A 144,179-nucleotide genomic window follows, 5' to 3' on the forward strand; every position below is an offset into this window, starting at 1 on the left:
ACTGGCCCGTCCGACGATGACACAACTTCGGCAGCTGCATCGGGTCCTGATCGACCCGCACTGGGTTCCTGTGATCGACCTCGAGGCCGGTGTTGTTGCGCTGCTAGCGAGGCACTCCTCGCTCTTTTGTTTGGGTTTCTACCCTGTGTTTTGTATAGTGTTTGTTTGGTCTTCATCCACATGCCTTTACATGGCACGCCGTAATTTGGGTGAAATAAAAAACTCTATTACGCATTTCTGCGTCTGCCTCCCGAATCATTCATACCAGCGTGACACCCACTAAGGACCGTTGCGCCACCTTCCTGTTCAAGTGAGCACAGCAAGGCAAGGTGAGTCCAAAAATGTATTGTATTCTGCTGCATAAATTATGTAATATGCCCCAGACCTATGTATACTTGGGGCGGCAGGTAGCCTAGTGGTTAGAGCGTTGTACTTGTAACCGAAAATTAGCAAGATTGAATCCCCGAGCTGACAAGGTAAAATCTGTTGTTCTGCCCTTGAACAAGGCCACTATTCCTAGGTCGTCATTGAAAATAATAATTTGTTCTTAACTGACTTGCCTAGTTAAATAAAGGTAAACAAATCAATTAAAATACTGTAGCTAAGAAAGTAATACTAAGTGAATGTTGTGTAGTAAGCTGTTAGTAGCCCATGTGCCTCACCCTAATAATTTTGTCCCTTTTCCCCTCTTAATGTGGCGGCAGGTAGCCACCTTGGCGTTGGGGCAGCAGGTAGCCTAGTGGTTAGAGCATTGGGCCAGCTCAAATCCCTGAGCTGACAAAGTAAAAATCTGTCGTTCTGCCACTGAACAAGACAGGTAACCCACAGTTCCTAGGCCGTCATTGTAAATAATAATTTGTTCTTAACTGACTTGCCTAGTTACATTTTTTAAAATTAATTTTGCCTACTGTTCTGACTTGGTGGTGCACAGGTAGCCTATAGCCTGTTTTAGAGAAATGTAATCATCTAATATTGTAAGAGCTTTCATTGTCTGCTTATATGCCCCCTTTATTTATCCTACAGTTCTGACTTGGTGTACAGGGAGAATGCTGTAAGAACAGCCCATGTCCTGAATTCTGTCACTGTACATTTCAAAAGTGCTGAACAAATAGTTATATTGACTACGTCCGTCCTAGCTCAGTCATTAATGTCTTAATCGAAATTACGGATCGCATCTTATCGGCTCGTTGTCCCCTAATGCCATAGTTTGTACATCTCAATTGTCAGTAGAAACCACATTTGTTTAAGCAAATCAGCCATATCAGTTATGTTTTTTTTTATGGCAGTAAATGAGGCTGAATGAACTGATTCGTTGCCAGACAAGGCTCCGCTGATAGCCAGTTGTAGCAGTGGTAAGGTATTGGGACTGCTGTTCAAATGTTAGCTGACATGGGCTAACTGAGTGACTGTCAGCGAGTGGAAACAAGAGGAAAACTGATGATGGGAAAACTTTGGTGCCCCCTAGCGGTCGTTTATGCTTAGAAACAGCACTGGTGAAGGAAGAGGAGCACCCAGTCTCCTGAAAAATGACTGGTGCCGCAAGAGGAGCACCCAGCCTCCTGAAAAATGACTGGTGCTGCAAGAGGAGCACCCAGCCTCCTGAACAATGCTACATTGTTTAATTTGATTGAACTAGCCATCAAATTTTTTAGGGGTGCTTTCTGAGAATTTGTTAGACGGCCTGGTTTTGGTTTTATAAGGCAGTCTTTTTTTCAATTCTCATCCAGACAGTGTTTTCCAGACCGATGAGGACACAAACAAACAAGTTCAATCAGCTACAAGTCATTAGTGTGTTCTGCATATACAGGTGAGCTGTCTGTAATGGGAGATGGCACATTATTTAATTTAGGCCAAGTATGGAGCTATTCCCTATCTTTCTCCTGTCGACACTATTCTACACTGTGTTGCTTCCAATTTAACCAACGGTACAACTGTTATCAGCACTGCAGGCAATTACAGGTATGAGCAATCAGCATTTCGACTTATGTAACAGTAATTGTAAACCGTATATTCCTCCTAGAGAGCTGGATTAAGGAACAATGTGAGTTCAGTTATATTCCAATCAAAATGTTGGGTGGTAGCAATCAGTGATAACAAACAAGCCAGATGTGTTCACAGATGGCCTGTATTTCACTACTCTTTTCGGAAATCCTGGGGTTATTATGCCTACATGTCTAAAACACCTCTACAGTTACATGTAAACGTGACATGTTTTCATTATCATATGGACAGCTATTGCAAGAAAATCCTACTCAGACAGTTGCCACATTGACTTCTTGTCATACATAGAAAAATACACCTGTCTCTGCTAATGACAAGAGAAGCCCTGTCCCAGGCTACATGGTGAAGCAGTGTAGTGGGAGCCTCCAGGTTTTAGAGTTTGGCCCCCTCTCTCCTCTCCTCATCCCCCTCTCTGTTCCTCCCGGGCCACTCTGGGATGCATCAGGCTTTTTAGAGAGTCACGTAGTCTCCTCATTAACACCCATCCGCCGCTCCCCGACACATCAGCTCCCAAATGAGCCGGCACATCACCGCTCTGCTCTGCTCTGCCTGTGATTCATCTTCCGCCATTCAGCAGCAAACTCCACTCTTCTCCCGCTCCTCTCCCGCTCTATCTGTCCCTGCACCACTCTGACATGTGCCATTTCATCTGCCATTCATTAATTTGTTCCCCCTTGGTTCTATTTTCATAGTTCTGTTCTCTGCTTGCTTTTCTCCATTCTATTTCATTTGATCTCCCTCCCACTTGTTGTTTATTCTCCCTCCCTAGTTGTGTACAGCAACACACAGTCCAAAGTTACAGTAACAAAGACTCTGCTCCATATACTCACATTATGTTCACTTCACATTGACAGTCAGAGACAGTTAAGTGGACACCTTCGGAGGAAAGCTGCTGTGGAAGACAAAACCATTCCCCCAGTGTATGTCAGTAAGTCAGGAGTTCTCTTCATAGCAACCGTCCTTTTCGGACCTGACAATGTTTGTGGTTTTGAGAGCTTGGGACTATAAGGTTCTATTGCAAATTTGTCCTGTTCAGTATTCTCTACCTATATAGTACTCTAAATACCCCAATTCACGATTACAATATAGAAATTGCTGACCCCATTCAAACCAATGAGGGTTCGGAACTTCCTTTTATTGCAGATAGAACCTTATAGTCCCAAGCCCTCGGTTTGGTAGGGTATACTGTAGAGCAAATGGTACCGTCCAGCTCCTTTTGAACTAAAACCTTGAGATGGGCCCTGTCTGCATTCCTTATCTCAGCTCCATTAGAGCCTGACCAATCTGGATGCTAGTTGCTTGTTGCATCAAGCCAACCTTGCCAGAGTGAACAGATGAGGAGAAGGAGAAAAAAATGATGTGAAAAGTAAGCTCCTCGTAGAGAGAACAATTGATCCTCTGAGATTTCCTATTTAGTTTTCTGAAATAAATAGCCGTTGTCAATTGACAATAACTATGGAGAAAGAGAGTCCAGAAGAGGCGAGAGAAAGGGAAGAGGGAGGGGGTTGGTTCTGCAGGTTACCATTCAGCCGAGAAAGGAGAGAGGCTCAACCTAATAGGAAATGGCTGTGTTGTCTCCCATCTCATTTGAAATGTGGCGCACTAGGACAGGTTTTAAAGTTGCATGCCATCTCCGTAAAGAGAAACCTCTTAACAGCTCTGTGCTTTTCTCTCCCCGCTCTGACCCAACCAATCCCAGGGAGAATAAATAAATGAATAAAATGTGGCGTGATTTCAGCAGAAAAATATTGAGGGTTAGGGAGAGAGAGAGTAGGAAGCCAGTGACAAATTGCAAATGCTTCCTCGCAGTGTGAGTGACAGGCCATCTTTATTCCACATCTGCAGGCAACGCCTCAGTGGGTGTTATTAATTGAAATGCGATTGCAGGGGAGTGTGGGAACAGCTCTCATATCTAATCCATATCAAACCAATTAATAAAAAACGTCCCTCTCCTCTCCTCCCCGCACAATTGATACATCCAATGGCAACCATGAATTAAAAAAGAGAAATTGAAAGTGCTATTTTGAAGAAAAAAAACTGCATTGAGATAGATTAATTTGCGCCCATTATTCAGCCTGGGAGGTTTGGGAAGTCTTTGGTTTGTATGTAAAAGTGTTTCTTTATGAGTCAGTGAGTTAGATTCTTTAACTCAGACCCCCAGAAATAAGATGGCTGTGAAACAATGAGATGTGAGTTAATTGAACCTCTTTAACCAGTGATCCCAACTGGGAGGCCTGGTGTGGACGGCCTGTCTCCCAGGTCAGGGGCCCTCCTGCAGGTCATGACTACTAGCCCATACCCTGGTGGTGTGGAGTGCCTGTCTCCCAGGTCAGGGGCCCTCCTGCAGGTCATGACTACTAGCCCATACCCTGGTGGTGTGGAGGGCCTGTCTCCCAGGTCAGGGGCCCTCCTGCAGGTCATGACTACTAGCCCATACCCTGGTGGTGTGGACGGCCTGTCTCCCAGGTCAGGGGCCCTCCTGCAGGTCATGACTACTAGCCCATACCCTGGTGGTGTGGAGGGCCTGTCTCCCAGGTCAGGGGCCCTCCTGCAGGTCATGACTACTAGCCCATACCCTGGTGGTGTGGACGGCCTGTCTCCCAGGTCAGGGGCCCTCCTGCAGGTCATGACTACTAGCCCATACCCTGGTGGTGTGGACGGCCTGTCTCCCAGGTCAGGGGCCCTCCTGCAGGTCATGACTACTAGCCCATACCCTGGTGGTGTGGAGGGCAAGCCATCCACACATTCCACACATTCATAATACAAAGTCTCTGAATAGAGCTTGCAGCAATCTTTTTGTTTGTTTTGTTGTCAATCATTTGGCTGCTGACGATTTGAGTAAATATGCTGTGGTTGCTCTACTTGAAATTGGGTCCCCGGAGAAGTTTGAGAAAACACTTTAAACAAATACTATCATTCTCCCTGCAGTCTCCTAACTTGGTTTGATCCCTAAATTGGGTTTAACTGCACTCCTGCTGTATGCTATTCAATGTTGGCATTCATCTAAAATTCTATCAATGATTTGATATGGTAGTCTTCAAACACAAGTTGTGAAATTGTGTTTGTTTTTTAATAGATTACAATAGGAACAAGAAGGGCCGTTTTGTTTATCAAAAAGAAGGCAGTTCTTCATTGCTTGCCCTCTTCTCTCACTGCTGTATCACTAGCATCCCTCTATGATGATCACTGTCCTGTAAACAACCCTGGATTTACAGTGTCCTCCGTAATTATTGGGACAATAATTCTTCTTTTGGCTCTATACTTCAAAAGTTTGGATTTGAAATCAAACAATGACCATGGGTTTAAAGTGCAGGGTATTTTCATCCATATCAGGTGAACCGTTTAAACATTACAGCACTTTTTGCAAAAGTATTGGGACAAATTGACCTACAGTATATTTGTATCTAAGTAGTAAAAGGTTAAGTATTTTTGGAATATTCATAGCATGCAATGACTACTTCAACCTTATGACTCTACAAATTTGTTGGATGCATATGCTGTTTGTTTTGGTTGTGTTTCAGATTATTTTGTTCCCAATATAAATGATTAGTAAATACTGTATTGTGTCATTTTGGAGTCACTTTACTGTAAATAATAAGATAGCATGTTTCTAAACACTTCTACGTGAATGTGGACGCTGCCATGATTACAGATCATCCTGAATGAATTGTGAATAATGATGAGTGAGAAAGTTACAAATATCATACCCCCCCCCCCCCCCCCCCCTCTCCCCCCCAAATGCTAACCTCCCCTGTTATTGTAATGGTGAGAGTTAAGCATCTCATGGGGGTATGACATTTGTGCATCTGTAACTTTCTCACTCATCATTATTCACAATTCATTCAGGAGGATCTGTAATCATGGTAGCATCCACATTCATGTAGAAGTGTTTAGAAACATATTCTACTCTTATTTACAGTGGCAATTTTAGTATGTAAATCTTGGTGGGGCAAACAGCATGATGCATGCCACCAAAGCCACAACACAACACTAAACAATACATTAATAGCAATATAACGGTGACAAACCATGACCACATACTGTTAGGGCTGTCCCGACAGCGGAGCTTTTCTTTCAGCACCATTGAGTGAATCCTTAACATCGCTACACCTGGTTATCAGCGGGGCCTCGTCTGGCAGTGAAACAGTTAATTCAGCCTCATTTACTGACCTTTTAAAACCATAGCTGATATGGCTGACTTGCTTAAACAAATGTGGTTTCTAGTCGATAAGAACCTCATTGTCCTTCAATAATAACAAACTCCAATATGAGTTTGGACTTTTGAACCATATACTAAAATGTGTCCATTTATGTTTAGTAAATTCATGTTTGTTCTTTTTTTTTTTTACCCCCAATTTCGATCTTGTCTCATCGCTCAGGACGCAATGGTGGAGTCCTGCATCCTCCGAAACATGACCCGACTAACCGTGCTCCTTAACACCCGCCTGCTTAAACCGGAAGCCAGCCGCACCAATGTGTCAGAAGAAACAGTGTTCAACTGGCTACCGGGGTCAGCCTGCAGGCACCCGGCCCGCCACAAGGAGTCGCTAGGGCACGATGAGCCAAGTAAAGCCCCCCCCCCCCCCAGCCAAACCCTCCCCTAACCTGGACGACGGGCCAATTGTGCACCGTTGTCACGGATCCCTCTGGAACTGTGTCATTACGCACACCTGGTCCCATTTCCTCAATGATTAGTAATTGTATAAGTGTGCCCTTTGGTTCACCATTGGGCGGTCGATTATTGTTCCAATGTCCGTTGGTCCTGTGAGTACCTGTGCTGTGTTGTTTTGGATGATTACGGGTCTCGCCCCGGTGTATTTATTCGAGGTACTTCTCTGTCTTTTGTTTGGGTTTCAACTCTGTGTTTTGTATGTTTGTTTGGTCTTCGTCCCCGTGCCTTTACATGGCGCTCTGTAATTTGGGTAAATAAAAAACCCTATTACGCATTCCTGCACCAGTCTCCAGATTCCGTTATACCAACGTGACAGCCGTCCTATGGGACTCCCGGCCATAGCCCAGGAATGAACCCGGGTCTGCGCCACTCAGGAGGTCCATACTGTTTGTTCTTGTATCCTTAACACTTAGCTCTAAGTATAAGCAAGCGCAAGCAAACAAGCTGCGACGAGGTAGGTCGATTCGTTCAGCACTTTCAAAATGGACACCGACAGAAATTCTGATAGATTCAGATAGAGAGAGAGATGCGGTTAGCCTACCATCTGAAGTATTTTATTAGGCCTATGTGGTCTAAAAAGGAAGAAAAATACAATATCACTTTTATAGATAACATACCAACGCACAGACAGCGCATTGCACAAACAAAATAACTCTTGCAATATCAACTGGAATTACATGGGTCAATTACTGAACTTTTTGTTGAAAACAAATATTTTAATGGGAAGAGACTGTCACTAGCAAACGTGGTTATAGACCCAACAACAATATATTGTATCCCCTCCTCGGGAAGAAAAGCAGATAATCAAATTTATGCAGCAGCATACAAGACATTTTTGGACTCACCGTTTTTGTGCTCACTTGAACAGGAAGGTGGCACGGCAGTCTTTCTTGTGGGCAAATTTTGTTATCAAAGGTGCTTTCAAGACTACTGGGAACTCTGAAAAAAACAAGGTTGAATCATGATGTGATCTTCAGGTCGGAGCTCTAGAAAGAGGCCAGAGTTTCCTGCTTGGAATTCTGAGTTGGATGACCGTTCAAAATGACAACGTTCCCAGTTGTCTTGAACTCATTGAAATCTGAGATTTCCCAGTTCTAAGTTTCCAGTTGTTTTGAACATGGTAGAATTCATGCTGGATTGACTGCATGGCCAATGTATTCAACCTTTTCTGGCCCATGGTGTTGCGAGTGAATGTTTATCCTTTTAAGCTTGGAAAAGAGCCAAAAGAAGAAAGAATACTTCACTGACCCAAAAATGACGGAGGGCACTGTTATCTTCTCACCCCACCAAGACTCCTTTTAATATCTGTTTGGATTTAAACATGATAAGTCAGAGTGCTGGCCAGCTCTCTCCAGTTCAGAGAAGGCAACCTGTACTGCTGATGGACTTGGCAGTAGAAGGCTGAGAGGAGATTGCATGTGAAAGGAGCAAGGAGAGAGTGAAGAGCAGTCTTAGAAATTGCAGTGATCAACCCAGCAGATGTTGTATCCAACGCGAAGGTGCACGGTGGAGCGACCAGCACAGTTGACTTTATGCTTACAGAGGCGAGAAGAGAAAAGCTATCTCCTTTAGGCCGAGTGGCTCTGCTCTTTATTAAAAAGAAACACATGTAGTGTCAGGGCGTTCAAGTATGAAATTCAATTCTCATCCCAAAACGGTGTTATTATTAAATCTGTGCTATCACACAAAGCAGACCAGGCTTGCTCAGCTGTACGGTACACAGTGTGGGATGGGGTGCAGGGCGGATGGGGCCTGAGGGGGAATTGGACAGGCATGAGCGAGGCCGCAGAGGCTTAAAACACCCAAAAGGTTACTCAGAATCTTATGCAATTTAGTATGGACTTGGTTGAGTTGTGTTGTTTTAACGCCTCTACATAGACCAGTAGAATGTCAATTGCACAGTGGCCATACAATTATGATACTCTAGTTTGTAGGATGTTTTGTTAAGCAAAGCAAAGACCAATGAAAATGCACTGTTGTCCAGGACATTGCATATTGGTTTGATCATTACCCCAGTGGAAGACACCCTGTAAAGGGCCATTCTGATGGCACATTTTTAAGTGTTCATGTTTCACATCAGAGATTTAAACTGTGAGAAACACAACTTCCACATTTGGAGCCATGAATAGTATACTCCCAACAGTATGTACTGCTCATGTTAAGTGACCCTGTCTGTGCCTGTATAGAGAAAAGAAACAGCTTAGACTCTTCTGACAACTGCGCCCTTTCTGCACATGGGGAGAGGGTCATGGGAGGACACACCAAACAAGTGATGACAGGAACGTGGAAAAGACTCGGTGGTGTATTTATTATTCATTTTCTGGATCTGCTGATGTGGGTGGGTCAAGGCCAGAGCCTGTCAGCTTCAGACTGGCAGGCAGTACTGCTACTGTTACAGGCACGGATACTGCAGTGTGTCTCCCACAGGCAGGCTGAGAGTCTGGAGAGGGAAGGCAGGGAGGGTGGCCCAAGTGGGTCAAACCGACCACCTGCATTGCAGACTCCTGTCCATGTCTGTCTGTTATGAGTTGGTACTCAGTGAAATAAGAATACTAGTCATTTAATAGGATCTCTATATTACTCAGAATGCATCAACTGTCTTCTGAATTCTGCTGAGATGGAAACACAGATTCAATGGAAACTCAGTGAAAGGAAAGACCATTGACATTGACATTGCAGTAGAAATATGTTGACAAAGGTGGAGACAAGTATATTTTATTTCCTTAAGTTGCAATAATAATCCTATTGACTATGACCCTGTCGCTCCTGGTGGTTAACAGTGACGGTAAATGTCAGAGATGTGGACATTTCTTTCATAAGAACTCTGACCCAGCAAAAGCAGGTTAACCTTATCTCTCTTGTGTCAGCATTACTCAGACAAGAGGCATTTTGGCAATCAGTTGGCAGTAATAAAAATAGTACACAAGTACGGTAGCTGTCCGTATGACAAATAAAGAAATTACAAAGAGATGTGAATACATGAAATGATAATATGCATTTATGTTCACGTGCCCGTCTATATGTACAGTAGAGGTCATGGTAAAAAACTGTTGCCACCAAGTGATTTTGTGCTGCTAAGAAAGCTCCGTCATTTGACTGCTCCTCATATGCTCAGCTATAACTGTCAAGGGTTACAGGTTATAGTAGGTGCAGTGGAATGGAATGACATATGACACTGTTCCCCCAATGAAACCTAGAAATCTGCTGTCATCTCTTACCTTCCCTGAACAGCTCCATCGGAGTCCTCTCTGCTCTGCTGTTCAAAGGTCTCAGACTAAACCTTTTTCAACACATTAAGGGTGAAGATCACGTCCAGGGTACCTGGCTGCAGAGCGGAGCCCAGTTCATGCCATGCCTTAATTCTCCCACCCTGCCTCCTCAAAATCATCTCCTCTTTCATACGGCCTGGATTAATTCCAGATGAAGTGAGGAGTAGCGAGGGAGATTTCCCCAGTGGCGTTTTAAACACCACGTGGCCTCAAAGAGTCTGATTAACGCAGCCCAAGGAAGGGGCTACAGGGAGGGAACTGGGGGGGGCGTTTAGAGGAGCACTCCTCTCCTGGAACCTGGGCCTCTCTGAGTCAGAGGGGTGGGATTAATCAAGGCCCTCACTCCCCTCCTTGAGAATGTCATGATCTATCTCAGACCTCTGTGAGTAGAGGAAGATGGAGAGGAGGAGAGTGGTCCTATTTGGCTCAGTTGGTAGAGCATGGTGCTTGCTCTGCCAGAGCTGTGGGTTACATTCCTGGGGTCACCAATACGTAAAATGCATGACTATAAATTGCTTTGGCTAAAAGCGTCTGCTAAATGGCATATATTAGAGGACACCTCCCGGAGAAATCAGTTTTGCTAATGCCTGTCGCATGCTTCCAGTCAAAACCGGTCCTGCATATAGTATGATGACATTTGGTGTTTTTTTACATTTTGGTGTTCGGCAGGGCTTTTCGGCTGTTCAAGCACACACATTTTGTTCTTGAGGCAAGTCGAAGTCTGCACCCCTTCATCGGTGATTGGTCAACAGTACTACTCTTAGTAGTACCATGTTGTTATGTTGTTGCTACGGCGTCTCAAGAGGTTGTCTAGGTCTTAATTGAAAGGTAAAACCAAAAACCAGCAGACACTAGGCCCTCCATGGAATGAGTTTGACACCCCTGCTTTAACCTAACTCCTAACCTTAACCCTAACCTTAAACCTAACCCTTACCCATAGCCTAGCTAACATTAGCCAGGTAGCATTAGCCACAACAAATTGGAATTTGTAACATATCGTACGTTTTGCAAATTCGTAACATTTTGTACGTTTTGCAAAAACGTAACATATCATACGAAATGGATGATGGGCATCCACAAATTAATACATACCATACGAAACGTAACAAATTATACTAAATGGAATGTCTCGGATTTAAATAAAATATTATACGAAATGCTCTGACACCAGGTTGCTTTAACGGGAGTATGCGAGGCACAGACACTTGCTTGTTATGCGGGCGCCTTAAGAAAGGGCCAGTTGTATCGGCATTATCCTCTGACTGTGACATAGACTTATTCTGTTGTGCATGAATGGCAGGGTAACTGACAGCCTCTATAGGCATAAAATGATACCCTTTCAGACAGAGTTATGTACAGTATATGTGATGAATGGATTAAAGTAATGCTTTATGTCTCAGGAATGTTCCCCCACCTATTTCACACACTGTCTATCAAAGCAATGATTACCTGTTGCGAGCCTATTCACTGACCAAGGAGACGAGTTTCCCAATCATGATATGGTGATTTTAGAATTTACAATTAGGCAGACCGTGTCAACACTGGCTCCTAGGAGAGTTGAGCGTTAGGAGCTGTGTGGAGAGATCCCAGCTCTGCCTGAAATGAGCAGATCCATCTGGAGGCAGGTGGTAGTGATGGGTTCTATAAGCCACCCAAGGCATCCCTGTCTGAACAGAGGGTCCCAGAGAACAAGCACTCTGCATGTGGAAAACAAAGATTAGACGAGGCCTTGTTTATGTTGACAAATAATGGGAAACACATGGTAAAACAGTCTGTGTCCGAAATGGCACCCTATTCGGAGAAAGCCCTATAGTGTCTCAACGGTAAGGTCTGCTGTCCTCTGTGGGGTAAAGTCAGCTGCTGCTGTGTGGTGTTGTGTAATCCAGCCTATGGTAAACCAGTGTACAGCCTCTAGCCTGCATGCTTCAGCCCCAGTAACAGGCTCTAGCCTCCAGCCTGAGGAAAACCAGTGAGGAGAGTGGATGTGGGTAAGCCCTGGAACCTTGGCAGGCTGATGGGCCCACCATGATGGCTGATATCACACATCCAGCCCCTGCCAGAGGCTCACCCCTCACCACCCAGGCATTGGACTGAATCAGAGCTCAGAGCTCAGAGATGTACTCCCTCTCTGCTGGTTATAGGGAGGTCTCAAGCTTGGATGGAAGAGTGTGATGGGGAAGGAAGGAATTTGTTATGTGGTATTGTAATGGTGTGGTTGTATTTATGGTACAGTACGCCCTGAAGAGCAGTATTGAGTGGGAGAAAATGTATTCATGTTACACCTTAACCTTTGCATGGGAAAATGGCGAGAATTTAAACCTTGCACCTTTATGAATACCTTTGACATGTGTGTGCTCATATTTGTGTGTGTATTGCATAACCAGTCCTGTGCACGGAGGTGTATCATTTAATTCCCACTGCTTCGACCTCTATGTTGCTGTTAAACCCACATGCCAACCAGGGGCTAACAGAGAGTGAATTGTGCCTCGGCCTTCAAGCCAGAGTGCACTGTTCTCCTCAGACTCTAGGAAAGTGCCAGAATGTCTTTTCAGCCTGAGTGACTGTGATGCTCTGTGTCAACGCACCTGAACACCCACTGCCCTCAGTATGCTGAGAGAGGAAGAGTGATGTAGTGTCCTCTTCTATGAAAATACCAGCATCACTGGACATAAAAAGCTTCTTCCTTTCTTTCTCAAATAATATCCCAATTTTTATTTGGTTTAATGCACGTGTCAAACTCATTTCACGGAGAGCCGAGTGTCTGTGGGTTTTCGCTCCTCCCTTGTACTTGATTGATGAATTAAAGTCACTAATTAGTAAGGAACTCTCCTCACCTGGTTGTCTAGGTCTTAATTGAAAGGAAAAAACAAAAACCAGCAGACACTCCATGGAATGAGCTTAAATATTTTATTGGTTTAAGTATCAATTTAAACTTAAATGAGCATGAAGTGAACAATGGTTAAACCACACAGATACATAGACAGATACATAGGAAAGATTACTATCCAGCGTATTCCCTGCTGTACTCCACTTCCTATGATTTCCTAGCTTGTGCTCCATATAACCCAGTGAAAGTGCCAGATTGAGCTGAGCCTCTTCATGTTTCTCAAACTATGGTCACTGAGCGGGAAACAGCAAAATGTAAATCCCAGCATCTTTTTCACCATTAAGGGATTTGTCTGCAGACGTTTCTGCAGATGCAGTGATTTTCTCCCCCATGTATTGTTTCCTCTTTTCTTCCCTTAAATCCCACGTTTAGTCCAGGCTTCTCGCCGCTCATGCATGTAGCATTTACAGTTGGCTTATCCTAAGAAAGGACTCAGTGAATTCCCTTTCCTAATAGGCTTACAGGCGCAGCATGTTACACTCTGACCAATTCATAGGCTACAGTAGGAGCGATCACAATCATAATCCCTTCAGACAGGCAGCACAGCAGCACTGAGGAACAATACTCTAATTTACACTAGATGCTTTCTCAACATGGGAAAGGCCAGCATGCGTTGTGTAAGAGAGGAGTAAACTGATCTGTTTTACAAATTGTAAAAGTAACTGCCAAAACAAAGGAAACACGTGAGTAAATGAGGGATACAAAGTACACTGAACAAAAATATAAATGCAAAATGCAACAATTTCTAAGATTTTACTGAGTTACAGTTAATTTAAGGAAATCAGTCAATTTAAATATTTCATTGGACCCTAATCTATGGATTTCACATGAATGAGAATACAGATATGCATCCGTTGGTCACAGATACCTTAAAATAAAAGTTAGGGGCGTGGATCAGAAAACCAGTCAGTATCTGGTGTGACCACCATTTGCCTCATGCAGCACGACACATCTCCTTTGCATAGAGTTGATCAGGCTGTTGATTGTGGCCTGTGGAATGTTGTCCCACTCCTCTTCAATGGATGTGCGAAGTTGCTGGGTATTGGCAAGGACTGGAACACGCTGTCGTACACGCCGATTCAGAACATCCCAAACATTCTCAATGGGTGACATGTCTGATAATTCTGCAGGCCATAACAGAACTGGGACATTTTTCGCTTCCTGGAATTGTGTACAGATCCTTGTGACATGGGGCCATGCATTATCATACTGACACATGAACTGATGGTGGTGGATGAATGGCACAACAATGGGCCTCAGGATCTCGTCAGGTATCTCTGTGCATTCAAATTGCCGTAGATAAAATGCAACTGTGTTCATTGTCCGTAGCTTATGCCTGCCCATACAATAACTCCACCACCACCACAGGGCACTCTGTTCACAACATTGACATCAGCAAACCGGTCGCCCACACAACACCATACACACTGTCTGCCATGTGCCCACTATAGTTGAGAACGGTTTCTCCAGTGTGCCAGTGGCCATCAAAGGTGAGCATTTTCCCAGTGAAGTCGGTTATGAAGCCGAACTACAGTCAGGTCAAGACCCTGGTGAAGACGACGAGGACGCAGATGAGCTTCCCTGAGACGGTTTCTGACAGTTTGTGCAGAAATTCTTAGTTCGTGCAAACCCACAGTTTCATCAGCTGTCCATGTGGCTGGTCTCAGACAATCCTGCAGGTGAAGAAGTCGGATGTGGAGGTCCTGGGGTGGTCTGCGGTTGTCAGAAAAATTAACATTCAAATATCTGGCAACAGCTCTGGTGGACATTCCTGCAGTCAGCATGGCACACTCCCTCAAAATTGGAGACATCTGTGGCATTGTGTTGTGTGACAAACCTGCACATTTTAGAGTGGCCTTTTATTGTCCCCAGCACAAGGTGCACCTGTGTAATGATCATGATATGCCACACCTGTCAGGTGGATGGATTATCTTGGTAAAGGAGATATGCTCACTAACAGGGATGTAAAGAAATGTGTGCACAACATTTGAGAGAAATAAGCTTGTTGTGCATCTGGAACATTTCTGGGATATTTTATTTCAGCTCATGAAACATGGGACCAACACTTTACATGTTGCATTTATATTTTTGTTCAGTGTATACTGAAAGCAGGTTTTTCCACACAGGTGTGGTTCCTGAGTTAATTAAGCAATTAAAACATCCCATAATGCTTAGGGTTATGTATAAAATGACCAGTTGCTCATTATTTTGGCTACCATGGCTAGAAGAGATCTCAGTGACTTTGAAAGAGGGGTCTCAAAGGAGCATGGGGGTTTAAAGTGTGTGTGTGTGTGTGTCTGTCTGTCTGTCTGTCTGTCTGTCTGTCTGTCTGTCTGTCTGTCTGTCTGTGTCTCAGTCACACCAATTGAACACTTATAGGAGATTCTGGAGCGACGCCTGAGACAGCGTTTCCACCATCAACAAAACACCAAATTATGGAATTTCTTGCAGAAGAATGGTGTCGCATCCCTCCAATAGAGTTCCAGACACTTGTAGAATCTATGCCAAGGCACATTGAAGCTGGCAGCTTGTGGTGGCCCAACACCCTATTAAGACACTTTATGTTGGTGTTTCTTTTATTTTGGCAGTTACTTGTATGTGAGAAAAATAAATGATTTGTGAATATAACGATATGAGACTCATATCTTACTTTGTTTATTGATCCTGAGGGTCTTTGGCAAACGTCTCCCCCTTATCTCTCTCTCTCTCTCTCTCCTGGCTGTATCTGCCTGTGAGAAAGTTGCAGATGCTGAACTCAAAGTGAGGGCTGAACTTTCTCCGACCCCAGCACCACATCAACTACGTACCAATTGGACTGCGCGGCTGTCCACACGCAAGCCTGCCTAGTCAAACATACCAGCTGCGTCGCCAAAACAAGCTCTCACATTATTAGACTCTTCAAAATGAGAAGCACTCGCACCAGTGGACTGCTGGGAGTGCTGGGAGCATGGGCACAATTGTTTTGCTTACCGAGGCAGAAATCCCAAAAACGATTCAGCCCGATCAAGTTGTGATCTTCCATATGTTAACTCCACCTCCCCTTACAGAACTGGACTGAAAGCTGTAATATATCAAAAGTGATAACCAGGTTTCTGGGTCAGTCCCAAATAGCATTATTGAAATACAGCAAGAAAGCACTGAAGTCTCTATTCTGAGCTTCATATTTGGGTTGCTCTACTAAGCTTATAGTACCTCTGGGAGATAGAGTCCGTCTGCTTTCGCTAGCTACATGAATTTAATGTATTCTGATGAAATGTTGGTATAGTCCGGACTGCCAGTGAATGAACAAACACAACAAACACATTCAGTATAAGGACTAGGATGTGCTTGCTGTGGCCCTAAAAACATCTGGGGTAATATTAATAATACAGCATTCTCTTTTCCATGCTGGTCCCTTGCCGCTTCGCAGTTCCCTGATCCTGATGGAAATGGGGAGTGACTCAGGAACGGTCCGTGTGTCTCTTCCTGTCAATCACAGAAACATTAGCAGGCTGTGGGTCATACATGCCTTGATGCCACATACATGCAGCCTACCTCTGGAGAATGTTGTGGAGCAAGTCACAACACCCAGACCATACTGGATATTGGAAAGGCTGTGTGTTTCTGCATGTGTTTAAATAAGAGCATGTTGATACAATGTTGTAACTAGAGTCATTACAGTTGTATAGAGAAACCGTATGAAGTGTTACCCCTGCTTCTTTCCCATCTCCCACAAACCACCAACCATCTCTCTAGTAATGGTACAGAAGCAGTCTCTCAGAGAGACAGACAGAAATCTATAGCCTTGTTCTGCTACAGCGGAGGAGGTGCACTGTTAGTCTTGGTGTTGTGATTTCTTCTTACTCCCCTCCACCGGTGTGTTCTGCTCTGCTCTGCTCTGTTCTCTGCTCTGCTCTGTTCTGTTCTCTGCTCTGCTCTGTTCTGTTCTCTGCTCTGCTCTGTTCTGCTCTGCTCTGCGTACAGCCCCATCCTACCGTAGCACAGCTGGGGAACCTGGGAGTATAGCTATGCTATCTCTAGCGCCAGCAGGCACAGCCAAGCCAGGAGAGACCGACAGGGACAGTGGAGCTGACTGCACACCACCTGCAGGACCACAACACCCCATCCGCCAGGGTGACATGATCGACAGGTGAAGCTTTTATAAATGTTCTCCATATAATGAAGCTCACCATTGTGTGAACAGTGCACCTGAGGTGATATAAATTCACTGTAATGTGGAATGCTAACGCGTTCTCTCAGAGTGACCAGCCCTCTGTGTCACTGTCTGTGGAACAAACACAGGGCCAAACAATGACACCATTTCCCACTTAGGAGTAGCAGGTCCGCCTGAATTATGCAGGTGAGGACCAATTTGCTACAGTCTCTCTTCTTCTTCGCAGACTGTGTGTGTATTTTGCACCAGGGCTACACAACCTGAGAACATACAGTTACATCAGTATATGATGAGGATTTTGATGATCTGATTTGCTCATTTGTGTCTGTACCGTATGTGTGTGTATAAGAGTGCATCATACTGGCAAATCTCCTGTGTGTCAGTGCATCAGGCCTATGATCTAATGGCTGGGCCAGCCCTGCATGGTGTGAGCACGGCTGGGGTGCATTGCCCCCCTCTGAGGCAGGACACCATGAATCATGTCACTGTGGATCTGTTGTAAAAAGAGGAGCCCTGTGCTGAACTCGAACAGACAGCCAGAACCTGCGCCAGCAGCACTAAATCACAGTGGTCATCACTTCTGTTTCATATGCGGAGCATGACAGACACAGATTTATGGAGGTGGCGCTGGCTGGTGTACTAAAGAGAGTAACAGGTGGGAGGGGCCAGGCAAGGCAGTCAACATGGCACACATGGTTGCACAACTAGAGAGTTTCTATGCCAGGGGTACCTACTGGGAACGGGTTGGATTGCTACAATGCCAGAGGGGTTATTGGTATGTACTGTATTGGTGTGTAGTAGCATTTTTCCTGGCTGTGCACCCTGTCAAGTCTTTTTTCCCGATTGTGCTTTTTCTAACAGCTAGTTCTAATGCTAGACTGTAATTGGCAGAGGATGCATCACTGTGAACATCAGTATCGTCAGCAAATATTGAGCACGCGGAGGTGTATGGATGTTTCTGTGTACATACACACCTCACAGCGTGTAATAATTCATAGCATCCCTTGATACATCCCACAGTACTTAAAAGTATTGTGTTGTGCATTTTTTATCTGATCTGAGGCAAGACCGTAGCCTTCCTCAAATATAAAGTCAAAGAGTGGCTTGGCTCCGATTGTATTATCAGCACACTCCGAGTACAAGACTGCCATCTATCGTTGTCAGAGGGTACCTCAAGCCCTTCACAGCAAAAACACAGGTACTTGTACAAGATAAATCACTGAGGAACAGATACAGCATATTTTATTCTGTGTATGTTAGTAAGAGGGTGTGGGTCCTATACTTGAGGCTCTGCAGTAATGAGCAGTTCAACCTGCTGTATACATGTTGAGAAATAACTTACTGTTAGCTTAGAATGTTTTCTTCTCTCCAATTGGTTTCTTACCACCCACTGAGGAGAATACTGTGTTAAACATGGTATCATAGCAACCACCTGTTAGCAGTATGGGAAAAGTGTGTCCAGCACCACCAAACCATCAACAGCTACATGTATATGTACAGTATAATAAGCTGTCAGGATGATAAACCACTGAAGGAAGCGGATAACAGGGCTTTCTAAAGAGTATACATAGACCAGGGGCACATAACGAGCAGTTGGATTTATAGAATATAGTGGGTTTCACAGTATGCTTGGCCAATAGGAGAGCTGAACTAGGTGGTGGGCTACCAATCAAGACATCATCAATGCCGTTTCTAGGCAGAACTCCATGTCATTATCTAGTTTGATTTGACAGGCTGTTGACACACATTCCTCTCCAACACTGATGATTTCGAACAACCACTTGTTTTCAAGGTAAATATGCAGCAGAATGAACGTTGATGGACAACTGGATTATCATGGAATAATACATGGTCTATTGTGTCAGATGCTTGTTACTGAAGAGCATCGTAAGTTAATGATGAATAATGAACAACAACAAATATTACTTTTATCAACAGTGATCATTTCCTCTTAGCCACATGACCAGAGGAGCGGGAAGGAAGTGGTGTCGGCCAGAGCGAGACTCTATGGTAGAAAACTGAATATGGGCTCCCGCTGCTGGAACAGCAACTCTCACGATAAAGGAAGAAATCCACAATAATGAAGCACTAAGCCACTTCGCAGGGACCATTATGGGCGAAAGAAAGGGAGGAAAAAGGAAATGCGGCCCGGAGTAAAAAGATGAGCGATAAAAGGAAGACGGTGGTGTAATCCTAATTCCTAAAGAAGGATTAAATTGTGCGCTCGCTCTTCAATTGATGTAGTCCTCAAACGATAGGGTTAAGCAGGCCAACCTCTCCCCTCCTCTCCTCTCCGGTCTAATGGCATTACAGAGATGTGGAACTCTTTTATCCGGAGGTGTAATGTCATAAGGGTGAAGTCTTTAGCTGTATATAGGCTTGTCAGGGACCAGTCCATTCTTCTGTCTAATCAGATGGAGGAGGTGATAAAACCGCTCTATGCTCTGAGCTGATTTCCCCTGGGGACGACTGGACAAGAGGACGCACTCGCAGGCGTACGCAGACACAGACTATCAGCCCAGGCACACAGGCAGTCAATATGATACAGAGGAGGATGATATTAATAACCACGACAAGAGTGGGTTGATAATCACAATAATGGCAATACTATAAGGGCAACAGCTTATGTGGGTCTGATTAGTCATCACATACTATACACAGTGAGCCTACACTTTCCAGATCTACATGGTTCCTCAAGGAACCCCCCTGAAAATGGTATTCGAGGAACCCCTGTTTGAAGGTTCAAACCGGAAACTTTTTGTGAGGGGAAGGGTTCAATTTTGAACCTTTTTAATAATAATATTGTAGAGGTGGCAGCATATCAGATTGTTGGCGTTGCTTTCAGAGAGTTGTTTTTGGCCTTCCGTTAGCATGCATTCCTGTTCATCATGTTAAGTTCGTACACTGCAAATTTAATTTACCTTGAATATTTATGCATATTGCATATTCTAATATAACATTAACATTGCTGATTACATATAGTAATGACGTGGTAACTCTTCCAACTTTGGGATTTGCACAGTCTCTTGAGGAACTCATACACCTCTGTTAGCCTCAGTGAAGCTTTTTCTTGCGCTGTACCCAATGATCTATGAAAACTTGCTTGGTAGGTTGATGTCCTCATTGTGGTTTTACAGACGTGTTTAATACGTTTTATAAACACTTTATTTGAATATTTATGAAATGCATATTGTTATATTTGGTAGCACTTATTTGTTTTCCCTCGACTCCAACCCCATTCGATCCGTGGAACGGATGTGGGTGGGGCTAAGTCTACATAAGGGTGCTAATTTAAAAAACTCACAAAAGCTCTGACGAAGGCCTTGCATCTGATACATAAAGCTTATTAAAGAGCAGTGATACTATCAAGAGCAGTATGCGGGTTCCTTATTTTTTCTCAGCCTCAGTGAAGCTACAAATCTGTCACTGTTCAACCTTAACATGCAACGACAATACAACAGAACAGATGAACAGAAATTACAATTACTGGCCCAAAAAAGATATATCTTAAAGCCACACCCTCACTAAGAAACGCCTCCACTCAAGGCTTCTTCAAGGAGCCTGTTGCTACATTGAACCATTAAAGGTTACTCCAAGAACCCCTCAAACTAACCCAAGGTGCAAATATTAACTATTGACTAGCAACGGTTCTTTGAAGATCTCCAGGGTTCCTCGAGTCACCACTAATTCAAAACGTGTATACTAAAAGTTGTTGAGTGCCCAGGTTAATATGGGGAGATGGGTTTACAGGTAAACTAAGGTTTCAGAGAGGGGTGCCTCCTGTTGTCCTCCCAAAGAAGTGCTGGGTGTGTATGAGAGAGCTGGTGTGTGTGAGAGAGAAGCAGAGCCACTGAGTGTGATTTTAATGAGTGTGTGCTGTGCCACAGTGCCAAGGCCTGCTGTGTGTGCTGTAATGCCAAAGGGCAGTCAGGGGAGGCAAGGCAACCACCCACCACGAGGAGAGATAGAGGGGAGGGTGTGTTGGAGTGGGAAGAACTGAAAGTAAAGTAAAAATAATAAGGAAAGTTCACTGCGTAGCATAGTGACAAATCAATGATGAGAGTTTTTATTGTCACACTCCTCTAAAGCAGTGGTTCCCAAACTGTAGGGCGAGGTGTCTGCAGGAGGGGGCGCAGGGGTTTCAAAGCAAAACCTCTATCCATTTTGCCATGTCTAATGTGTATTCATGTGATATTTGAGTGACACAAAAATTACAACTATGGGCTACATAAAAGAACGTTAGCTGACATGGGCTGGCTGATCTGGACGTTTCTGACAAGTTATAAATATCTCTCTAAGGTGTACAATGATTGACATGACAAGAGGAACTGATGATGCACTACCCAACTTCTAAATGGCACCTTGTGCATTCTACTATTACAACTTTCAAGAGTACGTTTAAAGCCGGACTTGTTGGCTCAAATGCATTAAGAAGGAAAGAAATTCCACATTCCAGGTGACTACCTCATGAAGCTGGTTGAGAGAATTTCAAGAGTGTGCAAAGCTGTCATCAAGGCAAAGGATGACTACTTTGAAGAATCACAAATATAAAATATATTTTGATTTGTTTAACACTTTTTTGGTTACTACGATTCCATATGTGTTATTTTATAGTTTTGATGTCTTCACTATTATTCTACAATGTAGAAAATAGTACAAATAAAGAAAAACCCTTGAATGAGTAGGTGATTTAAAGGAACTCAGTCCGGCTTTAAACGTACTCTTGAAAGTTGTAATAGTAGAATGCACAAGGTGCCATTTAGAAGTTGGGTAGTGCATCATCAGTTCCTCTTGTCATGTCGATCATTGTACACCTTAGAGAGATATTTATAACTTGTCAGAAACGTCCAGATTAGCCAGCCCATGTCAGCTAACGTTCTTTTATGTAGCCCATTGATATTGTTGTAATTTTTGTGTCACTCAAATATTTTTGTGTCACTCTAGCCTTGGTGATGAGAAACTGCTAATTCCAACCAGTGTATCAGCATTCTCCCCAACCACTGCCTTTCTTCCTTAGCAATCCCTGATCCAGGCTGGGCGAGAAGAGGCGGACTAACCAGGTCTTATTCAATTAGAATAGGACTGGTTCCGCTCTGCATTAACCACTGAGGCTAAGATGGGAGTGGATTGAATTAGTCGTGAAGCGGCTGTGAAGCTGGTAGCAGGGATTGTGTGGAGCTGTTATGTAGAGCAGGACATGCTGGAGCAGAATAGAGGCTGTCAGACAGAGGCACGCTCTAATTAAGGACCATTGTCAGAGTACTGCTCTCCTAGTGAGCTGGCTTATGTAGGAGCCTGGGAGGAGGGAGAACCACTGTTTGGAGACTACAGAGAGAGATGTTAGTCTACACCGCAGCATGGGAGGGGAGAGTGGGTTGGTGGTAGAAACAGTTGGTGGTCCATGTTCAGTCCATAACATTTACCAAGCATGTGTAAAGTAATTGTCCTGTACTTTGAGCCTTACATACCGTATCTTCATGTGCCATTATTTCCCCCTTTTCTCTTCAGGTGCGAGGATCTCTGCTGCATGAGATGCTAAATGGGTTTTAAATGTAAGTAGAGAGGAGGTAAAGCCAGCGGTGTATGAAGAATAATAGGAGGTGTACAGTAGACCTGTGAATGCAAGCAGAGACTGCAGACAATCTCATCCCCAACTAACACCATTCCATCACACTTACAAGTTGGCATGCAAGGGAATTCAATTAAATGCTTTCAGTACAATTTCGATATCACTATAATGTGTTTATCCCTGGAATAATGTATATACAGAGTGTATAAAACATTAGGAACACCTTCCTAATATTGAGTTGCCACCCCTTGTTGGAAGCATGGACTCTAGAAGGTGTCGGAAGCGTTCCACAGTGATGCTGGCACATTTTGACCTCCGATGCTTCCCACAGTTGTGTCAAGTTGGGTGGATGTCCTTTGGGTGGTGGACCATTCTTGATACGAACGGGAAACTATTGAGCGTGAAAAACCCAGCAGTGTTGCAATCCTTGACACACTCAAATCGGTGCACCTGGCACCTACTGCCATACCCCGTTCAAAGGTACTTAAATCTTCACACAATTCACACAATCCATGTTTCAATTGTCTCAAGGCTTAAAAATCCTTCTTTAACCTGTCTCCTCCCCTTTATCTACACTGATTGAAGTGAATTTAACAAGTGACATCATTAAGGGATCATAACTTTCACCTGGTCTCTCTATGTCATGGAAAGAGCAGGTGTTCCTAATGTTTTGTACACTCAGTGTATAATAAGGATCCACCCCCCTTTTCAATTTTCTCTTAAAATGACATACCCAAATCTAACTGCCTGTAGCTCAGGCCCTGACGCAAGGATATGCATATTCTTGGTACCATTTCAAATGAAACACGTTGATGTTTGTGGAAATGTGAAAGGAATGTAGGAGAATATAACACAATAGATCTGGTAAAAGATCATACAAAGAAAAAAACAACCGTTATTTTTTATTTTTTTTGTACCATCATCTTTGAAATGCAAGAGAAAGGCCATAATGTATTATTCCAGCCCAGGTGCAATTTTGGCCGCTAGATGGCAGCAGTGTATGTGAAAAGTTTTAGACTGATCCAATGAACCATTGTATTTCTGTTCAAAATGTGGTATCAAGACTGCTCAAATGTGCCTAATTTGTTTATTAATAACTTTTCATGTTCAAAATTGTGCACTCTCCTCAAACAATAGCATGGTATTCGTTCACTGTAATAGCTACTGTAAATTGGACAGTGCAGTTAGATTAACAAGAATTTAAGCTTTCTTCCCATATCAGATATGTCTATGTCCTGGGAAATGTTCTTGTTACTTACAACCTCATGCTAATTGCATTAGCCTACGTTAGCTCAACCGTCCCATAGACGGAACACTGATCCCGAAGAAGATAACTTAGTTATGAACAAGCCTGTTTACAAAAGTCACACTCTGTTAGTCCCAAGTGCAACAGCAAGAGACTATTCGCGGACATTAAATGGAATGGATATGAAATGAATATGAATGGATATGAAAAGAACGTGCTTCACAGTGTCGTACTGTGCTTCCTGAGATGCATCCGTGGGTGTTAAGCCTACGTGTTCACATTTAAAAGGAGGCTTTCAGCAGGCTGAATGGAACACATCTGCAGCGATGGCTCCTGTGGTAATTGGTTGAGACATGGGATCAACAGAAGACGCATTTGAATGCAGAGGATGTCATTTTCTAACCTGGTGCCTTAAAACTCATCTCTCAAGGCATTCAGGCAGCGGTTACCGTGGCAACTTCTACGTGACCGCATCACGTCATCTTTTATTTAGATTGCCTGCCAGCAGCTTCCTATAATGCTACATTTCTATGTATTGAGACCAATTAGGTGGTCTCTCAGTACTGTAAAGCTGCTATTCATATGAAATTACTCTCTAGCTAAAAAACACTACTCTTAGAATTCCTTCAAGTTTTTCTCAGGAAAATAGTTCCAAAGCAGCATTCAAAGTCAGAATGTGTCACCTGAACATTCTTTGCATGATCAGCTGAGATTGAGACAGGAGAGGGAGTTCAAATGATACAACATCATATAGTATGCAGCAGCTGTTCTTCCTGTCTTTGTTGATTGAGAGGGTGTGTGCGCTTGTGTGAGCCGCGTTTCCATGCTCATGGGGGGTCATGAAATTGTTGCAACCCCTATGACTAGCTTGTTCAACCTCTCTTTCCTATCGTCTGAGATCCCCAAAGATTGGAAAGCTGCCACGGTCATCCCCCTCTTCAAAGGGGGAGACACTCTAGACCTAAACTGCTACAGACCTATATCTATCCTACCCTGCCTTTCTAAGGTCTTCGAAAGCCAAGTTAACAAACAGATCACCGACCATTTCGAATCCCACCGTACCTTCTCCACTATGCAATCTGGTTTCCGAGCTGGTCATGGGTGCACCTCAGCCACGCTCAAGGTCCTAAACGACATCATAACCGCCATCGATAAGAGACAATACTGTGCAGCTGTATTCATCGACCTGGCCAAGGCTTTCGACTCTGTCAATCACCACAATCTTATCGGCAGACTCAACAGCCTTGGTTTCTCAAATGACTGCCTCGCCTGGTTCACCAACTACTTCTCAGACAGAGTTCAGTGTGTCAAAACGGAGGGCCTGTTTTCCGGACCTCTGGCAGTCTCTATGGGGGTGCCACAGGGTTCCATCCTCGGGCCGACTCTTTTCTCTGTATACATCAATGATGTCGCTCTTGCTGCTGGTGATTCTCTGATCCACCTCTACGCATAAAACACCATTCTGTATACTTCTGGCCCTTCTTTGGACACTGTGTTCACTAACCTCCAGACAAGCTTCAATGCCATATAACTCTCCTTCCGTGGCCTCCAACTGCTCTTAAATGCAAGCAAAACTAAATGCATGCTCTTCAACCGATCGCTGCCCACACCTACCCACCCGTCCAGCATCACTACTCTGGACGGTACTGACTTAGAATATGTGGACAACTACAAATAGTTAGGTGTCTGGTTAGACTGTAAACTCTCCTTCCAGACTCACATTAAGCATCTCCAATCCAAAATTAAATCTAGAATCCGCTTCCTATATCGCAACAAAGCATCATTCACTCATGCTGCTAAACATACCCTTGTAAAACTGACTATCCTACCGATCCTTGACTTCGGCGATGTCATTTACAAAATAGCCTCCAACACTCTACTCAGCAAATTGGATGCAGTCTATCACAGTGCCATCCGTTTTGTCACCAAAGCCCCATAAACTACCCACCACTGCGACCTGTATGCACTTGTTGGCTGGCCCTCGCTTCATATCGTTGCTAGGTAATGCCCCACCTTATCTCAGCTCACTGGTCACCATAGCAGCACCCACCCGCAGCACGCGCTCCAGCAGGTATATTTCACTGGTCATCCCCAAAAACAATTCCTCCTTCCAGTTCTCTGCTGCCAATGACTGGAACGAACTGCAATAATCACTGAAGCTGGAGACTCATATCTCCCTCACTAGCTGTAAGCACCAGCTGTCAGAGCAGTTCACAGATCACTGCACCTGTACATAGCCCATCTGTAAATAGCCCATCCAACTACCTCATCACCATATTGTTATTTATTTTGCTCCTTTGCACCCCAGTACCGCTACTTGCACACTCATCTTCTGCACATCTATCACCCCAGTGTTTAATTTGCCATACTGTAATAATTTCGCCACTATGGCCTATTTATTGCCTCACCCCCCTTATCCAATATCATTTGCACATGCTGTATATAGACTTTCTCTATTGTGTTATTGACTGTATGTTTGTTTATTCCATGTGTAACTCTGTGTTGTTTGTGTCACACTGCTTTGCTTTATCTTGGCCAGGTCACAGTTGTAAATGAGAACTTGTTCTCAACTACCCTACCTGGTTAAATAAAGGTGAAATAAATACATTTAAAAAAATGAAGGATGGTGTTCCTTACTTACACCACTTGACATGCGATGACTCCAGCAGAATGCAAAAAGCAATAAAGCAGATATCTGACCGTCCGAACCTACACACTGCTGTAATTATTCTCCTCTTGACACACAGAGCAGGCAGAAGAAGAGCTAATAAGTGAAGGGGGGGGGGGGGGTCTGTGTAGCCTGGTATTTGAGGATAAATGTCAGCTGGGTGTGTCTAGCCTCCATGGACTCCTCCTCCCAGCAGCCCCAGTGATATGACTGGATAAGCCAGTGCTCCTCTAATAACACAGCCCACCACCTCCCACATTGTTTGCCCAAAGGGTTATCATCCTCAACATGTCAGAGGCACATGTGGGGGTGTCCAAGACAATAGTACTACTGTTGTCACAAGGTTATTATGATGGCCTTGGATCCTTTCTCTCCATTTCCTCTACAGGGTTGTGTGTGAGGTCGCTTTACCCTGTCACTCCTCACAGCACTCTGATTGAGAACCTTATGAAAGGCAGCGCTCCTCATAAGAGACGCATGGCAGAAAGATTGAGGCTCCGTCGTCCTGTTCTGCGTCTGTTATACACCCATCCACCCCTGCATGTCAGGCTACAAATTCTGTTTCACCACGGCTTGACGTGAAACCCCCCCTGCTCTGAGATCAATCACAGCCACAGCCTCCTCTCCTAGGAGTACAGACAGTATTCCCCTCAGAAGTTTGACTGTTAGCAGTGCTTTAATGAATTGGGCCAATAGGAAACACCACTTGATCTTTGTGATGACAGCCAAATGGGGATGGGTGCTTCTGTGGTTGAGGCACTTTCCAGTTGTTTAAACCACTGGTGAGGTGTAACACCTCCTCTTCTTGACCACATCTCATCTCTGTCATACCAAAATTAAACTGCCTTGATGTTTTCGCCTTTGAATAGAGAGGAGAGCGTCTCTGGTGGGCTGGATAACATGCTCCCAGGCAGCTCAAACACCTGCATGAGCTGGTCTTTCGAACAGACAACCAGGGTTATCATCTACTACCCACCCTCACTCTCCTGTTGCCATGGCAACCCCAGAAACACATCTATCACAGGATGACATATTTTCTCTATGAATAAAACTCCAAGAAACAGAATAAATGTCAAGAAACAGAACGAGAATAAATATTAAAAAAGAGAACAAGAATAAATGCCAAGAGAACGAGAATAAACGCCAAGAAACAGAACGAGAATAAACACCAAGAAACAGAACGAGAATAAATGTCAAGAGAAAAGAGAATGAATGACCAAGAAGAAATGTGTTGCTTTCTACGTGCGTTCTGAGTTTTACAAAGAAACAGAAGAAAGTGGTTCAATATAGCCACTTACAAGTACTATACAGGCATAGCTATAGCCAAACCAAGAACCAGACAGACATCAGCATAGGGATACGGTTTAATTGATGAAATAATGGAATGGATATGATAGAAACCTGATAAATGGTCAGGAAGTCCTGAGTATATTGTTAAAAAATACAAAACAGAATACAACTTAAAACCATCTTCAGTCAGTCCTCTTTCAAATATCTATTTTACCCTGTAAAAATGTACAGGAGCGTCTACGTAGTGCAGCTTCAAAATTAAGATAAAATGATTAAAACAATGTATAAAAGGCATTATGCTAACACCAAAGCAGCTCTTTGCCCCTAAATATGAATCAGCGAGACATTTGGAAGTGCCAGTCATGTGCTGCAGTAAAACTGTTCCTGGACATTAGTTTCATTCAGCCTTTTCCACTGCTCTTCATCCACGGTTTACCAGCAGGTTCTGAAAACAAGGAGAGGACCATGTCAAATCACCAATACTTCAGATCAATACACAGCCCAACCACACACACACGTCTTCAAACTCACTTCAGCTCAATTGTTAACAAAATGTCTACCAAGCCCCTGACCCCCTTCGGTCTTGTAAGGCGAGCACCATGATTTCCACTCCTCTGTCAGACCTGTCCATTAGATAATACCGTCTGCCCCGCCCCCTGACCTTAGTGCTGTGACGCTTAGGTCAGGGGTGTGAATAGTATGTGTGACTAGGGGAAGGAGTCTCTCTTCTAATCAGCACCCACCAAAAGTCAGCCCGAATAATGTCTATGGTCAGGTCAGGTAATTGTAGTGATTCTCTCGGTGGGGCGGAACCACTGGCACTTTCATAGAGAGTACTCATAGATTACTGTTGGAGAAGACCTCTTCATCTCTGACAACAACAAAGAAGCATACTGTACAGCCACAGTTTGTCCATTCATTCAGAGAAAGAAGCAAAGATGATGGAAAGAAATTGGAAAGAAATCATTAGCTTGTCAGTGATGGCCTTAGTCTTTAAAAACGTTTCTAGAATGTACCCACTGGGCAAAAACGGGTTAAAAGAAATCAATGTTGTTTCCAAACCATTTAAAAAATAAATCTATGTGAATCCAATGACATGGTGACATTTTGGTTGATTTCACATTGAATTGACATTCGTTGACACCTCAACCAAATGTAAATCAAAACTAAACGTTGAACAGAAGTCTGTGCCCAGTGGGTACTGTAGGCTCTGACAGCATCATAACTGGATTTGGTGCACAAATTGGTTCCAGGTGATTCATAGAGCACTTCCTGCATCCTCATGTATTCATTTGGCCAGAGCTCTGAAAGCATCCAGACACTCAACAGAACGACAGGGCCAAGCATGGAGAGCAAAGTGCTGCTGCAGAGGGGGCAGGAATAACGGCATGTTACAGTGGTTCATCTGGAACAACGTTCGGAACCTTGGCAGGCCAGGCAGGATCCAGACAGGATGCAAAATGGGATATTGACCTGCAGCGTGAGGTTAGTACACCCTGAGAAGCCTGCCGAGACACACAGCCAATCAGAGAGCAGCAGAATCAATACCCCTTACGTCACGACCAAGACCACAACATATCCCATCAGAGCAGTGTGAGGGACGTGGCTGCTCGCCACAAACCAACGCCTCCACCTGCAGGGAAAGTATGTGTGTGTGTGTGTGTGTGTGTTAGGGAGAGACTTGCCAATTAAGTTCCCACAGTGTGAATACCTGCTCTGCAAGTGCGCACTTGTTTCACTTTATCTGGGGGGGAAATCTATTGACTAACTCTAACTCCAGTCAGAGTCAACACAATACCGTTAAACACACTTACAGACAGACAGACACACACACACCTTTAAAAATGTAATCGGTTCCCCTATAGCTCTCGTGGGAGCTATAGTAGTGTTTGAGCTTTAGTAGGGTCAGTCTTGATTAGCTAAGAGGTTTTCCTCAGCAGGAAGCTCTGACCACTGGGGTCAGACAACAGCATGTTGACCGCTGACTTCTAAATAATCACCACAGTGATGAGAGGTCAACCCAGAAGAGAACATACAGTAGCAAGAAAAAGTATGTGAACCCTTTGGAGATCCCTGGATTTCTCTGCATAAATTGGTCATAAAATTTGATCTGATCTTCATCTAGGTCACAACAAGAGACAAACACAGTCTGCTTAAACTAATAACACACAAACAATTATACGTTTTCATGTCTTTATTGAACACACTGTGTAAACATTCACAGTGCAAAAAAAAGTATGTGAACCCTTGGATTTAATAACTGGTTGACCCTCCTTTGGCAGCAATAACCTCAATTAAACGTTTTCTGTAGTTACAGAACAGACCTGCACAATAGTCATGAGGAATTTTGGACCATTCCTCTTCACAAAACTGTTTCAGTTCAGCAATATTCTTGGGATGTCTGGTGTGAATAGCTCTCTTGAGGTCATGCTACAGCATCTCAAATCGGGTTGAGGTCAGGACTCTGACTGGACCACACCAGAAGGCATATTTTCTTCTGTTTAGGCCATTCTGTTGTTGAGCTTAAATAGGCGGACAGATAGGCTTACATTCTCCTGCAAAATGTCTTGATAAACTTGGGAATTCATTTTTCCGTCCATGATAGCAAGCTGTCCAGGCCCCGAGGCAGCAAAGCAGCCCCAAACCATGATGCTCCCTCCACCATAATTTACAGTTAGGATGAGGTTGATGTTGGTGTGCTGTGCCTTTTTTTTCTCCACACATAGTGTTGTGTGTTCCTTCCAAACAACTCTACTGTAGTTTCATCTGTCCACAGAATATTTTGCCAGTTGCGCTGTGGAATATCCAGGTGCACTTTTGAAAACTTCAGACCTGCAGCAATGTTTTTTTTTGGACAGCAGTGGCTTCTTCCGTGGTGTCCTCCCATTAATACCATTCTTGTTTAGTGTTTTATGTATCGTAGATTCGTCAATAGAGATGTTAGCATGTTCCAGAGATTTCTGTAAGTCTTTAGCTGACACTCTAGGATTCTTAACCTCATTGAGCATTCTGCACTGTGATTTTGCAGTCATCTTAGCAGGACAGACATTCCTAGGGAGAGTAGCAACAGTGCTGACTTTTCTCCATTTATAGACAATTTGTTTTACCATGAACTGATGAACATCAAGGCTTTTAGAGATACTTTTGTAAACCTTTCCAGCTTTATGCAAGTCAACAATTCTTAATCTTAGGTCTTCTGAGATCTCTTTTGTTCGAGGCATGGTTCATATCAGGCAATGCTTCTTGTGAATAGCAAAAATTTTGTGAGTGTTTTTTACAGGGCAAGGCAGCTCTAACCAACATCTCCAATCTCGTCTCATTGATTGGACTCCAGGGGTTCACATATATTTTCCAACCTACAAGAAGAATACAATAATGTGTGTGTTATTAGTTTAAGCACACTATGTTTGTCTATTGTTGTGACTTGGATCAAATTTGATGACCAATTTATGCAGAAATCCAGATAATTCGAAAGGGTTCACATACTTTTTCTTGCCACTGTATATGCGAACTATGACCTCTCTGACTGTGTCTGGGAGTGATGTCAAATCGGTCTGATGCTGTTCTGTGTCCTAGAGGCAGAACTGAGCGATTTCCCCTTGGATAGGCCAGCTGCAAAGTCAAAATTGTCTATATTGCAAAAGTTTATAAAAACAAAAATGTGTTTTTTGGTCTTAATTTATGTTTAGGGTTAGGCATTAAGGTTAGCAGTGTGGTTAGGGTTAAAGTTAGGTTTAAAATCAGATTGTATGACTTTGTGGCTGTGCCAGCTAGTGACGACTCTGCAGAGCTGCCTCCAGAACAAGATTCATGCCAAAAAAGGCTAACCCGCGTGTCCAGACAGAGCCATCTAACCAGCTGAAGGTAGAGAATGAAAAGGAGTGTCTGTACATTATTGATGATTAGACTCTTCTTTTCTTTCATCTTTATCAATTAAAAATAAATCATTATTTTGTAACTTCCATACTTCATTTGTGGAAAGTGAATTTATGCTGTATGTCACCGATACTCATTCAGTTTAGAAAGCAGTCCATTTTTACCACCAGGAACACATCTCAACCATCTGGTGACAACATTCCATCTGAGAGGCAAGTTATACTAGCCTGATTCCTCCATGGCAGTGGCAATGGCATTTATTCTCTGCTCAGATAGTTTTGGGGCATAAAGGAAAAGAACCGAGCACTCGTCCTTTCTCCATGGCCAAGGCTTAGCTCAATTGGAAATTCATCTTATCTGATGACTGGCAGGCAATTGGAATTCCTGGGCGATAACCTCCACTCCGCCACAGAGACAGGCAGGCAAGGACATTTTTTTCCAGAGATGTGATGCAAGTGCCTGTTTTTCCACTAAGAGCTTTCCTGTGTGGAGAGATAGCTGCTCCTAGCCCCTGATGTATTATTTACAATTTTCCATGTATTATTTCTGATGATTGTATTGACGAGGAGAGGGATCAATTGCTTTGAAGTTGCACATGAAAGTGAGCACATCAACCCAGCCTTGAGTGGGAAAGTCAGGATGCCACAAAAAACAACACGTTTATTTTATTAAAACATTTTAGAAAAGGGGAGAAATTGAACTATTTGCCCCCCCCCAGACGGCCAGGCAGGCTGTACATTTATCTCAGCTGGGGGCCTTACACAGCCTTTCACCCATGGGGATAAAACAGGGCCCAGCCCCAGGCACAGGCGTTCTGTGAAATGCGCTACAGAAAAGCCAAAGTGTGACGATTGTTCAGCATTTGAGGTGGCTTTCAACTCCAACATACGTGGACCCTGGACCTGTGTTATGATCTGATCTATCACACAGAGCGACAGAGAGAGAGAGACAGACAGAGAAAGAGAGAGGCTGGTGGCGCAAGAGGAGAGGTTCTGTGGAAAGGTCAGCCACAACCCCTGGAGCCCATTGTGTCCATCCCTTCACTGATGGACGTTTGAAAGCTTTGTGTTGACGGTGCCGCCTGGGCCACAGCGCTAATGAAAGCCCAAAATGGTGGCTTTGGATTCATCTTGATGTGCTGTTCGATAGCACTCAGTGAAACAACAAAAGAGATGGAGGATAGAAAAGGGAAAGAGAGAGAGAGAGAGAGGGGAAGGGGTAGAGCAAGACAATGTTTAACACATCACTGTTAATGCTAGACCACTTTGCCGTACCGTGGTAGAAACTACTCAAGAGGTGAGATATAGCTTTATCAATCGTCAATGTATTCTGGAAGGCATTCGGAAAGTATTCAGAACCTTGACATTTTCCATATTTTGTTACGTTACAGCCTTATTCTAAAATGTATTAAATTGTTTTTGTTCCACATTAATCTACACACAATAACAAAGTGCCCCTGAACAAGGCAGTTAACCCACTGTTCCCCGGAAGGCTGTCATTGTAAATAAGAATTTGTTCTTAACTGACTTGCCTAGTTAAATAAAGGTTAAAAATAAATAAAGTAAAAATAGTTTGTTGAAGCACCATTGGCAGCGATTACAGCCTTGAGTCTTCCTGGGTACGACGCTACAAGCTTGGCACACCTGTTTTTGGGGAGTTTCTCCCATTCTTCTCGGCAGAACCTCTTAGGCTCTGTCAGGTTGGATGGGGATCGTTGCGGCACAACTATTTTCAGGTCTCTCCAGAGATGTTCGACCGGGTTAAAGTCTGGGCTCTGGCTGGGCAACTCAAGGATATTCAGAGACTTGTCCCGAAGCCACCTGCGTCGTCTTGGCTGTGTGCTTAGGGTCGTTGTTCTGTTGGAAGGTGACGCTTCACCCCAGTCTGAGGTTCTGAGCGCTCTGGAGCAGGATTTCATCAAAGATCTCGCTATACTTTGCTCTGTTAATCTTTCCCTTGATCCTGACTAGTCTCCCAGTCCGTGCCGCTGAAAAACATCCCCATAGCATGATGCTGCCACAACAACACTTCACCGTAGGGATGGTGCCGGGTTTCCTCCAGACGTGATGCTTGGCATTCAGGCCAAAGAGTTCAATCTTGGTTTCATCAGACCAGAGAATCTTGTTTCTCATGGTCTGAGAGTCCTTTAGGTGCCTTTTGGTGCCAACTCCAAGCGGGCTGTCATGTGCCTTTACCTGAGGAGTGGCTTCCGTCTAGTCAATCTACCATAAAGGCCTGATTGGTTGAGTGCTGCAGAGATGGTTGTCCTTCTGGAAGGTTCTCCCATCTCCACAGAGGAATTCTGGAGCTCTGTCAGAGTGACCATAAGGTTCTTGTCACCACCATGACCAAGGCCCTTCTCCCCCAATTGCTCAGTTTGGCCGGGCGGCCAGCTTCAGGAAGAGTCTTGGTGGTTCCAAACTTCTTCCATTTAAGAATGATGGAGGCCCCTGTGTTCTTGGGGACCTTCAATGCTGCAGACATTTTTTGGTACCCTTCCCCAGATCTGTGCCTCGACACAATCCTGTCTTGGAGCTCTACGGATAATTCCTTCAACGTCATGGCTTGGTTTTTGCTCTGACATGCACTGTCAACTGTCATGCACTGTCAACTGGGACCTTATATAGACAGGTGTGTGCCTTTCCAAATCATGTCCAATCAATTGAATTTACCACAGGTGGACTCCAATCAAGTTCTAGAAACATCTCAAAGATGATCAATGCAAACAGGATGTACCTAAGCTCAATTTCGAATCTCATAGCAAAGGGTCTGAATACTTATGTAAATAAGGTATTTCTGTCTTTTATTTTTAATACATTTCTAAAAACTTGTTTTCACTTTGTCATTATGGGTTATAACCACTAGGTAGTGGTTAGAGCGTTGGGCCAGTAACCGAAAGGTTGCTGGATCGAATATCCAAGCTGACAAGGTCAAATCTGTCATTCTTCCCCTGAACAAGGCAGTTAACCCACTGTCCCCAGTAGGCCGTCATTGTAAATAAGAATTTGTTCTTAACTGACTTGCCTAGTTAAATAAAAGTTAAATAAAATAAAGATTGATGAGGATTTTTATTTATTTAATCAATTTTTTAATAAGGCTGTAATGTAACAAAATGTGGAAAAAGGGAAGGGGTCTGAATACTTTCCAAATGCGCTGCGGGTGCCAGCTTGACAGTACTAGAGGTTGGGAAGACCATACAGTATGTGAGACGTGGGGCTTTCTCTGGTCCTAACAAGGGGCTTAGCAGCTAATGGGCAGGTGAGGTAAAGCTGAATAAATGAATGTGGGCTGAGAAAGCGAAAGAAACAGAGTGAGAAATGAGAAAGACAGAGACTGAAATAAGAGAGGGAGATAAAGAAACAGAGTGAGAAATGAGAAAGACGGAGACTGAAATAAGAGAGGGAGATAAAGAAACAGAGTGAGAAATGAGAAAGACGGAGACTGAAATAAGAGAGGGAGATAAAGAAACAGAGTGAGAAATGAGAAAGACGGAGACTGAAATAAGAGAGGGAGATAAAGAAACAGAGTGAGAAATGACGCTAGCCCTTTCAGTGAGTTGGCTAGCAGAGATGTGAACAACCCCCCTCTCCTGTTAGGAGGGGGGACAGTTTTATAACTTAACCCCCACATCAAAAATTCCTTAAAGAGACTCTCCCTGGCCATGCAGTATCGAGGGAGAGTGTTTCACAGTAGAACAAAGGAACTCCTGCCAAGTTCTACTACATTCCAGAATTTGAGAATTTAACAATATCCATATTTTGGAGAATGTGTAAACGGTCGGTGGAGAAGCCAGCTACGACCCAGTCCGTTTTGTTTCATGTTTGTGACCTCATGAAAGACAATACAGCCTCATTACCCTAACTCTGTTTATACAGGTTCCTCATTTATGAGGCTTGCATCTAATTATTGTATAACATGAATGAGTAAAGATGAAACTACTTGTGAAATTATGTACTGTGATGTTAACCTTCTAAAATGAGAGAATTTGCCTTCATTGTAAAGTTTAACTGTCAGGAGCCACACCCCAAGTGAATAGGCATTGGTTGTAAATTATGAACCAACCCCTTTTCTAAATTTCTATAAAAGCCCCCGTGACCCAAAGTCACCTAAATTCCAAAAATGGGAGGACTTGTCCTCACTTTTAAAAAGGGCTCATTCTAATTTCAACCCTACAGGCCAGGAAACGCGACAGCTTGTGCTACACGTGAAATTATGGTATGAACACTGAACTATTGATCACCCAAGAAGAAGTGAGTCCTAGATGACAGCCTAACAGACTGCAGCTGGAAAGGTGGACGAATCTCCAGATTGAGATGAACCTCTCAGACCACGCATACCTCGGTGTAAGCTGAGGTGGTACAGGTTTGAGCACCAAAACTAGAAAACAATATACTACGTGGAGCATTGGCTACACGGCTGGAAATGGTTAAACTCTGAGACTATCGATCCCTACAGAATAAGAGCAAATCTTAGATACTAATTACTAGTCTGCAGCTAGAAATGATGTAAACCTGGGATGTGAATACCGACAACCGCCGAAACATCTACTCTAAGAACCATGGACGCCTGACGTATCCATACAACAGACAGTATCAGGAGACGCCACCATGAGTAGCCAGAGACTCTCTGATGAACTGACCGACGATTCCAACAGAGAAGACAACTACATAATGGCGTAAATATATTGATTGCAATTATTCCCGAATGCGCGAGCGTTCATGTGCAAAGGATTAGCATTTCAACGAATATAATTATCCACTGTGTGTAGTGATCCATTTTGTCTTTCCAGCTCTCTCAGTTCATACCCCCTTCCCTTTGTCCACCAAGCCGTCATATCGGTTTAGCCCACAAGGGGATCTTCCCTATCATTGTTAGTAACCAATATCTACTGTTAATTTGTTATGCATTTCTGTGATTATTTAGTTAGTTAGTAAATAAATGATTAAGCCAATTGGTGTATAGATGATTCATAGTTTAGGCTGGGTTCGTGCAGATAACCAACAATTTACGATGTTTGAAATGAGACTGACGAGATAAAGAATAATTCATTAATAGAAGACTAATTGATCAGATATTAAAATATCTGAAAAGTTATATTTGGAAAATTATAACTTTGTAATCTGAAGATTTTCCGTGGTGCCCCGACTTTCTAGTTAATTAAATTTACATGATTAGTTTAATCACGGAATAATATTTACAGAAAATTGATTTGATAAAATAACAGTCTTCACTTTTAATGAGGCCAAAGACACGACACAGGTTATGAACCAAATGAAGAGGCCGGGTTTTAAGTTGGAAGACCTTAGTGACAGAGATACATTGATCGTTTTGACTCCAAACAGGCAGAGATGCGCACAACGTCTTGTATTGTGATGGAGAAAACAAATCGATCCACTTGTACATTTACCTCACTGTTTTTGTCAGTGGAAGAAAAACATGATTGTGACTTGCCTTGCTCTAGAATACCATTATAACAGAGATGTTCCAGTATACCCTTTCCTTGAACAACACTTAGGCCCTGAAACCAAACATTACATAAACCTTTACAATTGTTGGACTAAATTGGAAACAAATTTCCCTCCGATGTGCCGTGCTATTCACTAGTCAAGTGTGCCGTTATTGCATGTTGTGTTGTCTGAAAACAATGTGCCAAATAGCAAGGTGACGCCAGAGAGATAATGGTCTTGGATCTGATTGGCTGCTTCTCCGAGCCTGGATCAATTCATGTCTGAAAGGAGGGAAAGGCTTTTTATGACGACGCCTCAGACAATAAGAACATTAAACCAGTGAATCCACTGTGAAGGAGTGTGAAAGAAAGAACGAGGAAGAAACATAAAAGAGATATACAGGGAGGTCAAACACAAACAGAAAAACACAATTACAGCCCCTTATTTATTCTCTCTCTCATATATATATATATATAAATAAATAAATGGTGGGACCAACCGCAATAATAGTAGTAGTGGACATGGGATTACCATTAACAACAACAATAATATTAATGAGAACAACAATACATTAAAGCAATGGTAGTAGACCAGTGTCAACATGACTGAGAAGACACATGACATGGTTTGAAAAACAAAACGGGAAATATTATCGACATTACTTTGCACTTTTCACTGGCTGTCCCTCAGGTTGTGGCAGGAGGATACATATTTGGCTGCCAAAACTGCACATTATTGCTTTTTACACAATAAATATTAGATGTTTTCTTCATCTTTTAAAGTTTCAAATTCTTTGTATTGAATTATAATTTTGGGAAATAAATATTCTCTTAGGTCTGAGTATTTGTCACAGTGTAATAGGAAATGCAGCTCTGTCTCTACCTCTCCCCTGGAGCAGAGTGAGCACAGCCTGTCCTCTCTGGGCAGCCAGGTTTGTCTGTGACGACCAGTCTCTATAGCCAGACTGTGCTCACTGAGTCTGTACCTAGTCAATGTTTTCCTCAGTTTTCTATCAGTCACAGTGGTCAGATAGTCTGCCACCATGTACTATCTGTTTAGAGCCAAATAGCATGGAAGTTTACTTTTTGTGGTGTCTTTCCAATAGGTGATATATTTTTATTTTTGTTTTGTGATGATTTGGTTGGGCCAGATTTTCTGAGTGCTGTCCTGAGGCTCTATGGGGTTGGTTTGGGTTGGTGAACTGAGCCTCAGAACCAGCTGGCTGAGGGGACTCTTCTCTTGTTTCATCTCTTGACATTGTAGAGCTGTATGATGGAATGTTTTGGGGTCACTTGTTTTTAGATGGTTGTAAAATTTGATGGCTCTTTTTTCTATTCGAATGAGGAGGGGGTATTGGCCCAATTCTGCTCTACATGCGTTATTTGGAGTTTTTCTTTGCACTTGCAATACAGTCTTGCAAAACTCCGCAATTCTTTTTTTCTTCAATTGGATGTTTGTCCCATTTGGTAAATTCATTTTTAGAGATTGGACCCCATACTTCACTGCCATATAGAGCAATTCTACACCTGCATTGCTTGCTGTTTGGGGTTTTAGGCTGGGTTTCTGTACAGGACTTTGAGATATCAGCTGATGTAAGAAGGGCTATGTAAATAAATTTGATTTGAATTGGTTCTATAACGGATTTAATTTTTTTTTTTTGAATCTGGAATTTTGATGTTCCTTTTAATGGCATAGAATGCTCTTCTTGCTTTGTCTCTCAGCTCATTCACAGCCATGTGAAAGCTATCTGTGTTGCTGATATTTAGTCCTAGATATGTGTAGTTTTTGGTGTGTTCTAATAGAACTGTGTCCAAATAGAATTTATATTTGTCATCCTTATTTCCGGACCTTTTTTGGAATATCATTATATTTGTTTTTTTTAGGTTAATGGTCAGAGCCCAGGTCTGACAGAACCTGTGCACCAGGTCATCTGCGTACAGCAGACACATGATTTCAGTGTTGTGTAGGGTGATACCAGGTGCTGCCGATTCTTCGAATGCTTTTGCCAATTCATTAATGTAGATGTTAAATAGTGTTGGACTTATTGGACAGCCCTGTTTCACTCCCCGTCCCTGAGAGAAGAAGTCTGTTTGCCTGTTGCCAATTTTAACCGCACATTTGTTTTTACTGTACATTGATTTAATAAAATCATGTTTTCCCTCCAATACCACTTTCTATTAGTTTATAAAAAAGACCTTCGTGCCAAATTGAAACAAATGCTTTCTTGAAATCTACAAAACACGAGTAGATTTTGCCTTTGTTTTGGTTTACTTGTTTATCAATTAGAGTGTGGAGGGTGTAAATGTGGTCTGTTGTACGATCATTTTTTAGAAATCCAATCTGGCTTCTGCTCAGGACGTTGTGTTCGTCAAGGAAATAATGTAGTCTGCTATTTATAATACTGCAGAGAATTTTCCCCAAGTTGCTGTTAATGCAAATTCTTCTGTAATTATTTGGATCAAATTTGTCTTTTTATAGATTGGTGTGATCAATCCCTGATTCCAAATATCGGGGAAAATACCTGCAGTGAGGATAATGTTGAAGAGTTTGAGTATAGCCAATTTGAATTTGTGGTCTGTATATTTGATAATTTCATTTAAAATACCATCAGCACCACAGGCCTTTTTGGGTTGGAGAGTGCATAGTTTTTCCAATAATTATTCTTCTGTAATTGGGGTATCCACAGGATTCTGATAGTCTTTGACTGCTGATTCAAGGATGTGTAATTTTTCTTGTATATCTTTTTGTTCTGGGCTCTTTGTTATATTGCTGTAGAGGTTTGCAAAGTGATTTCTCCACATATCCCCATTTTGGATAGCCAATTCCTCATGATGAGGTATGTTTAATTTATTCCAATTCTCCCAGAAGTGGTTTGATTCTATGGATTCTTCGATTACATCCAGCTGATTTCTAATGTGCTGTTCCTTTTTTGTTCTTAGGGTGTGTTTGTATTGCTTGAGTGTTTCCCCATATTGAAGGCGTATATTTTTGTTGTCTGGTTCTCTGTGTTTTTGATTAGATATATTTCTCAATGACTTTCTTAGATTTTTGGTGAACTCATCCCTCATGGCAGCCATGGTGGTGAGGAGGGCCTGACCCTGCTCTGCACTGAGGGGGTCGCTCTCCTCCTGGGGCATGTCCTCCACTATGGTGGGAAGAGAGGTGCTGGATGTGCCTTTTTGGGTGGGGAGAGTAGGGGTGAGGGTGGTGCTGGTGGAGTTTGTCTTGTGGGAGGGCATGTCACTGGTGGTGTCCTTCTCTCTCTCCGCTCTCTCCTTAATGGTCTGAAAGTCTGTTTCAAACAGCCTAATGTTACCTTGCACCATGACAGTACCAGTCTTGTAGAGGTTGATTGTTATCATGGTGCTGTCAGGGTCGTCTGTCTCTTTGATTTTCAGCTTCCACCCATTACAGATTCCCTCTTTCTTTATGGATGGGTAGTGAGAGCACACTGCTGAGCGCCATGCATTTGGCTGGTCAGTGAGGAAGATGAGATTACTCATGTCACCGTTTTTGTAGAGGTCTGCAAAAAGGGTTTCTGGCCTCCCCTTTAGTAGTTTCTGTTTAAAAGCTTTCCTCGTTGTGTCATTTTTGGCCTCTTTAGGGTAGAGAATGGATTCTGCGCTGAGGGGGAGTGGGAACATGGTGCCTGTGGGCTCTGCTACTACTGCTGCTCTGTTCTGCTGCCCCGTTGCCATGGCAACCGATTTGTTCATCTGCTGCTGTTGCTAGCTAGCGTCAGTTTGGTCGTTTGATGTAGTTGTATTAACTCCCCTTGCTAGGTTTGTTCTAGCTCGTTTCTTCTGGCTAGCTTGTTGGTCTGCTGGCTAGGTCTTTGTTGTGTAGCTAGCTAGCTAGAGTCAAAACTACTTACTTTTTTTCTATTCTGAATGAATAGAGTTGTTGTTCATCACTTCTTGTCTGGAATTCTTTTTCGATTAGAGTGTTTATCTCATTCTAAAAACAAAAAAATATGAAATATATCAGGAGCTCATGTTGAGCATTACACACACTCTCTCTCACTCTCTCTCTCTCTCTCTCTCTTTCTTTCTCTCATATCACACAAGTGGAGAGAGCGAGGCCAAAGTTTCCAACCTCCGACTGCCGTGTTTGACTTCACACACCAGTGTGCTCGCCGCGCTGGGGATTCACATTGAAATAATTGGAATGATTCTCCACTGCAGGCCTGCTTGACTATGCCTCTACTGTGTGTGTTGCTGTGTGTTCTGGGCTGCAGTCAGATAGATAACTAGTGATTAGGGCAAGTCCCTCCCCAGCCTGGCTCCTGCCTCTTTAATGAGGCTCTGCTGAGGGCCACAGAGAGCAGAGAGGGGGCTCTTCAGTCTAACACACTGGACTGGCTCTCTCTCACAGGGTGATGGTCTGGCTGTCACCACTGTCACCCTCTTCACTGGACACTGACTGAATCACAAGAGGTCATAGAGCTGTGACAGCCTCTTCACCCTACACATGGATGGAACACTAACCTATGTAATTGCCAAAGAAGAAAACTAAGTGAAGAAAGTAAAGTGCCACTAGACAGGGAAACTTTGTTGTACAACTTGTCTTGTTGTCCTACTTATGCTCTTGAAGTTTTGCATCTGGCAAAAGTTTTACTAGTATGAATTTAGACATACGTCTGCAAGTTATAACATACTGTATGTGAAGAGTATTGATGATTAGTTGATTTGGCTTTGGCTGTAGAATTGTAGTTACTTATCTGGATTCAGCTATAGAAGTGTAGCTACTGGTCTGGTCCATATTCAGCTGTGTGTGGAGCAGTGATTACTGCAGTGTGACAGTCTGGTTGGACAGAAGCCTGCGGTCTGTATAGGCCCTGTGCAGCCAGGAACACATTGCTCTTCATTAAGACTGAGTGATGAGGGACCTGGACTGGCATCCCTCTCCTCTCCGCGTCCCTCTGCTGTCCATCTCTCTTCACCTCCTTAAATAGCACTCCTCTCTCTCACTCCCAGCTCCTCCATCTCATGCCTTAAGAGACCTAGTGCATATATGTATTCTCTTTCCCGCTCTGTTTCTTACCTGTTGTTTTAATTCCTATATGTCTTCTCATCTCTCTGTTGACAGGGTGCTAACAGTGTAATATCTGCCCTGCAGCATAAGTTCAATCTAAAACATAGATCAATAGGTTTTTCCTCACTTGTACTTTGGTTGTCTGACTGAAAAACATCAGCTCCTTCAGATCTACTGTAGAACCATACTTACGTCATCCTGAGGAAATACGGAGTTCATTTGCCTTGCCTTGATCTGTTCACACATAATTAAAGCCTCAGATACAGCATACACTCCCATTAATCATGTTATTAACAGCCCTCGATCACTGGGGCCCGCCCAAGGCTACAAAGCAGATAGATACCACTGGTGGTTGACCTGCCGGCCTGCTGTTGTGGTCTCTCTACTTCCATAAACCAGGAAGGGTCCAACAGCTTGGGTAGTTAACCAAGCTGCTGGGAATATTCTGCCCTTGCCAACGGACTGAGTGGATCGAACATAATGCACTCAGTAAATCTACAAAGTGTGTCCTGATGGACAGTGGAGCTGACGGCTGATGGCGAAGAGCAGGTTTGGATGCGTGCGTACGAGAGAGAGAAAGTGAATGAGTGTGTTTGTGAACCTGACAGGATTAGAGTAGTGCTGGCAGAGGAGCTTGTGTGTCTCAGAGACCTATGACAGGCAGGGGAGAAGACGGTGACCCCAGGGTCTGAAATGAAAATAAACTTGCCGCATCGACAACAGCGCAGGGCAGCCAATCAGAGCGCTGAGGCTGCAGAATTGTCAACATCAGGAGCTCAGGTAGGTTAAGACATGAGGTGGCAGCTTCAGTACAGCACAGGGAGAGGTCAGAACTGAGCTGCACACCGTTAGAAAAAGGCAGACACAATCTCAGCAACAAATATAGACTGTCCTATAGGCCAGGGGTTCCCAAACCTTTTGCTTCGTGAACCACCAATGAAAACACACCCAGACCAAAAGAATAGGTAAAGAATTGATTTATAAAAACTTCTGATTGAAAACATTTAACTGATGATAAATTTTCCTGTGACCGATTTTAAGAAATGTAATGTATAATAATGAAATTACTAAATGACATCCAGCGACCCAGTTTGGGACCCACTGTAAACAAAATAACTGCAGTTCTATAAAACATAAAAGGTGGTGAATATTACTCCATGTGGGTACATTAGCTTCTGGAAAAAGACGCACAAATATACAGTTGAAGTCGGAAGTTTACACTTAGGTTGGAGTCATTAAAACTCGTTTTTCAACCACTCCACAAATTTCTTGTCAACAAACTATAGTTTTGGCAAGTCGGTTAGGACATCTACTTTGAGCATGACACAAGTCATTTTTCCAACAATTGTTTACAGACAAATTATTTCACTTATAATTCACTGTATCACATTTCCAGTGGGTCAGAAGTTTACATTCACTAAGTTGACTGTGCCTTTAAACAGCTTGGAAAATTACAGAAAATTACGTAATGGCTTTAGATTCTGATTGACATCATTTGAGTCAATTGGAGGTGTACGGCAATTTCCAAACGCCTGAAGGTACCACGTTCATCTGTACAAACAATAGTACGCACGTATAAACACCATGGGACCACGCAGCCGTCATACCGCTCAGGAAGGAGATGCCTTCTGTCTCCTAGAGATGAACGTACTTTGGTGCGAAAAGTGCAAATCGATCCCAGAACAACAGCAGAGGACCTTGTGAAGATGCTGGAGGAAACAGGTACAAAAGTATCTATATCCACAGTAAAACGAGTCCTATATCGACATAACCTGAAAGGCCGATCAGCAAGGAAGAAGCCACTGCTCCAAAACCGCCATAATTAAAGCCAGACTACGGTTTGCAACTGCACATGGGGACAAAGATCGTACTTTTTGGAGAAATGTCCTCTGGTCTGATGAAACAAAAATAGAACCGTTTGGCCATAATGACCATTGTTATGTTTGGAGGTAAAAGGGGGAGACTTGCAAGCCGAAGAACACCATCCCAACCGTGAAGCACGGAGGGGGCAGAATTATGTTGTGTGGGTGCTTTGCTGCAGGAGGGACTGGTGCACTTCACAAAATAGATGGCATCATGAAGATGGAAAATGATGTGGATATATTGAAGCAACATCTCAAGACATCAGTCAGGAAGTTAAAGCTTGGTCGCAAATGGGTCTTCCAAATGGACAATGACCCCAAGCATGCTTCCAAAGTTGTGGCAAAATGGCTTAAGGACAACAAAGTCAAGGTATTGGAGTGGCCATCGCAAAGCTCTGACCTCAATCCTATAGAACATTTGTGGGCAGAACTGAAAAAGTGTGTGCAAGCAAGTAGGCCTACAGACCTGAGTTACACCAGCTCTGTCAGGAGGAATGGGCAAACATTCACCCAACTTGTTGTGGGAAGCTTGCGGAAGGCTACCCGAAACATTTGACCCAAGTTAAACAATTTAAAAGGCAATGCTACCAAATACTAATTAAGTGTATGTAAACTTCTGACCCACTGGGAATGTGATGAAAGAAATAAAAGCTGAAATAAATCATTCTCTCTACTATTATTCTGACATTTCACATTCTTAAAATAAAGTGCTGATCCTAACTGACCTAAGACAGGGAATTATTACTAGGATTAAATGTCGGGAATTGTGAAAAACTGAGTTGAAATGTATTTGGCTAACGTGTATGTAAACTTCCGACTTCAACTGTACCTAATACATTTGGGGTGGGCAATAGACACTGGAGCATTTACTGTAAAGGGAAAGTCTGCATGAAGCAGTCCAACACATTCAACACAGGCTGGAGGTGTAAACTGCTGCAGGACAGGTGGAGGCCAGAGGGAGGGTTGAAGGTTCACTCACTCCTTCCCAAGTCTGACAGTGGGGCTTTGGGAATAATGCCCAGACTTTAACACAAAAGCCTCCATTGGCGGTCTATGCCAAGTCTGGGCTACAGGGAAGGGAGCGCACAGGGAGAAAACAGCATTAAAAGTTTCTGAGGTCTAAAACCGACCCTGGTCGTACTGCAACATCAATCCGGCATCAGACACGCTACCCTAACCAGCGCATTCTCATCGCTCCCTGTCTCTTTCTCTCTCTCTTTCTACCTCCAACCTTTTTCTTTTGTGCTAAATGCAGGAAAGCTCAAAACATCTATCACCATCAAAGTCAGGGCGTCTCTCTCTCTCTCTCTGTAAATTACTTGAGAATCCAGCGGAGCGTGGAGACGGATCAGGCAATCTCAACTCATTATCCGAGACAGGGACGATGGTGGGCGCCTCCCAGCCTCCTCCTAGCCTCACGCGCTCCCCTCCCCAGACGCCACCTCACTGGCTCCGCTCTGGCCTCAGACATCCCCTCTCTAATAAGGCCTGCCTCTGTTCCTCCCCTCTAACCATCACCTTAACCCAAGCCCATCTTCACCAAACAGAGGGGGAGATACACAACACACACACCTGAAGATGCCTTTTCTTGCTGAGCATTAATAAGGCAGTGTGTGAGGTCTGCAGTGGGTCTGGTCTGTCAGCCTCCTCCTACACTAACTTCAATGAAATCATACAGTAACTAGACTACACCCATTTCAGACCTGCAAAAAATATGTTGATATTACCCCCTTTCAAACAAACCCTTATTGACCACTTATTTGCAGGTATACCCCGTTCATACATATCAGTGTGTAACTGGCAAATTGGGAGGGGTGGTGGTGGTGGGCGGGGGGGGGGGGGGGGGGGGGGGGGGGGGTGTTAAACCATGGGGGCTGTTTGCATTTCTATTTAGGGAAGTGTTTATTAATTTACTTGCAAAAAAATTCAGAGAACCAGTCCCGCAGAAACAATAGCTCTATTTTGGCTACAGGGTCTGTAAAAATTCAGGAATCATGACTAGATCTTCAGGTGGGTTTTATATTCCCCCTACACCTTTCAGATGGACAGAAAAGCTGGTATAAAAATGCAGCCATGGTAAATTAGTGGGATTTTGGTCTGTGTATGAAAGGGATACCAGCATTTCACGGGAAAGTCTTCTGGTTCCACACCATGTTTACATCAAACTGGCCTCAGACATGGATAGAAAACACTCCATGATGATGATGTTCACTGCTCTGTAAATTCAATATACTTTAAAATGACTCCGCCATATGCACAAGTGTCCCAAAGCTGAGGGAGTGAAAATTATGGAAGGTTTAGGGGCTTATTAGACCCTCCTATTGCCACTTTGACCGAGCCAGCTACTCCGCCGGCTTCAGAGTGAAGTGGTATCCCATAACCACCTTGTTTTTTAGATTGCGGAATTTCACACAAAATAATGGAGAGGCATGCCTAATTATAAACCACCTGTATTTGTTTATGTCTGATTTCAAGGCTTGACACATATGAAATACCTCCCAAATTAAATGTTAAACTGTTACTGGTTCTTCTCTAGGTTACTGCCTTTCTAGGGAGTTTTTCCTAAACACCGTGCTTCTACATCTGCATTGCTTGCTCTTTGGGGATTTAGGCTGGTTTTCTGTATAAGCACTTTGTGACATCTGCTGATGTAAAAAGGGCTTCATAAATACATTTTATTGATTGATGATAGAGGTTTATATATCTTGTAAAACGATAGGGGATATTTTTTCATTAGAATTTCATGGTCGTTTTATATATTTAAATGTGGAATATGAACTGCATCAATAAAGTCACGAGTGTGTCCCGAAGTTGAAAGGTTAATTTGATCTCCTCGTCGCTCTTGAATTCCCCCTCTGAGTTTTGTCAGCAACACGTGAAAACGGAGGGCCCTCCAAGCGAGTTGGTAGGGACGAGGGGCTGGTTTGGGATTCACAGAGAGTCTCTTCAAAGGTATCCCCGACTTCAAACCTCTATCTAGTTGGGCTAATGTAGAGAGAAAGTTCCTTGTTGGCTCAGATTGGTGCGATGGAATGGCACGCACACACACAGGGCTGGAGGAGAGGAGGTTCACAGAGCTGATTAGCACATGCTTTATGAGTACTTGCCAGGCAAGGAGCTGGAGCGCCCTGGAGCTTTCCTCAGTGTAGAGCCAGACCAGACCAGAGCAGTGCAGTACGTGGCATGTATACATTATCAAGTGCACTTTCAACTCTTACAGTAGAATATCATGCTGCTAGTACACAAACTTCAAGGAACTGTCTCTGTATCTAGGGGTAGCACTCTTGTGAAGAGGAGGCTTAAAAACTGTAAGGGAGACAGATTTGACTTGGGGGCAGAGATGCTAGAATCCTCTTTACTTTGACTACTGCATACACTCCTGTAGACAAGGTCCAGCATCCCCATAGCGATGGAACTTAAGCTTACGGGTGTTTTAACGATGCATCGTTCCTACAACGACCGAAGACGTAACATGCAGTTCCCAAAACACCACACAGAGAGAACGCTCACTAAGTGCATTGTTGAGGCATGTGTCCATACTGACAGGATTGAAAGAAAGGCAGTGCTGCTCTCAGATCAGCTTTCTCCATTAAAATCTTACCCTAACATTATAATTATTCCACAACACTAACGAGGGATCAGATTCTAGAAGGATATTATCACCTATGGCTGCAAATATTGAAACGGCTTATTCTAATGCTTATAAACATTCCCCTATAGCTACCCTATAATAATGCTCTAAATGAAGATTTTGCACATCATTTGCACACATGTTGTTAGACTACACGTCATGAAATATAATAAGGCAAAAATGGCAGACAATAGCGTACAATTAGCAAAGTAAAAAACTTAATTGAATTAACATAAAATTCATTTCAATATGATTTAAATATGTAGCGATGTAGCCTATACTGTATTGATCTTTGCAGTCATCTCGGTTTTCATTTGAAGCCTCTTTTTATCCTAGGATTGTAAAAATTGCAAAGACATTGGTAACTTTGTATTTGTAGTCGATTTCGCTCTGAAGTTATTGGCAGTCACAGCGAGACCGATAAACTTGATTCTGTGTTCAGCAGAGATCTTCTGTGTACAGTATAAAGTGGAAGGGCAGAAAAGCATCTAGCAACGCACTTAGCTGTTCTACGAGCGGTCTGAGGTAGTCGGTAAATAACAAGCGCTTTCAAGTACGACTTTAGTAATGATGGTTGTTGGGAAACAGCTCTGAGATTTAACGATGCTCAGATGGTTCTAATGATGAATTTAGCCTTAAGATGTTTTTGGGAACCTGGGCTCAGGTTATTTGAAGCAGGGACAAAAATACAGTTTTATATTTACTGGATGTGTTGGGGAAAAAAGATGAACCGGTGAATTGACTATATAATATATTTAGCTATTTGTGTAGAAAGAGGTCATGAAAACCTCCAGGCATCTACTGAATGAAAGCCTATAGTGAACACTGACCTTCTTGGCTGCGTCGATGCACTGCATGTACGTTTTGGCCAGGTCTGAGCATTGCAATGTCTGCTCCCGGTTCTCCTTGTAGCAGTTGAGGATCTGGGACTGCAGGTTGATGCATACAGGCTCGGTGTTCCTCGCTCTGTGGACACACACAGGTCAGGGGTCAGCCCAGAGGTCATCAAAGAGACACAGCTGAATGATTTTTATTAGAACACAGCAAGCAACATGTCCAACATTACTACAGTGTATGATCAGTGACATTGTATTTTTGTGAAAATCATTTGAGGTGATTGATGCAGTGACGAGCCGTGATTCAGGTTTTGAGCCCCACATGCTTTGAGCCTCACCTGTTTAAAACAAATTCTATAATAATAATACATTTAAAAATGCCTGTTTTGCAAGTAATTCTGGCATTAATTCGTGTCACATATCAGTTTAGCAAACAATGTAAAAAATGTAAAATGTCAAAATGTCCTTGAGTTAATAAAGAAGCATACAAGCCTAGCTCAGTGCTTTCTGCGGTGGAGGGGCAGCCAGGGAAAACACAGAGCGTAGGTATGGTTCATCTTCTCTGGTTGTGCGGTGATTGGCACAGTTTGCGAGCAAACGAATGCACTGTCCACAGGACATGTTGATGCCACTGAACCAAGGCAGAGAAACCTTAACACTGCCCACGTGATGGAGGCATGCGACATAATCGCTGCTCATGTGCAAGAAAGGTTTTCGGAAAGAGACCACTTAATTGCGGCAAAGTTGGTAAACAGCAGTTTTTCCCCCAGTATGTACATTCCTTTCCGACTGCAGAACTCCAGTGTGCTACCTCATCAATTTACACACAATACCCCATAATGACAAAGCAAAAAGAAGTTATACATTTTAACAAATGTATACAAATAAAAAAAACTGAAATATTACATTTACATAAGTATTCAGACAATTTACTCAGTACTTTGTTGAAGCACTTTTGGCAGCTATTACAGCCTCGAGTCTTCTTGGGTATGATGCTACAAGCTTGGCACACCTGTACTTGGGAAGTTTCTCCCATTCTTCTCAGTCAGGTTGGATGGGGAGCATCGCTGCCAAGTTATTTTCAAGTCCCTCAAGAGATGTTCGATTGGGTTCAAGTCCGGGCTCTGGCTGGGCCACTCAAGGACATTCAGAGACTTTTCCAGAACCCACTCCTGGGTTGTCTTGGCTGTGTGCTTAGGGTTGTTGTTCTGTTGGAAGGTGAACCTTTGCCCCAGTTTGAGGTCCTGAGCGCTCTGGGGCAGGTTTTCATCAAGGATCTCTCTGTACTATGCTCTGTTCATCTTTGCCTCGATCCCAACTAGTCTCCCAGTCCCTGCCGCTGAAAAACATCCCCACAGGATGATGCCGCCACCACCAGACTTCACCATAGGGATGGTGCCAGGTTTCCTCCAGATGTGATACTTGGCATTCAGGCCAAAGAGTTCAATCTTGGTTTCATCAGACCAGAGAATCTTGTTTCTCATGGTCTGAGAGTCTTTAGGTTCCTTTTGGCAAACTGCAAACGGGCTGTCATGTGCCTTTTACTGAGGAGTGGCTTCCGTCTGGCCACTCTACCATAAAGGCATGATTGGTGGAGAGCTGCAGAGGTGGTTGTCCTCCCATCTGCACAGAGGAACTCTGGAGCTCTGTCAAAGTGACCATCTTGTTCTTGGTCACCTCCCTGACTAAGACCCTTCTCCCCAGTTTGCTCAGTTTGGCCAGCTTCAGGAAGATTCTTGGTGGTTCCAAACTTCTTCCATTTAAGAATGATGGAGGCCACTGTATTCTTGGGGACCTTCAATACTGCAGACATTTTTTGGTACCCTTCCCCCAGATCTGTGCCTCGATATAATCCTGTCTTGGAGCTCTACGGTCAATTCATTTGACCTCATGGCTTGGTTTTTGCTCTGACATGCACTGTCAACTGTGGGGCCTTATATAGACAGGTGTGTGCCTTTTCAAATCATGTCCAATCAATTGAATTTACCACAGGCGGACTCTCAAACATCTCAAAGATGATCAATGCAAACAGGATGCACCTAAGCTCAATTTCGAGTCTTATAGCAAAGGGTCTGAATACTTATGTAAATAAGGCATCTGTTTTTATATTTAATACATTTGCAAAATGTGGAAAAAGTCAAGGGGCCTGAAAACTTTCTGAAGGCACTGTATGTCTTGTATGATGCTGCATAAGTGATATGCCAGGGAGATATATATACTGTAAATAAGAAAGTAATACTAAGTGTATGTTGTGTAGTAAGCTGTTAGTAGCCATGTGTCTCACTCTAAGAATTTAGTCGCTCTCCCCCTCAGAACTTAGCCTACTGTTCTGATTAGGTGGTACACATGTAGCCTGTTTTAGAGAAATGTCATCATCGAATATTGTGAGTGCATTTTTTGCTTGCTTATGTGCCCCTATTATTTAGCCTACTATTCTGACTTGGTGTACAGGGAAAATACTGTAAGAATGGCCCATATTGTGAATTATGTCGCTCTCCATTTCAAAAGTGCTGAACGCATAGGAATATCTCAGCTCGTCTCTCTCAGCTCGCTCATGTCTTAATCGAAATTACAGCTTGCCTCTTATCCGCACATTCCCTTATGTCATAATTTGTACATCTACATTGTTATATTGCTTATATAGGTCTATCTTATTCATAATTTTAGGCAATGTTAGAATGATGAATTGAATTGTTTTGCTTACTTTGTGTATTATAATTAGCTCATGTGCTTTCTCCACAAGGAGGGCATACGATATAAAGTTGTTGGGTCTGTAACCATGAGGGGATACTATACTGTATAATGTTGTTGGGTCTGTAACCATGAGGAGGGATACTATATAATGTTGTTGGGTCTGTAACCATGAGGAGGGGATACTATATAATGTTGTTGGGTCTGTAACCGTGAGGAGGGATACTATATAATGTTGTTGGGTCTGTAACCATGAGGAGGGATACTATATAATGTTGTTGGGTCTGTAACCATGAGGAGGGGATACTATATAATGTTGTTGGGTCTGTAACCATGAGGAGGGATACTATATAATGTTGTTGGGTCTGTAACCATGAGGAGGGATACTATATAATGATGTTGGGTCTGTAACCATGAAGAGGGGATACTATATAATGTTGTTGGGTCTGTAACCATGAAGAGGGGATACTATATAATGTTGTTGGGTCTGTAACCATGAGGAGGGATACTATATAATGATGTTGGGTCTGTAACCATGAAGAGGGGATACTATATAATGTTGTTGGGTCTGTAACCATGAGGAGGGGATACTATATAATGATGTTGGGTCTGTAACCATGAAGAGGGGATACTATATAATGTTGTTGGGTCTGTAACCATGAGGAGGGGATACTATATAATGTTGTTGGGTCTGTAACCATGAAGAGGGGATACTATATAATGTTGTTGGGTCTGTAACCATGAGGAGGGGATACTATATAATGATGTTGGGTCTGTAACCATGAAGAGGGGATACTATATAATGTTGTTGGGTCTGTAACCATGAGGAGGGGATACTATATAATGATGTTGGGTCTGTAACCATGAAGAGGGGATACTATATAATGTTGTTGGGTCTGTAACCATGAGGAGGGGATACTATATAATGATGTTGGGTCTGTAACCATGAAGAGGGGATACTATATAATGTTGTTGGGTCTGTAACCATGAGGAGGGATACTATATAATGTTGTTGGGTCTGTAACCATGAGGAGGGATACTATATAATGATGTTGGGTCTGTAACCATGAAGAGGGGATACTATATAATGTTGTTGGGTCTGTAACCATGAGGAGGGGATACTATATAATGTTGTTGGGTCTGTAACCATGAGGAGGGATACTATATAATGTTGTTGGGTCTGTAACCAGGAGGAGGGATACTATATAATGTTGTTGGGTCTGTAACCATGAGGAGGGGATACTATATAATGTTGTTGGGTCTGTAACCATGAGGAAGGGATACTATATAATGTTGTTGGGTCTGTAACCATGAGGAAGGGATACTATATAATGATGTTGGGTCTGTAACCAGGAGGAGGGGATACTATATAATGATGTTGAGTCTGTAACCATGAGGAGGGGATACTATATAATGATGTTGGGTCTGTAACCATGAGGAGGGGATACTATATAATGTTGTTGGGTCTGTAACCATGAGGAGGGGATACTATATAATGTTGTTGGGTCTGTAACCATGAGGAGGGGATACTATATAATGTTGTTGGGTCTGTAACCATGAGGAGGGGATACTATATAATGTTGTTGGGTCTGTAACCATGAGGAGGGGATACTATATAATGTTGTTGGGTCTGTAACCATGAGGAGGGGATACTATATAATGTTGTTGGGTCTGTAACCATTAGGAGGGGATACTATATAATGTTGTTGGGTCTGTAACCATGAGGAGGGGATACTATATAATGTTGTTGGGTCTGTAACCATGAGGAGGGGATACTATATAATGTTGTTGGGTCTGTAACCATGAGGGGATACTATATAATGTTGTTGGGTCTGTAACCATGAGGAGGTGATACTATATAATGATGTTGGGTCTGTAACCATGAGGGGATACTATATAATGTTGTTGGGTCTGTAACCATGAGGAGGGGATACTATATAATGTTGTTGGGTCTGTAACCATGAGGAGGGGATACTATATAATGTTGTTGGGTCTGTAACCATGAGGGGATACTATATAATGTTGTTGGGTCTGTAACCATGAGGAGGTGATACTATATAATGATGTTGGGTCTGTAACCATGAGGGGATACTATATAATGTTGTTGGGTCTGTAACCATGAGGAGGGGATACTATATAATGTTGTTGGGTCTGTAACCATGAGGAGGGGATACTATATAATGTTGTTGAATCTTGTTTCTCTAAACTATACTTGCTAAAATTCAAATAGATCACCTAATTTCAGTTTATTTGACAAAACAAGCAACCAGGAAATGGCAGAGAGACTTCTGCATAGTGCATCTTTCAGCAAGTCAGCCATATCAGTGGCTGAATGAAGTCTTTCGCTGCCAGATAAGGCTCTTCTGATAGCCAGGTGTAGCGGTGGTAAGGATTCACCCCATGGTGCTGTAAAGAAAGCTCTGCTGTTGGGACAGCTTTATGTAGGCTCTAACAGTTTGTGGGCACCATTTGTCAACGTTATAGTGCATTTAATGTATTGTTTAGTGTTGTGTAGTGGCGTCGCTGGCATGCATCTAAAAAAAAAATGTTGGTTGAATTTGCCCCACCAAGATTTACATGCTAAAATCTCCACTGGATTGATGTGAAGGACTCTTGAAGAGAATAAAATGTTCTAAGTTAATAAGAAAGCTAAATGACAACCGCTATTCTTGATTCATCTACATTAAAACTGTTTCCACATTGTACCTGAAAAGAAACCTCCCGTCTCACACAAACTCACTCATATTTCACATTACATACCAATACACAGACTCATATTTCACATTACATACCAATACACAGACTCATATTTCACATCACATACCAATACACACACTCATATTTCACATTACATACCAATACACACACTCATATTTCACATTACATACCAATACACACACTCGTATTTCACATTACATACCAATACACAGACTCATATTTCACATTACATACCAATACACAGACTCATATTTCACATCACATACCAATACACACACTCATATTTCACATTACATACCAATACACACACTCATATTTCACATTACATACCAATACACACACTCGTATTTCACATTACATACCAATACACACAATCGTATTTCACATTACATACCAATACACACAATCGTATTTCACATTACATACCAATACACACACTCATATTTCACATTACATACCAATACACACACTCATATTTCACATTACATACCAATACACACACTCATATTTCACATGACATACCAATACACACACTCATATTTCACATGACATACCAATACACACACTCATATTTCACATGACATACCAATACACACACTCATATTTCACATGACATACCAATACACACACTCATATTTCACATGACATACCAATACACACACTCATATTTCACATGACATACCAATACACACACTCATATTTCACATGACATACCAATACACACACTCATATTTCACATGACATACCAATACACAGACTCATATTTCACATGACATACCAATACACAGACTCATATTTCACATGACATACCAATACACACAAACACACACCAACATCCCCCAGTGTGTACAAATGTCTCCCTCTCCATCCTGCGGACACTTTAGTGGAATGAATAGGTGGGGAGAGACAGGTTAAACTGAATTACCGGCAGAGAGGATATTCACTAATAGAGCCGGTGACAAGCGCAGCATTGACTAATACAACGATGATAAATAACCTGATACTGTGACTAGAGGAGGCAGGGACACACGGTCACCCTGGCAACCTTTCAGCAGTGATGTCATTGAGCCCAAAGATTGCCATGGACACAGAGTAAACGATTTATGGTTGTGTCTTCCGAAAGATGTTGACTTTAATATTGGAGGCTGCTTAGTACAGTACAACCTCTTTCTATCAACCACAACCAGCGTACGGCTACAGATTACAAACGGTGCAAGAATTAATAAATCATTCCTAATTGAACGAATCAAAATGAGCTGATCAAATCAGGCTGAATTCAGAGATTGAATTAGCTTGTTGTAATATGATATGTGATATGTAACATAATTGGTCTCTGCATTCCCGATTTCTCAGTGATGGAACTTTGTGGCAGATTCATTGCCAGGTTGCCATGCTTAATGAAATTTGATTGATTATGCAAAGTCATGTGCATTAAACCCTCCCATCCTCTCCCTCTCTCTCTACAATGCACTCCAACAGCTACTCTCAGAGGACCGTATGACACTGCGCTTAATTGAAACCCGAATTAAAACCTGTGCTCAGCTTTGATTCAGCGTGCAAGCCAACCCCGGCATTTAAATTAAAACACATCCAAGGCTCCCATCACATCACGCAGCATATTACCAAGCAGCAGAGCGATATGCTATCGCTAGCGTTTCCTTGTGAGTTGCTTGTCTTATCTGAACGGTTAAGAGGAGAGAAGAAAAATACGAAGGATGGGAAATAAATCTCCATCAACAGCCCATCAAGGCGTGTTTAAGGGAGGATGAGTCCGTGTATCAGATCCCCCTGTTTTACCCAATGCTGAAGCTCTTCCTTCCTCTGTTTAATAACGACAGCGGTAGAGAAAAAGACTAAAGCAACGCTCTTCTTTGCTCTGGTAAGATAAGGAACTCTCCTTTAATTTAAAATAAACTGCCTTCATCAGGGAAGGAAGCTCCAGATAGCGCAGCAGGTTTATTAAAGGGGCCTGAAGCAGAAAATTGGTTTGCCGCAGCCAAAGCTGAACCGAATTGAACCAAATTGAAGGCGAGGTCTTAAATAAAAATATTAACTGAGCCGCTTAGGCCGCTTTGAGTGAAGCAGGCTGTGCGCATTTGAGCAGTAATTTCGGAATTCAAAATCTGTAAGTAAATATAACGGAACAGAGATTAGGCCTTAATTACTGCAGATTTCAATTATTTTTAATCTCCTCCAGAGAACGCGCAGTGGAAAAACAAAGGCTGACTTCTGAAAGTCTGCCGAGCTTAGAGAGGCAAAAGGAGAAATGAAAGACTAGAAATCAAATGGAAACAGGAAAAACAACTACAAAAGGTTCCATTAGCAAGCTTGCAATATGTATATTCAAATCAATAGAAATGCTAAGCAGCACAAACATAAACTCCAAAACGAGTTGCTGTGTTGAATGTGATTGGCTGAGGGCAGAGGTTGTGTGTGTGCTAGTTCTGTAACTCATAGCTGATCAGGTGCTATCAGAAGGAGTCAGAGGAGAGGCACCCATATCTCTACACTGCTGCTGCTGTTGTGGGCAACCAGCGCTCACTCAAATGTCAGAGAGAGTAGCTACTGCATCGCCTTGAGATAACTCTGCTCTGCCATCCTCAGCCAAGCCACAGCAGATTACTGCAAGAGCCAGATAAATACATGAATCACACTGGCTATACACTGTAAAGTCTCCAAATTGTATCTGCAGGGGAATTCACTGACATGTTTTGGGGATGGAGGGGCTGAAATTAACTAGATTAGAGGTGCGTTTCTTTAACCCTGGCTGTTGCTCGGCAGACAGATGAGGGTCCCGGCTCTGACAGCTTTTACATTTACTGAGCTGGTGAGGAGCGCAGCACAGCGCAGGTCTCCCCCCCTCCACTCTCCTTTCCTCCCCCAGCCAATCTCACCTGCAGGGCTGCGGAGTGGCGGACTCTTCTCCCTCCTCTCCTCCACACGATGCTCCCCCACTTAAGCCTGTCAGCCCTGGAGTTGCCCGAGGCAGAGCACTGAGAGCTCAGCTCAAACACAGGCAGGGATCTGACACCGCTGACAATTACTACTGCAGAGCACAATCACCAGATGGTGCCTCAAAGTATTGGCAAAGTAGTATGGGTTGCACTTCGATCACTTGGTCGCGTCGCTACCATTGTTATCAGCGTTCCACAGACGCCGCAGCCACATTGATGTCCAAAAGAAGAAGGGGGGCTAATGACTGACTGAGAGCTAATAACTGTTTTGCCCAGTGATGCAGTCTAGTCAGTAAACCTCGTGTCCAAATCGAGTCCAAAATCCCCTGTGCTGAAGTCCAAGTCCCAGTGCTCAAGTCTGAGTCACTGGGTCCATATTAACTCAACATAAAATGATTTAACCAGTCAGATATAGTGTAGCGGCAATCTCTTTTCATTTTCTTCTGTGCTACTAAATGTTTGCATATAGGCTACTAGTAATGTTATCAGGGCCACGTTCATTTGAAAAACGTTCTCGAACCTCCATGAATAGAGCTAACAATTCATGGAACAGAGCCAACATTATTCTTTATTCAACATTTCAGAGAGGCATGATTGTTCTACATAGAAATATACTATCTGAACGTTTCAAAAAGTTGTTAGCTATAGCTAGCTAATAAGGTAACATGACTGAACAAGATGTAGCCTAAAGAAATGGTTAACGGTTCGGTCTGCCTAGTAGCCTAGTTTTAGAATGGCTCACGATATTCTTTCTGAATGTAAAATGCAGCTCACTAATGCACGTTAGAAAGAGAAAGTGTACATTCTTTCTGAATGTAAAATGCAGCTCACTAATGCACGTTAGAAAGAGAAAGAAAGTGTACATTCTTTCTGAATGTAAAATGCAGCTCACTAATGCACGTTAGCAAGAGAAAGAAAGTGTACATTCTTTATGAATGTAAAATGCAGCTCACTAATGCACGTTAGAAAGAGAAAGAAAGTGTACATTCTTTCTGAATGTAAAATGCAGCTCACTAATGCACGTTAGCAAGAGAAAGAAAGTGTACATTCTTTATGAATGTAAAATGCAGCTCACTAATGCACGTTAGAAAGAGAAAGAAAGTGTACATTCTTTCTGAATGTAAAATGCAGCTCACTAATGCACGTTAGCAAGAGAAAGAAAGTGCAGCGCCGGTATTATGGCTCGTCTTTTGAACGGTAGCCTCATGGCTAGTCAAGCCATTTTCTCTGAGGAAAAGAGGGAGACTTGGCTACATTGGCTACAGAACCTGGATATGAAATGCAGTGGGAAAAGTGGGAGGGTTGAGCGAGACTAAACATTTCAAAGACAGCCTACTTCTCTATATCCTAATCAAGGGAGAGAAAAACAGTTTGACTGTTGTTACTATTAAACTCAATGCTGCTATTGTTTAACATTTTGGAAAGCAGCTTGTGTTTCTTAACTAGGCAAAGGGTAGCTAACTAGAAGGCTGGTGGTTACTGGTTAGCTAAGGTGAAGCAAGAGAGCCGCCTGAACGATGTGTATAATCGGAGGCGGAGCCTGTCTGCCCACACTCATCGCTTGCTCACCCGCAGCTCACCAGCTGATGTAGCCTGTGTTTGCTGGGTGTGGCACATCATTACCACTGCTGAACAGAACATCTGTGCTACTAATATTAATTGTGCTTATCACTGAAAAGCTCTCAATCTCTCCAAAAACTCTTGTCCAGTTAATTTAGTAGTCAGATTTTAGTCACAGAAAAAAATGTCTCGTCTCATTTTAGTCAACTGAAATTAAAAATCATTTTAGTTAAATTATATTTTTTTCTGGGTGTATTTAATTAGTTATAGTCTTGTCAATTGCCACTGAAAAATAGTTGTCACTATTTTTGTTGATGAAACACACACACACACACACACACACACACACACACACACACACACACACACACACACACACACACACACACACACACACACACTCGCTGTAAAGGATTGGTCAGGCTGTCTTATTCAGGGCTGTCTCGTGGATCACCAGGCAGACAGGATCTATCCTTACATTTCAGCCACAATTACAGTAGAGAGTAGTGCATGTCAAAATGGGGATCCTTATGACCTCTACAAAGTGGTCATCTTTTATGCATGACAATCTCAATTACAGCATAGTTGCTGTTAGCACCAGACAGCCGTATGATCATGAACAAAAGCTGTGGTACTGTATCATGGTAGAGATAGTAATATAGCAGCAAAGGGAAGGAGAGCAGGCCCAGGGCTGGTCAAGTTCTGTGCTCAGCCACTGAGGAGTGCCAGTTTGAAACTCCCTGGACAGCCGGTGTCTTCTATAATGAGGGCTTTTTCTCTGCGAGGCCATAACACCAGGAGCAAGAACAACAAGAGCAATGTCTGGCTGGAGCTAGCTAATTGGCCAGTTGTTAGCTGTAGCTAGCACGCTGTGTCTGACAGTACAGCCCCCTGACCAGTCTGATATCCTCTCTCTCTCTACTCTACTGTAGCTAGCACGCTGTGTCTGACAGTACAGCCCTCTGACCAGTCTGATATCCTCTCTCTCTACTCTACTGTAGCTAGCACGCTGTGTCTGACAGTACAGCCCCCTGACCAGTCTGATATCCTCTCTCTCTACTCTACTGTAGCTAGCACGCTGTGTCTGACAGTACAGCCCCCTGACCAGTCTGATATCCTCTCTCTCTACTCTACTGTAGCTAGCACGCTGTGTCTGACAGTACAGCCCCCTGACCAGTCTGATATCCTCTCTCTCTACTCTACTGTAGCTAGCACGCTGTGTCTGACAGTACAGCCCCCTGACCAGTCTGATATCCTCTCTCTCTACTCTACTGTAGCTAGCACGCTGTGTCTGACAGTACAGCCCCCTGACCAGTCTGATATCCTCTCTCTCTCTACTGTAGCTAGCACGCTGTGTCTGACAGTACAGCCCCCTGACCAGTCTGATATCCTCTCTCTCTAATCTACTGTAGCTAGCACGCTGTGTCTGACAGTACAGCCCTCTGACCAGTCTGATATCCTCTCTCTCTCTACTCTACTGTAGCTAGCACGCTGTGTCTGACAGTACAGCCCTCTGACCAGTCTGATATCCTCTCTCTCTCTACTCTACTGTAGCTAGCACGCTGTGTCTGACAGTACAGCCCCCTGACCAGTCTGAAACCCTCTCTCTCTACTCTACTGTAGCTAGCACGCTGTGTCTGACAGTACAGCCCCCTGACCAGTCTGATATCCTCTCTCTCTACTCTACTGTAGCTAGCACGCTGTGTCTGACAGTACAGCCCCCTGACCAGTCTGAAACCCTCTCTCTCTACTCTACTGTAGCTAGCACGCTGTGTCTGACAGTACAGCCCCCTGACCAGTCTGAAACCCTCTCTCTCTACTCTACTGTAGCTAGCACGCTGTGTCTGACAGTACAGCCCCCTGACCAGTCTGATATCCTCTCTCTCTACTCTACTGTAGCTAGCACGCTGTGTCTGACAGTACAGCCCCCTGACCAGTCTGATATCCTCTCTCTCTACTCTACTATAGCTAGCATGCTGTGTCTGACAGTACAGCCCCCTGACCAGTCTGATATCCTCTCTCTCTACTGTAGCTAGCACGCTGTGTCTGACAGTACAGCCCCCTGACCAGTCTGATATCCTCTCTCTCTACTCTACTGTAGCTAGCACGCTGTGTCTGACAGTACAGCCCCCTGACCAGTCTGATATCCTCTCTCTCTACTCTACTGTAGCTAGCACGCTGTGTCTGACAGTACAGCCCCCTGACCAGTCTGATATCCTCTCTCTCTACTCTACTGTAGCTAGCACGCTGTGTCTGACAGTACAGCCCCCTGACCAGTCTGATATCCTCTCTCTACTCTACTGTAGCTAGCACGCTGTGTCTGACAGTACAGCCCCCTGACCAGTCTGATATCCTCTCTCTCTCTACTCTACTGTAGCTAGCACACTGTGTCTGACAGTACAGCCCCCTGACCAGTCTGATATCCTCTCTCTCTCTACTCTACTGTAGCTAGCACGCTGTGTCTGACAGTACAGCCCCCTGACCAGTCTGATATCCTCTCTCTCTACTCTACTGTAGCTAGCACGCTGTGTCTGACAGTACAGCCCCCTGACCAGTCTGATATCCTCTCTCTCTACTCTACTGTAGCTAGCACGCTGTGTCTGACAGTACAGCCCCCTGACCAGTCTGATATCCTCTCTCTCTACTCTACTATAGCTAGCACGCTGTGTCTGACAGTACAGCCCCCTGACCAGTCTGATATCCTCTCTCTCTACTCTACTGTAGCTAGCACGCTGTGTCTGACAGTACAGCCCCCTGACCAGTCTGATATCCTCTCTCTCTACTCTACTGTAGCTAGCACGCTGTGTCTGACAGTACAGCCCCCTGACCAGTCTGATATCCTCTCTCTCTACTCTACTGTAGCTAGCACGCTGTGTCTGACAGTACAGCCCCCTGACCAGTCTGATATCCTCTCTCTCTACTCTACTGTAGCTAGCACGCTGTGTCTGACAGTACAGCCCTCTGACCAGTCTGATACCCTCTCTCTCTACTCTACTGTAGCTAGCACGCTGTGTCTGACTGTACAGCCCCCTGACCAGTCTGATATCCTCTCTCTCTACTCTACTGTAGCTAGCACGCTGTGTCTGACAGTACAGCCCCCTGACCAGTCTGATATCCTCTCTCTCTACTGTAGCTAGCACGCTGTGTCTGACAGTACAGCCCCCTGACCAGTCTGATATCCTCTCTCTCTACTCTACTGTAGCTAGCACGCTGTGTCTGACAGTACAGCCCTCTGACCAGTCTGATACCCTCTCTCTCTACTCTACTGTAGCTAGCACGCTGTGTCTGACAGTACAGCCCCCTGACCAGTCTGATACCCTCTCTCTCTACTCTACTGTAGCTAGCACGCTGTGTCTGACAGTACAGCCCCCTGACCAGTCTGAAACCCTCTCTCTCTACTCTACTGTAGCTAGCACGCTGTGTCTGACAGTACAGCCCCCTGACCAGTCTGATATCCTCTCTCTCTACTGTAGCTAGCACGCTGTGTCTGACAGTACAGCCCTCTGACCAGTCTGATACCCTCTCTCTCTACTCTACTGTAGCTAGCACGCTGTGTCTGACAGTACAGCCCCCTGACCAGTCTGATATCCTCTCTCTCTACTCTACTGTAGCTAGCACGCTGTGTCTGACAGTACAGCCCTCTGACCAGTCTGATATCCTCTCTCTCTACTGTAGCTAGCACGCTGTGTCTGACAGTACAGCCCCCTGACCAGTCTGAAACCCTCTCTCTCTACTCTACTGTAGCTAGCACGCTGTGTCTGACAGTACAGCCCCCTGACCAGTCTGATATCCTCTCTCTCTCTACTCTACTGTAGCTAGCACGCTGTGTCTGACAGTACAGCCCCCTGACCAGTCTGATATCCTCTCTCTCTACTCTACTGTAGCTAGCACGCTGTGTCTGACAGTACAGCCCCCTGACCAGTCTGATATCCTCTCTCTCTACTGTAGCTAGCACGCTGTGTCTGACAGTACAGCCCCCTGACCAGTCTGATATCCTCTCTCTACTCTACTGTAGCTAGCACGCTGTGTCTGACAGTACAGCCCTCTGACCAGTCTGATATCCTCTCTCTCTCTACTCTACTGTAGCTAGCACGCTGTGTCTGACAGTACAGCCCCCTGACCAGTCTGATATCCTCTCTCTCTACTCTACTGTAGCTAGCACGCTGTGTCTGACAGTACAGCCCCCTGACCAGTCTGATATCCTCTCTCTCTACTCTACTGTAGCTAGCACGCTGTGTCTGACAGTACAGCCCCCTGACCAGTCTGATATCCTCTCTCTCTACTCTACTGTAGCTAGCACGCTGTGTCTGACAGTACAGCCCCCTGACCAGTCTGAAACCCTCTCTCTCTACTCTACTGTAGCTAGCACGCTGTGTCTGACAGTACAGCCCCCTGACCAGTCTGATATCCTCTCTCTCTACTCTACTGTAGCTAGCACGCTGTGTCTGACAGTACAGCCCTCTGACCAGTCTGATACCCTCTCTCTCTACTCTACTGTAGCTAGCACGCTGTGTCTGACAGTACAGCCCCCTGACCAGTCTGATATCCTCTCTCTCTACTCTACTGTAGCTAGCACGCTGTGTCTGACAGTACAGCCCCCTGACCAGTCTGATATCCTCTCTCTCTACTCTACTGTAGCTAGCACGCTGTGTCTGACAGTACAGCCCCCTGACCAGTCTGATATCCTCTCTCTCTCTACTCTACTGTAGCTAGCACGCTGTGTCTGACAGTACAGCCCCCTGACCAGTCTGATATCCTCTCTCTCTACTCTACTGTAGCTAGCACGCTGTGTCTGACAGTACAGCCCCCTGACCAGTCTGATATCCTCTCTCTCTACTCTACTGTAGCTAGCACGCTGTGTCTGACAGTACAGCCCCCTGACCAGTCTGATATCCTCTCTCTCTAATCTACTGTAGCTAGCACGCTGTGTCTGACAGTACAGCCCTCTGACCAGTCTGATACCCTCTCTCTCTACTCTACTGGAGCTAGGCTACGGTAATGTCAATGTGTTACTACAGGGCATTCTGCTAATATCAACACCATAGAACAGCTAGTTTCTGCGTCGTCTTGTTTTCAATGAGTGGAGCTCCTCGGTAGCAATGTGTTCTGTTCACCTCAGACAGGTCTGCAGTGCCTTGGCATGTTGCCAAGATGATTAATGGTGCAGCCACCTCGACTGTTCCATCAAAGAAACACTCCTTTGGCTGGGAGGCTCAAAAGGTGTGCGTTACAGACGATGAAGAAGAAGTGTCACAATACAGCATTAACAGCAATGCTTCAAGACTGCTACAAACTACTGAGTGCCTTGACCACTACTTGACCGACCCTTGTAAACGTTTGCCGGGGCCACAATACAGCACATTATCTCTCTTCAATTGAAGATATCTGATAGGCAGAGCATCTGTCAGAGAGGTAGAGTGATGTAAGAGAGAAAACCGCTAGAAGACTATGGACACTAGAGATTGACTTAAAGCAGTTGAATCCCATCTTTACTTGCTCTGTGCTCTGCTCTGTGTGCTAGAACGGGAGTTAAGTCGGGTAGCAGTGAGGGACAGAGACAGAGAGATTAGAAAGCAGCCTTGTCATGTTCCAGGAGAGTCAGGAGAGCTGCAGCCCAGATGAGGCGGCAGCGTGCACACAGGGACGACAAGCAGGGACAGGACGCTCCTGGCAAACCCTCTCCAAGTCTAGGGATTAAAAACTGAATTAAAACATCACACAGTGAGTGCCATGCCGTGGAGGAGGCAGGCAGGTAGGAGCCAGGCAAACTGACACTGTCTGCTTAAGCTCTGGTAGTAGAACTCAGGAAAAGTATAACTTCTGCAAACCCAGCCCTTGCAGCCCTATTTTAACACCCTAACCTTAGACCCAGTCTTGCTGCATAACCCTGACCACATCCTGGCTTCTATTCCACTGTAACCCTTCCCCAGGCCAACCGCAACCCACTGCCCTTGATCTTCTTACCCCAGCGTGCTCACTCAATCTTCTAGCCTTCACCTGGTAGGCCAAAATGGCAACAGAAGGCACTGGAGGCAGAGAAGAAACATCCATCTCACATCACACACATCTCGCTCTGATCGTATGGCCATCTGATAGGAGCGCGTGTAGCCATTTCTCCTGCCTGGGAGGAAGTCTCTTCAGACGGCAACACGCTAACGTGAGCTTAGCAGCTCAAATCCCTGATTAGAGGCCTGCATTAGTTAGCAACAAGGAGCTATGCTAGCACAGAACAGGCAGGGAGTACTGCAGTCCCTAACCAGCTGCCACCATCCTGACACACACTGCTTCATTTACACATGATGCAGAAGAGAGAAGAGCTGCCTTTCCCCAAGACTATAGGGGATTTGAACAGGGGATTTATCTCAGATTGTACTACTACTCTGCTCTACTTCTAACTTTTGGTCATGGTAATTAACTGGATTACTGATTCTACAGTATATCTACAGCACGACAATGAATTGACTGATGTGATACCCGTATAGGACTTTTGTCCCCAACTGCAGTTTGATTCATATCATAGTTCTGAATAAAAATTATGATTAGTTCTGTGCTCCCATATCTAGAGGGTCTCACCGCCTAAGTAGCACAGGATTCTGGTATACTTGATTCTACTGGGTTCTATATGAACACGTCTGGAAGGATGGACCAAATGAAGAGTATTATAAAATAGGTTGAAGCTCGTTACAATGGGATTGAAACACCAGATGTTCAATACTCACCATAACCATGCAAACTAAATGGAGCTTAACACTTCTTTAACATCAGGGCTTTCCAATAAAGCACATGGATTTACTATGAACATCTATAGTCATTAGGGTATCCCTGTACTGTGCAGAATTGAGGTCAGTCTTTGGAAAACATGCATTAGTAAATGCATTAGCTAAGAAGGCAAGTAAACTGGTAGGCTATGTGATAAGGCTAATAGTGAAAGCTCACAATTTGACAGGAAATGGAAATAAATGCCTCCATATTCTGAAATAAAGTTAGAACTGCAGTGTCATTTGTCAGCAGTTTCCCCACCTCTCATTATAATTATTTAGCTGAAAAATACATTCTTAAATGCTGATTAATCAAACAGTAGCCAAATAAAGCTTATTCGATTTACAGGACTTTGCACAGGGGAGTGTTTGGGGAAGAAAAGATTGCTATCTGGGCAGGTGCTTTGCTCATGCATAAAGTACCGTTGAGGTTAATTGAATTGAATTTACACTGACATTTACTCTGGCGATAATGAGTAGGCAAAGTGTGTAAGTGTGATGGGCTACTAGCCTAGCTCCATTGTCCAACAGTTGTATGGCACTACAAACAATCTGCATTCATTTCACGAGCGTCAGATCTGCTCAGGGGGAATGTTAGTCTGAGTCTACAGCCCAGGCACAGGTGAATACATTTTGTCATAGATACTGTATCTGTCATTCTCCACTTCTCTCAGCCATACCTACCTGTTACTGTTACCATGTCTTATCTATGATCACAACAAGAAAACATTCACAGCACCTTGCTATCCCTGGGCTGCTTCCATCTGAGAAAGACATTTCATTTTCTTGTGAATTAGAGGGAAAAATGCACCTCATCATGTGTATTGTTGGAGTCTAAGGGAGCCAACCCATCTCCATGGAAACCAAAAGCACAGCACTAGTTGGCTCTGGAAACCGATTTTATACAAGCTCTTCTACCATTCTGACAACGTCAATTACTGTGAATTGTAGTGGGAGACAAAACAGGGGAGCAACTAGTATACAATCACTGTATAATTTACAGCAAAGCAGAGATGAAAAAGCGCTCTACAGAGTACATGGATCCATCATAGAGCTTGTAGAATACTTTCAAGTGTTATAGCTTGTGAATGACTGTCTGTGGTGTTGAGTTGGGGCCCATCTACATAGGGACTGTAGTTCCACAGGTACTGTAGAGTCTGGAGGTGAACATTACTACAGATGAACAGGCGGTTTTACTTACTTTACAAGAGCTTCGGATTTTGTGGCTTGGTCGTGGAACTGTTTCTCGGTTTGCTTGTATCGATCCAAATTCTGAAATATAAAAAATAAATCATGTTTATTTTTATATTTATTTAACCAGGTAGGCTGCGACCTGGCCAAGATAAAGCATAGCAATTCAACACATACAACAACACAGAGTTACACATGGAATAAACAAAACATACAGTCAATAATACAGTAGAATAAAAAATAAAAAATGAGGAAACGCAGAATTTTACAGGTAAGTTAGTGTACAATTCTACATGATGAAAGAAAATAACATGATCCCCTGATAAAATGCACATCCCCAACATTCGAACACATCTACAGTATGTACTGTACAGCAGTGACCAACTGAGCATTCACACCTGGCTGATTCTTTCAACAACCCTCCATAGACGGTCAGGTTAGCTGTAGTTGGAGAGATGTAGAGAAGCCATAAAATTGATGGCATAGATTTTTTTAATGATACAATCCAGCAATTATTAAAATGCTTGAATGCTAATAAAAATACTACTACAACTATCATCAGTATCACCACCTTCATTTCCCACCATCCCAAACCATTGCCTTCGGTAACAGCCAGTTCATTTAAGAACTGGATATTAAGCTGATGTTATTGCAGTTAAATGCCTTGCTAGAGTGTACAGAGGAACCTGTAAAGATGTTAAAACCTTAATGACCATCGTGGTGTAGTTAGTGAGTGTTCTGATCCCAGGTCACTACACCTCTGGCAGTCAGTCAGTCAGGCAGGCAGTCAGTCAGGCAGACTGAGGAAGGAGCAGTGGGCCTGGTCACTGACACACAGTCTCTTCATTAGGCTATAGAGACCATCCCAGAGACCATCATCACCCGCACAGTCCCCAGTAACAGCTCTAACTACTGCTGAAGAGACTCCACGCCCATAGCATACAATCAAATAGGTCCAAAGCACAGTGCTGGTCTAATGCCTACATCCCTGTCATGAGAGACTACATGCCTCTGTACCGTAGGTTTTCAGTTCCATAATCACTGATGTGGCTGCCCAGGAAAGAGACAGCCATGGTGGAATCCCATTTCCATGTGTACCTTGACAGGCAGCACCTCAGTTTAATGAGGTAACGGCCGTGCCTCAGAATGCCATCCATAAACCCAGGCTAAACAGGCTTCCCTTAATTATTTTGGATATTTCTCCTCTGACAGGGAGAGGGAGGGAAAGCTGGGGGTAATTGAAGTGAGTAGAGCAGGAATGTGGTGGGATCATTGCTTAACCCCAACCCTGAATCTCCATCAATTCACCAAGTTCCAGTGGGGTCAGTCTGTCATATTTCACACCATCTAATCCCTACACAAGTCATCTGAACCGGAGGAAGCCGACAGTGGAAACAGAGGAGCACCACTCGTATGCATTCACACCTAATCCGATAACTATCAAAGACGACAAATTATCCTCCGTTTCCTTCCCCTCATCCTCTCCAGTCAGAGTGAAAGGAGGAAGGCGGAGTCGGACGAGGCCCACCGCTGCTCAGCCTCATCTCCCTCTGGCTGAACTGAGCTCTCTCTGAAGCCCCCATTAAGGGCTGCTACTTCTTAAATGTTAATGGCTTTAATGAGGCTGTGAAGAGGTTCTCATAACTAGCTACAGTAGGAACTGCAGCGGGGACTGTTATTGTGTGAACACCAGTCCAGGAGATTATGATGCTTGCAATTACCAAAGAGCAGTGACCCACTGTGCTTCTCTGGAATAAGTATTCTGTAGCCACGTGGTGCATGCCTAAAATTATTAACCCATTTATGTGAGTGAAACTGCTGGAATATAGTCTGTGTGTGAGTGAGTGAGAGTGGAGCTCTTCATTCACATTTATCATGGGGGGCTTAGAGGCGTCTTTGGATGTCCCAAATATTTAACCAAAATAAACTGACAGCTGGGACTGGGTATATATAAAATGAGGTGAATGAAAATACCTGGATTCATTGAAAACGTTGATTAGGATGATAGGATGGTTCGGGAGCCCTGTTGAGAGACTATTACCATCTTGTGTCTGTTATTAAAACAGTAGAAAGTCTAAGCTCTATCCTACTGTATGTGCAGTAGGGGTATTATTGGTCCACAGGGAATGGCCCAGTGGCATTTAAACCCACCCCTTTGTGAATACAACAAGGAGAAGATGACACTAAAGATGGGACTCTCTCTTGCATTCCTGAATACATTTGCACTAAGGCACCCGTTGCTGTGTGCAATGCTACCCGCATTAACCGGATTTGCCTGTGCAAATCCAGCAGCTGGCACCTGGTTCGTCTCGCTGGCTGGCAACCCCAGTCAGCCACACTCATCTTCCACCCTCCTTCACTCCCTCCTTCCACCCCCAGTGCCATTTCCTGCTGCGCTAATCCAATCGATATCTTAATCTGTGCAGGGTGGCTCTGCCTTGGTGTCGATGTGGGCTAAGCGCTGTTTTACACACCTCCACCAGGAGCACTTATCCCCCAGGCAAACGATCCCACCGCTGACACCAACTGCCACGCTACTTTGACACGCTGTAAAAAGACCAGGCTTCCAGCCCACGCAAACTCCTGTTTTAGCGATCATTTTGAGAAAACCCCCAAAAAAGTGAGGGCGAAGTGAATTCTGCAGTGAGATATTTAGACACCAGACGTATTAACCTCAACCTTCCTCTTGTGTTTGAGATGGATCCTCTCCTGCAGGCAATAAGGAGTCAAGGAGATCAGTAATGGATGTCCCAGTCACTCAGTGTCTGGTCTGTTCTTCTAGAGGTGTCTGGAGGTATCTGGAGGATGTGTTAGTCCTCCAGAATCTCTGGTTTAGACAACACCTTCCATTTAACTCTTAGTAAATCCATGTAAGTTGGCTTCCACCTATAGTGCTGCTGAGTGACAGCACAATGAACTAACAAAATGTCTCTCTCGTTGTCTCTCTTTGTATGAGCTGTCTGTCTGAGCAAACTCAGATTTTGTATCGGGAGATGAGCTATAACTTTTGTGCCCAACATTACAGAGCTGAAAGATCCAAAGAAAATCAAAATAAAAGCAAAACTACCGATGGGTCATTCTTACTCTAATGCTTTATAAAAGGGTAAATGTTAGGTAATGTTCCCATCCCAATGTTTAGGCTATCAACATCTCCAGATGGAACATACTGCGCTTAAAATATTGATACGGCTAATTTAGAGCTCACGTAACACATAAGCACATAACTTTGATGCTTTCATGTGAAAGTTCTTACATTTCCATAAGAAACCGGCAACACAGCAAAATATGGTTTTAATGCGAAGAAAAGGCACCCTGTACAGTATTCTGATTAGAATGCTTCTCCCGTCCTCTATCGTTCTAACCGCTGCCCCTGCAGTTTAAGAGGCGAAGAGGTATTATACCCCCTGGAGCCTCTGACATGTGCCTATATCTGTATGGCATGCTGGGAAAATAATCCTTGCTAAAAAAATATTAAATTAAAATGCATTTGTCTCCCCTTAAGCTTTGAAGAAAATTAATTTGTGATTGGTTAGCTACTGCGGTCCTCGAGGCTAAAGGGGGCTAGCTGTCTGGCGGCCGGCTGCTCTGCTCTCTGTCCATTCAGGTAAACGCTGCTTCAGCTGGTCGGATGGGGGAGTCATGTAGATATTTCCAGAACGAGGCCCCTGCCGACAACGTGTCAACACGGCTGTCAGGATTTCAGGAGGATTATGATCTCATACCCACGTTCAAGTGCGTCAAAGTGCTTTGCAACTAGTGACAAGGAGGAGAGAGAGAGAAAGAGGGGGTACTGGGTGCGGGGCTGAGGAAGCCTTGGAACGCAGATATATGAAGCAAGGAGCGGTGCAGGAGAGGGATGTAGACAAGAGCAGCGGAGCCAGCAGAAGGCTTTAGCTGGATTAGTGAGAGCCTGTGCTAATTCAAACAGCAGTGGGACATTGCTGTTTACAACCAGTAGTTTTCACAGCTCTCTGACTTCCAGCATTCAGGAGAATTCACAGACGTGAGGCGATTACGTGTGGCATCTTCACAAACACACTCATAGAAAGCCTTTCTCACAGTTTCAGACCGTCAGAGTTGTAGCCTACCTATACAATGTAGACAGACTGCTCCAATGAATGGCTTCCATTGGCTGTAAAGGGAACTCAGGGTATGAACTCTAGAATCCCTCTTCTTCTCTGATTCAGTCTGTCAGGCGGGGACTCACCCACCTCCCCCAAACAGAGTGACAGCAGTTTGAACAGACATGCCAACTTCCCAGCATTATCTGCCTCCCTGGTCCGGTTCCATCATAACACAACCAAAGCCCAACAGCAAATACTGCGCATAACATTTCACTGCCAGTCACTGATCCCTTTGGCAAACGCCACGTTCTTATAATGAGGTAAATATAAATAGAGGCATCTGACACAGGGCCTAGACGACTCACTGCTATCATACACATGGTGGCTCAATGTGTTGCTCGGGTGAATAGAGGCTGGATATTAAATGTTTATTTATGATGATTGCATGGTAATTAATGATCAGTCTGTGCTAATCTACAACGCCTGCCTGCCTGTGGACCGAACCAATATTGGAGACTGTCACAAGACAGCTGCCCCCTGGTGCCCAAACAGGCACTTTGACAGTTTACAATGTGGTCAAAGTCTGATTACCAGGAAAGAATGGTAGTGGGGAAAGTGCTTGCTACATGACATGGAACTACATCTTTTTAAAGAAGACAGTGGTGTGGTAAATTAGCGATACAACAAACCATGAACAGCCTTTCTAGTGGTAATACTTCTCTCTCAAACCCTTGGTTTTCACATGACCATGCATGAAGATTGGAACGTATGATTTGACATGCTATCTAGTTCAAATAATGGATCCTAAGTGAACAAACACAAAAAGGCTATGAATACATTTTACAATAATAATCTAGCAGGGTGTAAAACATTTCTGATATAACTCCTTGTTCCTTGAGACTGCCACACAGTAACAGCAGTCGGCAGAAAAAGAATGAAAAGCGTTGCCTTGCAGTGCTTTAAAATGCGGGCTAATCCACACAAGACAAACTATGATTGTCAGTGTGTGGCTGGGGGAGATTGCTGGCGACAACAAGGTGCTGCCATCAATGAAGCAATATAATAAGACACGCAGAGTAAATTACAGCGGTGCCAGAGTCGGCATGTCTTCTATAAGGGTACACACAGGTTGGTGAGGGCCACTTCCCACCCAAAACCAACAGATCACTCCCTTCATTTAAAAAAGGACCTTATTCTAAATCAACCAGTCCACTTGACAATGATAGCAGAATGCACAAGAGGAGAACATTCCTTTGTCCTGTGTGTAAATGATGAGGGAGAGACGAGACATAGGGAAGAAGAAAACGGCTGTTCTTTCTGAAAAATTCAATCGCAAATCTTGGAGAATGGCCCTGACTTCATTAGCCAATAGCTCAATGGGCTTTAAGGCAGCTTCACTCAGACGCTTTCTGCTCCATCGCGTCTCACACTGCAAGGAAAGCCCATTCCATTTAACGTCTCCTCCTCACTCGTCGAAACGAAGATGGGGCCAATCAAGGCGTAGTAGTGTAGGCCAGCTGAACAAAGACACATCACTTTATGACCTCCAGTATGAAGCAGATGGACTTCATCTCGCCACCTCAGGGAGAAAATATTCATTATTATCTTTGTCGTTTGCAGCCATCTGAGCACTTCACTACCCTGTAATAGAACTCAGAGTCACTATTAAAAAGGCTATTTAAAATGTGTGAAAACAGTCAAGCCCAGACCAGTCCATCTGTGGCCAAGAGTAACAAAGCATTTGTCATAATAAATGTAGTATGAAAGCTGTCTCCACCATTACTACCAGGCTACATGTTTAAAATATCAACCCCTTGACTCCAACACTGCTTCCACTAACAGTAAATCACTGTTACGTTACCTTTCTCTAACTGTTGCTGTGGCTCTATGGGAGGCAATTGTTGCCCTATCAAATTCCTGACACAGTTCACAAGTTGCATCTTTCCCTGCCAGCAGCGCAAGACAAATAGCATGCTAACTCCCCAGGAGTCTCCCTACTGGTCCTACAGGACTGCCTCTGCTCTGCCTGAGATATTAAAGGTCCTCTCTGCCGGCGCCTGTTAGGGCTGCTGCTTAGCGCTTCACATCACGACTTTTATGTCTCGGAAATGTCAGGGAAAATGATGGGAAAGGTCTTAAAAGCCAGAAAAACACTACTTTTTTCCCCCCTCTAAGGGTAAATTGCTCTTGTTGACCATGTTAGTAAAGTGAAAGCATGGGACTACTGGGTGCATTTGTGATGCGGAGAAAGCTCATCACAACAGATGGGCTACATTTCACCCAACACATTCAGTGAAGAGGCTCACAGAGAATGTTCACGCTTTAACGGCTGGCTTCATAATTAAGTCAAGAAACAATCCCCATTTATATCTATTTTCATAATTACATTGATTTATGCTTGGGAAGAAATGGGAGCTTTATACTGTATGTCAGGGTCAGTGGTGTGTAGCACAGTATTACTGTGTGTTTCTCTTTATAAAATGGTCTCATACCCTCTTCTCCAGTTGTGCCAACTGCTCCTTGAAAAAGGCATCCAGTGCTTTCAGCTCTGCCTCCTTCTTCTCCAACTGTTTAGCCTGAAAGAGAGAAAGCGCACACACACTGTGGTCAGGTTGGGCAGGGAGTCACTAGTCAGACTACTCTGTACACGGCTGGACAGTCACTCACAATGCAAAGAGTACATTAAAACACTGAAAGGAGCCCAAAAACAAGCAGAGTGAAAGAAAGCAAAGCATTGAAAATGATGATGAAGTACCATTCAGGAACACATCCAACCCCCATGACTAGAAACAACTACAAACATGCAACTGACACGCAGACTGGAGTACTCCTCGTCCTCATCCATGACACCGTGCTCCTGCTTCGGTCTCTCTGGTTGTGTGCTGTGGTGTGTCCACTCCAGTGAGTTTACTGTGTAGTGGCCTGTAATAACTGTAGCCAACAACAAAAACACTCAATAAATTCCTTGATTTTCCCCAAATTACGGTTAGAGGATTCCCGGAATAAGCAGGATATCCGGAATCCCCCAACTACGACTTCTGGAAAACCAAAAAATGTATTGAATTTCACTGTAGCAAATACCAAAGAGACAGTAGTGTCTGTGGGAGAGGTAGAAGAGCGAGAGAGATCAGTAGAAGTACAGCAGCCAGAGAAAGAGGAGGAAGTAAGTAGTGTATGGCTGTAGGACAGTTAGTTTAGTAGTATGTGAAGAGATTAAGAGCTGAGTGGAGAGGAGGGACAGAGAGCAACAGACGTCACTGAGGACAGCTGCTTTCCTTAAACTGTCTGGAGACAACTGAGGAGATGGCCATGGAGGACGGGTTCAGGTCACTGGGGCTCAGGCTGACGAGATACATATAGATGGACATAGCACAGCAGGGATGCACTTAAAGACACACACACACACCCCCCCCACCCACCCCCACCCCCACCCCCCCCCCCCCGTTGGCTGTGCTCAGAGTGCATGGCAGACGCTAGTGGCAATGCGAGGGCTTCCTGCAGCGCTGAGCGAGAGAGCGTAGCATGTAACAGCCAGACAACAGAACGCAACAAAGCGCAACCTTAAATTACACCCAGGCGAAAATCACCCCCTTTTCCTCCCATCTCCCGTGTCTCTCGCACAGAAAACAACCTCCATCAGCACGCAGATCATATGCAATTTCCTAACTGGAGAGCTCTGTAGCACGGCGGCAGAGTGGCCTGTCTGCATGCACACATTCAGCCTTAATGCAGGGCAATAACAACACGGTGGTTGGAACAGGGAGGAAAAGAGAGGGATATTAACAGAACATCAGGCTGTGCTTACCCAGGCATCCACCTCTTCAGCAGGCTAGAAAGGTGAGCGATAGAGAACGTGAGGGACGGGAAGGAAAAGAGAGAGAGAGGAAAAGGAAGTTAAGAAAAGTAAAAGGGCCGCTGCTGTGAATATTGAGAGGCAGAGTGGGTAAAGGAGGGGGTCAAGCGAAAGGGAGAGGGATGATTCGTCATCATTATAAAAGGCTGCTGAATGGTAAATCTACTAAACACAGAATGGGTGTGTTAAATAAATAGGCTGCAGGATGGGAGGGGCGGTAATTTGATTTCATAAAGAGTTCTGCTCTTGTGAGAAAGCTATAGTTTGGCTGAGAATGCCTCGGTGGGGTATAAAAACTAGACGGTACAAAGAGCCAAGTAGAGGATGGTTACTTCCCACTGTCTGAGAGGCTGTGGGCTACAGCCATGGGGTTGGTAGAACTGTCCAACAGTGTTTTCTTTGGATTGAGAGTTCTGCCCAGTTGAGACAGTTCTCAAACCCCAAGGCCCTTTTCTGCAACTCAAAGTAAAGAATATTTCTGAGACGTTCACTTTCTCTTTCTCCACTCACAGAAATCAACCAGGGTCCAAAGTTTAGAGAGCTTTCAGTCACTGTACTGTTCTTCAAACAGGGTTCCTAATCAAGCCAGCACGTGCTTCGAAACACAATGCATTTAGCCTAGCGGATCACTCTAGCTGGTGTCACTGCTTAGAGCTTCACCTGTCCTTTCCTGTGTGAAAGGCTCTTTGACACCATTTAAAGACCCTCAAGTCTCTAGTATGTGTCTGCTTCATTATAGCTTCTCCTCTCCCCTCTAGACTCAGCCAGGCAGCCCAGGATGAAGATGACAGCAGCTCCAGCGTAAATTACAGGCGTTACAATCACAGTAAAACGCCTAAGGAAAATCTCTCTATTAGTCCCTGGTGTTCAGGACTGGCTGAAAGTTGAGCGAGGAGAGGGGAATTAGCTCTGAAAACACTTCTGCTGTGTTACGCTCTTGCTGTCTGTATGTCTGACTTACTGTCTGCATGTCTGCCATTCTTATTCACACTTGCAGCTTGTGTGCCACATGTTTTTCAAGTAAGTGCTCGTTCTAGCCTACATATCTAGCCAGGCACACGTCACATTATACAGTATATGGTCAAGACGTGATATGGCAAGCTGCTAAATTACAGCCTCATCTCTATAGCTAACATACAATCTGAGAGCCTTACATTTGGACATCGACATGCACACACCATCACTAATACTAATGAGTGACACCCTGAATTGAACCAATGGACCAGCAGCACTATAGCAGCAGGCCTAATCCCTTTCTCCCTGACCACACACAGACCTCGTCATTTTAAAAAATGGATCCCCTTTTAATTTGCAGCAGAGACAAAGGGCAATCGGACGGGCTCTCTCCTTCTCCGGGAATCTGGAGCCAGCAGATAATACTCAGCCAAACATGAATTACATAGATAAGTCTCGAAATGAAGCTTGCTGGGCGCTGGTTACTCATAAATAAGGCCGTCCATGCCTGGTTATCTGTTGGGCTGTAACTCAGTACATAGGGCGGGGGGGGGGGGGGGGGGGGGGGAAGAGAGAGAGGAGAGAGAGAGAAGAGAGAGAAGAGAGAGAAGAGAGAGAAGAGAGAGAAGAGAGAGGAGAGAGAGAGAGAGAGAGAGAGAGAGAGAGAGAGAGAGAGAGAGAGAGAGAAGACTCTAATCTAGAACCGAGTGGTGAAACTGGAACTGAAGACAAGTCCCAGTGGATCAGGGGAAACAGATCAGGAACACAAAGCACCAGAGAGAATCTGGTGAGAGATATAGGCTAGCTTTACTCAAATAAGTTATGCATAATGCAAACACCCCACTATGCATATGAATCATATGGATGTTAAACACAGAACAAGCTAGAAGAGACACTTGTCATCGTAACAGACATTCTGGACAGCGGATGGTGAATCAGAGCTATTTGACGGCTACATTCCTCATTGCCCTCATCTAGTCTACATGGTATCTCAGCATCAGAGTACAGTTAGTCTAGAGCACATTAAAAGAGCCCCGCTCACTAACTCAAACCCACAGAGCCAGTTGTTTGTGCTGAGTAGCCATCTGATAGCAGCAGTCTCAGCTCCGTCTGCTCCTCTCCTCTGTTTATTTACTAAGATGCATGTATTTAACACATAGCTCCCAGCTATGCAATAAATGAGCAGTTAGTAATCAAAGTGATTACCCAGAGTGGAAGGTGTCTGGAGAGCAGGACAATATGGGCCACCGGCTTTCCTCTCCCCCATCTCTTCTACCATTAATAACTCTACAGCACGGCTCCTTGCTGGAAAACAACTGCAGTTCTTCTTATCCAAGAGGAACCGGCTGCCCTGACAGTAATGATGTTAAATGAAAAGGAGCAGGGAGAGGGGCACTCACACACATTCACAAAGAGTATAAAGGCTTAAGCTAGTCTCACAATGTACGTAAACAAATCAAACACACACACACACACACACAACAGACGATGTGCAAATACCCTTGATATCAGCCAATAAGATGTCTCATTAGGTATCGTTCAGACCTCAGTTATCAGTCAAACCAATGATTATTGACTGAACAAAGCAGTGACAGTCTGGCCACACAGTCTGTTCACATTGTAAACTAAACAAAATTAGACACAAATAATCCCACAGTGTTCTGTCACTACTGTTTAAGATCTCCAGAAGCAGCTTAAGCCAATTGACTAATTCCCTCTCACTCCACACGTTCTGAGAGGAGAGTAGTGAGCAGCAGGTGTGTTGTGTGCCGTGGTTCTGCCGTTCAGAGTGTGAGGGATAAAATCTCTGTCCCCTCCACCTGCCGTCATCTCGTCTGCAATTACTGCCATTCTGGGCTGCTTGTGAGACGCAGCTAGCGGAGCCTTAATAGCTTTACATGCAGAAAGATGTCAGCTCTGAGATTACAATTACCGATAGCTGGGTTATCTGTGCAAGCCCTGTTCACTCTCTCTGCACAGCCCCGATTCCTGCTGCTACTACTAGCCCTCTGATAAACGAAAGAGAAAGCGAGAGAGAGAGAGAGAGAGAGAGAGAGAGAGAGAGAGAGAGAGAGAGAGAGAGAGAGAGAGAGAGAGAGAGAGAGAACAAGGGTATGAATTGAATCAACACAAGGGTGTGAGCACCCTACAAGAAGTTACAAACCAAAAAGACTCAAATTTACTAGCTAACTTTAAACTTCTGCAGCATCCATACTGAGCAGTCCAGCAGAAAATAATTTGAGAGTGAAGAGAATTGTACTGATTGTGTTCTAGAGGACCAGGGATACACTACAGAGCATCTAAGGACAGATAACTAGTGGCTCTGTCTGCCATCTCAGAGATGAACCCAGGGCTCTCCAATCTATCACACACGATAGGTCACGACAACGAGAGGACAGCCAAAACTGTCACCTGGGACTCCCCTCAATCTGGTCTGACCGATTTCATACTAACCCTCAACTGGCACAGTTCTTGCCAGTTGTAAACTATTGCATCACAACAGAGCAGACATCTCTTCACTGCTCTCCTCCTCTCAGCCGTTTGCTTCAACCTCTAACAAGGTTTCTGTATGAACGCGAGCCAAAAGCATAAATGCTAACAATATATAGCTGGATTTGTATTTTGTATGTATCTGAGCCACAGTAATGAAGCAGGCTGCTATATGTCTACAGTAAGTAGAGTGGATGTTTCTAGAAGCGCTGAGCACACAGCTGTTCCAATTTCGAGGAAAACCAATAAAGGAATGTAGTCTGAGTATGTAAGACGATAGTTTTAGAGACAATAGGCTACACAGCTGAGGAAATGTGAATAATGTAAAACGGAAAGGTAAAGATTTCCAATCAAACTAAACATCTGTCGGCTCACACAGCAGCTTGCCACTTCAAATCCCCTATCCATCTTCACTAGAGAATAGTTTACTATGCTTATACTGTTGTACAGCACCACTCTACCATCCATATCATAATGGAGGTAAATGGCTTAGTCTGCTGGACGGATATCCTTGTGAAAATGAGAGCGATTAGGGCTTATTCGATTATCTGGGGTGATATCATAACATTTGTCTCTAGCTTTCCTAGGAGAGGGAAATTACACACTTAGGTAGACGAGTGGCCTACTGTAGGCCTTCATGCAGCACATAGACCCAGACCTGGGATATGGAATACTTATACTGCCATCTGGTGTTGAGATGAGGAAGAGTTTAATGGAAATCTGGTTGGGATTGGGGGCACTGCCTGCAGTTAACCTTGTCATACATTCACAAAAGCATCAGGTTAACTGCATGCTAATGTAGTGATAACAAAGTTTACAACCACTTAACTCTAAAAGGACATGTGGAAGACAAGGGAAGGGGTTAGCCAAGGGAAGGAACCGAGCCAAACACAACTTGCTGTGAGGGATAAGATACCGTACGGTCGAGCCATAACAAATACAGATCTTGTTACATATGTATTTATGCGGTATGTACTAAGTATTCACTGTGAGTCGCAATGTGCAAACAGCCCTGAGAAACCATAGATGGCATTTGGTGTGAAACTGTATCAAAAGCTAAGCTGGGAGGCTGCTAATGAAATTAGCTTTTTAATTGTACAGAGCAGAGAGGGGAAAGAATCCACAGTATGCTAATATGACTATCTAGACATTTCTGCTGACAGACTGCAAAAGGGCATTAATACGTTTTAAAAGACAAAATCCCTTTAGTCTCTCTCTCGCTATTAACAATGAGTATTCATACTGTAGGGCGCAGAGCAGCAAGGGCCTTGGCAGATAGAGGAGGAGGTCCAGTGGTTTAGTTGGATGAAGACAAAAGGCCGGAACGGGGGATCAAATAAAAGGAGGGCGCTGACGCTCCGCTTCACATCCTCCAGTGACTTGGCTTTTAGTGACCTTGGCTGATGCTCGGCGCCAACCCCGACAAAGACAAGAGAAACGCTTTTATCATCTTCCCTCTAATAATAACATTGCTATTCTCTTACACAGTCTGACAAAAGGCACATGAGGGGCTGAACAATGAGTGTAATAGTGTGCTAATGAATTGAGTTGATGCAGAGACCTTTTGTTTGTTTGTCAGAGACAGTGAATCACAGAGACACAGAAGGGAGTTATTGATCAGACCAGCGGGTCCATGGTCAAATAGTGAACCATCACTAACACCAGCAATAGTCCCCCAGGAAAGTAGCCTAGAAGTCAAATGATGCTTCATTAACCAGTTACTTTCCTGATACTAATCAGAGGTATGGACTCGAGTCAGATGACTTGGACACGACTTAAAAGAAAAGAACTTGAGACTTTACTTGGACTTGGAGCCTCAAGACTCAACTTTGACTTGAGACTGATGACTTGAAATTATCTGGCCAGGTTTTTGTAACTCATTGGAGTACTCTCCACTCAGCCAGAGACAGTAGCCGCAGCATCGAACATGTAATATTATTATTTAAAAAAAATTTAAGCCACAGTTTGGCTAGTGAAACACACACACACACAGCCCTCTGATTGGACCAGCAAACTGTCAATCAACACAGGTCGGGTGAGATAGCGAACAGATTGATTTTCTGTACAGCTATAGGATCGGGAGCAGCGCAAACGTCAAATTGTAAGGAGAGATGATTTCCATAAATAAATAAATATGCAGCTCTAAAAATTAATGGAATTTGTTGTTAAAATGAATTAGAATGCACGACTTGGACTTGATTCGAGACTCAACTCGTTCTACTTGGGAGTCGACTAGAGACTCGGACCTTGTGACTCGGATAACAGTAACTTGGTCCCACCTCTACTAATCATTGATTTTATGTGGACAGACCATAGACATTAAAACCAGCAGATAGTTTCCTATGGAAAACTCCCAATGGGGGTGTAAGTGGTGGTAACTAGCAAAGAATCATGGTCGATGTAATCGTTTTCATCCTGTCTGAGAGAGGCTCCTTGTAGCCTGCGATCGGTCTGTGTGGGCATGTATCCCTGTGTGACGACAAATGTAGTAGTCAGAATGGATCACTATTTACTAAAATATCTTAATTTGTAGCGAATTTTAAATGAATTCACTGTGGGGATCTGATTTGATCATAATGAACTAATTTTAGAGCCCAAATGGCCATCAAAATTAGAGGTCGACCGATTATGATTTTTCAACGCCGATACCGATTATTGGAGGACCAAAAAAAGCCAATACTGATTAGATCGGACGATTTTTTTAAATGTAATTGTAATAATGACAATTACAACAATACTGAATTAACACTTATTTTAACTTAATATAATACATCAATAAAATCAATTTAACCTCAAATAAATAATGAAACATGTTCAATTTGGTTTAAATAATGCAAAAACAAAGTGTTGGAGAAGAAAGTAAAAGTGCAATATGTGCCATGTAAGAAAGCTAACGTTTAAGTTCCTTGCTCAGAACATGAGAACATATGAAAGCTGGTGGTTCCTTTTAACATGAGTCTTCAATATTCCCAGGTAAGAAGTTTTAGGTTGTAGTTATTATAGGAATTATAGGACTATTTCTCTCTATACGATTTGTATTTCATATACCTTTGACTATTGGATGTTCTTATAGGCACTTTAGTATTGCAAGTGTAACAGTATAGCTTCCGTCCCTCTCCTCGCCCCTACCTGGGCTCGAACCAGGAACATGGACAACAGCCACCCTCAAAGCAGCGTTACCCATGCAGAGCAAGGGGAACAACTAGTCCAAGTCTCAGAGCAAGTGACTTTTGAAACGCTATTAGCGCGCACCCCGCTAACTAGCTAGCCATTTCACATCGGTTACACCAGCCTAATCTCGGGAGTTGATAGGCTTGAAGTCATAAACAGCGCAATGCTTGAAGCACAGCGAAGAGCTGCTGGCAAAATGCACGAGTGCTGTTGGAATGAATGCTTACGAGCCTGCTGGTGCCTACCATCGCTCAGTCAGACTGCCCTATCAAATCATAGACTTAATTATAACATAATAACACACAGAAATACGAGCCTTAGGTCATTAATATGGTTGAATCCGGAAACTATCATCTCGAAAACAAAACATTTATTCTTTCAGTGAAATACAGAACCGTTCCGTATTTTATCTAACGGGTGGTATCCATAAGTCTAAATATTCCTGTTACATTGCACAACCTTCAATGTTATGTCATAATTACGTAAAATTCTGGCAAATTAGTTTGCAACGAGCCAGGCGGCCCAAACTGTTGCATATACCCTGACTCTGCGTGCAATGAACGCATGAGAAGTGACACAATTTCACCTGGTTAATATTGCCTGCTAACCTGGATTTATTTTAGCTAAATATGCAGGATTAAAAATATATACTTCTGTGTATTGATTTTAAGAAAGGCATTGATGTTTATGGTTAGGTACACGTTGAAGCAACGACAGTCCTTTTTCGTGAATGCGCACCGCATCGATTATATACAACGCAGGACACGCTAGATAAACTAGTAATATCATCAACCATGTGTAGTTAACTAGTGATTATGATTGATTGATTGGTTTTTATAAGATAAGTTTAATGCTAGCTAGCAACTTACCTTGGCTTCTTACTACATTCGCGTAACAGGCAGGCTCCTTGTGGAGTGCAATGTAAAGCAGGTGGTTAGAGCGTTGGACTAGTTAACTGTAAGGTTGCAAAATTGAATCCCCAAGCTGACAAGGTAAAAATCTGTCGTTCTGCCCATGAACAAGGCAGTTAACCCACTGTTCCTAGGCCGTCATTGAAAATAAGAATGTGTTCTTAACTGACTTGCCTAGTTAAATAAAGGTGTAAAAAAAATATATATATAATAATAATAATAAAATCGGCCAAATCGGTGTCCAAAAATACCGATTTCCGATTGTTATGAAAACTTGAAATCGGCCCTAATTAATCGGCCATTCCGATTAATCGGTCGACCTCTAATCAAAATGTTTTGGTTTAGCTGTTCTGGTGATCGTAATTAGGCTTTTACATAGCAGAGCTTGTGACTTCACGCTCTGGGACAGACCCTGTCATCAGTAACTGATAGGGATGCAGATTGCTGGTTAGGGTATGCCAGAGCTCCAGTTTATCCTGGATCTCTTGGAGTTGAGTCCATTCACAGAGCCATTGACGCCCAGGCCAGAGCCTAGGAGAGCATGTCAAGCAAGGCAGAGCACAATGTAGGCCTGGATGACTCCCCTACAACCCCACATTCTCCTACTAACATGGAGGGTCAGCCTGCATCATCTCCACTGTAAAGCATAAACAGGCCATTGGTACCGTATTCAGTTAGGATCTTCCATGGAAATCATGTCTCCTTTCACATTTGAGGAGGATGGAGGATGGTATACTACTACAGCTGCAGATCCACCAAGGTTAAGGGTTGCCATGGTTACAATCACTGTCATTAATGTCCTGACTAATCAGGAGGCAGGGAGGGGACGTATTGGGGAGATGGAAAGGGGGGAGAGGAAGGGTGTGATGGGGGGAGGAACTGCAATTACCAGTTACCCCTCCTCTCACATCAGAGGCCCGGGCTCCGGTGGCTCATTGAGCATTCCCCACACGCTCCCTCTCCAACGAATTTCTATTAGTGTCCGACGTGTGTCTGAGCGAAGATAAGAGCCTCCAAAACACATCTCTGTGCAGGCTTCCTGAAAGGGGCTGCGTGTAAAACACGTGTTCCCCTCCTGTCTAAAGCCCCAGGAAACTCTCTGGGTCCAATTTACCGCTCAGATAGCACAACCTTGTGGGTGATGAGTGAGGGAGGGGGGAGCGTGGGAGGAGAAGGGGGGTGGGGAGAGAAACAGGGTTAGGTGGAAATTGGTATAATCAAAAAGAAGCAATTTGAGCGCTGTCAAATGTTCTATTTGTGAAAGAAAACTTAACCAGGCTCCTTACTAGCCCGAGGGGACTTGAGGAAGATAACAATGCAAAGATGTGACAGGAATATGTCATATGTAAATGCATGTACCAGTGCATGTCTGTGCAGTGTGCATCTCTTCATATGACTGCCTGTGGATGCACCACGTGTGTATGCATACGGCACCTGTTCACACACGTTTACCTGTGTGTATAATGCAGATTGCCGAGGTGAAGCTCGACTGCCGGCTTCAGAATGTTAGAGTGCACCGTTTGTGGTTGTTCATTTTATATATTTTTTGGGGGACATGAGACGTGGACCAGCATCATCATTCCATCAGCAATCTAGTGTTTCAAGACTGTAATATGGCTCCACCTATGGTATGTTAGCGGACACTGCAATGATTGTGGTTTCAGAGAATGTCCCACACAGATACATTAAGCAATAGAGAAAGATCATGCAAAGTAGAGTGGAAAGAAAAAGTTACCAATGACAGATACCCAGAGGTGTGATTATACATTACTCCAAAAAGCCTGAACACACCGTGGATCTCCAAGGTGAGAGAGAGAGAGACGTTACAGAGGGGAATACAAGATAAAACAGAGGGACAAAATAAAACAGAGGGAGTGAGACAGAGAAAGAAAGACACAGAGAGAGAACTAAAGCGAGAAAGAGAGAGAGAGATAGATAGAGAGAGAGACAGATTTACTAGTAGTTTGGTCTTTTCCCTCTCCTGGCATGATTGAAGCCTCTCTCTGTACAGTGCTTTGCTCATCTCTGTCCTGGCTGCCTCTCTCTCCCGCCGGGCCACCTTCGTTAACTCCTCCTGAACCACTGTTTGTTGCCGCTCATACCTGAGGAACACACACACACACGAATGCTTTTGTGATCTGACACGCTGCATGAAACACACAACTGTCAATCCTACAATGGTGCCATTCTGTTTTAACTGTGCCATTTACAACATCCCACAAGGGGGCAAAAAATACCACATGTATGACCTGTGTGAAAAGTCTACAATAGAAGACAATTGTCAAAAATCATCTAATTTTATATTAACCTTCATAAGGGATTACTTTTCACATAACGTGTCTTTTAGTACAGGTGAAAGAAGAAAGTCAATATCAGAAAAATAAATGTCCAAACACTAGCGTTATTGTTTGGTCTGCAATGTTTTTGTTTTGGAGCCGATTAAATGAACATTACGGTCATGAGACTTTTACCAGGCCTTTACAAGGCCCCCCCCACCCCCCCGCTAGGTAACTGTTCTTCACTCAGAACCCTACCTCTTCTTGAGCTCCTCCTTGGTGTCAGAGTGGGCTGTCTGTGGACTGGGCTGAGGCCGGGGTTGGCGCTGCTGCTGGGTTGGCGATGGACGGGGAGAGGGAGGGGGACCTGCAAACAATAACATTCATCACACCTTTTCTATGTACAGTGCCTTCGGAAAGTATTCAGACCCCTTGACGTTTTTCACATTTTGTTACGCTACAGCCTTATTCTAAAATAACTCGTTTTCTCCCCCCTCATCAATCTACACACAATACCAGTGGTGTAAAGTACTAAAGTAGTACTTTCAAGTATTTTTACTTAAATATTTTTGGGGAGTATCTGTATTTTACTTTACTATTTACACTACCGTTCAAAAGTTTGGGGTCACTTAGAAATGTCCTTGTTTTTTAAAGAAAAGTAAATTATGTCCATTAAAATAACATCAAATTGATCAGAAATACAGTGTAGACATTGTTAATGCTGTAAATGACTATTGTAGCTGTAAATGGCAGATTTTTTATGGAATATCTTCATAGGTGTACAGAGGCCCATTATCAGCAACCATCACTCCTGTGTTCCAATGGCACGTTGTGTTAGCTAATCCAAGTTTATCATTTTAAAAGGCTAATTGATCATTAGAAAACCCTTTTGCAATTATGTTAGCACAGCTGAAAACTGTTATCCTGATTAAAGAGGCAATAAAACTGGCCTTCTTTAGACTAGTTGAGTATCTGGAGCATCAGCATTTGTAGGGTTCGATTACAGTCTCGAAATGGCCAGAAACAAAGAACTTTCTTCTGAAACTTGTCAGTCTATTCTTGTTCTGAGAAACAAAGGCTATTCCATGCAAGAAATTGCCAAGAAACGGAAGACCTCGTACAACGATGTGTACTACTCCCTTCACAGAACAGCGCAAACTGGCTCTAACCAGAATAGAAAGAGGAGTGGGAGGCCCAGGTGCACAACTGAGCAAAAGGACAAGTACATTAGAGTGTCCAGTTTGAGAAACTGAAATGGCAGCTTCATTAAATAGTACCCGCAAAACACCAGTCTCAACGTCAACAGTGAAGAGGCGACTCCGGGATGCTGGCCTTCTAGGCAGAGTTGCAAAGAATAAGCCATATCTTAGACTGGCCAACAAAAATAAAAGATTAAGATGGGCAATAGAATACAGATACTGGACAGAGCAACTCTGCCTAGGCCAGCATCCCGGAGTCGCCTCTTCACTGTTTTTTTTTTTTTTTTTTTTTTTTTTTTTTTGGGGGGTGGATCAGCTTAATATTGCGGAAAGAATGTTGCTTCCAATGTAATTGTCTGCATCATTTCCAATCCCCCATATTTTTTTGGGTAAATATATATATCCATTCACGTATGCATACATATACACATATATACATACACATACCTACATAGACATACATACTTTTTTAAAGAGTATACCTTTATTATTATTCCCCGCAAACCCTACCACCGATCCCCCAATTGGAGTAAACTGATAAACATTTCTGTTTTTACCTTCAATTTATACATCTTATACACATTTTACAGACAGTCTACTTTATAATAGTTCTCTCTTGTTTGTTCTTAGTCCTTCCTCTATTTCTGTTGTCCATCCAGTTTGATTTCCACTTGTAACTGTGCTATTTCACAATAGCTCCGCACCTATACACATTTCACAGATCCCGTATGCCCTACATTGTTTATCTTGTTATTAGTCCCACCCTTCAGCTCCACTCAACCTTTCCCATCTATCTTCCAACATCATCCATTTCGGATTTTTATTTGCCATATATTTTTCAACTGTGCTGTGATGCTTCACAAAAGATTTGAATCTTCCTATTCTCATAGCTTCCACGGATTGTAAATTAAAAATAAACATTTTTGCTAAAATAATTATTATATTATTGATTGATTGACTATGGCTTTTCAAATCCCCCAGTATTGCTATCTGTAGCGTTAGTTCTACGCAAATGTTGCAATTCTTCAACCATTCCTGGACCTGTGACCAAAAACGAGCTACATGCGGACAATACCAAAATAAATGGTCTAATGACTCTGCCTCCTCACAGCAGAATCTACAGAGCTGGGAAGATTGTATCCCCCATATATATAACATTCTATTAGTTGCAAGAATTTTGTACAATAATTTAAATTGAAAAATTCGAAGTTTTGAATCCGGCGTTGTTTTGCGTATCAATTCATAAACCATGTGCCATGGAATGGGTACATCGAAAATCTCTTCCCAACTATTTTGCAATTTATATGGCACAGCTGTAAGTTTTTTGGTCCTTAAATGAAATTGGTATATGTTTTTATTTATCACACTTTTCTTTAACCATTTATGTTCTTTAATATAAGGCCGACATACAAGTTCCTTACTTTTATCCCCTTCCACCTGCCTCTTCCATTTTTGTGGTAATGCCGCAATTAATTGGTTGTAATTTTGGGTAGAGCAGACATTTCCATATGTCTGTGTTAGCTGCATGTGTGACATTACTCCACCAGTCCTATTTATGATATCATTCACAAAAATTATACCTTTTTTAAACATTTCTTCGATAAATACAGTTTTTTTATCAATTACTATATTTGAATTTAACCACAAGATTTGTTGTACTATTTGTTCCGTCCTTTCAGGTGGATTAAACTGAAATTGCAACCAACTTTCTAAGGCTTGTTTAAAAAATAAAGATATTTTGGAAATTATTTCCTTTTCAAGCAACCGAAAGTGAGCAGGTGTAATCTGAATAAAGGGAAAAAGGCCCTTCTTGAACATAGGATGAGACATTCGTACCAATCTACTAGAGAACCAGTTTGGATTTAAGTATAACTTTTGTATGACTGATGCCTTTAGTGAGAGGTCTAATGCTTTAATATTTAATAATTTCTGCCCTCCGAATTCATATTCGTTATATAAATAGGCCCTTTTAATTTTATCTGGCTTGCCGTTCCAAATAAAATTGAATATTTTTTGTTCATATAATTTAAAAAGCAGGTCACTAGGTGTAGGCAAAACCATAAGCAAATAGGTCAACTGTGATATGATTAAAGAGTTAATCAGGGTGATTTTCCCACAAATAGACAGGTATTTTCCTTTCCATGGTAGCAAGATCTTATCTATTTTTGCTAACTTTCTATAAAAATTTATTGGAGTGAGATCATTTCTTTCTTTTGGGATTTGTATACCGAGTATGTCCACATCACCGTCAGACCATTTAATTGGTAAACTACATGGCAATGTAAAATGTGTATTTTTTAGTGATCCAATACGTAATATGGTACATTTATCATAATTTGGTTTTAATCCAGAGAGGATAGCAAATGTATCTAGATCCTCTAAGAGGCCGTGGAGAGTTTCTAGTTGTGGTTTTAAAAGAAAACATGAATCATCAGCGTACAATGACACCTTAGTTTTTAGGCCCTGGATTTCTAATCCCTTAATATTAATGTTTGATCTAATTTTAACAGCTAACATTTCGATGGCAATAATAAATAGATATGCCGATAGTGGACAACCTTGTTTTACTCCTCTAGATAGTTTAAAACTTTCTGAGATGTAGCCATTATTTACTATTTTACACCTAGGGTTACTATACATAATTTTTACCCATTTTATAAGAGATTCCCCAAAATTGAAATATTCTAGGCATTTATATATAAACTCCAGTCGTACTTTATCAAAAGCCTTTTCAAAATCAGCTATGAAAACCAGGCCTGGTGTCCCCGATATTTCATAGTGTTCCATTGTTTCCAGTACTTGCCTTATATTATCTCCAATGTATCGTCCATGTAAAAAACCTGTCTGATTAGGATGAATAATATCTGACAAAACTTTTTTTATTCTATGCGCCAAGCATTTTGCTAGGATTTTTGCATCACAACACTGAAGTGTAAGAGGTCTCCAATTTTTTAAATGGACTGGATCTTTATATATACCACTTGGGTCCTGTTTCAGTAATAATGATATCACACCTTCTTGTTGCGTGTCTGATAATCTATCATTTATATAGGAGTGGTTAAAACAAGCTAATAATGGTCCTTTGAGTATATCAAAAAAATGTTTGTATACTTCCACTGGTATGCCATCCAGTCCTGGAGTTTTCCCATCCTTAAAGGCCCCAATTGCATCAAGTAGTTCCTCCTCTGTAATTAGGCCTTCACATGAGTCTTTCTGTACAGATGTTAATTTTACATTATTATTAGGGAAAAAATCCATACAATTAGTTTCAGTTAGTGGAGATGGAGGAGCCTGAAACGAAAATATATTCTTAAAGTACTTTACTTCCTCTTTCAAAATATCATTTGGTGAATCATGCGTGACTCCATCATTTGTAACAAGTTTTAATACGTTTTTTTTGGTAGCATTTCTATATTGACGATTGAAAAAGAATTTGGTGCATTTTTCCCCATATTCCATCCAGTTCGCTTTATTTTTGTAATATATTACACTGGATCTTTCTTGAATAAGTTCCTCCATTTCTTTTTGTTTTTCCTCTAACTTATTCTGTGCCTCTATGATACCGTTTTTATTGTTATCTAACTGTACTGTTAGTCCTTCAATTTCCTTTGTTAATATGGACTCTTTTGATCGAAATTGCTTTTGTTTTATAGATGAGTACTGAATTGCATGGCCTCTAAAGGCACACTTAAAAGTGTCCCATACAATATGGGGATCTGCTGTACCTATGTTATGTCTAAAAAAGTCAGTTATAAATTCTTCTGTCCTAGTTCTAAACAATTTATCATCTAGTAGGCTTTGATTAAATTTCCAATATCCTCGCCCACGTGGAAATTCTGTAAGAGTAATATATATGCCAATTATGTGATGGTCCGACCGCATTCTGTCCCCTATCAAACACTTTTTAACTTTTGGTGCCAGAGAGAATGATATAAGAAAGTAGTCAAGGCGACTAGCTTGATTAAGCCTCCGCCATGTATATCTCACTAGGTCAGGGTATTTAAGTCTCCATATATCCACTAATTCCAATACATCCATGACATTCCTGATTTCCTTAAGTGCCTGAGGGTGATAGTTTGTAGTGTGATTTCCTTTCCGGTCCATAGAGGTATTTAAGACCGTATTAAAATCTCCCACTATAATAATAGAGTCTAGTGTTGCTTGTAGAGTTGATACATTCTTATATATATTGTCAAAGAAGCTTGGATCATCATTATTCGGACCGTATAGGTTAATAAGCCATATATGTTTATTGTCCAATAACATATTTAAAATAATCCATCTACCTTGAGGATCTGTTTGGACAAGTTGCACATTTGGATCAAAGTTATTATTAATTAAAACCATCACCCCTTTTGAATTTCTTTGCCCATGGGAGAAATATATTTTGCCCCCCCAGTTCTTTTTCCACAAAACTTCATCTAAAACTGTCGAATGGGTTTCCTGTAAACAGTAGATATTATAATCCTTCTCTTTTAGCCAGGTAAATACTGATCGTCTTTTCTTATTATCTGCTAAGCCATTACAATTGTAACTGGCTATACTTATTTCACCACTTACCATAATGAGACACACCTTTCAATTATTTTTATCAAAATATATGTTTGTAAACGTCCTATTAAAAAGTAACATAATGATTGAGTGTCTATATAGTTGTACCATGACATTTGCATCTCCACTAAGCAAACCTCCAATTGGTCCCCACTATTCCACCCGCCAAAAGCCCCCATCTCGAGTTGGGTTGTCATCCCAATGCCCGGCAGACCACCCCCGACCCCCCGCATCGCACAGCCCCGGACCGACTGGGATCCATCCTTCGAAAAGTGCACACAGCACCATCCACCGAACCGAAGCAGATCCATTGCCAAATGCATTTCCATCGCCCTCACCTCGATTTTTATTACATATTGCTGTGAATCATCCTCTATAGTCCCCAACATCCTCTACTCCTTCCCTCGCAACAGTTGTGGGACACACACATACACCCACACACATTCAGCCCTTACCCCCACACAACCATAAGCTCACCCCCCCAACAATTGCACCATCCCAGAGCCCAACCCAAGATGGGTCACGACCTACAAATGTACCCGCAGCTGCAGCTGCATGAGAAGGCCTGCAAGACCGCGCAAAAAATGAGCATAAATGTAGAGATTTACCTACCATTGTCACATCCTAGATGACGGAGGTCAAATGCACACCCTCCCCCCGAAACACCCACAACACGGCCATCCATCCTGACCATGCTCCCAAGCATCTCCATGCAGTCCGATTGGTTTCGTGCCACCAGGGCCACAATAATATACCCCCTCTCTGAATGTCCGAGTGTGACCCCCTCCCCATGGGTTACTGCAGCTAGTGTTGCCAGCACTGCCACTGCCTGGGTGGGGGCACCCCACCGGAATCCCCACCGGCTAGGTACAAGGTCGTCAAGGTTCTCATTAGCAGCTTTGAGAATTTCCTTGTTTATTATGCTCTCCCTTTAGGGGGCTTTGGCTTTGCAGGACCAACCCTGCCAAGCAGGCTCAGAATCTTGAGGGGGCAGTGCTGCTCATGGTCCCTGTCCTCATTTTGGCTGCATACAGACCGTTTACAGCATGCACATAAAACAGTTAGGGACTTCTCCTTAGTATCTGGGCCATTCATGTGGGTGTCTAGGGTATAGGGCCATGGACCGTACCATTAAAATAGGATAATAAATAATTAGATATAATTTATTTTAAAAATGTAGTTCCCCATGATAGGACAATAAATAAATAAGACGTATAATTCATTATAAAAGTATATCCATCATTTGAACAACATTGAAAGCCCTCTCATACCCGGCCCACAGCAATACACTGGCTCTGGGATATGCAACTATTTCATTACTCACTCACTCAACTTTCCAAACATAACAAATAAAAATAAACACACACCACACCATCCACACATACTGTGCCTTCTGTTTACTTAGTTTTGATCTTCACTATGTAGAAATAGTGCTTGTGTTCAATTAGTTATATGTGAAGATTTATAGAAAAGCTATATTTTGTATTGTATTGTTACAATCAGTAACCGGGCTTGAATTGTGTTTATTTTCCTCATCTATGAGAACTTTGTAATTTTTAAAATAACCATGGAGTAATCTTTGTGTCTCTGAACAACTGGTTATCAATATATAGTTTATCAACGACGAGAGCTACTCGTTTCGCTTTTAATCTATTTTCTTTGAAAATTGGATACAGAACTTTGCGCCGTTCTGCAATTTCTTTCGGAAACTGATCATTCATGCCAATTTTGGTCCCAGCAAGTCTTTTACCCAGGCTTTTAACCATTATTTTATCTTTAAATGAAGCAAATTTGGCAACGATTGGGCGTTCGTACCTCTGCCCTCTCTGTCCGAGGCGGTGTACACGTTCAAGTTGGATCTTATCGATAACTTCGCGTGGAATCTGAAGCGCTGCAAAAAGGAACTCTCTAACTACAGATTCAGGAACCTCTCCTTCTTTCTCTTGGATACCTGTAAGTACCAAATTCTCTCTCATGGATCTAGTTTGTATGTCCAGTAAGCATTCTTTCAGAACATTGTTCTCCTTTTTAAATTCATTCATTTCGGTTTCAATTTTATTGACCGTCACTTTTAGCGCGTGTGTTTCCTTCTCCAATGTCGCAGCTTTTTCATCACTCATCTCTAGGCTTGCCTTCAAGTCTTTTATATCTTTACTAACTAATTCAAGTATACCCAGTTTGTCATTTATTGATTTTAACAGATCGGTTTCGACCTTTACCATTGCTGGTGTTGAGAATATTAGATCATCCGTGTCGGTTGAGGAGTCACGTTTTCGTTTTTGATTCGGTTCCCCTGTCTTATTCTCCGTCATGTTTGGGTGTTGCTTGTTTTCGTAATATTTGTCGATAAATGTCTCTAGTCTTAGGATTTGTTTTGTGTTATTATCCAGATTGAAGGTTATCACCCACCAGATTATTTAGTGCTAATATTTTAGTCTAATTTAGCAGATATTTTGAATATTATGTTTTATCTTGAGGTGCTCTACATAACTTCGTTCAGTCCGCCATTACCTTTACGTCCGCCGTTGCAATATGTTATTGTTAGCTCTTCACTGTTTTAATTGAAATAATAATTGTGTCCTTCAAACTTAGCTTTCGTCAAAGGATTCTCCATTTGCAGCAATTACAGCCTAACAGATCTTTGGCATTCTAGTTGTCAATTTGTTGAGGTAATCTGAAGAGATTTCACCCCATGCTTCCTGAAGCACCTCCCACAAGTTGGATTGGCTTGATGGCCACTTCTTACATACCATACAGTCAAGCTGCTCCCACAACAGCTCAATAGGGTTGAGAACCGGTGACTGTGCTGGCCACTCCATTAGACAGAATACCAGCTGACTGCTTCTTCCCTAAATAGTTATTGCATAGTTTGGAAATGTGCTTTGGGTCATTGCCCTGTTGTAGAAGGAAATAGGCTCCAATTAAGCGCCGTCCACAGGGTATGGCATGGCGTTGCAAAATGGAGTGATAGCTTTCCTTCTTCAAGATCCCTTTTACCCTGTACAAATCTCCCACTTTAACACCACCCTGGACCATCACAATGCCGCCACCATGCTTGACAGATGGGGTCATGCACTCCTCCAGCATCTTTTCATTTTTTCTGCATCTCACGAATGTTCTTCTTTGTGATCCGAACACATCAAACTTAGATTTGTCTGTCCATAACACTGTTTTCCAATCTTCCTCTGTTCAGTATCTCTGTTCTTTTCCCCATCTTAATCTTTTATTTTTATTGGTCAGTCTGAGATATGGCTTTTTCTTTGCAACTCTGCCTAGAAGGCCAGCATCCTGGAGTCACCTCTTCACTGTTGACGTTGAGACTGGTGTTTTGCGGGTACTATTTAATGAAGCTGCCAGTTGAGGACTTGTGACGCGTCTGTTTCTCAAACTAGACACTAATGTACTTGTCTCTTGCTCAGTTGTGCACCGGGGCCTACACTAGCATGTCTACACTAGCATACCATAGGTGGAGCCATATTACAGTCTTGAAACACTAGATTGCTGATGGAATGATGATGCTGGTCCACGTCTCACAAAGACAACGGTTGGAACCAAAAATCTCAAATTTGGACCAAAAGACAGATTTCCACCGGTCTAATGTCCATTGCTTGTGTATTGCACTTGATGGTTCTTGCAACTGCACTTATACAAACTTTGAAAGTTCTTGAAAGTGTTCCAGATTGACTGACCTTCATGTTTAAAAGTAATGATGGACTGTCATTTCTCTTTGCTTTTTGAGCTGTTCTTGCCATAATATAGACTTAGTCTTTTACCAAATAGGGCCATCTTCTGTATACCACTCCTATCTTGTCACAACCCAACTGATTGGCTCAAACGCATTAGGAAGGAAATACATTCCACAAATGAACTTTTAACAAGGCACATTTTCTACAATGTAGAAAACAGTAAAAATAAAGAAAAATCCGGTAATAAGTAGGTGTGTCCAAACTTTTGACTGGTACTGTACATATACACACAGTCTAAATATATTTATATGCCGGACTCTGACATTGCTCGCTCTGGTATTTCTTCATTTCTAGTTTTTTTCTTCATTTTACTTTTTGTATTATACATGTCAAACCAAATTTGATTTGCCGATTGCTTTGTAAACAACAGGTGTATAATAACTGTGAAATGCTTACTTACTAACAATCCAGAGACAAAAATAGAAAGATAATAACAAGAGGAATAAATACACAATAAGTAATGATAACTTGGCTATACACACGGGGTACCAGTACCGAGTCGATGTGCAGGGATACGAGGTAACTGAGGTAGACATGTACATATAGGTAGGGTAAAGTGACTAGGCAACAAGATAGATAATACGCAATAGCAGCAGCGTATGTTATGAGTCAAAAGATTTAGTGCAAAGGGGGTTCAATGCAGATAGTCTAAGTAGCTATTTGTATTGTTATAGTTAGATATTACCACACCACTGAAGCTAGGAACATAAGCATTTCGCTACACTCTTGATGGCATCTGCAAATCTATGTATGAGGGCAATAAACTTTGACGTGATCACAAAAAGTAGTCAATATTGGACAATTATTTGCATATATAGTGCCTTGGAAAGTATTCAGACCTCTGACTTTTTCCACATTTTGTTACGTTACAGCTAGTAATGCACCGATATGACATTTTTGGCCGATTACCGATATCTTCCTTGCCAAAAAAAAAAAAACGATACCGATAACCGATATTAAAAAACTTTGCGTCCTTTTAAGCATTCTAGTACAGTTAAATAGTTAGCACACACACATGGACGCAGCACGGTCTAAGGCACTGCATCTCAATGCAAGAGGTTCGAATCCAGGCTGTATCACATCTGGCCGGGATTGGGAGTCCCATAGGGCGGAGCACAATTGGCCCAGCGTCGTCCGGGCTGTCATTGTAAATAGGAATTTGTTCTTAACTGACTTGGCTAGTTAAATAAAGGTTATATATATATATATATATATATATATATATATATATATATATATATATATATATATATATATACACACAACTCAAAAAGTTATTTTGTTGGCATTTACATATGTCCCCATTACCAGTAAAAACATAATCAAAACCTATTTCCTTCACTTACTTGCTGTGCTGTTTCGTTGTTCATTTGTTCAGTCGTTTCATTCTCAACCAGGACCTCTAAGGAACACCGTTTGGGTCTTTGTGTGTCAAAAAGGATACACGTCAAATAACACTATTTAAGTATCAAAAAAGCTTGTTGACCAGTCAGGACCTGAATATGACTGCACGTCACAGTAGTTATTACACATTGATTACACTATCACTCCTATTTCATATGTCACAACGATTCATCGATACGTATGCTATGATGCTGGTAAAGTTGTCTCGTGCACCTACAGTGCTGGTCATAAAAAAAAGCTAGCTAGCTCATGGATGCAAACAGTGTTCTTCTCCAAAAACATAGCAACACGACATCTGTTTCAGTAGCTATAGTTAGCTAGCTAGGTGTCATCATCTAAAATAACCCTAATTTATAAGACAGTTCTTATTTGATTAACGGTGGTCGGACCCATCTATGTGAAGCTAGCCACAATAAGGATTAGCCACAATAGTGGACTTTGCGGTTAGCCTCCAAAATAAAAGTATGGCAAAATTCTCCTATTTGTATTAATTTGCATCACTGTCAATGACATACTTTTATTTTGAAACCGCAAATTCCACTATTGTGCCTAATCCTTATTGTGGCTAGCTTCACAACACATAACCCGGTCCGGTCGAGTCTCACTAGTCAGATGAAGCTAGCTGGCTGCTTATAACGTTAACTTTGGGCAACAGGGTTAAGTAGCCAGCTAGCTATTTATTTTCATGAACTGAAGTTCTATTTCAATAGGCAAACAAATGGCAACCTTGCTAATACTTACTCACAAGGATTCCTAAATCATTGCTAAGAATAATGAAAATAGCTGCAGTTTCTACTGGTCATTGTTTTCAAGCTGGTTGTATTGGTGCTAGCAAGGTACCAAGCTAAAGCTAGCTACCCCAGAAGCTGCAGTCAAACAAATGATGCTTTATTACCAACGCAATATTGTAAACACATCGTTCGTGGCCGATGTTTGCGTGTTTGCAGACTTCTTTGTACAGCTTTGACAGTGCTACTGTATCTTTTTTGACACGCAAAGACCCAAACGGCATTCCATAGTATGTATAGCAGTGACACTATTACTGTTTAACTCCGGTAGAGCGGCATCTGAAAAATAGCGCACTTGGTAGTGTGTATCTGTGCTCGACCAGTCGGCGAAAGCCAACATCACCCACGACAGAGAACGGTTGATTGTCAAGGGCAATGAATTCCATTATCTTGGCTTTCATGGATTTCGCCTTTGAGTTGTCTCGCTGAAATTTTCTTACTCTTTCAAATGACTGCTCGACTTGTTGACTGCTTGATCCACACAGCAGACATTGTGGGCTAGGTTAGGAATGCTGTGTTGCACGTGTAGCGCAACATTTATGTAGCATCCTTAGGTCATGTACCTACATTATATAGGTATGCACCGTAGCTTTGATATCGTTGTTAAACTAGACATCGGGCCAATACCAATGTTGGCATTTTTAGCTAATATCGGCTCATTCCGATATGTTCGCCGATATATCGTGCATCCCTAGTTACAGCCTTATTCTAAAATGGATTAAAAATATATATATATCCTCAGCAATCTACACACAAGAACACCCCATACTGACAAAGTGAAAACAGTTTTTTTGAAATGTTGCATAAGTATTCAGACCCTTTGCTATGAGACTCCAAATTGAGCTCTGGTGGATCCTGTTTCCATTGATCATCCTTGACATGTTTCTACAACTTGATTGGAGTCCACCTGTGGTAAATTCAATTGATTGGACATGATTTGGAAAGGCACACATCCATCTATATAAGGTCCCACAGTTGAAAGTGCATGTCAGAGCAAAAACCAAGCCATGAGGTTGAAGGAATTGTCCTTAGAGCTCCGAGACAGGATTGTGTCTCAGTATAGATCTGGGAAAGGTTTCCAAAAGATGTCTGCAGCATTGAAGGTCCCCAAGAACACAATGGCCTCCATCATTATTAAATGGAAGAAGTTTGGAACCACCAAGACTCTTCCTAGAGCTGGCCGCCCGACCAAACTGAGCAATCGGGGGAGAAGGGCCTTGGTCAGGGAGGTGACCAAGAACTTGACAGAGCTCCAGAGTTCCTCTGTGGAGATGGGAGAACCGTCCAGAAGGACAACCATCTCTGCAGCACTACACCAATCAGGCCTTTATGGTAGAGTGGCCAGACGGAAGTCACTCCTCCGTAAAAGGCACATGACAGCCCGCTAGAGTTTGCCAAAAGGCACCTAAAGACTCTCAGACCATGAGAAACAAGATTTTCTGGTCTGATGAAACCAAGATTGAACTCTTTGGCCTAAATGCCAAGCGTCATGTCTGGAGGAAACCTGGTACCATCCCTACGGTGAAGCATGGTGGTGGCAGTATCATGCTGTGGGGATGTTTTCAGCAGCAGGTACTGGTTGAACGGAGCAAAGTACAGAGAGATCCTTGATGAAAACCTGCTCTAAAGCTGGGGCGAAGGTTCACCTTCCAACAGGACAACAACCCTAAGCAAACAGCCAAGAAAACGCAGGAGTGGCATCGGGGCAAGTCTCTGAATGTCCTTGAGTGGCCCAGCCAGAGCTCGGACTTGAACCTGATCAAACATCTCTGGAAAGGCCTGAAAATAGCTGTGCAGCAACACTCCCCATCCAAACTGATAGAGCTTGAGAGGATCTGCAAAGAAGAACTATAGGTGTGCCAAGCTTGTAGCGTCCTACTCAAGAAGACTCAATTCTGTAAATCACTGCCAAAGGTGCTTCAACAAAGTACTGAGTAAAGGGTCAGAAAACTTCATGTAAATCTGATATTTATATTTTTAAGAAATTAGCAAACATTTCTATAAACCTGTTTTTGCTTTGCCATTATGGGGTATTGTGTGTAGATTGATGAGGGGAAAAAACAATTTAAATCAATTTTAGAATAAGGCTGTAACGTAACAAAATGTGGGAAAAGTATACTTTCCAAAGGCACTGTATGTCCTTGGTGTATTATTGTGACCAGTTTGTAAAGTGTGTCACCTACTCTGGTCAATGAGGCTGTACATTCAAGTCTCAAAACCCACTTACTTGTGTGAAACAGATTTATCATCAGCTATTACATTTTTTTCTGTTATGTTGGGTCATAAAGAGTTGAGCAGGACTGAAAAGTGGAGGTGGTAAATTAGCTTACTTTCTTTCTTGGGGCTGGTGGGGGGCGGTGGTTTGAGGTCTGCTGTTTGGTTGGCAGGACCTGCTCCCCTCATCCTCTGGAGAACATCCTCTGACAGCTGAACACAACAGTGACGAGAGGGAAGATTAGCATTAAGGCTAACATATCTCCGAAAACCCTTGGAATTATTTTGTCATTTTTCAGTAACCTCTTTATTTACAATTTATAAAGGATTCGTTAAGGGTTTATCAGTAGTTGTACGTCACATATATTTTTTAAATGTGTTAGCCTATAAAGGTCACTGTTCATTACTGATTTATAAACACTCTACAAGCTACTCATAAAACCTTTGTATGCCATAATCAAACTCTATTCACTAGTTGACAATGATAATGTGTTGATATAAGTTCAGAGAAACTGATCAATAGCAAGAAGATACTTTTACAAGGCAACGTCTATTCTAGACTAAACTCCCCGTAGGGCAGACAGCAGGTGCAAAGGTTCAACAGTCTGCAACGAGTATGTGTGCCCAGCTGAGCAGGCACAATATTTTCTCATTTAACAGCTGAGTCATTCCATGTCATTTCAGCAAGCTATGACACCCACCATCACAGATTGTTCTGAAATCGTTTCTGTAGTTAGAGAGGTAAAATTGGCATTCCTGAAACATTATTTTGTTGAACTTTTATTTGATCTCTGAGAAATTAAGATAATTGATTGCACCCAAATTGCCTATTTTAATTTATAGGATTCAGATGATACTAAATATAGTACCCAACATTTGATTTGGACGAAACTTCTTCCTACCAAAACGTAAGACATGAGGAATCACAAAAACATTTTTAAAGCCACCCATGGACCAATCGCACCCCAACAACCTGTATACAGTATCAGTTCTCTATGTCTGACAAGTGTATGAAGATGTGGCTTGGAGAATTCCTTCTTCATACCATCTAATGTACACTACCGTTCAAAAGTTTGGGGTCACTTAGAAATGTCCTTGTTTTTTAAAGAAAAGCACATTTTATGTCCATTAAAATAACATCAAATTGATCAGAAATACAGTGTAGACACTGTTAATGTTGTAAATGACTATTGTAGCTGGAAACGGCTGATTTTTTATGGAATATCTTCATAGGTGTACAGAGGCCCATTATCAGCAACCATCACTCCTGTGTTCCAATGGCATGCTGTGTTAGCTAATCCAAGTTTATCATTTTAAAAGGCTAATTGATCATTAGAAAACCCTTTTGCAATTATGTTGTCCTGATTAAAGAAGCAATAAAACTGGCCTTCTTTCGACTGGTTGAGTATCTGGAGCATCAGCATTTGGGTTTCGATTGGCCAGAAACAAAGAAATTCCTTCTGAAACTCGTCAGTCTATTCTTGTTCTGAGAAATTAAGGCTATTCCATACGAGAAACTGCCAAGAAACTGAAGATCTCGTACAGCGTTGTGTACTACTCCCTTCACAGAACAGCACAAACTGGCTCTAACCAGAATAGAAAGAGGAGTGGGAGGCCCCGGTGCACAACTGAGTAAGAGGACAAGTACATTAGAGTATCTAGCCTGAGAAACAGACGCCTCACAAGTCCTCAACTGGCAGCTTCATTAAATAATACCCGCAAAACACCAGTCTCAACATCAACAGTGAAGAGGTGACTCCGGGATGAGGGCCTTCTAGGCAGAGTTCCTCTGTCCAGTATCTTGTGTTCTTTTGCCCATCTTAATCTTTTATTTTTATTGGCCAGTCTGAGATACGACTTTTTCTTTGCAACTCTGCCTAGAAGGCCAGCATCCTGGAGTCACCTCTTCACGTTGAGACTGGTGTTTTGCGGGTCAGGACATGCAGGTTGAAATATCAAAATGAACTCTAAACCAACTATATTAATTTGGGGACAGGTTGAAAAGCATTTCAATATTTATGGCAATTTAGCTAGCTAATTTGTCCTGGGATATAAACATTGTGTTGTTATTTTACCGGAAATGCACAAGGTCCTCTACTCAAGCTAGATAGCTAGCTTGAGCTTGCTAGCTAATTTGTCCTTGGATATAAACATCGGGTTGTTATTTTACCTGAAATGCACAAGGTCCTTTTTTCTTTGTTCTTTGTAGAATTTTGACCCATTTTGAGTCACACAAAAGTGTGTGTTCTCTACTCCGAGAATAAATACACAGATAAAAGGGGACGTTTACAGTTAGTTATTTCTAGAAATCTCTCCTCTGTCAGTTTTCTTCTGTGGACTTTATATGGCAGTTGGCAGCCAACTTTAAGGTGCATTACCACCATGAATTGGACTGGAGCGTGGACCTCAGTTCATCTTTCAATCACCCATGTGGGTATATGCTCCTAAAAACCAATGAGGAGATGGGAGAGGCGGGACTTTCAGCGCGTCAAGCATAAAAAAATGTAACCCAAAAACTATTTTAGCGCCTGACTACGCAGACGCTCGTTGATGCGCGCAAGCAGTTTGGATGAAATTATTAAATAACATGCATGTCTAAATGTATTTTTCCACGATCGCGCTACATGCCGACCAGACCGCTCTCACGCGTGCGTCATTGCACGCATATTGATTTTGTCCACCCACACCAGACGCAATTAGGACACGCAGGTTGAAAAATCTAAATTAACTCTGAACCAACTATATTAATTTGTGGATAGGTTGAAAAGCATAGTAGTGCGTACAGCCCAGTACATCACTGGGGCTAAGCTGCCTGCCATCCAGGACCTCTATACCAGGCAGTGTCAGAAGAAGGCCCTAAAAATTGTCAAAGACCCCAGCCACCCCAGTCATAGACTGTTCTCTCTACTGCCGCATGGCAAGCGGTACCGGAGTGCCAAGTCTAGGACAAAAAGGCTTCTCAACAGTTTTTACCTCTAACATGCTGAGCAGACTGGACACGTCGCAAAATACATGTAGAAATCCATGTTATTATTGCACACACACTGCTCGCGCACGCCAACGAGCGTCTGCGTTGCCACGGGCTAAAATAGAAGTAATTCCTATTTCTGACGTAGATCGCGTTGAAAGTCCTGCCTCTCCCATCTCCTCATTGGTTTATAGAAGCAGGTACCCACGTGCCATTTCCTTATTGGTTATACCCACGTGGGTGATTGAAAGACTAAATGTTTTGCCGGTTGTCGTGGTAAAAGTGTAGATGCCAATCACCATATCATTTCAAAGTTGAAAAAGCCTGAAAGGAGGAGAGATAACTAGAAAATATTCGGTTGGCCGTTTTATGTGTGGATTAATTGTCGGAGTAGAAGACCTTGTGCATTTCAGGTAAAAAAACAACTCAATGTTTATATCCCAGGACAAATTAGCTAGCAACAGCAAGCTAGCTAAATAGGACAAATTAGCTAGCAACAGCAAGTTAGCTAAATAGGACAAATTAGCTAGCAAGTGCAAGCTAACTAGCTAAATTGCCATACATGTTTAATGCCGAGTTTGTAATCTCTCCTATTTCAGGCTTCTTCTTCTTCGGACTTTATATGGCGGTTGGCAACCAACTTTAAGGTGCATTACCACTACCAACTGGACTGGAGTGTGGACCTCAGTTCATTGGTTTTTAGGAGCATGTGCCCACGGGGGTGATTGAAAGACAAACTGAGGTCCACACTCCAGTCCAGTTGGTGGTGGTAATGCGCCTTAAAGTTGGTTGCCAACTGCCATATAAAGTCTAAAGAAGAAGCCTGAAGAGGGACAGATTATTAGAAACAAACTTGGTTTACTCTTTTATCTGTGGATTAATTTTCGGAGTAGAGGACCTTGTGCATTTCCAGTAGAATAACAACCCAATATTTATATCCCAGGACAAATTAACTAGCAAAATTGCCATAAATGTTTCAATTATTTTTAACCTGTCCCCAAATTAATATAGTTGGTTCAGAGTTCGTTTTGATATTTCAACCTGCGTGTCCTGATCGCGTTTGGTGTGGGTGGACAAAATCAACATTCGCGCGAGTGGTCTGGTCAGCATGATCCTGCCTGCAGATGTCTGGCTAGTCACTCGCTGGCTACCATACCCAATCGGCTTATAGTGTAAACCACTAGAACAGTAGGCCTCGAGATTATGTCTAGTTAGCTAACATACATTGCTGTGATGACAGGTTTCTTCTCCTGCATACACCCGCCTAAATGGCTCATTTTATATGACCACGTATGTCCTAGCTAGTTAACGTTATTAACCTCGCCCAGTTCATACAAGGTGACAGACATAGGGGTGGCATCGCTGCGCTAGTCTGGCAGCATCACTCACTACATGTAGCTAGTATCCTTTCACAGCCATTGGACCAAATACTATTGTACCAGTTAGACAAATAAATATTAAATTGAAACATTCGTCTCACACTGGTGACACATTTGAACACCACCTTGCTAACGTTAGTGTAACTAGCTAGCTAGCTAGAAGTATGATAGCAGCCAAGAATGTTACCTTTACACCACGAAGAACCCGTACTGTGTCCTCATCATCCACTCCAAAAGACACTTTCCTGGTCGCACTTTGACCAGATCCCATCTCTATCGTCCAAATATTCTTCCAAATGGTAGAAAAGGGTGTTCACTTCCCCACTGTGTTGACAGCTATTTTTGACAGATTGAATCTCTTTACGAGAACGAATCATACGAATTTGAATATAAATGGATGGGGTTGTATTCTCGTACGCCATAGGACGATAATGTGATGTGATCCAATGGAATTTGTGGACGTTCGAGGTGCTACCGAAAGGTTAAGGGGAAATGTAGTTTAATTTGTTTAAATACGATTTCCGACGGCATATGTCAGTAGAGGGCACTGTGCACAAAGTTTTGCAAAATACGCAGGCCATGAGCTGTCAGAACCAATATGTGTTTTGTAGGGCAAGATAGGTTGGAAGACAGAAACCAGTGTGTCATATCGAGTGGTACCTACTTAATAATTTTTAATTTTTAATAATAATTATAGATGAGCCCTGAGTTACATAAATGACAGAAAATACACACATGAAAATATAAATACAAAATGCAAGCAGAAAGAAAAATATGGTCATAAAAAACAAAGACATTAATCAGCAATAAGGTCCTCAGTCAGCTTTCTGAATTGGCCTAGAAGAATCAGAACATAGCATGTAAGAACATCTTGAAGATTGTTCCACAAATAAGGTGCAAGAAAACTAAAAGCTGATTTCCTAACTCAGTAGAGACAAAAAATAATTTCCAGAGTTAGCCATCCCTGAGACAGGGTGTGGTGATTTGTATGGTACAGTGGGATTTTTGTAAAAGGGCTTTCATAAGGATGAATGTCTGTTTTGCTTTTCTGAAATCAACAGTGGACTTTGAGGTAACCATAGATTAACAATCAAATGTGATTATTCTTTATTGGTAGTTTTAGTACATTGTAGCCTTAGGACAATCACCAGCATGTCCCTTTAAGAGATTATTTTTGCCTGCCAGGTCCTTTAGTGTGAGAAATGTATAGTGAACAAAAATATAAACGCAACATATAAATGCAACATTCAAAGATTTTGCTGAGTTACAGTTTATATAAGGAAATCAGTCAATTGAAATAAATTCATTAGGCCCTAATCTATGGATTTCACATGACTTGGCAGGGGCGCAGCCATGGGTGGGCCCGGGAGGACATAGGCCAGCCAACTTGGGAGCTAAGAAGACCCCACTGGGGAGCCAGGCCCAGCTAATCAGAATGAGATTTTCTCCACAAAAGGGCTTTATTACAGACAGAAATACTCCTCCGCAGATTCTTCATATGCCACACCTGTCAGATGAATGGATTATCTTGACAAAGGATACAATGCTCACTAACAGGGATGTAAACAAATTTGCGCACAACATTTTAGAGAAGTAAGGTTTTTGTGCATATGGAACATTTCTGGGATCTTTTATTTCAGCGCATGAAACATGGGACCAACACTTTACATTTTGCGTTTATATTTGTGTTCAAATCAAATCTTATTTGTCACATGCGCCGAATACAACAGGTGTAGACCTTACCGTGAAATGCTTACTTACAAACCCGTAATCAACAATGCAGTTCAAGAAATAGAGTTGAGAAAATATTTACTAAATAAAATAAAAAATAAAATTAATGCTAACACAATAAAATAACAATAATGAGGCTATATACAGGGGGTACCGGTACCGAGTCAATATGCGGGGGTACAGGTTAGTCGAGGTCATTTGTACATGTAGGTAGGGGTAAAGTGACTATGCATAGATAATAAACAGCAAATAGTAGCAGTGAAAAAACAATGTAAATAGTCCAGGTGGCCATTTGATTAATTGTTCAACAGTCTTATGGCTTGGGGGTAGAAGCTGTTAAGGAGCCTTTTGGAACTAGACTTGGCGCTCCGGTACTGCTTGCTGTGCGGTAGCAGAAAGAATAGTCTATGACTTGAGTGACTGGAGTCTTTGACAATGTTCAGTGTATTTACGCTGGTTTGTCAAGGTTGATTTGTTGTTCTAATTGAAGATGGGGACAGCATGTGAGAGTGACAACTGTTAAACTGTTTTGACCTTTCAGAGTGGGGCCTCATGGGATGTTATTCCTGGAAATCTTTGTTAGAGTCATCTCTTTCACACCCTCTGTCCTACTAAGTTACTGACTTCAGCATTTGAACTGTGGACATACATAATTTTGCTAATTTAATTTATACAGGTTAAGTCTTCTGAAGCCTTGGATATCTCTTCATAAAAGTTCTACTTAAGTTGTTTTTTGGGGTATCTGTACTTTTTACTTTTACTCCACTAGATTCCCAAGGAAAATATGTACTTTTTACTGCCATACATTTTCCCTCACACCCAAAAGTACTCGTTACATTTCAAATGCTGAGGCAGGACAGCAATATGGTCAAATTCACGCACCTATCAATATAACGCATTGTCATCCCTACTGCCTCTGATCTGGCGGACTCACTAAACACAAATACTGAGTTTGTAAATTATGTCTGAGTGTTGGAGTGTGCCCGTGTGCCGTCTGGTTTGCTTATTATAAGACATTTGATGTATAGCATTTACTTTTACTTTTTACTTTTACTCAAGTATGACAACTGAAGACTTTTTCCACCACTGTACATGAGTACATTTAAAAACCGATACTTTTAGACTTACTCAAGTAGTTTTTTACTGGGTGACTTTCCCTTTTACTTAAGTCATTTTCTATTAATGTACTTTATCTTTACTTTTACTCAAGTATGACATTTGTTTTCCACCACTGTTTATTTGTAAGATAAACATTGAGCATTGTGTCTCCCCCGAGGATCAAGTCTTTCCTCAACAACCACTTTGAATCCATTCACAAAGTACAATATCATAGCCTTATAGCTGTTTATTGTGTATGAATCCAACGTGAACTGATTTTCAAATACAATTACAAATCACACATGTTTGTTTCATCTTGTCCCTGAAACAAATATAAATATAAAGTATCCAATATTCCCATGTGCTGTAGGCCTTGCCTACTATAGTACATTGATTAATAAGTATCAACTCTAAAACAACTCAATATAAAACCTCAGAGATGTATGGTCTGAATGAAACAATGCAACACTCATTTTTGGCAGGTAAGATCAAATACAGTCACATCTCTTTACAAAATAATTAAATTACATTCCTTTAGTTACGAATGACAACACATATCTGTACTTACTACGTCTAATCATGTATGTAATGTATGAAACAGCAATATAAGGACCTGCCTGAACTACATTTTAATTCAGATTCTACTGTATATTTTAAGAGGTAATTACATTCTGTTTCATTAGAATTTACTCACATTTGGTGATAAGATCCATTACTAGAATAATTTACAGATAATGGTTGGGTTAGTTAGTAACAAAGGCACTTCAAGGTTAATAGATGGACATACAGGGAAGCTGAGGTGTCACACTCCACTCTGGAGGGTGATCCAGGACTGTGCTGTGGCGGAGTGGATGCTGAACGCAGGGTACACAGGTTCCTCGAACACAGCCCTAAATGTGTGCAGGTGCTCCCAACAGCCCTTGGTGCTGTGAAAGATCAGTGTGCCCCCCTCATAGTCCAGCGCCACCTCCACCCTCAGCGTCTTCTCAGCCAGCGCCATGTTTGAGGAGGCATGGCACGCCGTCAGCTTCTTGTTCTTCCACTGCAGGCGCCTGGAGACTGGGTTGTGGCCCAGCCAGCTGTGGTCACCCCTCCTGGGCACGCTCTTGTAGCACAAGCCCACTGACCACATGCTCTGGTCGCCCACCTCCACCACCTAGATGTGCTCCCCACTTGTGAAGCTCTGGGAGCAGAGGACCTGGGGCGCGGTACTGAACCTCTCTGGGTTATCAGTGGAGGCCTGCTTGGTGCCAATGTACTTGACTGTCCGCAGGTCGTTGGAGAGCAGCAGCCTGGGGTGCGCTGTGGTGATGTTGAAGGTCAACTCCAGAGGGTTGAGCTGGACGTTGAGGGCCTGGAGGAGCTGGCCCATCTCTGCCCTGAAGTCCTTCTTCCTCAGGCTGGCTTGGAGCCGCTTGGTGTTGAGAGGCTCTTTGGAGAGCAGTCTGGCCACAGTGCCTGTCACCACCTCCGTGAGTTGGGATTCGATCAGCAGGAACTTGTGGATGAACAGACGCTTATCTGTCACTGTGAGGACCTCGGCAGTGCTCTGGTTGGCCTCCATCAGCTCCATCTGCTGTTCCTCTAGAAGCCCCAGGCCACTCTGCCAGATCTTCCTCTGATGGCCTCTCTCCTCCTCCAGCAGCAGGCTCATCCTGTCCCTGTACCTGCTCACCAGGCCAGCCATGCTGTCCATTAGGGCCACAGCAGTAGACATCAGCTTGTCCCCCACAGCATCAGAGGTGCCCTGGTCCTCAGCAGCCCTCTGCAACAGGGTCTCGGTCAGCTGCAGCCTGTTGGCCACCTCCTTGCTCCGGCTCTCTAGGACCCGCTTCATCTCCTCCTCAGCCACCTCGATAGTCAGGACATCGTGATTCTGGTGGGTGCCCTTGATGAAGCAGGAGGCGCAGAGGAAGGTCATGTCGCTGACACAGAAGTACTCCAGCAGGCGTCAATGAATAGCACAGCTCCTCAGGCCCAGCTTAGTCTGGGGCTCCACCAGGTCATGGCTCCGGAAGGATTCCCTCTCAGAGTGGCGCTGCAGGTGCCTGGCACACAGGGACATCTCACACTTTAGGCAGGTCTTGATGGCCAACGTCTCTGTGTCCAGACAGTGGTCGCAGCGTACCTCCAGCGGCTCTCTCCCAAGGTTCTCCTCTAGCGCAATGGCCCTGTAGCCTTCTATGATGCCGCAGAGCTTGAAGTTCTTGTGCAGTGTCTCTGTACCACTGTACTCTTCTCTGCACTCAGGGCAGCGAGGCAGGCTCTTCTCTCCACTGCGGGCGTCTGTAGCGTTAATGCAGGCAGGGCAGTAGTTATGGCCACAGGGCAGATAGGCCGGATTTGTGTAGAGCTGTAGGGCAGCTGAGCTCATGTTCTAACAGCTTCTCTGGTTTAGACAGAGGCATGGTCCTTCCTTTTTCACTCTGATTCTCCACACTGGCCTCAGAGCATACTGAAGAGACCAATGGAATGAGAGCAAGACAAGGAAGTGAGCAATGATATTTACTGGCAACCAAAGTCGTAACGTGTGCTGAATAGCATTCTGAGAAGTGATACTGCCAAGACTCCTGCCATCCTTGACAGTGAGTCGACAGAACAAATAATAACGTCATTATTAAAATATGTTCTGAATCCACTAATCAAAAGTATTTAAACTAACAAAAATAATCTCTTACCTGAGGAAAGAAATTAGGATCTGGTGAAGAGTTGTACACTAATGGTTGCTTGGGTTATAGGAAACTGCAATGTAAGATGGGTGAACTCAGTATTGTACATACAACATGTCCCCCATCATACTGTGTTTACTGTAAACACTTCACTTTAAATTACAATTCCAGTGTCTCCCAATTTGTGTTTTGTTTTGTGTTTTTACAGAAGTGGTGGAAAATTACAAGTTTTAAGCCAGTTCAACAGCGGATAAGAAGAGGTCTCTATTTTTTGGGGTTAGTATATTTAGGACAGCTAAAAACAAGCAAACACAGAATTCATTGCAGGCTTAAAGTCCTACTTCAGTCTCCTTTTCAGCTTTAACAAAAGGCACATCTCTATCGCTCCTTTATTGTTCCTCAAGCAAGGGAGGGATGACATCAGAAGGCACCATCAGACCAACTCCTTGAATGGCCTACTCAGACCAACTCCATGAAAAACACTATTTTGCTCAAAACAATTTTTTTTACCCTTAAGTGTTTGTACATTATTGTATTTATACGTGGGATTTTGTTTTTCAACAGGATTTTTTTTTTTTTTTAAATGCTGGAGTGTGTCTTTCAGGACAAAACAGGGGAAGTAAAAAAACTCAAAAAGTCCAGCAGGGGCTTGCCAGGTGGCCCTCCTGTGATCATACAGCATGACTAAAACGTATGGCCTAGATAACAAATAACAGACAGAGCAGAGTTGGGACATTGTCTTACATCAGATCGTGCGCCGATTCTGCCTGCACTGATTGAGGGACGAGCGTTGCGTAGGAGTGACGCCACCTGTCGGAAGACAACGGGGTTGGGGTCAATTCTATTTCAATTCTAGTCAATTCAGAAAGTAAACCAAATTCCAAGAATTTAAATGGAATTGAACCCAACCCTATATCATGGAATATTGCAGATTAAAACATTCTCCTCAAAATGTTAACTAAATTCAACCTTTAAAGTGTTATGTAACGCTAAATAATGAACATACTGTAGTTTTCATGTAATTAATTGTGTCTTGGACGTTGACATGTAACTTTTATTTATTCAGGGGAACCCATTGAGACCAAGGTCTCATTTACAATGGTGACCAGAGGACAACAATACAACAAATTCAAAATGATCAATAAAAATAAAAGTTAACTACAAATTACAGAATCAACACTTACAACTTCAAACACCACAAGTACAATTATTTACATTCAATCCAAACAGTTGTGATTCTCATTAAATTAATTTAACATTAAAGTCTTAAACTGGCCAAGAGGCACCAGAGTGTCAAGATGTAGGGAGTTTGGTAGGCTATTCCAAAAATACGTACTAGTGGAATCTCGAAAGTTGTGAACCTTGAGACCTGTGAACGGGTTTGGTGTCTCATATTTTACAATGTTAACAGTGAAGTGAGGTAGGTTGGAATCTTGTGTAGTAGAGATTTGTAAACAACAAGGGGGTAATGAAGTGATCTACGGGACTTCAATGAGGACCAGACAACCTTTTGATACATGATGCAGTGATGCATATTAAACCTGTCGCCTGTGATAGAGCAAGGGGCGCTATGGTAGACGGCATCGAAATGTTTAATAGTAGTGGCTGCTGCATTCTGATAAATGGTGTCACCATAGTCAAGAACTGCCAGGAAATTTGACTGTACAATCTGCTTCCTGCTGTTTAGGGAGATGCATGATCTATTTCTATAAAAGAAGCCTACTTTAAGTCTCAGCTTCTTAATAACCAGCTCATCCGTATGTCACGCCCTGACCTTAGAGAGCCTTTTTATGTCTCTATTTGGTTTGGTCAGGGTGTGATTTGGGTGGGCATTCTATGTTCTTTATTTCTAGGTGTTATGTTTCTATGTTTTGGCCAGGTATGGTTCTCAATCAGGGACAGCTGTCTATAGTTGTCTCTGATTGGGAATCATACTTAGGCAGCCTGTTTTGCCACCTTAGAGTGTGGGTAGTTGTCTTTGTTAGGGGCACTATTGCCCTTGTAAGCTTCACGGTCGTTTTTGTTATTTCTTGTTTTGTTGGCAACATTTTACTAAATAAAAGAAAATGTACGCTCACCACGCTGCACTTTGGTCCACTTATTTCGATGGCCGTGACAGAACTTCCCACCACAAGTGGACCATGCAGCTTGATAAGGAGGACTGGACATGGGAGGACATCCTGGACGGCAAAGGATCCTGGACGTGGGAGGAGATCCTGGCCGGAAGGGATCGCCTCCCATGGGAACAGGTGGAAGCAGCTAGGAAGGCGGAGGCAGCTAGAAAGGGGGCCCAGCGTTACGAGGGGACACGGCTAGCACGGAAGCCCGAGAAGAGCACACGAGGAGATTGGCTGAGTCAGGTTGGAGACCTGAGCCAACTCCCCGTGCTCACCGGAGGGAGCGTCGTACTGGTCAGGCACCGTGTTATGCGGTGGAGCGAACGGTGTACTCCAATGCGCACTCATAGCCCGGTGCGCTATATTCCAGCTCCCCGCATCGGCTGGGCTAGAGTGGGCATCCAGCCAGGACGGATGGTGCCGGCTCAGCGCATCTGGCCTCCAGTGCGTCTCTTCAGTCCAGGATATCCTGCGCCGGCGTGTGACCACAGCCCAGTACGTCCTGTGCCAGCACCCCGCAGTTGCCGGGCTAGGGTGAGCATTCAGCCAGGACGGGTTGTGCCAGCTCTGCTCTCCAGACTTCCAGTGCGTCTCCACGGCCCAGTGATGATCCATGGCACGAAGCCTCCAGCGACGGCCTCCAGTCCAGAGCCTCCAACGACGGTCTCCAGTCCGGAGCCTCCAACGACGGCCTCCAGTCCGGAGCCTCCAGCGACGGCCTCCAGTCCGGGGCCTCCAGCGACGGCCTCCAATCCGGGGCCTCCAGCGACGGTCCCCGGTCCGGAGCCTCCAGCGACGGTCTCCGGTCCGGAGCCCCCAGCGACGGTCCCCGGTCCGGAGCCTCCAGCGACGGTCTCCGGTCCGGAGCCCGCAACGAGGGTCCCCGGTCCGCACCAGAGCCGCCACCGCGGATAGATGCCCACCCAGACCCTCCCCTATAGGTTCAGGTTTTGCGGCCAGAGTCCGCACCTTTGGGGGGGTACTGTCACACCCTGACCTTAGAGAGCCTTAGAGAGCCACCGTATGCTTTTTAAACTCCACATTATTGTCAATCCAAAAGCCCAGATATTTATAGGTGGGAACCTGCTCAATGAAAGAACCATGCAATGCATAAATGTGAAAGCCATCTAAAATATTTCTATGAGAATTAGAAAACAGCATACATGTAGTTTTTCCTGCATTAAGTACCAACGTAAATCAACAAGGACTTTCTGCAAGGCAACAAAATCAGATTACAGCTCCAACATAGCCTGGTCAGACGTTGGGGAAATACCATACATAACAGTGTCATCTGCATACAGATGAATGTTACAGGTTTTTGCAGATAAACCAATATTATTTATATAAATAGTAAAGAGGACAGGTCCCAAAATCGACCCCTGAGGGACACCTTTAGTAATATCGAGGTAACTTGACTTGACACCATCAGAGAGCACACAGGTGGCCTATGTCAGGGAGAGTACCCCAAAAACATTCCAGGCCACTAGGCATCCACTACTAATTCACTATTATAGTGCCTTTGGCATCCTCTGCTGGAGAGTTGGACTGGGACTTGACTTTGCTGTGCTACAGTGCGTTTGGAGAGAACCATTTGGTGCTATTATGGCAGAGATTTGAGTTGTAATTCATAAATTGCCATTTAGTTATTAAGAGGCAGATTGGTTACTGTTAGAGACAGAGCCTGACTTGCGAGTGTGTGTGCCATTTCCCTGTGCATATTAAAACTCATTTGGCACCACAGGTAACTTTAAACTCCTGGTAATATGCTGGGCTTTGAAGTGGCACCACTTTTTTATTCATTTCATTGCACCCTTTTCTCCAAAATACTGTAGCAATTTTCAATCAGACAACGAGGGAGAGACAGACAGATAAGGCAAGAAGGGCCTTCTATGCCATTAAAAGGAACATAAAATTCGACATACCAATTAGGATCTGGCTAAAAATACTTGAATCAGTTATAGAACCCATTGCCCTTCATGGTTGTGTGGTCTGGGGTCCGCTCACCAACCAAGAATTCACAAAATGGGACAAACACCAAATTGAGACTCTGCATGCAGAATTCTGCAAAAATATCCTGTGTACAACGTAAACACCAAATAATGCATGCAGAGCAGAATTAGGCAGATACCCGCTAATTATCAAAATCCAGAAAAGAGCCGTTAAATTCTACAACCACCTAAAAGGAAGTGATTCCCAAACCTTCCATAACAAAGCCGTCACCTACAGAGAGATGAACCTGGAGAAGAGTCCCCTAAGCAAGCTGGTCCTGGTGCTCTGTTCACAAACACAAACAGACCCCACAGAGCCCCAGGACAGCAACACAATTACAGTAGACCCAACCAAATCATGAGAAAACAAAAATATAATTACTTGACACAATGTAAAGAATTAACAAAAAAACAGAGCAAACTAGAATGCTATTTGGCCCTAAACAGAGAGTATACAGTGGCAGAATACCTGACCACTGTGACTGATCCAAATTTAAGGAAAGCTTTGACTATGTAGAGATTCAGTGTGCATAGTCTTGCTATTGAGAAAGGCTATGCACACTGAATCTCTACATAGTCAAAGCTTAGGCAGACCTGACTCTCAAGAGAAGACAGGCTATGTGCACACTGCCCACAAAATGAGGTGGAAACTGAGCTGCACTTCCTAACCTCCTGCCAAATGTATGACCATATTAAAGACACATATTTCCCTCAGATTACACAGATCCACAAAGAATTTGAAAACAAACTTGATAAACTCCCATATCTATTGGGAGAAATACCACAGTGTGCCATCACAGTAGCAGAGAGAGAGGGAGGTAGAGAGCGAGAGAGAATTATAATTTGTCAATCCTTAGAAAGAATCAGTAGGCCGGTATATTTTTGGGGATTATGAACTTAATCCATAAAAAAGCATTCTAAGCCCCCATCTTGGAACAGTAATGAAACAGTCTTTTTCGAACATAAGGTGGGGGGGGGGGGGGGGGGGGGTTTATAAGAGCCACCTTCAAAACAAATATCCCACCACTTTTCAAGCAATGTAGATTTAAAGGACACTTTTTATGGATTTACTCTAAAACAGGTGTCTGGAACGGCCCTAAGATGTCTGAGATGCCTAAATATTCCTACTACCTGTATATACTGTTTACTATACAGCAGTTTAATTTACACAGTGTTACATTTGATGGCTTACTGTATTTCTACAGTACAACACTGCTCTACGTTTACTAAGGTATTCAGTGAAAGTTGCAACCAATAACTGTCTGTCACTGTAGACTGACATTTTGAAACTTTTAAATATGTTAAGGAGACAATGAGATTTCAGTAATATTCTTTATTGCAACCGTCTCTTATCCAGGCCAAGCCCATCCTGCTCTAACCATAACATTAGTTGATACCCCTCTGACCCTGAACTGTGTCCAAATCTATATCACCTCTGCCCCTGCTGCACCCTCAGCATATCCAAACATTAGACATGCAGTCCCTTTCCCCCTCAAACCCTGCCCACAGGAAGTGTCTCTTCGCTGGAGGAAATGGAGGCCAGATGTGGGGGTGTCCCACAGCTTTGGGCAGTGGGGTGAAGGGTGGCTGTGTGACAGGAGGGAGGGGAAAGTATCCCTGTTGGAATTTGTGCAATTCATCACTTTGTTAGCTTCCATTCTTTGGGATTGGTTTGAGTGTTATTTCAAAGTATCTGGCATGTGGGAAAATAATACGAATTTAACATGCAATGGAGTTTTTCTTCAAGGCTGCCAATGTTTCACACACAAAATATTGTAAGAATAATTGAAAAACCCCTGTGTAGAGTCATAACTCACTCACCACCGTATAATAGATCTATTAAATAGCAATTCTGAGTCCAAAATAACCTGTCGGGAAATTAGATATTAAAGCAGTGTGTTTGCAGTCATCATTAAAGCTTTGGGTTACACCATTGGAGATCTCTGCTTTACTACTGCTCATTTCTCTTGTTGAATTAGAATAGATGTGGACTGAGGTCATAGCTAAAGTATAGAACATTCCGGTGGATGTCAGCCATGCTATAACAGACATGTTCCCTCACACACAACAGTTTCACTGTGTCTTATTATGACACGTTAGCTGTGAACTGCTTCATTACAAGTAGATTCACCAGAACTGGAGGGTTCAGAAATATTTCCAGTCAAGTTGTCTTTTTCCAGCATTTTTGATTTCGATGGTCAGTCTTTTCATTGTTTGGTGTGTTACCACTGCAGAAAAAAAGAGAGATTTAGTAAAAAAAGAGAAAATAGTGGCCGAAACATTATGTCACATCCCTGACGAGGAAATGAAATGTGCAACATCAATCAGGCAGAGTAGAGGAGATCAAAGAGCGCCCCACACCCTCCATCTGGTTCTGTTTGGGGAGACTTTTCTCTCCCTGCCTCTCTCCTTCGTTCATTCCCTTTTTCTACTCTGAGACTGGGTTCTTCTTGTTTTTTCTGTCAGGCATTCCTCCATGTTACAGAGACAATGACATAGTGGCACGCAAGGTAGAACCAGTCAGAAGACAATACCTGTCTCAGTTCTTATACACCCCTCCGTTTTATATCTGAACTGGAGATGATTTACTGGTTCTTTGATTGAGTAAAGGTCTCAGGTATACCCATATGCTGTCATCACATCTCTATATCCAAATGTGGAGTAATGTTTGTGTTACAGGGATGTTTGTGTGTATATGCGTGTGTGTCTATTCATGTGGTGCATGTGTGTCTGTGTGTATAAGGGCATGTAGGTGTGTATGTCTGTGCATATGCGTGTGTATATAACCTCCACATGTGATAACATTCTGCCGTCTCTCTCAGTGGAAATATTTAGGCTAAGTCCTCGTTTGAGCGTGCAGTTCAAACAGGAGAAGGCAGAGATTTCTTACCTTTTCCAGACGTCGGCTATCTCCAGGGGGCTTTCCATACAACACAGGGTATTGTGAGTACGCTTGGCCCCTCTTTGGAAATGTGCTGTGTATATGTGTGTTTATATCAACCCTGATATCCATTTTCCATTATTCCGTTAGCTCTGAGATATTTATTTTTACGGTGAGGGTGTTCAATGGAATTGTAATGTATAAATAGTTTGATCAGTCACAGGCGTCTCGATGACTCTGAGGAGGACACACTAACAATGCACCCCATTGTACCAATTAAAGCTAGAGTCTTTCATTGAAACAATAACAAAGTGGTCACCCCACCTCTGTTTTGGTAAAAAGCTAAGGGATGGGCCTGGAGAAATGTATCCACTCTCAAATTCATAGACGAGGTCAGCACAGGTGCATCAAAGCTGGGACAGAGAGACTGAAAAACAGCTTCTTTCTCAAGGCCATCAGACTGTTAAATAGCAATCTCTAGCCGGCCTACACCCAGTACCCTACCCTGAACTTAGTCACGAGCCGGCTACCACATGGTTACTCATCTCTGCACCTTGTCGGCTGCTGCCATACTGTATGTACATAGACATGGAACACTGGTCACTTTAATAATGGAACACTGGTCACTTCAATAATGTTTACATACTGTTTTACCCATTTCATACGTATATACTGTATTCTACTCAAGTCTATCCTATTCAACTATTGCTGTACATATACTATTTTATCCACGTATTCTTCAAATATACTATATATTCTATCCACATACTGTCCATAATGTCTACGCATTCCATCACATATATACACTACCTTTCAAAAAATGTTGGGGTCACTTAGAAATGTCCTTGTTTTTTAAAGAAAAGCAATTTTTTTGGCCTTTAAAATAACATCAAATTGATCAGAAATATAGTGTAGACATTGTTAATGTTGTAAATGACTATTGTAGCAGAAAATGGCAGATTTTTGGGGGAATATCTACATAGGTGTACAGAGACCCATTATCAGCAACCATCACTCCTGTGTTCCAATGGCACGTTGTGTTAGCTAATCCAAGTTGATCATTTTCGCAGTTGAACTTGTTCTCAACTGGCCTACCTGGTTAAATAAAGGTTCAATTTAAAAATAATTTAAAGGCTAATTGATCGTTAGAAAACCCTTTCGCAATTATGTTAGCACAGCTGAAAACTGTTGTTCTGATTAAAGAAGCAATAAAACTGGTCTTCTTTAGACTGGTTGAGTATCTGGAGCATCAGCATTTGTGGGTTCGATTACAGTCTCAAAATGGCCAGAAACAAAGAAATTCCTTCTGAAACTCATCAGTCTATTCTTGTTCTGAGAAATGAAGGCTATTCCATACGAGAAATTGCCAAGAAACTGAAGATCTGAAACTGAAGTACAGCGCTGTGTACTACTCCCTTCACAGAACAGCACAAACTGGCTCTAACCAGAATAGAAAGAGGAGTGGGAGGCCCTGGTGCACAACTAAGCAAGAGGACAAGTACATTAGAGTGTCTAGCCTGAGAAACAGATGCCTCACAAGTCCTCAACTGGCAGCTTCATTAAATAGTACCCGCAAAACACCAGTCTCAACGTCAACAGTGAAGAGGCGACTCCGGGATGCTGTCCTTCTAGGCAGAGTTTCTCTGTCCAGTGTCTTGTGTTCTTTTGCCCATCTTAATCTTTTCTTTTTATTGGCCAGTCTGAGATATGGCTTTTTCTTTGCAACTCTGCCTAGAAAAGGGTTTTCTAATGATCAATTAGCCTTTTAAAATGATAAACTTGGATTCGTTTTTAACACAACATGGCATTGGAACACAGGAGTGATGGTTGCTGACAATGAGCCTCTGTACACCTATGTAGATATTCCATAAAAAATCTGCCATTTCCAGCTACAATAGTCATTTACAACATTAACAATGTCTACACTGTATTTATGATAAATTTTATGTTTTTTTAAAGGACCAAAAATTAGCTTTTCTTTTACAAACAAGAACATTTCTAAGAGACCCCAAACGTTTGAACGGTAGTGTATATATACTGTATATATAGGATTGACCATCCAGGATATCAAAATGAAAACCATGTTTTGAAGCTATACAGTGTTTCTTTACATTTGCATTGTTTACAAACATTGGAGTAAAACAATCTTATATTTGGGGTACTGGTGTGGTACAACAGTTGACGTTTATAAGTTATATTTTTCAAGAATCAATGGGTATATATCATTATTGATGTCCAAAAATAAAGGATTCTAGCTTTAAAGGTAATATTGCTTGTTATACTAGGCCTATACGCTGACCAGTGTTGGGTATTCATTCAGGTCAGTTTCCTGATTATACCAAGATAATTATTTTAAATCAACAGATCACCGATTCCACCGCCTTTACTGCCCATCTGGGCCGGACAGTGGAAGTCTGGCATCTGTTTTACCGAGAAAGTTTGGCACAAACTTAATCTTGGTAGGTAAAACACATGTAGGTGAATTTTGTTTGTGTACTATAAGTATGTTGACATGAAGTCTCTTTCCGCCGGTCCACATTTCTTCAGAGAATAACCCACACCACATACTAAATGCACTCAAGTGATTCCACGTATAAACATTGTACCCTCGTGCAACACAACCCAATGTCCCTGATGCATTCAGTGCACTTTTACATTGGAGGGCATTCATGGAACTGTTTTGGACTGAGGCACATTCGAATCGAATCTCAAAAGTCAAGCAATAGATTTTGTTCTTGTGTTGTGGATGTCCGCAATGTTTGAGAACTGAGTGACGGTGGTGGAACTGAAGGGTATGTTCGTGTTCTGGCACAGAGGATGAAACAAATGTTCCCAGAGTTACCCCTTAGATTCAGAACCTCTCATTCTTTCCTTTACTTGAGCTAATTTTGCCATTAGACTTCACTGCTACTCTGGTATGCCAGTTTCCCCTTTAGCCTACTGCTCAGAAGACTGCGCCAGGTCTCCAGTAAAACAAAGCGAATCTGAACACACTGTCTCTGAGGCTTTTTTCTGACTTACAAAACAATGGAACTGTGAAGCTGAATGCAATGAAACTGTACAGATGATTCAGTTCGATGAAAGGTTAAGATAATGACAGCCTAGTTCTATAGTATCTATCTCTCTAGTACTACTAAAGAGTGTTTTTTCTCTTCCTCATGCAAAGCCTCTAATTATTCTAAGAAACCTGGGCACACTAACGAGGTCTGTCCTGAGGAGTTATAGTACATAATGTGAGGAGAATATTGTCTAGTTCCTACTTTCAAAATCCAAAGGAATTGATGATGGTGTTGAGTTGTGGAGACTTTAAGAAGGGAAAAGGAGGTATGGGGGAGGGGAGCTACTTGTTTTGGAAGAAATCTGGAACCTATAAACTTGGACAACTTATACGAAAAAGAACGGCAGAATATCCTCATCTGATTGGTCAACCCACGTGCCTTTGTCTCCGCCTCATTCCTTTACCCTTACCAATCACAAAACGCATTTTCTTCCTGTTATGCTTGGCCTGGCTGTGCCTTAGAACCCAGCTGGACCAATCTGTGGAACAGATGGGTGGGAACTTACAAGTTCCATCCTCTTTCTTCTTTAAAAAGCCAGATGCAGGTTGGCTGCTGTCTTACTAGGATACTGAGCTAGGATACTGGACGCAACTGCCGTTCTGAATGTAGCGAGCAGATTGTATTGTTAAATTGTTGTCATGTCTAGATGTAGGCAACATATGGATTTCCAATACTGAGAATTGATTATTTTTCCATTTGCTTTCTATTGCTAGCAGATCTGGCAGATCACTTCTGGTATTTCTATATACAGGCTTGCCATAGAACAGAGAAACTAAAGGAGGCATAGCCCATTAGAGGCCCTGAATGAGAGAACAGAGGAGTGGGATAGAAACAGTGTAGGTGTAGAAACAGGGTTAGGTAGATAGACTGCCATGAGAGAGGATCCGTCAAGCTGTGGTGAATACCCAGAGGGAGGGGTGGTGTCCAGCGAGGAGGAGCCAGACTGCGCTCCAAACAAATGCCCTGTGGTGGTGGTAACACCAGGGGCTGGCGGGCGCAAAAGGGTCACCAGGAAAGACAACATTTCATCGCCAACAGAGGACAACAAGTCAACAACAGGAGTGCCCCCCAGTCTGATCCCATCAGGACCCAAGAGGCCTAAGAAGAGTCCCCAGCCCTCCCTGTCTCCTCTCCCCATCCCAGGCCAGCCCCTGGAGGACCCTCAGCACCAGCGGGTGGTCGCCAATGTACGGGAGCGCCAACGGACGCAGTCCCTGAACGACGCCTTTGCCTCGCTTCGTAAGATAATCCCCACGCTGCCGTCAGACAAGCTGAGCAAGATCCAGATCCTGAAACTGGCCTCGCGCTACATTGACTTCCTCTACCAAGTCCTGCAGAGTGATGAGATGGACGCCAAGCTGGCCAGCTGTAACTACCTAGCCCACGAGAGACTCAGCTATGCATTCTCAGTGTGGAGGATGGAGGGGGCCTGGTCCATGTCCGCTACCCACTAGCCCTCCCATTTACCTCTCTAACACCCTCTCGCCCTCCCCTCCCGCCCCCACGCCCTCCCACAGCTGCGCCCTCCGGACCAAATCTCCCATGACCTCTGAACCCTGCTCTCTGACCCTCATCCTCACATCATCTAACTCCTCCACCACTCTACACCAGGTATGCACGATACAAACCATTCATACTCAATAGTATCTTTCCAAAACAAAATGTCACTGTTTTATATTGCATGCAAAGAAGTAGTAATTCAACAGATCTGCTGAAGGTGATCAGAGATTAACCTGGTGTTTTAATATAGTATCAAATGCAATGCTGGACATTTGCCAGAATGAAACGTAATAACTTTGCCAAGTAAGTAAATCACAAGGGAGGAACATAGAACAGCACACCTTAGGTTACCACAAATCTCTTTTTACATTCAAGGTATACTGTAACTATTCTACAAGATCAGTTTGTACTGAAAATTGATATACGATGGTAGCTAAATGTATGCCATGATTATCATCATGATTATGGACCTAATAGGAGGCCATAGAGCTGTTATTTCATACATTTTGTAAGAAATATCAAATTGAACGCTAACAAATCACACCATACATAATCTTACTTGTATTCTAGTTTCTATACATATACAAATTGTATTTGGACAAGAAATCATAAAAATAATCATGTGCAACTTCATAATAGACTTGATGTTTTTTTTATATATATATATATTTGTATATTTATGTGAAAGGCATATAAGAATAAATTCATTCAGAGAGTGGGAGAGAGAAAGAAAGAGAGTTTTACCCAGCCAGCCATAACTCATTGTACCTCATAGTCTCATCATTTTAGATAATATTAATCGGCCTTTGAAGCCAAATGATTGTGGAAAAAGTAACATGACAAGTTTCACTTTCCTACACCCAAACCAAGTCCCTTTTTTATTATTTTGGTACTAAAACTTTCCTTTGAATTCTTTCCTTTCGTTTTGGCTTAAACTTGCTCCACTGGACAAAAATGAGATAGATCTTGACGAGGCTCAACAAAAATAACCTGGTTTTGAGAAACCATGCAGCAGTTAGCCATCAAAGGAGAAGTGATGGCTGTCTACTGCACTCCCACAAACCACTGAGTTAGATGAAAGAGGTGCCATTGATTCTTCCAGCCTCATCAGTGGCTGTGCCTCCCTTCACCAGTGGCCACACATTTGCCATTTGAAACCACTGCTTTACCCACTTCACAAGAGGTACCGTTACCACGCTTCTGAGGGATGTCTTTTTCATACTACAGTCAGCACAGTGTGTTCATACAACCTAGCCCACGTTGACATGTTACTCGCTGTGACATTCTCAAACACTGTCCTCTAGAAATTGTGTTTGAGGCAAATGAAAGCTAAATGTCCTTTGACCCTTTCTTAAATACCAGGTGAAATTAATATAGGTGGAACAGGCGGTTAGATATGAGAGATGCATTCTCAGTGTTTGTGTTTGCTGGGATGGCCGTTGTTGTTGTGTCTGCAAGCTGACTCTGAAGGAAGACATGATTTGCTCCTTTCTCATTAGGGTCCTGTAGTATTCTCCAACTAATGTCTTCTTAACCTTTCTCATGTGAATGTTCTCCCTGCTATTCTATGGGGTTGCTTTGGGATGTGTGTGTGTGTGTGTGTGTGTGTGTGTGTGTGTGTGTGTGTGTGTGTGTGTGTGTGTGTGTGTGTGTCAGCCACATGAATACAGATTTGTATTCTGCCAGGGAGGCGTCAATGTTTATCCCTGTCTTTCAAGGAGATCAAATATACATTGGTGTTTTAGCCTGCTTTGTTCTTGTCGCTGAACTTATTGCCACACTCTGGCTTTCGATTGGACGTTTATACTTATATTTATTGAGTTTACTTTTGCCTTTATATGCATGTTTATTGATATTATCCAGTTGCATTTAATCAAAATACCACATTTTACAAGGACATGGTCAACAAAGCACACAGCCATGACCTCCAGGGAAAATGGACAAACATTTTGATACTGAAGGGAGTTTATGCCCATTACCAGTTTAACTGTTAGAGAGTGCAGAGATTTCATTAGGCATCATGAACTAAGAATGTGTTTTCTTTAAAGCAAAAGGAAATAGCATATTTAGCATTATGTTGTAGCACTTACAGAATGTTTCTATCTTGTGTGTCTCCCCAGCATCCGACCAAGGCGATTGAGAAGCCTTCGCGTTAGTCTGCAATCCCTTTGATTACTGGTTTGTACTTACACCTCTGGACCATCTAAATCACAGATCTCAGCCCTGCCCTCACTCTGGAGAGGTACTGTAGAGACTCGGCTTCCTCGAGCGCACACAGAAACGACAGGGCAACAATTTTGAGCTACTAGCAGGCCTGGAAGACGGACAACTATAGCATTTTATGACCTGGAAATTGCAACTTTGACTTAGAAACAGTTTTGTACACAAATGTAAGTCATGTGAATGTTCCTATTCTAGTGTAAATACATGTAGTCACAACCAATAGAACATTATTGATTAAAAGGGAATCAGTTGCTGTAAAGAATGTATTTGTATTACAATTGTAGATATGTGGATAAAATATGCCTTGTGATTTTCTTGTCCATATAATAAAATGTGTATTTGAGCATCTTTCTCAGTCTCATCTTATAACCAGTCTCACCTTAAACCCTGTACTGCGACTACACCATCATGGTCCACCATCAGCATTCAACATTTGGAGATGGACGATGACACAATAGCATTTCTAAACACCAAATACATATGAAATACATTGATTATTATCCTTCTTTGTGTTTGTGTGTGAAATAACCTGGGTTACCAGGGATCTATCTACGAGTTACCCTGTCAGCCTTAATTAGTGCTCTAGAACATACGCCTCGTTAAGAAGTCTGCTCTGGCAGACTAAGGTATAATTGCACATAAAGCTGTTGTTCTTTTGGGGGAAAATAAGGCCTCTAAAATATTTATTGGTTGGAAAGAAATCTTATGATATACCCAACCACAGAAGCACATGTGGATACATGCATTAATGGACCATGAGAGTGTACACTGTATATCAAACATGTCACACCTACACATGTGCACACACACAACATTTTCAATTTTAATTAAGAGAAAAACAGTACAAAATAGACATTCTTTCTATACATACATAGGAAATATGGAGGAAACAAACAAGGTGAAATAAAAGTATGAAAAAAGATTCAATGTCATTTTTTGTTATTCTAAACTTGTTAGTGAAGGCTACCAATACATGATTCAAGGCACATGTGTGATGCATTTTGGTCTTGAGTATCTATTTACAGTGACTTTAGCAAGTAGATCATAAAAAGGACAAGAAGTAGATCATAAAAAGGACAACATAAAAAGAAATGGAGAGGAATGGCCCACTGGCCACTAAGACAAAATGAGCGTGGCCCATAGACCCCTGGAAAACTTTACAGGAGAGCTAATGTACAGTATTCAAAACACTTTAACTCTAACAGAGTTAAACCCTTCATAGACAACAGATACCCACTGGTGCACTACGAGACAGACACAACACAGTCACTGTCAGTTCTAAGAGACAGACAACACAGTCACTGTCAGTTCTAAGAGACAGACACAACACAGTCACTGTCAGTTCTAAGAGACAGACACAACACAGTCACTGTCAGTTCTAAGAGACAGACACAACACAGTCACTGTCAGTTCTAAGAGACAGACAACACAGTCACTGTCAGTTCTAAGAGACAGACAACACAGTCACTGTCAGTTCTAAGAGACAGACAACACAGTCACTGTCAGTTCTAAGAGACAGACACAACACAGTCACTGTCAGTTCTAAGAGACAGACAACACAGTCACTGTCAGTTCTAAGAGACAGACAACACAGTCACTGTCAGTTCTAAGAGACAGACACAACACAGTCACTGTCAGTTCTAAGAGACAGACACAACACAGTCACTGTCAGTTCTAAGAGACAGACAACACAGTCACTGTCAGTTCTAAGAGACAGACACAACACAGTCACTGTCAGTTCTAAGAGACAGACACAACACAGTCACTGTCAGTTCTAAGAGACAGACAACACAGTCACTGTCAGTTCTAAGAGACAGACACAACACAGTCACTGTCAGTTCTAAGAGACAGACACAACACAGTCACTGTCAGTTCTAAGAGACAGACACAACACAGTCACTGTCAGTTCTAAGAGACAGACAACACAGTCACTGTCAGTTCTAAGAGACAGACACAACACAGTCACTGTCAGTTCTAAGAGACAGACAACACAGTCACTGTCAGTTCTAAGAGACAGACAACACAGTCACTGTCAGTTCTAAGAGACAGACACAACACAGTCACTGTCAGTTCTAAGAGACAGACACAACACAGTCACTGTCAGTTCTAAGAGCGTTTGAATGATGGTGGCTGCTTCTATTTAATTTTAATTTTATAGTCTTTGTGGCGACCTTATGGGCAAACATTGCCCAGAGTCTTGAAAACAAAACATATAACTAGTACAAACAATAATTAATAATGCACAGTGAAAACTGGCAATAGTTATTACTTTCTTGCACATACATGGTCTCCTAGACACACATAGCTATCCACAGTGGTTGGTACAGAGTATAAGAGGAAAGGGCTAAAAGACTTGTTAGCATGGTTACCATTCTCCCTCTCTCAATGCCAACTAGGGGTGAGGATGCAGCTGAGGTTAGAGAAGAATGTCTAGTTAAGACAACGTTGATGTGTATCACCAGTCGGAGCACCAGCACAGAGAGCATGTTCCTTTCAAAAGATGCCTTGTAAATATTGTTTTAGACAGAAGTGGATGCTCTCTCTCACTCTTCTCTTTGATTTTGTATAAAAAAAGAGTATGACTTCTTCAACATGGAAAACACAATAATACACAGTAATAGAGAGCGTATGATACATTTAAACATTTAGCCACACTCCAGAGGTATGGGGTCATATACAAAATAATATTGTGAATCTTAAAACACATTTCATAACTATGTCTTCTGAATTTGATGGTGGCCAGTTTCTTTTCATTCACCGAATAGCTTCCAACAATGAGCGCAATCTAGATGAAATGCTCATTAAGACAAACTACATAACATCTAGAAAATGGAACTGTGGAAAGTGGAATGTGGTAAACATTTCAACTCACAACAAAAACTATCTACGTTGGATGTCAATTCATGAACATACAAAATAGGCTTGAGGAATTCTCACAAACTAGTTTCAGTTTGGAGCAGGCTTAGCGTGGATGGGTATAGGTACAGTATATCTGAAAATGAATAATCAGCATGATATCAAGTACTGTATCATACATTCGAGTGGAGATGGACTCTCTCCACAAGGTCTATAGGAGAAGTATGCACCATCATAAAGCAACATCTCCATAGTGCTAACAGTAATAGTCTGTTGGATGGTCCATAAAGAAGGTTTTCACATAGAGTAACACACCAAACCAACCGTATTCAGCTCTACTTGATATAACCAACCGTATGAGCTCTACTTGATAAAACCAACCATATTGAGCTCTACTTGATATAAGCAACCGTATTGAGCTCTACTTGTTATAACCAACCGTATTGAGCTCTACTTGATAAGCAACCGTATTGAGCTCTACTTGTTATAACCAACCGTATTGAGCTCTACATGATATAACCAACCGTATTGAGCTCTACTTGATATAAGCAACCGTATGGAGCTCTACTTGTTATAACCAAACGTATTGAGCTCTACATGATATAACCAACCGTATTGAGCTCTACTTGAAAAAACCAACCGTATTGAGCTCTACTTGATATAACCAACCGTATTGAGCTCCACTTGATATAACCAACCGTATTGAGCTCTACATGACATAACCAACCGTATTGAGCTCTACTTGATATAACCAACCGTATTGAGCTCTACTTGTTATAACCAACCGTATTGAGCTCTACATGATATAACCAACCGTATTGAGCTCTACTTGATATAAGCAACTGTATTGAGCTCTACTTGTTATAACCAACCGTATTGAGCTCTACATGATATAACCAACCGTATTGAGCTCTACTTGAAAAAACCAACCGTATTGAGCTCTACTTGATATAACCAACCGTATTGAGCTCTACTTGATATAACCAACCGTATTGAGCTCCACTTGATATAACCAACCGTATTGAGCTCTACATGACATAACCAAACCGTATTGAGCTCTACTTGATATAACCAACCGTATTGAGCTCTACTTGATATAACCAATCGTATTGAGCTCTACTTGATATAACCAACCGTATTGAGCTCTACTTAATATAACCAACCGTATTGAGCTCGACTTGATATAACCAACCGTATTGAGCTCTACTTGATATAACCAACCGTATTGAGCTCTACTTGATATAACCAACCGTATTGAGCTCGACTTGCTTGTGGATAATAACAAGGCAACTGAACTGTGAAATTAATGTACACAATAAAATAGGCATGTCTACAGGTCAAAATGCTGGTCCTGAAAAAACAAACATCAACTTAACACAGTAACCTCACTGGTCCAACTGCAGTAATACGGTCATACTGCAGACATATTTAAGACAGTTTTCTTTGGGAGATGTCCATTAAGTGCATTAGAGCCTTTGACTAGCATAATAAAACTATACAATAGCCCTCATTAACATACATTTAGTATTTCCTCCCAAACAGTGGTAGGTCTTCAGCTCTTCATAAGATTCATTGGTTTATTTGTTTCAGTTTGGTCCTCATCATGTCAGTAAAACATAAAGGGAAATAGTGTGAGAATGAAATGCATTTCTGACTGTGTGTGTGTGTGTGTCCATTCAAACAATGTATAAAGACATGTGTCCATGTGAACAATGTATAAAGACATGTGTCCATGTGAACAATGTATAAAGACACTTGTCTAAGAACAGCAGTGGAATAATCAGAATACAATCTGGGCAAACAGGAAGTTTTTGCAAATGCACTTAGAAATACTAATTTGTGTATACATGCATGAGTCTTCTTAGAATATGAGTGGATTTCAGAGGAGAAAAATATCTTCCAATCCTCAAAGTTGAACAGATAATTAAATAATCTAGAGCCCCCCCCCCCCCCGAGGTTTGGAATTTTCAACGGTTCACATTATGGAATGCACAGTGCAAAAACGACAGATAAAACCACATCTTCATTTTCTTCTTTAGTGGTTAAACTGAATATAAATGACATCATCAAGGATTGACTGAGCCATTCAGCAGTTGCCAGGTGCTGGCCGGTCTCGGTCTCTCTCTCTCCAGGGCCATCCTCAGAGCCACTGACTGGTGTCTGCTCTGCTCACTGACACAACAACAGACACCCACAGACCTGGTGCTAGTATTGCTTTACTGTAAGTGCCTCAGTAAGACCTATTATGTCTGTACTGTTTTTTTTTTTTTTGAAAGGCCAAAAAGTGGTCAATATCACGGCACCGGGCTGGTATCCTTCTGAATAGACACAATATAAATGACTCTGTATTGCTGGGGCTAGATCATGGACAGAGTTAGTTTCATAATCAGTTGTATGAGAACATCTTCTATCTCACATATACACTGACAGGACTTTGGTGTGGTGTCAGAAGGCTACATTAGTTCCAATGTGTTGAGTTCATTCTTCACTGTGTTAAGGTGCTCTGCATATAGTCTGAGGAGAATGGACGGTGGTCTTTGAGGCACTGTGTGGTTTTAGGGCCTCATTGGTTAAGGCAGAGATCCACAATCTACACTCCTCCCCCTCGTCCTTGTGACAGGGAAGAATCTCCAAGGCTATTGGGATGTCCTGAAGGAGAGGTCTGTGAGGTCAAAGGTCAGCATCTTCTACATGGAGTCCTCATCTTGCTCCATAGGCTCGTCTGGGTGGCTGGGGGAAACAGAGAAGATGGTTAGGAAAAACATCATGCATCACATTTGTAACATACTGTACAGGGGAGTCTGCCCTTTACTGTGAACATTTTGGGGAGTATTTAGGAGTGTTAGTTACTGGTGGTCAAGTCATACCTCCTACTGGTCAGGACCCCCACAGACAGAGAGGCCAGAGCATTGACAGCATCAGTCTCCTCACAGTCTCTCCTCTGAGCACCCAGGTAGGACAGTCCCACAGAGCTACTGAACAGCTTCAGGGACTGCCAATACTGACCTGAAAAACAGGTCACTTTATTTGCCTAAACCAAAGCCAGTAAGCACAAACACTTGGATGAGAGCAGTGGGCACTTCGGCTGCAGTCAGAAGGTCTGAACGTCCAACTGACATAAATGCTAGTCCCTCCAACTACATGGGCCCATATGGTCCTTGTAGCCTACTGTATTAAATCAGTGTGTGTACTCAGAAAGTCTCTGCATTTTACAATAATTAGGATCAGACAAGTATAAAGGGATAGACAAAAATACAAGAGAGAGAGAAACAGAGAGGGAAAAGGGGGACAGGGGTATCCTTTATTTGAGACATGAGGAGTTGAATGACTGTTTACCTACCATGTATCTGTATGACTCTCAGTAGCGAGTGAACACTGTTAGCATTGGGCTTCTGCAGCAGCACCTCCTCTGACAGAGGCTCCTGTATGGACAACACAGTGGGAGAGGAAGGCATCAGACCACTCATCAACAACATTCACCTTAACAGCCCTCCATAGATTTCCTCTTACTCATATCATTGAATATTCCTTATGAGGGAATACACTTCACATAAACCTGTGTGGTATACTTAACATGATTTAGGAAGGGGTTTTAAAGTAGTTTATAAACTGCTTTAATGCACCTTAAACCAGTCTCACCTCAATACCCAGCAGAGCACTGACGCAGGCCTCAGAGGCGTCACAGATGGCCGTGAGGTCGTGACCTCCCTCCAGAGCCATGATCACCCGGCCTCCAGCTAGACCCATCAGCTGCCGGGTAAGGAACCCAAAACCTGACGGACACATCCACATTAACACAGTCAATATGGGATGTGGTGGCCAATTAAGCACGGGAACTTTGCATGTTAAACTAGCCTAAATCATGTTCAATACGGCATTTCAACCCCTTTTCTAGATTGACAACATGGGAATATACTGCAGGGCATGTATCAATCTTTATGACATTTACAGCGCAGATTAACATACAGTAAATCCCTAAAGACACACAGTTACAACACTAACAAAAATACAACTACAGATGTAGGATCTTAATTTGAGCCAGTTTGCTATAGCAGGAAAATAATCCTGCAGCAACAGGAAATGTAAATGATTATGTGGATTTTTGTAGGTGTTGATCCATTTTTCGTGAGGGGAAAATCAAGTCTGAAATTTCAAAGTGGAAAGTACAAACTTTAAGAGCCTTTTTAAACTTCAAATACACTACAAGTTGAACATTTCCTAAATTTCAGAAAAGTTATCCTGCAACATTAAGATCCAACATCTGTATTGTCCATCCTACTTGATTTTTTATCATGCCATTTTATATTGTGTACCAGGTCAATGCTTATAAATGTCTTGCCTTCCATTTATCAAGAACTAACTAGCAAAGCTCTAAAACCACTTTATAGGCTAGCTCGGGGTCTAAAGTGTACTGAGGAAAACCTTGCTTACATTTGGCGGTGACCTTGTAACCCCCTAGAGGTGCAGGGTGTCCCTCTGCTGCATCGAACCCCGAGGAGACCAGGACCACGTCAGGGGAGAACTCCTGAGCTATGGGCATCACCACCGTCCTGCAGGGAGAAACATTAAACAACATCTATGTCATTTAGTCCACTAACAGCCCTGCCTGGCTGTTTCAGACAGTGAGGAGAGCATGGTTGGGGTTGAGCTGCTAGGGAGTGGGCCTCCTGTTGTTTTCTGGGCTGGTGTCCATCACCCCTCTCTGTCAGAGAGTCAACCAGCACAGTGCAGAGCAGAGCCGCCAGCTAGCAAGGAAGCTAACGCAGGCATCTCCGCTGCCGCCCGAGTTCAAAGCCGCCATAGGCGCGTCTGGTTCCCATTTGGAGCTTGTCACTCTCCTCACGTCACTGACAGCATGCCATCTGGGATCCATTTGGGTTCATTATCCTGCGTTTGGATTCCTCCAGCCCAGACCCCCCCACTCCCCACCACACTAACTAACCCCGCCTCCCCTGTAGACCAATAAAACCTTCCATACTCCCCTGTGAGCCCAGCTATAGACAGACTACAGGGAGAACAAGAGAGAGAGGGAGAGGGCTCATTAAAGATCAATCAGAGAGAGGGAAGGAGAGAGGAGAGGAGGAGAACAGGAGAGAGAGAGGAGACAGGGAGGTGGGGAGGGGTGTAGAGGTATGTGGTGGATGGCAGCATTCCCTACCCCTGGAGTTTAGAGAAACTGACTGACAATATTTCACCAACAAATTTGTTGCGCATTCTAAATCTGTGTGGGACAGATGTGTGGCAACAAAATATGTATTTTCAGATAACAAAAACAGAGTTATAATTATTATTTCCAAGGATGGTGCACTATTGTGTGGAAAAGTAAGGTTTATTAGGAATACTCTGGTTTGTTACTTATTACGTTGAAGTTAAAAACTTTTGTTGAAACTTTTCCAGTACTATGTTGTCATTCTCATTTTGTTACGCTGGCTTAGAGGTGGGGCCCACCCACTTGGTTGTCTGCCTGCAGTGTGGACCCTCTTACTGTGTGGTTGCTACAGTTTCCTATGGTTGCCACCAGACAGCAGACCAAACCAACATACAGAGACTTCATTAGAACTTTCAACTACCCACCGGTGGCAATTAAGTGCCATGGAGGAAGTGTCAGTGAAATGTCTGTTTAATACAACAACAACCAAACCTGGAGACAATTTAATCTTACAAAAAATCTTATTAAAATGTAAAAAATTGGGACCATACACATGCACTTCAAATGACTGGGATTCAGAAGTGCGTCAATCAATTTACAGTATATTGACAGCAGTGCTCGGTAAACTGGAGTGAAGGACACTGTGCCCCATGTTGTTTTGGCGAATTGAAGAGCAAACTCTCCCCAGTGAGCAGTAGACTGAATCACGGTGACACACAGATGGTTACTACCAATATTACAATTTATTTCTCGTGTAGGCTGCTATCCTAATCAAAATAAAATCAAGTGGGATGGAACAAAATGGCCACGTTAGCTACGCCACATTAGCTACCGCCAGCGACATGCGGCATCACAGTGACATCAGGATGGTGACCAAAAGGTTTCTCCCTCACCCATCGAAATAAACATCACTTCATTTTACACCTTTTAACTAGCGTCATGCTGCATCATAAACTAGCTAGCTGGGAACACTGGCTGGGAAGGGGTTATCAGGACAACTGATGAAACTAACCATTCGTCTCCACCCGACTTTCAACTGTGAGAAATACGTCATTGATTTGGGCAACATGCGTGTCCGTATAGCTTCATATACATTTTTGGTGATGTCACTTCTTGCCACTGGGGGGCAGTAAAACAACGTGATGGGTCAGGTCAAGTTACATTAGGTTTAAATGTAGAGCCAGCGAGATGACAAAGACGCACCAAGTAAACAGTAGTAGAGGGTCAATTTCCTCAACAACCAGGAGCGCTGAAACGTGAGGCTAAACTTCTCTGCTTTTTTGGTCCTGAAGCTACCATGTTGTAGCAGAGTGAAGCACACCCGTGCACATGCGCAGGTACTCTGTGTGACTGTGTGAGAGCAGTCTTGCATCGCACTTATCTCAATGGGCACGTTTCTCTACTCAGACGTTGCTGACGGCTGCCAGATCTTACAATACCTGGATAGGTATTTTACCTATCAGCTAATCACATCATGGTCGCATTCCCCTGCTTAGACGCTGCATGCATCAACCAATGGTTGTGTGCATGTCATCGAATGTGCAGTGAGGCACCATACTGCTATACCATATGATGTGGTTAACTGATACGTATAATACCTATCTATCTATCTATCTATCTATCTATCTATCTATCTATCTATCTATCTATCTAGGCGTTGTAAGATCTGGCATGCGTCAACAACGTCTGAGTAGTAAAGGAACACAACCAACATGTTATCTCAATCTGGTGCCCGACTGCACAGTCGCTGACGTGGTTGATTCATGCAAGGTCTGAGCAGGGGAACGCGACCAATAGCTGCGGCGCTCACCGTGGCAACGTCACGCCTTTCCTGCATTCAATGACCTAAAACGCCGTCTTTGACCCTATGGGTGGAATGTTGTTCATATTTTTCATAATTTCATAATAAAAACACAACAAAAATCCGGTGTTTCTATGTCAAACAGTTTTGATATATTTATATTCTGTGATGTATATAAAGTGTAATATTGGGATGCAAACTCAAAATGTTATACATTTTTTAGGTCTATACTTTTATTTCAAAGTAGATTTGTTTAAGACTACCAATTATTCACTCCGTGTGACGCTGATTTAGCCCACTGCAGTAAAAGTGAATCTCAATGTGACCTTGCTTGAAAACTCTATTACATTTTTGCCAAAACTTTCAAGAAAGAGAACAAAAACTGAACATAATTCATTATGGTTTTTATTTTGGTTCGTTTTGGAGTCAGTCAAAGATAACAGTTTTAGTATTTTCTGTTGGTTCATTGTTTTATTTCTGTTTACTTTTTTGATGATTCGTTTTTGTTTTAGTTTCAGTTTCAGTTTCCTATAATAACCTTGGTCGGAGCTGTCTTACCTAAAAGCAGTGATGTACTCAGCATCACTCATAGGGGGGTCCAGACCTCCAGTCCAGGCCACATTGACATTGAAGCCCTCTCCAGCACCAGATCCCACCTACAACACAGAGACCTACTGAGACAAAGCATTCTCCATGGAGAGGAGGATACTGTCAATAAGAGTAACATAGAGGTGCTTGAGGCACAGCACATGTAGTATAATCTCGACAGACATCTCTCCACTGTAACTTAGGAACCTAGCTAGCTCTTTGAGTTTCTCTTGACGTCGTCTGGGCCTACTAGCAGAATTCACCGTGTAGAGCTGAACCAATGATGTCAATTACCTCAGCCGGCCCGCCGCTGCCAGGGAAGAAGTTGCCGTCGTCATAACGATGCAGTGAGATATACAGCACACTGGGATCATTGTAAAACACTTCCTGGGTCCCATTACCATGGTGAACATCCTAGCAACAGGACAGAGATGGAAGAGAACATTTGGTAACATTACACCAATAACTGCTGGCTCGTGTTATGTCATATCCTAGGCCTAATCAATAGTACCAATAACTAATGTGAGACAGAACTCATGTGTATACTGTACGTGTTATGTCATATCCTAGGCCTAATCAATAGTACCAATAACTAATGTGAGACAGAACTCATGTGTATACTGTACGTGTTATGTCATATCCTAGGCCTAATCAATAGTAACCAGTAACTAATGTGAGACAGAACTCATGTGTATACTGTACGTGTTATGTCATATCCTAGGCCTAATCAATAGTAACCAGTAACTAATGTGAGACAGAACTCATGTGTATACTGTACCTGTGTTTACACATACAGGTACACATACAGGTAACTGCCAGAATAAAGGAAACACAAGTAAATGAGGGATACAAAGTATATTAAAAGCAGTGTGTCCACACAGGTGTGGTTCCTGAGTTAATTAAGCAATTAAAACATCCCATAATGCTTAGGGTTATGTATAAAATGTTGCTCATTACTTTGGCTACCATGGCTAGAAGAGACTTCAGATCTCAAAGGACCATAGGGGGTTTAAAGCGATTCTGGAGTGGCGCCTGACAGTGTTTTCTACCTCCATCAACAAAACACCAAATTATTGAATTTCTCATGGAAGAATGGTGTCGCATCCTTCCAATAGAGTTCCAGACAATTGTAGAATCTATGCCGAGGTTCATTGAAGCTGTTCTGGCTCGTGGTGGCCCAAAACCCTATTAAGACATTTTATGTTGGTGTTTCCTTTATTTTGGCATTTACCTGTACATAATTCATGTGTTTATACATACAGTACATCATGAAGGTCAGTACTAGTAGTTATTGTCAAAATAGTACTAAGTCAACTGAGACGAGGACACCAGCAACACAAATAGCGCTGCTACTGTTAATGTTACAACCACTCCAACTGTAGTCCCTTACCCAGTCAACGATGAGGATCTTGTTGGCACTCAGTTTGTGTTGTAGCTGTTTGGCTGCAATGGCCACTGAGTTGAAATAGCAGAAACCCCTGTAGCAGAGAGGCAGAGAGAGAGAAAGAGGCAGAGAGAGTGGCAGAGAGAGAGGCAGAGAGAGAGAGAGAGGCAGAGAGAGAGAGAGAGAGAGAGGCAGAGAGAGAGAGGCAGAGAGAGAGAGAGAGAGGCAGAGAGAGAGAGAGGCAGAGAGAGAGAGAGAGAGAGAGAGACAGAGAGAGAGAGGCAGAGAGAGAGAGAGAGAGAGCGAGAGGCAGAGAGAGAAAGAGAGACAGGGTGGAGGGCAGAGAAACATACATTATCAATACAAGATGATAGTGGTTAGGATAAGAGAGAAAATGGTGGAATTCATAGGAGCCAACTCAGCACACTAATCGTAGGAGAGTAGAGAAGAGGCATAAATCTTCTCTGTTCTTCTCCTTCCCAGCTTCACTATCAGCCCATAAATATCCATCGTCAGACAGGCTGCTGACACTGCAAAGCCCGCTGTGGTTAGCCTGGGCACGCACCACCACAAGGAGTATAGTATACACAAAAATCAACACACACACACACACAGTAGATATGAGAATATGAAACAGACTCACATTGGGTTGGAGGGGTCAGCATGGTGGCCTGGGGGTCTCACCACTGCAAAGCCATTCTGGAGAGAAACAGTCAAACAAAACAAAGGATTATCATTCAGTATTCTTTGTTGGTGAGGCAGACCAGAGTGTGATTGGATGAGGAGTGGAGTACAGATCGGTGTCTTACCTTGAGTTCTCGTTTGGCCACTCTGAAGGCCAGCTCTGTGACGCTGCCTGCAGCCATGCGCGATGCCGTGGATGTATGAGACTCGTTCCAGATTGTGTCATTATCCACCTGCCAATCAAAAACAAAACAACATGAGGGTGAGTGACAGGACAGCAGTCAAGCTTGATGGAACCGGTCGTAAGCATGCGTTTAGAATCTGCTAGCATGCTACAGGGAGTTACAGTGTATCAGGTGAAGTGTTTTTCTTTCCATGGTTTAAACAACACCAACTAATAGTACTACAGGCACACTGGTTTGGAGGCAAACAAACCTCACCTCAATCATTTACCGGACTATAAAATAGCTGTCTGATATATTTACGCAGACACACTCTGTGCCATAGAGATTTGCTATCCAAGCAACAGAGAAACAGGACCATGCATACATGGTGTTGTATATACAGACCTGAGGGGTTGTCATTCCCTCAGGACTTAAACATTCTCCTGTCCACTCCATTTTATCTATCCTTTCATTCTTTTTCTCTGTTTGTTCACAAACTCGCATTTCTAGCCGTCTGGCTCAGACAATGAAATTGGAGGCATTTCTTTTATCCCTCGTCATGCGCATATTGTTTCTATTAGTTTGAATTGTCATGGTCCGATGGAGATCGTCAGGCAATTTATTGACATGTCCCAACGCACTCATGTTTTCCTCTTTCATTTCCACCGCCTCGTCTTCTCATGGCCCTCTCCTGGAAACAACATCAACAACTACCATCACTCTAATCAATCTGAATGGACTGGATCATATATCCGTTGTCAAGGACTTGGAGGGAAGAATTGCCAACTGAAATCGAGAGATGTTGTGCGTGTTGTGAGTGAGAGAGAGCTAGGGGAAAATGTGTGTCTGTGCATGCGTATGTGTACTGTATGTGTGTGTGTGTGTGTGTGTGTGTGTGTGTGTGTGTGTTGGGCCTCTCACGTACCCCTACTCCTCCACATGGCAGCATCACAAACATCCTTTGAGAGAGAATGCCTGAGGGAGAAAAATGCAAAGAGGTTTTATTAACCAAACAATCAATGTTAACAGCTCCTTTTCAAACAATTTTACATTAGAAATGAGTATCAGACATTACTGTACGTTTGTGTACCATCACTGTAGTGACAACTTAAATACATGAATGAGTTGACTACTAAACATAACGGATTCCAAAGTGCTTTCAATACTGTAACTTTAACCAAAGGCAAATCCCTAGTTACTAGGGACACCAGAGTTACTAGGGACACCAGAGTTACTAGGGACACCAGAGTTACTAGGGACACCAGAGTTACTAGGGACACCAGAGTTACTAGGGACAACAGAGTTACTAGGGACACCAGAGTTACTAGGGACACCAGAGTTAATAGGGACACCAGAGTTACTAGGGACACCAGAGTTACTAGGGACACCAGAGTTAATAGGGACAACAGAGTTACTAGGGACACCAGAGTTACTAGGGACACCAGAGTTACTAAGGACACCAGAGTTACTAGGGACACCAGAGTTACTAGGGACACCAGAGTTACTAGGGACACCAGAGTTAATAGGGACAACAGAGTTACTAGGGACACCAGAGTTACTAGGGACACCAGAGTTACTAAGGACACCAGAGTTACTAGGGACAACAGAGTTACTAGGGACACCAGAGTTACTAGGGACACCAGAGTTACTAAGGACACCAGAGTTACTAGGGACACCAGAGTTAATAGGGACAACAGAGTTACTAGGGACACCAGAGTTACTAGGGACACCAGAGTTACTAGGGACAACAGAGTTACTAGGGACACCAGAGTTACTAAGGACACCAGAGTTGCTAAGGACACCAGAGTTACTAGGGACACCAGAGTTAATAGGGACAACAGAGTTACTAGGGACACCAGAGTTACTAGGGACACCAGAGTTACTAAGGACACCAGAGTTACTAGGGACACCAGAGTTAATAGGGACACCAGAGTTACTAGGGACACCAGAGTTAATAGGGACACCAGAGTTACTAAGGACACCAGAGTTACTAGGGACACCAGAGTTACTAGGGACACCAGAGTTAATAGGGACACCAGAGTTACTAGGGACACCAGAGTTACTAAGGACACCAGAGTTACTAAGGACACCAGAGTTACTAGGGACACCAGAGTTAATAGGGACACCAGAGTTACTAGGGACACCAGAGTTAATAGGGACACCAGAGTTACTAAGGACACCAGAGTTACTAGGGACACCAGAGTTACTAGGGACACCAGAGTTAATAGGGACACCAGAGTTACTAAGGACACCAGAGTTACTAGGGACACCAGAGTTAATAGGGACAACAGAGTTACTAGGGACACCAGAGTTACTAGGGACACCAGAGTTAATAGGGACACCAGAGTTACTAAGGACACCAGAGTTACTAGGGACACCAGAGTTACTAGGGACACCAGAGTTAATAGGGACACCAGAGTTACTAAGGACACCAGAGTTACTAGGGACACCAGAGTTAATAGGGACAACAGAGTTACTAGGGACACTAGAGTTACTAGGGACACCAGAGTTACTAGGGACACCAGAGTTACTAGGGACACCAGAGTTACTAAGGACACCAGAGTTACTAGGGACACCAGAGTTAATAGGGACACCAGAGTTACTAGGGACAACAGAGTTACTAGGGACACCAGAGTTACTAGGGACACCAGAGTTACTAGGGACACCAGAGTTAATAGGGACAACAGAGTTACTAGGGACACCAGAGTTAATAGGGACACCAGAGTTACTAAGGACACCAGAGTTACTAGGGACACCAGAGTTAATAGGGACAACAGAGTTACTAGGGACACCAGAGTTAATAGGGACACCAGAGTTAATAGGGACAACAGAGTTACTAGGGACACCAGAGTTAATAGGGACACCAGAGTTACTAAGGACACCAGAGTTACTAGGGACACCAGAGTTACTAGGGACAACAGAGTTACTAGGGACACCAGAGTTACTAGGGACACCAGAGTTAATAGGGACAACAGAGTTACTAGGGACACCAGAGTTAATAGGGACACCAGAGTTACTAAGGACACCAGAGTTACTAGGGACACCAGAGTTACTAGGGACAACAGAGTTACTAGGGACACCAGAGTTAATAGGGACAACAGAGTTACTAGGGACACCAGAGTTACTAGGGACACCAGAGTTACTAAGGACACCAGAGTTACTAGGGACACCAGAGTTAATAGGGACACCAGAGTTAATAGGGACACCAGAGTTACTAGGGACACCAGAGTTACTAGGGACACCAGAGTTAATAGGGACAACAGAGTTACTAGGGACACCAGAGTTACTAGGGACACCAGAGTTACTAAGGACACCAGAGTTACTAGGGACACCAGAGTTACTAGGGACACCAGAGCAAGTAGCTTAACTTTACAGTGCTGTTGCCAAACTGTTACCAGTTACGTAAAGCAGTGGTTCCCAACTCTGGTCCTCGAGTACTCCCAACAGTACACATTTTAATTGTAGCCCCCGACAAGCACACCTGATTCAACTTGTCAACTAATCTTTAGGCCCACAATGGGTTGAATCAGGCATGTTTGTCTAGGGCTACAACAAACATGTGTACTGTTAGGGGGGCTCAAGACCTGCGTTGGGAGCCACTGACCTAAAGGCTTCTGGCACAAGGCCTGATGCAGTAGACCAGTACATCATAACATCTGTAGTGAGGACGTACCGGCCAGCTTGCGGTTGTCCAGTTTGAGGCGGTTGAGAGGGTTGGTGCCATACAGAAGGACATGACGCTCTGAATGGACCGACTGCAGCTCCTCCAGAGTGGCCTTCCTACCTCGGATAGTCTGTTGGAACACAGACCAGACAGAGCAACAGATAATGGACCAGGTGGAGACAGCTATGGTGTCTTCTAGTAACTTGTAATCAGTGATATGGATGTATGTGTAATACGTGTGTAATGATAATGTTGATGTTTGTACCTCACACTGGCCCCTGAGACCTCTCTCCTGGAGACGTGACCAGATACTCTGGATCCTCCCAGCATGCTCTGGGTGGCTGCTGTTGTCACCACATGTGCACTGGTGCTTCAGCATCTGCGAGTCATAAACCAGACCTGCAACCAAACACAGTCAGACATTAACATGACTGTTTCCAGTGATTACTACTATTTCCTCCAAATCAACAGCTATAAGACAGATCTAACCACAATGAGAAAGCTAATCGAACAAATGCAATTAAATAATATCAACTTATCAGAGAATCCCTGACCAGGCCTCAGATTGAAATACAGCCACAGTAGGGATAATAACATACACCTAGGTAGGTCCTCGTGGTGGCAGTGTGCCTGTGTGTGTGGTCCACTTCTTACCGGTGGTGAAGCGTGGTTTGCTCTGTGGTTCTGGGGTGGACAGGGGTAGGGGTATGTCTGGCAACGTGAGGGATGTGGAGGCTGGCGAGGACTGGGTACGGGAGAGGGGGCGGTGGGCACCGCCAAGCATAATGGGTACCGCCAGTGTCTCCATGTGGGCTGTCTGGCGACGCAGCTGCTGCAGCTGTTTCTGTTTCTCCCATAGCAACGACTAGAGAGCGAGAGAGTCAGATAGAGCGAGAGAGAGAGCGAGAGATTGTGGTGATTTTCAACCCACAGAAATCTATATACACAAGAGTATGCCAAACCTGCACGAACAAAATATAAAACCCTTTGCTGCTCTCTGCTGGAAGTTCAAGGAGACATGTTCTAGTGTTGGTCTACCATCCTCTTTGTGTCTGTATCTTACCTGGTTGAGTATGAGTGTGTGTTTCAGGTTGATCTGCCCTCCCCGGCTGTCTGCCGCAGACACGAGCTCCGCCTCCCTCAGTGACTCCGCCCTTGCTCTGCCCTGATAGATGTCGCTGGGCGCTGGCCCCACCTCCTCAGAGTCCATGTCTTCTGAGGGGATCTGTTTGAGACGAGGCTTCTCACTGGTCTTAGACAGCAGCTTGAACACACAAATAATGATCCATTTAGCTTTATTCATTAAATTCTATCAATGTATTTTTGCCAAAAAAGACAGCTGCTGGCAGATGAAGCCCTCCGTGGATTGTACAAAAATCGATAATCCATTACAACAGAGTGAGTGAGCATGAGAGTATATGTGAGCAAAGAGGGATTTGTGAGGGTGTGTAAGTCACTGACCTTTCCCAGATGTGTCTGCTGTTTAAGTCTCTCCAATAGTTGGCTGTTGTGGTGCTGCTGCAGCAGATGGGGGTGAAGGGATCTGGGGCTCTGCGGCAGGGGCTCTGAGCGAGTCCGGCTCAGAGGCTTGTGAGGGCCCCCTTCCGGGGCCAGATGATCCGTCTGGGGGGAAAACTGCAGAGGAACAGGGCCCAGGCCTGGAACTGAGACCAGAGGAGACAGGCAGAGTGTGGCTATAAGTCTGACTCTTTGTCAAGGCCACAAGGTGGCAGTGTCACAATACCTATGACAGCAGCATAAACATTTTCTCCATAGCTCTTTCACAGCAGCTGAAGAAAATGCCGACAGAATCCAGTTTAGCAATTCAGTATTGTTTCAGACTTTTATAAGTAACACATTCCTGGCAAGGACTTTTCCTGTTCTATGTCAAAGTCAAGTTACATGTGAAAGGAATTTTCACTACCGTATACAAAGGCAATGTTTATTGGAAGTCAAACTTATTACAAGCCAGAATTGTATGTGAATCCTGTGGTGTCTCACCAGCGAGCATTGGGGCGTGCACCAGTCCGGAGGGCTCCAGGATGAGGACAGGCTGGAAGTGAGGGGACAGCGACCCACTCTGCTCCTCCGTCCCCAGGGGAAGGTAGACAGACTGGCCTCCCGCCACCATAGGCACCCGGCCCACCTTCAGACGGGACAAGTCTCCATCACTCTGCACACATACACAGAGAATGTGGCGATAAGTTAACTAGTTGCTATCAAAGAAGAATCTTAGTGTTGTTCTTTTTTTACAATTGCTCTATCTCATTATAATTATGAAAAGCATTTAATTCATAACCTCCATAACATCTACAAGTCTACATCTTTTTCTTCAGGTTGTGTGATATGCTTACCCTGGCGTTGGCTGGCAGGCCCAGGGTGATGGTGGGTAGGACAGAGGAACTCTGGACGGTGAAGTGGGCTAGAGACCCATCCTGGAGCAGCAGTCTCTGGGCCTGAGGGGACACAACATGAATTCAACTATATTGCCTTGACTGTGTACTCTCAAACCTGATAGGTACCTCAGCAGGTGCAGGTCTTGTGTGTAGTGTTTAAGTGATTTTATGTTAGTGAATACATAGTGAGTGTGTGTGTGTGAGAGAGTGTGTGTTTGTGTAGTGTTTAAGTGATTTTATGTTAGTGAATACATAGTGAGTGTGTGTGTGTGAGAGAGTGTGTGTTTGTGTAGTGTTTAAGTGATTTTATGTTAGTGAATACATAGTGAGTGTGTGTGTGTGTGTGTGTGTGAGAGAGTGTGTGTTTGTGTAGTGTTTAAGTGATTTTATGTTAGTGAATACATAGTGAGTGTGTGTGTGTGAGAGAGTGTGTGTTTGTGTAGTGTTTAAGTGATTTTATGTTAGTGAATACATAGTGAGTGTGTGTGTGTGAGAGAGTGTGTGTTTGTGTAGTGTTTAAGTGTATACACAAGTGAGAGTATCATACAAAATGCATGTGGGACAGCCTGCTTATTCTGATAAGCCAAGGCTAGACGACGAAGGTGGAGAGTTTGATTAGATGACCAGATCTGTTGTTGCGTTCAACGAGGTGGAAAGAGTTTGATTAGGTGATCTGGTGTTGTGTTCAACGAGGTGGAGAGAGTTTGATTAGGTGATCTGGTGTTGTGTTCAACGAGGTGGAGAGAGTTTGATTAGGTGATCTGGTGTTGTGTTCAATGAGGTGGAAAGAGTTTGATTAGGTGATCTGGTGTTGTGTTCAACGAGGTGGAGAGAGTTTGATTAGGTGATCTGGTGTTGCGTTCAACGAGGTGGAGAGAGTTTGATTAGGTGATCTGGTGTTGTGTTCAATGAGGTGGAAAGAGTTTGATTAGGTGATCTGGTGTTGTGTTCAATGAGGTGGAGAGAGTTTGATTAGGTGATCTGGTGTTGTGTTCAACGAGGTGGAGAGAGTTTGATTAGGTGATCTGGTGTTGTGTTCAACGAGGTGGAAAGAGTTTGATTAGGTGATCTGGTGTTGTGTTCAACGAGGTGGAGAGAGTTTGATTAGGTGACCAGATCTGGTGTTGTGTTCAACGAGGTGGAGAGAGTTTGATTAGGTGATCTGGTGTTGTGTTCAACGAGGTGGAAAGAGTTTGATTAGGTGACCAGATCTGGTGTTGTGTTCAATGAGGTGGAGAGAGTTTGATTAGGTGATCTGGTGTTGTGTTCAACAAGGTGGAGAGAGTTTGATTAGGTGATCTGGTGTTGTGTTCAACGAGGTGGAAAGAGTTTGATTAGGTGATCTGGTGTTGTGTTCAACGAGGTGGAGAGAGTTTGATTAGGTGATCTGGTGTTGTGTTCAACGAGGTGGAAAGAGTTTGATTAGGTGACCAGATCTGGTGTTGTGTTCAATGAGGTGGAGAGAGTTTGATTAGGTGATCTGGTGTTGTGTTCAACGAGGTGGAGAGAGTTTGATTAGGTGATCTGGTGTTGTGTTCAACGAGGTGGAGAGAGTTTGATTAGGTGACCAGATCTGGTGTTGTGTTCAACGAGGTGGAGAGAGTTTGATTAGGTGACCAGATCTGGTGTTGTGTTCAACGAGGTGGAGAGAGTTTGATTAGGTGATCTGGTGTTGTGTTCAACGAGGTGGAGAGAGTTTGATTAGGTGATCTGGTGTTGTGTTCAACGAGGTGGAAAGAGTTTGATTAGGTGATCTGGTGTTGCGTTCAACGAGGTGGAGAGAGTTTGATTAGGTGATCTGGTGTTGTGTTCAACGAGGTGGAAAGAGTTTGATTAGGTGATCTGGTGTTGTGTTCAACGAGGTGGAGAGAGTTTGATTAGGTGATCTGGTGTTGTGTTCAACGAGGTGGAGAGAGTTTGATTAGGTGATCTGGTGTTGTGTTCAACGAGGTGGAAAGAGTTTGATTAGGTGACCAGATCTGGTGTTGTGTTCAACGAGGTGGAGAGAGTTTGATTAGGTGATCTGGTGTTGTGTTCAATGAGGTGGAGAGAGTTTGATTAGGTGATCTGGTGTTGTGTTCAACGAGGTGGAAAGAGTTTGATTAGGTGATCTGGTGTTGCGTTCAACGAGGTGGAAAGAGTTTGATTAGGTGATCTGGTGTTGCGTTCAACGAGGTGGAAAGAGTTTGATTAGGTGATCTGGTGTTGTGTTCAACGAGGTGGAGAGAGTTTGATTAGGTGATCTGGTGTTGCGTTCAACGAGGTGGAGAGAGTTTGATTAGGTGACCAGATCTGGTGTTGTGTTCAACGAGGTGGAGAGAGTTTGATTAGGTGATCTGGTGTTGTGTTCAACGAGGTGGAGAGAGTTTGATTAGGTGACCAGATCTGGTGTTGTGTTCAACGAGGTGGAGAGAGTTTGATTAGGTGACCAGATCTGGTGTTGTGTTCAACGAGGTGGAGAGAGTTTGATTAGGTGATCTGGTGTTGTGTTCAATGAGGTGGAGAGAGTTTGATTAGGTGATCTGGTGTTGTGTTCAACGAGGTGGAGAGAGTTTGATTAGGTGATCTGGTGTTGTGTTCAACGAGGTGGAAAGAGTTTGATTAGGTGATCTGGTGTTGTGTTCAACGAGGTGGAAAGAGTTTGATTAGGTGATCTGGTGTTGTGTTCAACGAGGTGGAGAGAGTTTGATTAGGTGATCTGGTGTTGTGTTCAATGAGGTGGAGAGAGTTTGATTAGGTGACCAGATCTGGTGTTGTGTTCAACGAGGTGGAGAGAGTTTGATTAGGTGATCTGGTGTTGTGTTCAATGAGGTGGAGAGAGTTTGATTAGGTGATCTGGTGTTGTGTTCAATGAGGTGGAGAGAGTTTGATTAGGTGATCTGGTGTTGTGTTCAACGAGGTGGAGAGAGTTTGATTAGGTGATCTGGTGTTGTGTTCAATGAGGTGGAGAGAGTTTGATTAGGTGATCTGGTGTTGTGTTCAACGAGGTGGAGAGAGTTTGATTAGGTGATCTGGTGTTGTGTTCAACGAGGTGGAGAGAGTTTGATTAGTTGATCTGGTGTTGCGTTCAACGAGGTGGAGAGAGTTTGATTAGGTGATCTGGTGTTGCGTTCAACGAGGTGGAGAGAGTTTGATTAGGTGACCAGATCTGGTGTTGTGTTCAACGAGGTGGAGAGAGTTTGATTAGGTGATCTGGTGTTGCGTTCAAAGAGGTGGAGAGAGTTTGATTAGGTGATCTGGTGTTGCGTTCAACGAGGTGGAGAGAGTTTGATTAGGTGACCAGATCTGGTGTTGTGTTCAACGAGGTGGAGAGAGTTTGATTAGGTGATCTGGTGTTGCGTTCAACGAGGTGGAGAGAGTTTGATTAGGTGATCTGGTGTTGTGTTCAACGAGGTGGAGAGAGTTTGATTAGGTGATCTGGTGTTGTGTTCAACGAGGTGGAGAGTTTGATTAGGTGATCTGGTGTTGCGTTCAACGAGGTGGAGAGAGTTTGATTAGGTGATCTGGTGTTGCGTTCAACGAGGTGGAAAGAGTTTGATTAGGTGATCTGGTGTTGTGTTCAACGAGGTGGAGAGAGTTTGATTAGGTGATCTGGTGTTGCGTTCAACGAGGTGGAGAGAGTTTGATTAGGTGACCTGGTGTTGTGTTCAACGAGGTGGAGAGAGTTTGATTAGGTGACCAGATCTGGTGTTGCGTTCAACGAGGTGGAGAGAGTTTGATTAGGTGATCTGGTGTTGTGTTCAACGAGGTGGAGAGCGTTTGATTAGGTGATCTGGTGTTGTGTTCAACGAGGTGGAGAGAGTTTGATTAGGTGATCTGGTGTTGTGTTCAACGAGGTGGAGAGAGTTTGATTAGGTGACCAGATCTGGTGTTGTGTTCAACGAGGTGGAGAGAGTTTGATTAGGTGATCTGGTGTTGTGTTCAATGAGGTGGAGAGAGTTTGATT

General features: G+C 43.1%; 3 protein-coding genes across 4 annotated transcripts in view; 1 reads left to right on the top strand and 2 right to left on the bottom strand.

Moving 5' to 3' along the window:
* Positions 1-27,811: 27,811 nt before the first annotated feature.
* On the bottom strand, positions 27,812-102,713 carry chchd6a (coiled-coil-helix-coiled-coil-helix domain containing 6a). 2 transcript variants are annotated; one of them, XM_039008030.1, is made up of 9 exons: positions 102,469-102,713; positions 98,051-98,147; positions 84,291-84,399; positions 83,714-83,858; positions 74,183-74,206; positions 72,870-72,953; positions 66,324-66,394; positions 48,436-48,571; positions 27,812-28,200 (listed from the first exon to the last, which is right to left on the bottom strand). In XM_039008030.1, the coding sequence occupies exons 1-9, from the start codon at positions 102,550-102,552 to the stop codon at positions 28,177-28,179; spliced, it is 774 nt and encodes a 257-aa protein (XP_038863958.1). In that variant the 5' UTR covers positions 102,553-102,713; the 3' UTR covers positions 27,812-28,176. The 2 variants fall into 2 exon arrangements, with proteins under 2 accessions (XP_038863958.1, XP_038863959.1); XM_039008031.1 differs by lacking the exon at positions 74,183-74,206 and having other exon boundaries at positions 102,469-102,711.
* A 15,983-nt stretch (positions 102,714-118,696) lies between these two features.
* LOC120058857 (twist-related protein 2-like) lies at positions 118,697-119,278 on the top strand. Its single transcript, XM_039007596.1, has one exon. The coding sequence runs from the start codon at positions 118,697-118,699 to the stop codon at positions 119,276-119,278; it is 582 nt and encodes a 193-aa protein (XP_038863524.1).
* Positions 119,279-122,348: 3,070 nt separating this feature from the next.
* The window catches only part of LOC120059181 (histone deacetylase 7-like), a 67,397-nt gene continuing 45,566 nt past the window's right edge, over positions 122,349-144,179 (bottom strand). The window contains exons 9-26 of the mRNA XM_039008032.1: positions 140,192-140,293; positions 139,839-140,010; positions 139,299-139,501; positions 138,901-139,101; positions 138,492-138,702; positions 138,103-138,236; positions 137,847-137,967; positions 135,099-135,148; positions 134,135-134,242; positions 133,969-134,024; positions 133,332-133,419; positions 132,236-132,355; positions 131,912-132,009; positions 128,835-128,953; positions 128,043-128,176; positions 127,744-127,825; positions 127,271-127,409; positions 122,349-127,133 (exon numbers count right to left, since the gene is read on the bottom strand). Coding sequence (XP_038863960.1) covers positions 127,091-127,133; positions 127,271-127,409; positions 127,744-127,825; positions 128,043-128,176; positions 128,835-128,953; positions 131,912-132,009; positions 132,236-132,355; positions 133,332-133,419; positions 133,969-134,024; positions 134,135-134,242; positions 135,099-135,148; positions 137,847-137,967; positions 138,103-138,236; positions 138,492-138,702; positions 138,901-139,101; positions 139,299-139,501; positions 139,839-140,010; positions 140,192-140,293 — 2,181 coding nt within the window. The 3' untranslated portion in view covers positions 122,349-127,090. The remainder of the gene's footprint in view (positions 127,134-127,270; positions 127,410-127,743; positions 127,826-128,042; positions 128,177-128,834; positions 128,954-131,911; positions 132,010-132,235; positions 132,356-133,331; positions 133,420-133,968; positions 134,025-134,134; positions 134,243-135,098; positions 135,149-137,846; positions 137,968-138,102; positions 138,237-138,491; positions 138,703-138,900; positions 139,102-139,298; positions 139,502-139,838; positions 140,011-140,191; positions 140,294-144,179) is intronic.

This window comes from Salvelinus namaycush, chromosome 14 (assembly GCF_016432855.1).
Source record: "Salvelinus namaycush isolate Seneca chromosome 14, SaNama_1.0, whole genome shotgun sequence".
Lineage (NCBI taxonomy): Eukaryota > Metazoa > Chordata > Actinopteri > Salmoniformes > Salmonidae > Salvelinus > Salvelinus namaycush.

Coding starts and splice junctions, on each gene's coding strand:
- chchd6a (XM_039008030.1), bottom strand. CDS start 102,552: ATGGGATCTGGTCAAAGTGCGACCAGGAAAGTGTCTTTTGGAGTGGAT. Junction 98,148..102,468: donor GGGTTCTTCGTGGTGTAAAG/GTAACATTCTTG, acceptor TGTTGTGTTCAG/CTGTCAGAGGATGTTCTCCA. Junction 48,572..66,323: donor AAATCCGAAGCTCTTGTAAA/GTAAGTAAAACC, acceptor GTGTGTCCACAG/AGCGAGGAACACCGAGCCTG.
- LOC120058857 (XM_039007596.1), top strand. CDS start 118,697: ATGAGAGAGGATCCGTCAAGCTGTGGTGAATACCCAGAGGGAGGGGTG.